General features: G+C 40.5%; 7 protein-coding genes across 16 annotated transcripts; 3 read left to right on the forward strand and 4 right to left on the reverse strand.

The window, feature by feature from the left end:
- Positions 1–7,798: 7,798 nt before the first annotated feature.
- Positions 7,799–20,935, forward strand: LOC102228760 (homeobox protein Mohawk-like). Its single transcript, XM_023335126.1, has 6 exons — positions 7,799–8,099; positions 8,234–8,402; positions 8,492–8,645; positions 8,999–9,337; positions 16,460–16,493; positions 20,256–20,935. The coding sequence occupies exons 1-6, from the start codon at positions 7,918–7,920 to the stop codon at positions 20,578–20,580; spliced, it is 1,203 nt and encodes a 400-aa protein (XP_023190894.1). The 5' UTR covers positions 7,799–7,917; the 3' UTR covers positions 20,581–20,935.
- Positions 20,936–22,048: 1,113 nt separating this feature from the next.
- Positions 22,049–27,763, reverse strand: LOC102227378 (ras-related protein Rab-18). Its single transcript, XM_005813490.3, has 7 exons — positions 27,541–27,763; positions 27,122–27,177; positions 26,946–27,007; positions 26,432–26,504; positions 25,415–25,533; positions 25,091–25,157; positions 22,049–23,204 (listed from the first exon to the last, which is right to left on the reverse strand). Exons 1-7 carry the CDS (start codon positions 27,606–27,608, stop codon positions 23,032–23,034), a joined length of 618 nt encoding a protein of 205 aa, XP_005813547.1. The 5' UTR covers positions 27,609–27,763; the 3' UTR covers positions 22,049–23,031.
- A 3,274-nt stretch (positions 27,764–31,037) lies between these two features.
- On the reverse strand, positions 31,038–41,225 carry LOC102227118 (ATP-dependent zinc metalloprotease YME1L1-like). 2 transcript variants are annotated; one of them, XM_023335989.1, is made up of 18 exons: positions 41,027–41,225; positions 40,572–40,706; positions 39,145–39,331; positions 38,919–39,017; positions 38,559–38,668; positions 37,802–37,952; positions 37,644–37,727; positions 37,251–37,403; positions 36,080–36,232; positions 35,261–35,393; positions 35,060–35,122; positions 34,857–34,969; positions 33,960–34,115; positions 33,219–33,370; positions 32,997–33,123; positions 31,514–31,587; positions 31,350–31,436; positions 31,038–31,260 (listed from the first exon to the last, which is right to left on the reverse strand). In XM_023335989.1, the coding sequence occupies exons 1-18, from the start codon at positions 41,057–41,059 to the stop codon at positions 31,117–31,119; spliced, it is 2,154 nt and encodes a 717-aa protein (XP_023191757.1). In that variant the 5' UTR covers positions 41,060–41,225; the 3' UTR covers positions 31,038–31,116. The 2 variants fall into 2 exon arrangements, with proteins under 2 accessions (XP_023191757.1, XP_014329790.1); XM_014474304.2 differs by having other exon boundaries at positions 37,251–37,424.
- Positions 41,226–42,866: 1,641 nt separating this feature from the next.
- On the reverse strand, positions 42,867–56,514 carry LOC102228494 (acyl-CoA-binding domain-containing protein 5A-like). Of its 3 annotated transcripts, none has more exons than XM_023335110.1 (14): positions 56,285–56,514; positions 54,236–54,375; positions 53,765–53,888; positions 53,086–53,158; positions 52,686–52,833; positions 52,541–52,579; positions 50,970–51,140; positions 50,663–50,878; positions 48,618–48,712; positions 47,176–47,362; positions 46,062–46,246; positions 45,852–45,902; positions 43,639–43,754; positions 42,867–43,541 (listed from the first exon to the last, which is right to left on the reverse strand). In XM_023335110.1, the coding sequence occupies exons 1-14, from the start codon at positions 56,479–56,481 to the stop codon at positions 43,529–43,531; spliced, it is 1,755 nt and encodes a 584-aa protein (XP_023190878.1). In that variant the 5' UTR covers positions 56,482–56,514; the 3' UTR covers positions 42,867–43,528. The 3 variants fall into 3 exon arrangements, with proteins under 3 accessions (XP_023190878.1, XP_005813552.2, XP_023190879.1); XM_005813495.3 differs by lacking the exon at positions 56,285–56,514 and adding an exon at positions 54,628–55,210; XM_023335111.1 differs by lacking the exon at positions 52,541–52,579.
- Positions 55,314–85,186, forward strand: LOC102225665 (abl interactor 1-like). Of its 5 annotated transcripts, none has more exons than XM_023335117.1 (11): positions 55,314–56,243; positions 64,313–64,480; positions 71,457–71,633; positions 73,615–73,629; positions 73,773–73,876; positions 74,550–74,690; positions 76,207–76,311; positions 77,597–77,625; positions 79,134–79,268; positions 81,026–81,211; positions 82,145–85,186. In XM_023335117.1, exons 1-11 carry the CDS (start codon positions 56,127–56,129, stop codon positions 82,318–82,320), a joined length of 1,353 nt encoding a protein of 450 aa, XP_023190885.1. In that variant the 5' UTR covers positions 55,314–56,126; the 3' UTR covers positions 82,321–85,186. The 5 variants fall into 5 exon arrangements, with proteins under 5 accessions (XP_023190885.1, XP_023190882.1, XP_023190884.1 ...); XM_023335112.1 differs by lacking the exon at positions 77,597–77,625 and adding an exon at positions 76,431–76,646 and having other exon boundaries at positions 55,318–56,243; positions 76,207–76,307; positions 79,179–79,268; XM_023335114.1 differs by lacking the exons at positions 77,597–77,625; positions 79,134–79,268 and adding an exon at positions 76,431–76,646 and having other exon boundaries at positions 55,317–56,243; positions 76,207–76,307.
- Positions 85,187–85,843: 657 nt separating this feature from the next.
- Positions 85,844–105,035, reverse strand: LOC102228243 (amyloid beta A4 precursor protein-binding family B member 1-interacting protein-like). 3 transcript variants are annotated; one of them, XR_002752846.1, is made up of 14 exons: positions 104,976–105,035; positions 100,500–100,559; positions 97,999–98,083; positions 96,150–96,355; positions 94,092–94,163; positions 93,853–94,012; positions 93,646–93,767; positions 93,504–93,575; positions 93,261–93,404; positions 88,647–88,757; positions 87,048–87,146; positions 86,880–86,964; positions 86,518–86,698; positions 85,844–86,257 (listed from the first exon to the last, which is right to left on the reverse strand). XR_002752846.1 is itself a non-coding variant. In XM_023334804.1 (13 exons), exons 2-13 carry the CDS (start codon positions 100,557–100,559, stop codon positions 86,247–86,249), a joined length of 1,227 nt encoding a protein of 408 aa, XP_023190572.1. In that variant the 5' UTR covers positions 104,976–105,035; the 3' UTR covers positions 85,844–86,246. The 3 variants fall into 3 exon arrangements, 2 of the variants coding, with proteins under 2 accessions (XP_023190572.1, XP_005813551.1); XM_023334804.1 differs by lacking the exon at positions 86,518–86,698; XM_005813494.2 differs by having other exon boundaries at positions 85,844–86,698.
- Positions 105,036–108,432: 3,397 nt separating this feature from the next.
- Positions 108,433–115,093, forward strand: LOC111608802. Its single transcript, XM_023334932.1, has 6 exons — positions 108,433–109,318; positions 109,990–110,195; positions 111,800–111,970; positions 112,123–112,275; positions 112,920–112,986; positions 113,097–115,093. The coding sequence occupies exons 1-6, from the start codon at positions 108,655–108,657 to the stop codon at positions 114,659–114,661; spliced, it is 2,826 nt and encodes a 941-aa protein (XP_023190700.1). The 5' UTR covers positions 108,433–108,654; the 3' UTR covers positions 114,662–115,093.
- Positions 115,094–142,546: the final 27,453 nt, after the last annotated feature.

Below are 142,546 nucleotides of genomic sequence, written 5' to 3' on the forward strand. Positions count from 1 at the left end.
GAGTGTCGTCCCTTTGCTGCCAAGTTGCAAACATCGGCATGGAATTATTCTGACAGCTGCTGCGCTTCAATTAGCTGTAATGTGCAGCAGTGAAACATTAGTAGCAGCCCGTGAGGCTTTCTGCCAGCTATGCGCTCGCTGTGCGAAACGCACATAAACAGGAAAACAATCATAGTTGAATCATAGGTGTCCACGCTCCTCGAACTTTTTCAGATTTCCTCATGTTTGAGTCGCCTCTCGCCTGCGTTTACAGCTGTGAGCATTTTGGGGGTATTTATCGGCTTTATACATCTAGAAATGGACATTTTTGCGTCTTTGTGAAATATCTCAAGCTTAATGGGAGTAGATTTAACGCCTCTGTGAACAGCGATCGTCATGTTTTATCCAAAAAATAAAAGAGTGGACTTTCAAGGGGCCATTCTAACCCATGAAAAAACTTTTATTTAGTTTTGTGGATTCATAATATGGCAGCAAATCAATGAGTCTTATCTATTGTCCCTTGGCGATACTCATATATAACAACTTCAAATGCATACAAAAGACATACAGTGAAATGATGAAGAAACATAAAATTCATGGTATGAAGTGCATTTGTTATGCGCCACATCATTTTCTGGAATTAAAAAAATGATTAGTCAGTCCCCTGGAGAAGATCTCGAGCACTGGACTCATAACTAAAACCAGCAATTAACAGAGCAGACTCCATTCAACAAGGCTTTTATCCAGACCACTCCGTTCTAGAACTGCCTGGCACAGTCTAGTCCATAAAGAAAGATACAAGTATAAACATGGAATGGTACAGGAAAGAAGTAATGAACACACGTATGTTTAGAAAGCCAAGAAACCAGCTGAAATCTGGCAGCATTTAGAAGTCATTCTTGCTATGTGCCAATTCATATAGGCTGGTTTAATATTAACTCATGTTCAGCAAAAAGGATTTTCATTACCAAATTATCCCACAGATTGTCACAATTGGCAAAAGCAGTGAAAGCTTCTAAAAAAAAAAAGTTTCCTTTGCAAAACTTACTAAGGGCCACGGTTGCGGCCGAATCTTTAAACTACAGAATGTTCCAGCAAGCTGTGCTTGAGCCGTAATCCGAAGTGGGACAGAACATTATTTTACCATAAACCAGCCAAGACCCGGTTATAGAGGAGTCAGAAGAATAATTAAAAGAGTCGAGGAGCCAAGGAGCATTCACAAATATCTTTTGAAAAACCTGGAAAAGTTAGGTAACAGTTTTTCAAATGAAACCAATGAGTAACACATTGAACTGCAACATCCTCTGTGCACAAGACTTCACTGCTGAAGGAAAAGCTGCGCTCTTCGGATGTTAGTGCACACACCGTGTTTGGGAGAAGAATGTCACTGGAAACGTCTCGGTCGCATCAAGCCAAAACGGAAGTTTGCAGGTGGGAACAGAGGTAGCCGTCTTACAGAACAGACCTGAAAACAGGACAAACGGAGAAAAGTCCTGGGGACGTCTTGATCAGAATCTACGGATGAAAGGAGTGTGGGTTTCCAAACGAGATCTTAGTCCCAAACACACAGCCAAGGAGTGTCTGAAATGGTTTCAGAGAAACAAAGCAAAACTGCTAGAATGATTTAAATGTAAAAATCTATGAACTGAAGACTAGAGTGTATATAAGTGATCCCAAGAACCTTCAAGCATTTGAAGACAGTTTGTGTAGAAACACGGATCAAAATCGCAGAAAAGAAATGCAAATGACTAACTTCTCCATAGAGGAGACGACTTGAAGTTGTCATCAAGAAAAAGGGCTTTTCCAAAAAAAAAATGGGTGTATTGCAACTGCATACTGGAGCCATTGTAGGTAGAAGAAAAAAAGGAGGCATACATTTCCACCAAAAAACCACAAAGAAATTTTGAGACGAATCTCAAAATTTACTCCTTTTTTTTATCCTACTTGCAATTGCCCTGATATGCTGTTGTATTTTTTTTTTGTGAATATAGATTACTTGGGTTGCTCCCAACGATGAAATGGTGTGGATTTTATTTAAATAGCCTCAATAAAGATATTTAAACGGAAGACAACGTTGATGTGTACAGTACTTATTTTACCCACTGTAAAAAGCATTGCAGTAAATCGGGGAGAAAAAAAAAGTCAAAAATCTGTTGTGTCAAACTCTTCATTTCCAGTTGGTGTATTCAAGAGTGTGCCACTGAATTATAAGACCTTAGGATATTCTCTTATAACCGAACTCGGCTTTAAACCTCTTCACATCTTTCTATCCACAATTAGACTGAATTATTTCATTTATGGTCATCGGACCACAAATTCACGTCATACTCTTCACATTTGTATTCATAAAAAGGTCTAAAAACAAACATTTTTTTCCCTATTCATGTTATGTGCTACTTAATGCTAGTCTACCAAATGAAAATCTCAATAACATACATTGAAACTTTTTGGTTGTTGTCTTATAAAATTTGGAAAAAAGCTCAAGAGATACTTTTGCGAGGTCTTTGAGTAAACGTCAGTGTTAGGTGTTAAAACTGCTCGAACTCTCCAACTCCAAAGGTTTGAGGGTTTTTTCTCACCATCGTGAGGTACTTAATTATTCTTCCATTCCTCTAAAATTCACGGGAGTTTCACTCTCTTTGTCGGCGCTTCGCTCCATTACGTGTGACAAAGTGTTCATCTGCTTCATGTAGCGGGGAAAGCTGGGAACAAGGGAGCGCAGTGTCATGCCGGGAAACGCCGATGGCTCTCGAGAGACATGACCGTCACAGAGAAATTACGAGCTGCCACAAAAGCTGACTGTGTGGGTCGAGCACTGCCGCTGGGACGAAGAGACCGTTATTTCAGCAACGCCGGAGAAAGAAACCAAAGTGTGCAGACGAGTCGTTTGGGTTCTATACGGCGCAAACGGACAGACTTTCAAGACGGCAGGCAGGCAGGCAGGCAAGCCTTGTGCCAGGCCTGAGGCGCGGCCTGGACCGAAACCGTGGCAGTATAATTTCATCGCCGCGCTGACAATCTGCAGGCACCCTGTGAAACTGTAACAATGCCATTAAAGACACGGGAGCCATCCAACCAAAACCCACCGTTTGATGTGCGCCGCACCTCCCACATCGAAAGAAATGCATGATGTCAGCGGGCCTTGGATCATTTCAGTCCTGATCGTCTGCCTAAAGTGTGCTAAAATAAATACAGTGAATGTTCAACATCATCTTCATCTTACAGAGTCTATGTGTGTCTTAAACAACCAGCATGTGTTTAACTCCTAACTACTAAATTGAGCAGGAACTGTTGTGCTAAGTAATCGGGCTAACCATTATCAGCAACACAAGCTAATGGAAAAGCATTAATACCATAAGGAAAGTAAACATGACAGCTTTTTCCTTCCATACATTTGTGTATATGTGACAGAATTAACATAAGACCAAGTGCTACTGAAATGTTGCAGCAATCAGGGGCGGAGCCAAAAGGTCTGGGGTGTGGGGGGTTGCACTGGCCCCCCTGATATCTAATTGCCCCCCCCCCCCCCCCGATACCCTCCAGCTGATTGACATGTAACAGCACAAGGTCATTCCTATACATTATTTGGAATCATTGTAAGCTAACCTAATATCCAAAGAAGAAAAACAATAATAAACATATGAAAAGAAAATGTATAAAACTTTATATAATTCCATATGATGATATATATATAAATAGATTTATATCAGGCGCGATGCCAGCCTCCATTATACTCGTACTCATAAAAGCAAGCTCTGCTATTTGTTTCTCTTGTTCATATCAGGTGTTGAAGGTAAAAACCCCAATAAGTTATTTACTGAACCTCCAAAAAAAAAAAAATGAAGAAGGGAGAGGGGGGCAACGATGTTCGTAGTTTGGAGCAGAAGTTGCACTAGATTTTTTTCGTTGTCCGTCAAAGAAAAGAAATCATTTCATTTCCATTCTGCAGTCATCAAGCTAAACATTTAGCTTTTTCTCTGTAGTGAGAACGTTTTTGAAATCAGGTAACATTTCACCAAATGAAGTGATCAGAATTTGGCAAGGCTCTGATCGTTACCTGATCCTGCACTCGCTCCCCTCGGGGAGAGAAAAGTCCCACAGAAGCAGATCAGCTGCACTAGCCTCTGGTCCGTTAAAGGGTCCAGATCAGAGGTGACACTCTGACAGATATTGTTCTTATAATGGTCGATAGTGAGCTCCGCGATGTTCTCTGTGCGTAAAGTTGAATCTGTCTGCGCACCAAACTGGGCGTCATCACAGTCTGGATACGAAACCAGCAGACTCTGTGCTTATCCAGACGAGGGTGAGGAGATCTGATGTATTGCTTCAGTTAAGTTTTTACTGGTTTCGTTTTTAGACCACCATTAGCGTAAGCAGAGTAACTATATATTGTATATTTGTCGTTGGTCATCTGATGTGTGACTAGTTGGAGCATAAAGGTGGAGCAATTATTGTCCAGCGCACTGCGCTTGTTTCTGTCTCACGGACGTCTGTTTCTTTCCTTCAACAGCCACCTGCTTCTCCTTTATTTAAACTACAATACAAATATAAATCCACACAACTTGATCACACATTCTCTTTAGGTTTTCCCTGTGTGCTACAAACTCATTGGCTCGGGCATTAGAAGCCCGACCCGGACCAGATTTCGGGCTACAGATCTAAATTCTAGCGAAAATGCATTTTTTTTTAACCATTAATTTGATAAAGTATTGGAAGACTAAGCAATCTTATTGCTCCATTTGTGATTTGTTAAAACAGTCAGAGAAGAAGAGTCAACCTTTTCTAAATACAAGAAATTTGTCTTCAAAAGTTCCTGTGTGAAATATAAGGACCGACTTTTTAAACTGGCATCTCTATCAGCAACCATCTCTACAGTTGAACCTGATCTGATTGTCTTAAAATATATAGTGAAATGTTCACAAAGTAGGTTGAAATATTCAACAAAATGATTCAAAAAGACAGAATATTCAATTTATTCTATACATATATATATACACACATTATATATGTGTATACATACACCTCTCATATATATACTGTATATATATATATTCACACACACACGCCCACACACACACACATTCTCATTTTTGTCACCACCCGCCCCCCTCGAGATAGCCCTTCCCCTCATGCCCCCCAACTTTAAAAGTCTAGCTCCGCCACTGGCAGCAATGAACCAGGAATAGCATTATTACCTAATGTCATTTTAATAACAGACACATAATCATGAGTCAGCAAAAGCCTGTAATACTCACCTATGGACCCCTTGAAGCCGCCGCGTGCAGGATCCCGCCCCCACCTTTTAGTGGAGGGCAAAAAGCCGCTCGCGACCATTGGTTTTAGCTGTTATCAATAAAGGCCCTAAATCTTAAATGTACCCCTGATATATAAGGTCAGGAAAAGGTTTTCAGTAAAGTGAGGGAGAGTGAAGCAGCTCAGTTATGGCTGCTTGTCTTTGGCGACCGTAACAACAATTTCCTCACAAATTGTTGTGAGGAATTTAGTTGTGTTTCGGTTTTCAAGCGCGAAATTCCCGGACATGAACAATAACACGCAGGGGGCTCCATACCTGGTGAAGACCTCATATGCTAGTCAGTGAAGTCTCCGTGTAATATCACAGAAAGCTTCTGACAGCCCGCTTGGAACCGCAGCTATTCGGCAATACGGCAAAAAAAACGCCCATGTTTGACGAACCCTTCGCTTCTCCCCGGCGTGTCCTCGCTACACGTTTGGCCCTTAGGAGGATGAGCCTGGAGTTTGTGAACCTGTAAGGCAAACACCGAACACTGGCCAAATTATCCAAACAAAGCAGAATATTTGTCCTCCTCCTCCTCTTCCTCTCCCTCCCCCCCCCCCCCCCCCCCCCCCCCGGCTGCAGACGGCCGGCGTGTTCCTGCTAGGATCCACAGCGCTGCCGCGGGGCGGCTCGCGGAGGGACGGCGGGTGAAACGGCCTGTAAGGCCCGGCGCTCCTGCAGCCGCCGCCGAGGAATGCGAGCGAGGAATTTACGGCACCTACCGGAGATGCTTCTGCTCCATGTGGTTTTCAGCTCTGAAAGCACTAAAACTCAACCTGCCCATTCACAGTGCTGAGTTATGAACTTGGAAAAGACATTTGTCTTTAAGTGTGTCGAACGAGCTCTGCTTGAATTTCAGCCATAACTCAGAGGAGACCCCACTTAGAAAAATAATTACGGGGCCTCGCAGAAGTATTCACACCCCTTTTGACTTTTTCCCCCTCTCTCCACACATTACAAAGAAAACTACAAAGCTTTTTATTTTATTTTATGTTACAGGTCAAATCTTATTTGGGTATTATTTCAAAGTGGAAAGATTTTAAAGTGTAATGAAAACTACACATGTTTTTAGGTTTTGTTACAGATACAAATCGGTAAAGTTTTTACTTTGATTCTCCTAAATAAAATGTAATGTTACTAGCAGAACAGATATACAGCAAGAGCCACAATTGAGTTGTTTAGATCAGAACAGATGAATGGCCCAGTTAAAGCCTAGCCCTAAATCAAACTGAGTATCTCCTGTAAGACTTTTACATTAGTGCCCAATATACTTGAGCTTGACTTACAAATAGGAACGTGTAGGGCCGGACACAATCAATAACAATATATATAGCAATAGAATCGATAATACATCATTACAGAATATCGAATGTATATAGAATATTCACTGAGCTCCGATCCAGAATTGAACAGCTTTCTGGGGGATGTAGGCAGAGGAAAATTGTAGCTGCTCAACCTCTCACAGCAATCAGCAGCATCAACTAACTCACTCACTCTTTGGTTTCCTAGCAACAACTTGTCGATTAACTTGCGCAGCAGCAGTTTCAGGTTTCCTTGCCTCAGAGCTGCTTAAAAATAATCAACAGCGGCGTGGAGAGACCGCTGGATCAAACTGGAACGCCACCGGTGTGGCAGGATTTAGGACATTTAAAACTAAAGACTAATCGTAATTATTGAAACGCTTATATTGCGATATGTTTTTCCAGCACTAGGAATAGGTTAAAAAAAAACGTTAGTCTCGAAATAAATTTTACAAGAGGCCGCATGTCGTAAACACGATGGGAAATCCATTAAAATGCACGCAATCATTCTACACGTCTGGATGAAGATGTGTCGAAGATGCATTTATTGTGAATTGTTTATGTGTGTATTTGTGATCCTAATTGAATGTATCTACAAACTGAACGCGGTTCCTCTCTGAACAGCTGGTTTTTACTGAAATCCATACCTTAGTCCCCCCCCCCACCCCAGCCCCTCCTGCAGAAAAACAGCGGGATCTCCTGCCTGACATGAGCCGTCGTTTTGTGGTTTTTAGCAACCGTGTTATTACGCTCGTAAATTTCCAGAATCCCCTGATAAAACATGGATTATTATTTGCTGACACCATTCTTAGTGATGCCGCAAGATCCGCAAGAATCGCGCGGCTCATGCCGAAAATATGAGGCCACGCTTAAGCGGCTTCGCGCAGACTGACAGAATCACTTTCTAGTAAATCTAATGACTGGGTTTGCTGATATTCTTTGGAGTGGACTCGTTTTTCACATCCAGAGGTACTTGCTGCAGGACTCTCTCTGCGAGGCAGGACTCTGCAAGGAAAGGCTTGCAGACTGTTGCAGCGAGGCGATTGGCCGGCGTGAGGGCCAATAGTCTGCAGAGCTGAGTGTTATTTGAACTCTCCTCAGACAGAACAGTAAAACCAGACAACATCATCTGACTTTTCTAAAATTATTCCCTGGTAAGGTTCAGTTTTTATTTGCTCCTGAGACTCCAAAAAAAAAAAAAAAAAAAAAAAAAAAGGAGCAGTGGACATAATTTATATATATTTTCCTTGTCTATAAAGAATGAGGATCTACCGTTTGTGGACGTCTTTGGGAGTCTGTTGATGCACCTGTTGACAGAGGACAAACCCTTAGTGTTTAAGAATGGACAAATTTGCAGCGATGAAGACTGATGATGCTCAGTTTTGTTTGGACAACTACAGAAGAGTTGAAGACAGGACCGGGCCGAACTGTGAAGACTCACCTCAGACGAGCTTAACAGACGGACAGAGCCCAGACATGCAGCAGGCCGAGAAAATCTCTGCCATGAAGTACAGAAGATGCAGGTAAGAATCTTTTCTTAAAGAATTTTTTTTTTAATTCTTTAAATTTTGGACTTCAAAAAAACAAAAACGACCTGATTTATGGAAGTTCCAACCTAAAACAAAAAGATATATGGCATGAAGTATTTGTCTTGTAGCTCCCCCAGGTCTCGTCTCGGTGGGGTGAAAGCTCGTCACAAAAGGCAGGTGCTCCAGGACATGGCTCGGCCGCTGAAACATTGGCTGTACAAGCACCGGGACAACCCTTACCCAACAAAAACCGAGAAGGTTCTTCTCGCTCTGGGTTCACACATGACACTAGTGCAGGTGAGACCGTCTCGTCAAAGGACTGCTTTTTTTTTTGTTTTTTTGTTAGGGCTAGTCATACTGATCGATCCAAGTGATGTCTGTGCAAGGTTTCCAACTGGTTTGCAAACGCCCGGCGAAGGCTGAAGAACACGGTGAGGCAGCCAGACCTGAGCTGGGCGCTGAGGATCAAGCTCTACAATAAATACATCCAGGGAAATGCTGAGAGGCTGAGTGTGTGCAGTGACGATACAAACTCGGACGGTGAGGCTTTAAGATTAATGGTTTGACATAAATCAGTCTTTTCGTTTCACTAGTCAAGAGAATTCTAAGAGTTAGGTCTGGACCAGTGGCCCTCAAGGGCCGATGTCCTGCAACTTTTAGATGTCCCTCTTCTTCACCACACCTAGCCTAAGAGGCGTGAGAGAGATTGACTGCATGTTAATGAGGCAGTTTCACTGTTTACTTCAAGTGTGTAGGACAAGGGACACGTCTAGAAGATACAGGACTTCAGCCCTCGAGGAATGCAGTTCAGAAAGTCTAAACCTGCCGCTTTGTCCACTAAATCTCTCTTGTTAGGAAAAATTGCAGTGACGGTTTTGTTTCCTCCTCTCTAGACGAAGAGTGCACCCTACCGACTCCAACGGCCCAATCAAACTTTGGCGGCTCGTCTTACCGCCGAAGCCTGCTTGAGAAACAGGCCAGCGTCCTCGCCGGGACAGACTTCTCCAACGAAGACGACGGCACGTCTCCTCCGTCCAAGTACAAGAGTAGCTTGCTGAACCGCTACCTGAACGACACCCTGCGACACATGATGGCGGCAAAGGCTGACGCCATTGCCTCCGCTCATGGGAAGAGATGCCTTTCCCAATCGTTCAGCTCCAACGAATGCGATCGAGATGTTGTCTCGCCGGATTCTTCCTCCGAAGCAGAGGCCAACTTCATCTACAGCACGGGTGAGAGATTGTTGGCCTGCTAAAAGCTCTCGGCTATTAAGAAACGATTTCTTCCAGGAGACGTGAACTCTGTTGAAGGTTTCAATTTTACCCAGTTGTAACGTAATGCATCAGTTCAACACTGAAACTCACCGGAAATTGTAAACAACCATCCTCCAATGCGAAGAGAGACAAACCAAACGAAGCTAATGGTAATGCTAATTCAATATTTGGAAGTGGGTCCAACACAGACTCGACAGCTTTGTTCACCTCCTCCGCTCCCATTGCTAAAACTACAGACAGACAACGATACTAGAACTTCGCAGAAAAATGTCGTCCTTGTTCACAACCGGTAGAAATTTGACTCTGCTGTAAGCAAGAGTTGAATCGAGTGGAGTAGCGCAGGAAGACAATGGCCAAGCTAGTAAGAGATGGTTGACCTTGTAGGAAGATGTTATATACATCAAGGTTGATGAAGAGAAACAACAGGGGCCCTCCGGCTGAAGAAATAATAAAGACATCTTCCTCGTTAATTAAAGATTAACGATGAATGCAAAGCACACTGGCAGTTTTACTACCCTGTTTCCTCGCAGCTCCATTTTAAAACACCACAGTGTGCAGTAAAATAAGAACACAGCAAACAGAAACCTCCAACTTGGCTCCCGAGGGCGATCTGACATTAATAAATCTCTGGCGTCCGTCTGTAAGTCAGAAGCTCGGCGAGATTCAATCATAAATGCAACGGCGAAACAGAGGGGGGGGGGGAGCTTGACACATGGTTACCTTCTCAGACTTACGGGGAGCACGGCGCACTGGCACGACTCAAAGCCACCCGAAGGAGTCAGCCAAAGCCTCTGCAAAGATCACTAATAAAGACTCACGCAGATGCTGAAATCCTACATTTAAGAATTGGAAGGGGCTCTCGTTGGCTGCCACCGAACACCACAAATATCATTTCCATATACTTAGAATGTGCCATTTGTTCCACTTCGACTTCTAGCCTTGGTGGAAATGTCCAGTCCGGCCTCAAGGACAATTACAGCATGTCTGAGACTTTATTTCTCCCAGGGTGAGAAGTGGAAACATCAGCCTGGGTGTAGAAAGGGAACAGTCTGTCGGCAACAAAAAAAACAAAAAACGCTGAAGACAGACAGATTGTAGAGTAAGTGCTGCAGCAGCCACACAAATGTGAGGCAACACGCTAATATTTACTTGGCTTGTTCTAGCAGTCTGTGAGGATGTAGCTGTGTGCCTTGGCAGTCTGTATCTTCCATGTGTTGCTTTCCTGCTCAAAAGCAGTTTCATTTGCGTCGCATTAGAGGAGTTGTGTGTAGCGTTTCTGTGATCACTTCCACTCTGTAGCACCTCTACATTCGTTTCACTCCAACACTAAGGACGGCGCTGCCTAATTACTCCTGGCAACAAAGAAGTTCCAGCCTCGCAAAGTTACTTAAGGAATGTTTTTTTTTAATAGTTCGAGTAAAACTTGTGTGTGTGAAAAAACACACAAGTAGGACGTAGGTTAGCAATTAAACAGGAGAAAAGTTTAACACCCGAACACAAACCTTCTGCGGTTGCATAGGCTCACGAAACGAGAACGTCACGTTCATTTTAAAGGCTCGTCATGAGCTGAAAGTAAAAAAATGCAGGGGTTTCGTTTATGTTTTTGCTCTGTCAGGAGTTGTGTCCTTCTCTTAGTGGTTTTATCTTCCTGCTATCGGTTAATCAGCGCACCTGTTACTCATCCCGTGATCACTCTGCTAGTTTGCTTGGTTCATTGTCAGCCAGAACCCTGCCAGTATCATTACCGGCATATTGCCCCCTGCTTACCTTTGCTTTTGGGGTGCTGCGTTTTCAGGCGATTTTTGCATTTTCTCGATTCTCTCGGACAACCTCGCAATTTTGCATTGAAGCTACTCTCTCAGACATCTGCTTCTGGAGTCTGTCTGCACTTGGATTCATTTGAGCTGCTCCGTTAGGACAGGAAAATACCTGGAACTCTATAGTTTATTGTAGAGTTCATATATTTATTATATAGATCTCTAAGATCCCCCTAAGAGTTTCAATGGTTCAGTGGTGCATCCAGTACAACAAAATACAATGCAATCAACAATTGAAAATCATCCCACAGACACTTAAATAAGATTATTCATTAAAACTAAGACTGTAAATCATTGATGTCACTTTTAAACTTTGCTTAATCTCTACTGCTTTTTAGAAATGTTTTGAACGGAAAGCTAAGCTGTGATTGTGAGAAATTCATTATAATTAACATTCCAGGAAAGCAGGTCTAATGAGTATAGCTTTACCTTTTCTAGAATTACTTTATAAGTACCTTCTTACAAGCAGAGAGGCCAGGTTTTGGATGAAAAATACGGTAAGGCATACAAATGATGCTAAAGCGTCCATTAAACAAGGCCAGAATGACAACAAAAATGGGGTTTTACAGTTTTCCTTGTCATGGTTTGATTTCAGGAGGTCCTGACAAAAACCATCTCTTGGTGTTTTAAGAAAACTGGGTCTGCAGCCATTAAACTGGCAGAGCTGCCTTTTCAGTTTGTTTTTAAGCCCAAACCGTATCTTAAAACAGTCACAATCTGGCTGCAGTCTTTAGCTAGCTATACTTAGCTGCGAGACTTAGCCTCTGAGATCTACGCTAAGTATTACCGTATTTCGGTGGGGTTTTTTTGCAGTTTGCCCTAAAAAAATTTTTCAAGTTTTCCCCAACATTTGCAGTTAATGTTGGGGAGTCCATCCTGAAGACAAGAAATTAGGGGAAACAATGAAGCTAGCACGCTAGCATCTGTTGTATTGTATTGTGTTTAAAGTCTAATTCCTTCCTATGTTGTCGAACCGTTTGCATTGAATTTAAAACTGGGAAGCATTGTGGCTTAAAAACCATGATAATAGGATTAGTTTTTTTGTCAGCGTAACATATTTAGAATCAGGCCTTGCTTCAGTATTATAGTGGCTGACTATATGCACAAAAAGCAAGGAAATTTGTGTTTGCCTAGTTATTCCTTCGTTTTACAATCCTTCCTCGCAAAAAAATGAAAAAGCATTCGTTTGGAAAATCTTTTTTTAATATCCAGTTAAAATGGTGCTACATATTTGAAAGGAAAATGGATTTGCTGGTTTAACAGCAGAGTTATGCGGGGAACGCGACCTGCCAAATCCACTCCATGAATCCCTCCTTCTCTATTGACTCTGGTTTGGTGTTGGATTTCAGGCTGTTTTGGACTGGAAGATGACTGGAGTTTGAAAAATTACTCGTTTAGCAAACGGAGGCCAGAACAACACAGAGTGTGTATGTGTGTGTGTGTGTGTGTGCAGACCATTATGTCCACCTCCAAATCCTGGAAGTGGCCTCTGATAAACCCCAAATCGGTGGGCGATGACATGTTGGATAGTTTGTTTTCTAAGAGTGGAGATATGGCATTGGTTGCAGTGTCTCATCTCCATATTTGAGCTGAGACGGCCTTCACCGATGACATGCGTTATTTTTTTCCCATTAGGGCGTCGCCGCCTCACACCCTCACAATACCTCCACAAAGAGCTGATTGGCATTGGCAGAGAGGCCTTGGCAAGCCTTTCATGGGTGCTGCCAATACACTCAACTCTGCTTATTAACACACAAATGCATTTTCCTTACAAACGTGGCCCCGCTTAAGGGGGAAATAAACAGGCTCTCCAACAGTATAATATTAATTGCCAAGAAGCTTTGATACATCAAAGAAATAAATTGACCAAAGGCAAATTTCATTGCTCTTTGTGCTAAGCTTAGTTAAACTTGTATAGGAATACTGGAGTCAAAGGAGAGTTTCTTTTAAGCTAAAAAGAACTGGACACTTGAGATATTTATTAGAGATTCAGATACAAGAGACATTATTTCTTCTGCCAGCACAGATAAAATACACCGGATTTTGTCTGGAATATTTTTTATTAACTTAATGAAGAGAATGCTTTGTTCATGTAAATTGTCACTGCGCTTGTGAAGCCGTATGATAAATGATATCCACCCATCCATGGGCTGCTACCGTCCACTAGTAGTCATTAGGCTGAAGGTTGGGTGCACAAGAGATGCTGATAATAATCATTAAAGCAAAAAAATAAAAATTATCATAATTGATTGTTTTCAATTAATGATGTTCGAATTTAATTGTAATAACAAGCTGTTGTAAATTTTGTACATATAACAACATATAAAAGGTGCTTTACATATTTTACAGTTTAGATATCCTTAGAAATCAGACAGTTTTAATAGTAGTCAAACGTCTGTAAATAGCAATGTTTGCCATGATCTTTTTTTATTTTATTTTTTCAAAATGTCAGTTGGCTCCTTCACTCACGCAAAATGCTACGATTCCCTTTGACGCTACTGGCAGAATTTAAACTATTAGCAACATTTAAGCTATTGGTTGGTTACATGCTACCAATAGCATAGCTACATGCTATTGTTGCAATAAATGCTATTGCTACCAATAGCATTTGGTTAGCTTAAATACTACTTGTAGCACTTAAGCTACTAGTGCTAATTTTACTTAATTGCTAAATTAGCTTGTAGCACTTAAGCTACAAGCTAATGTTATCTTAAATGCTAACAAACATTTAAGCTAACAATCATTTATTGGAATGCTATTTCCAACAAATGCTACTTTATTGAAAGTAGCAATAATGTTTTTATCAACTCACTGAAGGGAACGCTTTGTTCATGTAAACTGTGGCCACACTTGTGAGACCATTTCAAGCTACTTGTAGCATTTAAGCTAACATTAGCATTTTAGCTCATTTTTATAAGAAAGCTAAGAATTCCATACTAAATTGAGTATGTCTTTTTTTTAATTTATTTCTGGATTATTTTGTGCTTACCTTCTTGCTAGAATCCCCTAAACACTATTCCGCTCATTAAAGCTGCCCCTCTGGGTCATTATGGCTCCGCTGTGAAGATAAAACGGAGAGTCACGCTGCCAGAGCATGACAATCACCAGCACCGTTAATATGTTTTCAGAGTGCATGGGAGACGCTGCGGCAGCCACTAAACCTGCAGCGAGCCTGAGTTAGGTGATGCCACTGGAGTGTGTCGTACAAGTTGTCAGTCTCAAAGGAGGTAAAAGTATAAGGAATGGTTGACTGGCAATGATTTATGATTTATTATTAAGTACTGTTTACAGTGGACACTAACACCAGCTCAGTTTTACCTGTAGGGATCCCATCAGTGTGGCTGAATTTGTGTTAATTGGAAATATTTCAGGACACGGGCCTTGCTGTGTTTTTTTCACCCCTTTTTTCTCCCTCTGTTTGTCATTGTTTCAAAGTGGGGATTATGTTGCTAAAAAGACGTGTGCTCTGAGTAAAAAAAACAAAAAAACACACTTTGCACTAAAAAAAAAGGAGAATGCAGCTCAGACAAAAAAAACAAACAAAAAAAACTGGTCACATTCAACCGAATGGAGTTTGTCAAGCTTCCTTTTTTATGTTTATTTAACTTGATGACTTAATAAACTTAGTAAATTAACTTTGCATAAACTTAATATGATTACCCGCGAACAATCAACAACATATTTAAGTTGGATCACATTAAAGGTTTATGTAACGGTCTTAGGGAGTCTGAATGTTGTTCTTCTACAACAATCAGAGATTCCTTTAAAGTACATTTTCAGATTCATCAAGCTGATATTTAGTAATTGTTTATTCTATTTTCTCATTGTCTCTGTAGGAATCTATTTTAGTCTATATCTTGATGTACGTTAAGACAGATATGGATAAATATTTTTGGTTCTGTCCCGCTAAGTATCAGAGTGTATCAGAATCTGCCTTACAGAGATTGTTAAAGTAATGTTTATCAGATCGTCCATTTTGTCTGTATTCTGAAAGCCTACTTCTTTATGGCGTACCTCTGGGCTTTGTTTTGAGACCCTTAGTCTTTCTGGTTTCTGTTTCGATTTTTTTATTTATTTATAAAACACAGTCATACATCAGACAGGTACATTTTTTTTATTCTTTATTTGTGTGAGAGTTTATGTATTTAAAAAGCTGCAGCAGGTAAATTGCCGTTTGTGGCCGTGGAAGCGGAACAGGTGCGCACAATGTTTATATTTCAAAGACCAGAAGAAGTTAAACAGATATTTGCTACTTGTGCGCCAGACTGCAGCTTTATGAGCTTTATAACGCTACGATCTATTGCGCTTACATTTTCATATTGATTAAGATGTATACCCCACTGGAAACAAAGCCCTGATTGGATTCATTGCTAACTTATAAAATTAAGTTGTCACTAATTCCCTTTCGCATAATGAAACTCACCAGAGGTAAAAACCAAGTTTTTTCCCCCTGCCAATAAATATAGCAGAGGTACAGAGCTACTTTCTTGGCAGGGGCACTTTATGGCTTAGGAGGGACATGGTGAGGGATGTTCAGTAGCAAAGCAAAAAAGCATAACACACAAAAGTGATTTACTATCAGCAAGAAGTTACTTTTGGCTCAGGTCTGCGGTATGTTTCAGACTGTTAGCGCCGAAAGGCTTAGCTTCAGCATCTAATTTCTTTTTCTATTGGACTCTGAAGAAAAATCGGTTTTGGCCACTATCTATGTGCTCAAACCTAAAATAAGGCTGTAATCCAAAGCAAAGATGGAAAACATATTCTACAAATATCGCGCATGTATGCACAGACCGCAAACAGAAATTGCAGGTTAGAAGCAACGTAACATTGGTTATGGTCTCTCTCTCTCTTCCTCTCTGTCTCTTCTTTTCCTCTCGTCGGCGCTCATAAAAAACGTCTTCGAAGCCCCTTTGGAGAACAACTGATCCTTAGTTATTCAGGAGATACAGCCAAGGCATCCAGCATTGATTTCTGAAATGTTTAGTGCTTGTGCTTGAGCTGAGATAAAGACCTGCAACCCGAGACAATTGACTGAATATTTGAAAGGAGGAATTAAGTTCCAATGTTTGACAAGAGCACGAACACATACCGAAAGGATTTGCACCAAACATTTGAATAATTGCTTGGACACATGCAGAAAAATGAACCAGTTTCACACAAACATGCTTGATTTTACAAGAAGCACACGACAACCTAATAATCTGGTAAGTAGCTTTGTGGTACATTTGCTAAGTTTTCCATGTTTTTATGTTTTTTTTTACAGATACAACTGACGACACTTCAGTTAAAAGTTGCAGGTTAGTACCGTAATTCATATCTCATGACCTTGGCAATGCGGCTTGTACTTTTTCATACTTAAAAAAACAACAACAACAAAAAACTCTGCTTCCAGTGTTGAAGACCTTTCAAAATAAATTCCTCTTTTATTGCAGAAGCATAACCTCACTGTTAATTTTAGCAAAGTTAAACCTTAACCTTGAGTAGGTCGATTGATTCAATGTTAAAGGGACAGCATTATCAAAAATCGACTTCTTTTAACATCATGTTGTAATGTTATTCCCTCATCAAAAACACACCTGAAGTGTTGCCTTTGTTCTTTTATGCATGTTTAAGAAATCCTTTAATCTCCATGGCAACCATTCAGCTGTGCAAAACGTCTGGGTGGACCTAGCCCCGCCTTCGAGGACCAAGCTCCACCTCCGAGCTGAAGTTTCCAAGCTTCCGCCTCACAGAGCAGGCTCCACCCAAAAAACGTTGTTAAAGAGTTAATACAGGAGTGACGCTACGACTTCCTGAAGGCGGAGTTTCAGAAAGACCAGGACTTTTTAAAGAGACAGAGGCCTGGGTGCTGTGGTGGCGCAGGGGCAAAGCACAACCCACGTATTGAGGCCGTACCGGTGGTCGCAGGTTCGACTCCCGGCCTGGCGACATTTGCCGCATGTTTTCCCCGTCTCTCATTACCCTCTTTTCTGTTGAACTACTTTCAAATAAAGGCCACTAGAGCCAACAAAACCTTTTAAAAAAGAGACAGAGCCCCAAATTCAAGGCGTTAAATTATGCAGTCAGGATTGAGCTATAAAATGGTACTATGTGCCTGGAAAATACATAATACTAGTACTCTATAGGGAATAACTGATTTGAGCAGAATCCTTGGAGTCACAGTTATTGACACCTCTGGTGGCAATACTTAAAAAAAAAAAACTTTTGTAAGTGATTTTTGCAAAGTCTCTTCAGATTGTCCAGAGTCCTGTGGGATCTGAGGGACTGAGACAAATATTGTCTTGGAGGAAAGTTGACTTTGTGTTTCCTGTAACATTTCCATATTGTTTTGGCCATTACATGTTTTGGGTAGTTATTCTGAATGAGCCCATGGCGACGGCCCGTTAGAGACTACCAGTCCTGGCATTTGCTTTCAACGTGATAGTATTGTGGACTTCCAGGTTCTCGGTGTATGTGGAGGAGAAAAAGGCCAACAGAATCACATATTTTCCACTCTGCTCAACAGTGGGCATGAAATAATTTCCCCCATGTTTATCCTCTGTTTCACATCAAACCCACATGGAGTTTGTTGCCATTAAGCCCGAGACTTTGTTTTAGCAAAGTCCACATGTCCGTGTTTGTGTTGGAAGGACGTGTTTCCGTTTGACTCAGATTCAGTTCAAACATGCTTTACTTATCGCAAAGGAAATTAGATACTGTCAAAACTCACTATGAGCTGCTGCGGGAAAGACGGATCTCCTGCAGCAGTCAGTTTCGCAACACATCTGAAGATGCCTCTGATTGAAGACTGTTGCACGTTGTCTCACAACTTTCATAAGATGCTCATATTTTATTAATAGTTCGCAGTCAACATCGCATGGATGACACCATCAGTTGTTGGCAAGCACTGCTAATCCAACTGGTTTGCTTTTGTCGCCCCAGTTTAAATCTCTGACTGGCCGTGTGGTTAGAAAGCCGGGCTGTAATAATAATAGTAATGATAATAATAGTGAATATTATTTTTCTCTCTTCTCTTTGGACCCGCTTTTCATCCACGAAGCCTTTTTGTTCCAACTCCTCTGGGATTTTGGTTTTGAAGTTCAGGTTTTATTAGAGCTTTCGAGATGCTAACCAGCTGCTCCTGGATGTAAAAACAATACCGTTTTTTTACCACGGTTACGCATCATAACAAACTGTCCAAAAGTACAAAAAGTGAGAGGAATAATCCCCCGGCTGCACAGCATCCAAAACCAGACAGAATAACTGCCCGAACATGCAACGCCTCAACCGAGAAAATTATGAACTAAAAGTCTACAAAATGCGACTCCACCGTGAGCGGCGCATAGAAAGAGTCTAACGGTTGTTATCGAGACTTGCTATGTCGTCATTTTTTTTCGCTGTAGTTCCGTAGCAGCGGCAGCGGCAGTAGGCTTTGGAAATGTTTTATTACCTCCTTCATCATGTTGCTCACCGCATGTGATGGCAAGATAAATATGGCTCTTCGTTCAATCTAGTGGTCAGTTGGTAAAAAAAAAAAAGAAAGAAAGAACGGGCCTCACATCATATTTATAGTCCATGAGAACGGAAAATTGTGGATTACGGATTACACTACAAAAACATGACATCTCACCGAGTGTTTCTGGTCTAGTTCTGAGTGCAAGTACCTCAGTACACTTTAAATAAAACAAAACCAGCTTACACACGACTTTTCAGCAAGAGATATGATCTTGTTTTTAAGTCAATAAAACCTTAATTTTGACAAAGAAGTACTACTGGCAGATTATTTCACTTATAATATAGATTTTTAAATAGATTTCAAGCTTTTATTATTTGTTTATACAGCTATCAATGGCCTTGACCATCATCATTTATAAGAGTTGCTTAGCCTTGAATGTAATTTTTGCAAAAAAAAAAAAAATATATATATATATTCTATACTTTTGTTGAAACTTTCATTATACTGAGACAGAATCGTATGAGACAGATAATCTGTGAAAAAAATGTAACTCCTCTTCCTGCTCGCAGTGCTAACTAGAAACAGCCAATCAGAGCCAGGGGGCGGGTCTTAGCAGCGTCGATCACCTTTCGTCTGGCGCTGCTCATCGCACTTCCCTCTCCTCCACTTGTTCTCTGCTATGCAAGGATCAGCTTTTCTCCGTCAGCAGATCCCGTCCTGAATGCTAAGGCTAGTTAGCATGGCCATTGATGACGGCAGACAAGGGTTAAGTTGTTTCTCTGCCATTAACGCATTTAGCAGCGCATACACGTGGTTGATTGAGGCTCCGATTGGTTGATTTTGGTTGTTGCGTCTCTTCAGACGGCAAAAGCAGCTCAGAGGGAGGGTGGAGAAGCTAAATCTCTTCACAGATTATCTCTCATATTATACAATCATGACATGGTGATTGATTTAACAAATATATAAAAATATACTTTTTATAAAGGTTACATACTGCACCTTTAAATGTGTGGTGACACTTTTGGCTTTATTTGTGCCTGTTCTGTGTTGCTTTGCTGTGTTTTCTTCTTATTTATTTTCTTGTTGCTATGTTTTTCATGTTCTTTTTGACCCTGTAAAACATTTTTGGTCTCCCATACTGTGGTTGTGTAAAGTGCTATATGAATTATTGACTGATAAAATGTTTTTCTAATGTGATGCCAGTGGAACAGCTTTTTTTTTTGTTTGTTTTATTGTCAACACAGAGGAATACATTTTTGACTTAAATGTTGAAACAAGCTATAATATATTTCTGAAAAGTTCCTTGTAAGTTGGTTTTGTCTTTAAGTGTACTTTAGATATTTGCACTAGAAACTAGACTAAAAAATACTTGGTAAGATTTTGTGTTTTTGCAGTGTAGAAGTTCCTAGAAACACACACGAAATTAAAACAGCAACATTAAAAAAAAGAAGAAAAAAAAAAGCTTTGGCTACAGCTGAATAAAGGTGCTCAGATTAAATATATAATTTTCCTCAATGCTGCTGCAATAAAGTTTTTTTTTTTTTTATGGCGAGTGGCACGAATAAAGTACAACCTCACCTGGCAGCTCTAACTCATCTGGATCTCACTGGCTGTTTGTGCACAGGGGCCAGCCGCGGAGCCGAAACCCACCGAGAAAAGACGGCCAGGGCTGGAGGGAGATCCACGCCGCCGTGGCTCTCACCAGCCTGGCCCAGGGCAAGGCGGCTCAGAGCGCCGGCCCGGCACCCGGCGCCGCCACGGGCCAGAGCCGCGCCGCGGAGCCCTCCTCCGCAGCGAAGGCCAGCCTCACGGGCAGGCTGTGCGTGACGGGAGCCGTGTCGGCCCTGAAGCAGAGCGCGGGGACCGCCCTCACCAGCCGCATCATCCAGAAATCGTCTCATATCTCCGAGGTCCAGACTGTCAAAGCCCCCCTGGCAAACACCGGGTAGGCACTGGATGCCGTGTTCCACTCGCCGCCAGCCAAAGTGCCTCGCAGTGTGCACGGTGTGCAGGCCTGACGTTTTACACCTTTAACACATTTCTAATTATGTTATATACTGTAACATCTAATTAGTACCCCGAAGAGTGAATCCAATTAATGTCTGCTTGCTTTGCTACGCCCTACATGACCTTCGTTTTTCCATAACTTATAAGAACTGTCCAGACACCGGAGAATCCTCCCGTGATGAAGTTGTACAGCAGCCGTTTGAATAAAGCCAATGTGAAAGCGCCTGGCCTGCCTTTTTTTATCCTTCTGCTTTAAATCATCACTTTACAGGGGCTGAGACAACCTAATTATGTTCCACGGAGCTGTACTTAGTGGTAGGTTTCATGTGCTTTATGGTCTTTCATTTTGAAAATGCACCGTGGAAAAAAAAAAAAAGAAAAAAAAAAAGATGGCACACCAAGAGGAGTCCGAACACGAAACACAGAGGTCAGAGAGAATCAACTGGGATAAAAATTGGCAGACACTGGCTGCTGTTGTTCTTCGTTGCTTTCGCCAGTAGTAACATCCGGGCTGTTGATCACGTGACTCGTGTGACACGACAAAAAAAAAAAAAAAGTGTCTTCATTGCAGTTTTGCGAAATTCCTCGCTTGTAATCAGAGTCAGTAAGAGTTGTGACTTCTGTAATGTAGCTATTTCTTACTGAAATCTCCCATTTTATGCTTCCTTTGATATTTTCTCATGTTTTCCTCTTTTATTTCAGTGTTTTAAATATGCAGGACTGTTTAATAGCAACTATATCCAAATTTAATTTCCTTTGACTAAAATTCGGAACTTGCAAAAACCAGATGATTTATGGATGGACTGATAGATTAATGAACGATGGACGGATAGAGTGATGCTCCGAAAGTTGGACTGATTGATTTATGGACGGATCTACGCTTTAAATTCGGATGGACAGAGAAACTGACAGACTGGCACGTTATTGTATTATGGAAAAACTGACAAATAGACGGAAAGATCAATAAACAGATGCATGGTTTAAAGTCTCTCCGTCCAATAATTTTCAGAAAAACTAATGAATGTCTGGATTAATGGATAGATATCACTTCTAGACAGTGGCATAAGGAAAAAAGTCTGGAAATACATTTTTCCAAACTCAGTTTTATCTATTCCCATCCCAACTTGGAAAACACTGCCATACTTTCCCAGGCTGCATTGGAAACATTAAAGCCATGTTACTTTTCCACTGCTGCAAGTATTTCTGAATTATTGTTGTTTTTAGTCATCTATCTTGGATTTTCAACATGTGCTACTTTTGCTCTGCAGACTTTTTTGGGGGGTGGGGGGTTGGGGTGAATTATTATTATTTTTTCCAAGAAATATTTTCATTCTTACATCCAGTCGTCAACAACGTGCTACGCCAGCTATCAAACAGCAAACACACAATTATTGGAGCCGAGAGATCCCATCTTCAGGTTTCCATTTATTTAAGTTCAAAACAAATCAAATGTTACTCGACTGCAGCTCTTAGTGTTAAGGCAGGTCTCAGATCGACGTGTGACAGTACATGACTCAAAAGCACAACCAAGCAACAGCAAAAAAACAAAGAAGATTAAATTCATTTCTTCTCCCAGGGAACAGTAACTAGGAATAATAAAGTATTAATTAAAGCTGGAATGCAAATACATAAAGGAGACGGAGGGAAAGAGTGCTTGTTCTCACTCTATGGTTGACAGATGCTAATTGCAAAGGAAGCACTGCAAAACTAAAACTCACCAGAGGTGGAATTAAGCTGGACAACAGAGGCTGATAATGCTGAGAAAATAGCATTAAAGCAATAAGTGGGAATATTTTGTAGCAAGACGTAACGATGTGGAGACAGGAGTGTAAAGACGGGGGGCAAAAAAAATAAATAAATAAAAAGGCAGTAACTGGGCTAAACTGTTTAATGAATCATTTCAGAGAATTCACAGGGCTGAGGCGTAATAAAGTCGGGAATCTGAAGGGAATCGGACGTAAACTAGGAGATTACTTTTTTTTTTATTGCTTAGGATTAAATATTTAGAATAAAACCTGAAGCGCCACCTAAAATCTGATTATGTTACAGGCACAATGCTGGTAAAGTAATGCCGAACTGAACAACTGTTGCTAATGATGGCGAGCCGCCCCAGACGTGTGCCGCTGCGACGCCCTGGGCACGTCTCGTTTTATTCGAAGACACCATTCCACCGCTGACCGAAAGCCGATTGATGCGCTCGCTAACCAAACATGATAAAGAGTCGAAATAAGTGATGATGTTTGAACAGTAATTGTGCAAAACTGCAAAGTTCGTTCAGATGACGGAGCTCCCAACAATTAACTTCCTTTTCTTCTTCCGCCCCTCGTTAGTTCCGTTTCTCTGGTCCGATGCGTTTCCCCGTCAGGTCGCCGTTTCCGTGGTTTCTGTCGGTTTCAGGGTATGGAGCAGTAGCCGCCACACGCCCGTCCCCCGCCCTGCTCCTGCTGCCCCAGCTGGACCTTCTGACCCTGGTTGTCGCTCTCCCAGAGCCCCGGAGTCTGGAGGATCTTCTCCACTAGCTCCTCGAAGGCACACTGGACGCCATCTTTGGTCTTAGCACTGGCCTCTGAACAAAGACGGGATTAATGTGGTCAGGGAGGTAAAAGTGCTACAGAAGAAACAAAAAGTAACGATGACACAAATGTCACTTCAGGTCTAAAGATTTTGTTTAAAAATCGTAACCCTACTTATTGGTGAGCATTTATTTTAGCGTTTATCGCGATAAATTTCTTGTTGTGACAAGAATCTTGATTTATTGTTGTTTAATGGTGTTAAAAAAAACAAACTGTCCCTTACTATTTTCTCCACTGTTCAATAAGAGTATTCATAAATTTAAAAGCAAATGATTAAATGCAGTTACTGTGTGCAGTTTAGTGACACAAATCACACTTCTCATGTCAGAATGTGACTGGTGTTAAAAGCTTTTCTGCTTCAATTACAGTGAACCCTCGTTTTTCGCGGGGTTTGGGTTCCAAAAAGAACCGTGATAGGCGAAATCCGTGAAGTAGTTACCTTTATTTTTTTTACAATTATTATACAGCATCAAATACTCTACATTGAAACCAAAGAGCAAAGCCTGTTTTCAGGCCTAAGTAATTTGTTTTAACAAATAGAACGCTTTCCTACAAATAATTACAGTAAAATAATCATTTTAGTCATCAATACGAAGTACAGTAGGACAAATTGTGACTCGCGTATTTCACTGTTCCTCTGACTGTGACGCTGCGGCCTGACTCCGCTCTCTAGTGGCTTTTTCTTCTGCAGCCTGCGGTGCAGGTGTGTTTTTTCGAGAGAAGAACATAGTTATCGGTAGCTGTTGTTGTTGCTTTTTTTTCTTCTGGGCAAAAACATTTGCCAAAATTTGCTGCATTACGTATATTTAAATACCGTAACGTTATTGGCACACGGGTAGAGAAGAAGCACGGAGACTGTTTAGCCAATCAGGACGCAGAACACAATGTACTGTGAGAAAAAAAAAAAAACTGCACAAAAAAAATCGGCGAAGCAGCGAGGCCGTGAAAGGTGAACCGCGTTGTAGCGAGTTTTCACTGGACACACCCCGCAATCTTTTGCTGCATCGTCACAAGAAACATGAACACAAACGGCAAAAAGATGGAAATAAACATTTGTTGTTAATCGGCTCAGTTTTGCTTAGCGGACCAATACCGATCTGTAAAAAATTACCAATACCGATGTTGATGCCAATATATTGTGAATCCCTAGTTCATGTCAAATTCTTCACATCAGAACTAAGAAATTGGGATTAGCCAGGAGAAATCGGTTCATTTCTATTTCCATCCAACGACAGGAAGGATTTTTCTTGAATTTGCTCATTTTTTGTGACAGTTCTGTAACTTCAGGACTGTTTTTGGAGGAAACATTGCTCTTATTTTAATATGAAGATTTCATTGTTTAGATATTCCACTTTTCAATTTCTTCTCCTTCTAAAGAAAATCTGGACCAGCCAGTCATAACTCAAAGAAAACTTATAATGTCCAGGAAAACCTTTAAATAGTGCACCTCTAAATTAGGAAATAGTAATTAGAATAAAGAGCAGATTAAATCCATCATATCTTGTAATTTTGCCTTTAAACTTCTTCATTCAGTTTTTCTAAAACAAATTCTAGACAAGCTGATGAAAAGGTGGGAAGCAGGACCAGACGCCGACATGGATTTGGTCACTTAAAGCAGTTCAGTTTTAATAATAACGCCATTTTATTGTTTTTCTCGGTTGTCTGCGCCCCCCGATTTCTTGTCGTGAGCAGAGCACTGTAAAACCAGCCCAGCTAATCTGAGCTGTGTGCATGACTTCCTCTGTGACATTTAATGACAGCTGTAACTTTTAAACACAATTTGAAGAGTTTTATTGGCGCCGGCTGGAACTTTACGGCTTTCTCGCTGTAAACGAACATGACCGACAACATCTGATTCCACACTTAGGCCAGTGCTTACCAATAAAAAGCATCGAGTGTTTCCTGGCAAATTTCAGTCCTTCATTTCTGTCCACTTCACGGTCATCCTGAAACCACATCAGATGCTCAAGAACCATAAAAGAACTACTCCACACCGCACACGCACAGACCAACAGCAGCAGAGCAGCACAAAATGCATAAAACAGATATTTTCACTGCTTTTTCTTTTTTCTTTTCACCAAGGAACAATAATGCAAGTCGTCCTACGTTGAAGAAAACAGTCAAATTCAAACTTAAAATGTCTGGTTTTAGCGTTTGAGTCCGCGACCCGTTGTGCATGCAAGGACTCCAGGAAGTGACTCACCTTATCGATTTTGTTGCCGACCAGCATTTTGACAATGTCGTTGCGTGTCGAGTAGGTTTCCAGCTCGTTCAACCAGTTTTCGAGCTTCGCGAAAGAGTCGCGCCGTGTGACGTCGTATACTGACAGAAAACACGACAACAACGTGATTAGGGAGGCCCGACACGTCAGCATCAACATCGTTGTTGACTGGATTTGAACGGAAGCACAGAAGCGGACCAAGCGGTGTGGTCTTCTTTCACGGAGTCAGAAAGTTTGGGAGGTATCTATAAATGTCTGTAAATATCGGCCCAACTTTTCGCATCGGTGCATCTGCAGCTGTGTTGACATATGTTGGTATAAAAATGCTTGAGCTCTAACTTCGCTAATGCAACTTAAAAACATTTTCTCTGAAGTTTGGGCAATTTTCTTCAGTTTCAGTTTCTGTAAACCAAAAGTATAACTACAGGTTTTCTATGTGTGTGTTTTGTTTTGTTTTTAGCATAAATAAAGTCATCCTGTGAAGGCAAAAGAGGATTGCAATTATGGAACATTAGTGAATATACAGCATCATGAAGACAGAGGAACACAGCACACGGGTCAGGGAGAAAGTTGTGGAGAAGTTTAAAAGGGTTACACTGTAAAATAATGACAATTTTTCCCAAAACTGATTTGGAAAAAAAGATTTTCGTCCAGATTTCTTCCAAGTAAATCTGGAAGGAATGTCTCTTTATTACAAAACCTAAAACTAAATAAAAATGCTTTCTATAGTACATAACTTAAAAAAAGAAATAATTTCCTTGTTCAAAAAATCATGTAATTAGATGCGTTTTATTTAGCTGTACTGGGGGCATAAATGGCTTTTTGGATCGGAAAGGTTCAAGCAGTTTTAAGACTTAACGGAAGGCGGTGTATGTAAAGTTAAAGCAAAATATTATAACCAAAACACGAGGTAAACAAGTGCAGTGGATGAAAAAAAAAAACAAAAAAGAAAGCAGGAAAGTAGGTGGTAGTTTGACTTGAAAGGTATCAGCCGTTTACCGAGTATGACTCCCTGCGCGCCGCGGTAGTAGCTGGGGGTCAGCGTGCGAAACCTCTCCTGTCCAGCCGTGTCCTTAAAAAGAAAACACACCAGACTGTAAAAAGTACATTTTCCACCACTTAGTGCAATGCACTGCTAATCTCAATGATAACGTCCCCATTTACTGCTGGCCAACTCAGAAATGACCCTTTAATAAACTGATCATTGCTTTAATAGTCTTTATAAGTCCACAAAGGGATCCCTTTGTAGTCCTTGGGACATTTTGGCCTGTTGTGGGGAAAAAAAAACAAAACTCAGCAAACATTTCACCTTCTGAATAAGGATTAGTTTCTAAAATTGATTGTTAAAAAGGCGCTTCAATTCTTACTGTGACCTAGGCCACAGAGCTGCAGCTCAGCAGCTGTTGTTCCTCAACAGTATTTACTGCTGAGCAATGTCGCCACCGTGTGGAGAAAACGTTCAACTTCACCATGTTTGTGAACGTGGGCGATGATGGAGGTCATGAAGACTCACCCAAATGGCTAGCTTCGCTTTGTTTCCTTCAATTGCAAGGGTCTTTACTTTGAAGTCCACACCTTAAGAAACACGACAAAACAAACGAGAAACTGGATTTAAGAGAAAGATTGCTCGCATGAAACAGTTTCTGCATTCTACAAAGGCAAATATGAGGGTATTTATGACGGTGGAACCTATTGTGGCTGACTGCTCTGGGTCAAAAGTGTCTTCTGTGAACCTCAGCAGGAGACTGTGAGGGGAGACAAGGACACATTGGAAATGAGCAGGATAACTCATCAAGCTAGCTTTCCGTCAGGAACATAGCAACACAACAACACGTTTCTGGTACCGAATGTGCAGCATCATTCCTTCAGAGCGAAAACAAAACAAAACTTTCACAGCCGCCGTTTATAAAGTTACACGTAACAAAGTCAATAAAGCACTACGTTGTTTTTTTTTTAGCAACTTTCACTTTGTGTTAAACAAGTAGTAAACATAAAAGAATGACGTTAGCACTAAGCAGTAGCTGTCGAGCAGAGAAGAATAAACTTACGTAACGACGAGGATAATGTCAACATCAACAAGAGGCTAGCAGCTGCTAGCATACACAAACCTGGACTTCCCCACTCCGCTTTCTCCAATTATCAGCAGCTTCAGGGTGGTCAGGACGTCCTCGTCCATGTTGCCCAAGTTGGCTATAAGCGGACCTCCAGGTGCGGACGCTTGGAGCGACAAATGTTGAACTTGTTGTTTGCAGCAGCAGCAGCAGCAGGCGGCTTTCGGCTACGATGACAGCTGCCCGCTGCCCGCGCGACTTCCGCCTAATCTGCTGCGGCGCGCGTGACGTCGCCGAAGTTCACGAGGACTCGGCTCTAATACAAAAAAAATAATAATAATTCACTTGTTTAATACCGACAGTCTCCTCCTACCCGCATTGGCAAATGATATTTAAAACGATTTCACTCTTTTGCCGTTTCATGAATCCAATAAATTATTTTTGTTCTATTATAATTAGCTCGCTCAAAATTATTCGGGTTAGGTCAGGGGTCAAAATCAGTCGTGAAAGTCAACAGGCCCAAATGTACGCAGGACAAAAAGTACGGAGTGCCGTTTGTAAAGTTACACGGTCTGAAACTGATAGCAATGAGTAAGTTTATTCTTCTCCGAACTAAATATGGAGCTTGCTAACCAAATGTTAAGTGTGGAGCTACATGTTTTGTTTGTTGACTAGATATTTAGCTTACTAAATAAACATGTAGTTTGCAAATTAAATGTTTATTTTTTAGAACAGTGACATTCATAAATGAATTAATGGGGATCCAAAGTCAAAACCAAGACCAAAATGCTTCCAAAGGCATCTCACGTTTGTGGGCGACACCCTAAACTTTATTGGAAAATAATCTCTGGACTAAATGAGGTAAAAGTGAAACTTTTTGAAATGTATGCATCCAATAAAAAAAAAGGCTTTTCTGAGAAAGACAATCTTGCCAACAGTCAAACATTATGGTGGAATGGTGACGACCAGAGCTGCTTCAGGATCTGAAGCGGCATCTGGACAACTGATGTATGATCAGTACATCTGGACAACTGGTCCAGATTATACTAATTGATGAAACCATCAGCCATCAGTTCACAACCTCAAGTTCAAGTTTCTGAAGCACAACAGAGTCCAACTCTAATCTAATAATCTAATCTAATCTTGATCTAAGTTTGATTAACAGATATGAGCTGTACATTTACTCTCTCCTGTGTTTTAGGTCCCTCCTCTGCTGTTGGTTTCATTGGGTGTTCACTTTTGCATATGTTGGTAATTTTTGTAAAATATTTTCAAATCGATTTATCGTTTAGTCGTCTTATGCCAACTGTGCTGGATGTACTGTTTTGATCATTTTTGTTCTGCTCTTAAAACAGCAAACAAGGATTTTTTCACTGAACAGAAAATATTTGCTGTAGTTTTTTTTTTCTCTCCCCTCCAGGGGGTCTTTTTGTGGGCTCTAGTGTCCCTTACATGAAGGTAGGCTGACAGGAAAGGGGGGAAGATATGCGGCATATATCGTCGGGTCTGGGAATCGAACCCTCGACGGCCGCGTCGAGAACTCAAGGCCTCCAAACGTGGGTCGCGCTTTTCCCCTACGCCACCACGGCACGCCCTGCTATAGTTTACAAGAAGAAATCGGCCACTTTCCTTTTCTTTTTTTTTAAGATTTTATTTGGAGTTTGTTTATTTCTGCTGCACATAATCAGTCTTTATCACACTATGAAATCGATCTACAACGGGGAGCCTTTCAGAGAGTACAGAGCATAAAAGCATTCCTATACATTTATATACAGGTTTCCCACCACCGAGTCATATATACATGCCAAGCAAAGCTGAGAGATCAAGAAACAGAGAACGTGTAAAACTGAAGCCATAGCCAAGAAAATATTGCTAACTCTGTTGATTATGGTATAGATTTAAATAATGGACTGCTCTAAACTTGGCATACGCTCTCAGTTGCCTCAGATATGAACCACAATAAATTAAAAATGTCCAAACATTTCCAGAGTCGCGGATTTTTGCTTCCAGGTTCAGTTTTAGCCAGCCTGGTACATTTCTTCACTGGTGAAAGAGTCGCTTCTCCGTGCTGAAGAAATCTTTGCTTCCAAAGAGAAAAATGAAAGACACGTCTGCAGAAGCAAAGGTGGGCAGGAGATTTGTCCGCAGCGAAGAAGAAGAGAGACGCAAAACGAGCCTTTTTGGTTCGTCTTCGCTTCGCACGTTTGTAATTACAAGCAGACTAGCGTTTCACTCGGAGGCTTTCCAAAAGCCAAACGAAATAAATAAGGATAGTTTTGACTTTGAAATGAGAAAATAAAGTGCACAGACAGTAAATGCACTGAAGTAAAAAAAAAAAAAAAAGGCTCGTTATGCAATCGCCCAAAAGGCCGCCTTTACGATGGAGGAGCAGGAAGGAAGTGTGGATATTTATGACACGCCTCTTCAAACACAAAGATGGAAAACATGGTGGCTAATGTCTTTTTGCGCTATTACCTGATCATTTTTACCGTCTTAGTAAAATCTTGGTGTGGAACACCTCCCTGTGCGTTAAATGAGGCTTCATCCACTTTTAAAGTGGATGAACCTTTAAAAGTTCATCCATACATTCATGAATCATTACAGGTGAGGACAGACGTGGATAAACGATTCAATTGGATTCCTCTTTTATAGTAGCAGCATAATCTCGTGCTGAAAATAACAATAAGAAGAAAATCCTGCCTTCAATTTGAGTTCTATTTATTTTAGCGAGAAAAGGAAAATCCCCCAAACAAAATCACCATCCATCTAAACAGATGACATTTTAAACAAGACAAAGTCTGAATTTTGTAAGAATGGCTCATAATTTCTGGCATTTTTTGTGCTGGTTGGTTTCTACCCTGTTTACGTGACTTGACGTTTATCTAATTTATTATGGAATAATAATAATAATAATAATAATAAAAGCAAATGCGGTTAGGAGACAAGAATTTGCATCCATTTTTAAGAACTCTTTCATCAGCAAAAATGTCACCCTTAAAATAATACAAATAAACATCTAAACAACAGAAACATCAACCGCCTGCCCTTGCTTAAGCAAAAAAAAAGTATATATATATATATATATATATATATATATATATATATATATATATATATATATAGATAAATTTAATAATAATAATAATAATTCATAGGGCTGTAAAAGGCTCCCTGACACTCCAGTATCTAGACAGTCTGTGCCAAGATATCTCTCCAATATGTCATTGATGATTGAGTTCAAATTTAATATTGATTATTTTCCTCCCACAGAATAAATACAAATAAATTAAAGTTGATGTTTTTTCCCCTACAAATTTCAATGTGAGATTATGACCCTGCCATAAAAGATCTATTTATTTAAAGGCGCTCCACACATCAGTACCACGCGGCTCAAAAAGAAAAGAAAAAAAAAAAGATCTGCTGGTATCGGAACGCACGATGACGACGATGATGAGTCTTTGCTTTAAGAATCAACGCGAACTGTTTGGGAGGTTCCACGAAGTCACAAGGATATAAAGTGGAGCACTTTTTTAAAAAGGAGACACTGTGGATGGATGCCTCTGATTTAATTCTCTTTAAAATTGACCCATCCCTCCCGCCCCCGTTCATTCCCCGGCTGTGTTCCTGCTGGTTTTATCTGGTCTCCAGCGTTTTGCCCTCCAGCACCAGCTGAATCTCTTTGGCGTCCAGCGTCTCGTACATGAGCAGAGCGTCGGCCAGGTTCTTGTGCTCCTTGGCGTGAGACTTCAGCAGGGATTTGGCACGCTCATAGGAGTCCTGAAAAAAACAACAAAAACAAAACAGGTGTTGCACAAGGCTAACAGGAGCAGAGAAGGTTCATATGTTTAGATACGATTGAGGTAGACCTTCAGCAGAATCCTGACTTCTTGCTCCACAGCAGCTTGTGTCTCCGGACTTTGGGCTGTCAGGTCGGAGTAGGTCATCACGCCTAACTGAGAGGCGGGGAGCGGAGTCAGGGCGCAAATAAGCACGACGTTTTTCTGCCGCCAGTTGAAAGTTTTCGGCTTACCTTCTCGCACATCCCGTATCTGGTCACCATCATCTTAGCAATCCTGGTAGCGCTATCGAAGTCGTTCGATGCGCCTTAAAAAGGAGAAACGACAACACCTCGTTTACGTCAGTGCCTTTTGAAATATCGCATTAGAAAAGGTAGTTGGAAACTGCAAAGCTCAACATAGCTTCCTCAATTTTGCAAAATCGCCATCTTGAGTTAATGCGCGAAAGGGGAGATGGGAAGACATTTGCCCGATAGGTTCTGATATCAACTAACTTCCCCATCCACTAGTGGCTGTGTGCCTTACCAGAGGCATGGAAGTCCAGCATGGAGGGGAGAACTCTCCATTTCTCTGAGATGTGCACATCATGCTGGTTTGCAACCTCCGCTTCCTGTTTGCTACAGCCATGCGAATCGTCAACATCTGACGAAATTACGCTTTGTGCAGCCTGGTTGACTTGCTCCAAACCAGCAGAAGGAAATGCCTAAGTTTAATCTGTTTTTTTCTTTAAAAAAAATATATATGGGCGTGCCGTGGTGGCGTAGGGGTTAGCGCGACCCGTATTTGGAGGCCTTGAGTCCTCGACTCCCGGACCCGACGATATTTGCCGCATGTCTTCCCCCCTCTCCTTCCCCGTTTCCTGTCAGCCTACTGTCATATAAGAAACACTAGAGCCCACAAAAGACCCCCTGGAGGGGTAAAAAAAAAAAAAAATAAAAATAAATATATATATATATGTGTGTATATATATATATATATATATATATATATATATATATATATATATATATATATATATATATATATATATTCCAACATTTAAAAAATTTACTCAAAATTCCTAAGACAATTAGATGGAAACATAGCTACACTAAACATTAGGGCGATATGGCATAAAAATTAAATCTCTTTAATCAATTTATTCCCCCCCCCCTGCTTTCTTTTCTAAAAAATAAACAACAAATAACAGAAAACATTTTCAAAAAGTGAATTTTAGTTCAATCATTCCTTCTGCGAGTTGGACGGGAGGTTATGAAAATTTTTGTTCAATTATGAAGATGTGATTTTACGAGAATTACGTCTTAAAATTACAAGAAAGTTGCTTTAATGACAAAATAGCTCGGATAATTAATTTTTATTTTTCATGTCGAAGCTCTTGTAACATTACCATTTCATTCTCCTAATATTACGATTGTATTCTTGTATAATTATGACTTTACTCTCCCAATCAACACAGAGAGTCCAAACAAATAGAAACTGTAAAACGCACTAGTCAAACAAGATGGCTGCCCTGGGGGCGCCGACAACATTCTGAAGTATGGAAACAAAAAGAGTTCTGTGATGGAAGAAAAATAATCCAGATTTACCAAAAATTAAATAGTCAAAAAGCCAAAAAATACATTTATTAATTTATAAAATTGGTCTATCGCCCAGTCCTAGTAAACAATGTTCTATACTTCCTTCTCCCAATCACCCATTAAAGGTGCTGTTTCCTACCTGTTGTGATGTTTTCGTGGCCAAAAATAATCTCCTCTGCCACACGGCCGCCCATACTGACGTCCATCTGTGCCAGAAGCTGAGAGCGAGTCTCGCTCCACCTGTCGTTCTCCGGAAGCATGGACACCTGGAGGACAGAGAGGCTCTCAAATGTTTACATCACGCTAAAAAAACCCCCATCGTAGTTCAAAAGGAAAAAACACTAGATCTGGATTCCCCTACGTGTCCCAGACTCGGGCCTCTGGGCATGATGGTGGCCTTGTTAATCGGCATGGCGTCTTTGGTGTAGTACGCTACGATGGCGTGACCAGACTCGTGGTACGCCGTGATGAGCTTGTTCTTCTGGTCTATTTCTGCACTCCTTCTCTCAGGGCCTTGAGGAAAAAAAGGAGGAAGACGAGGACGTTCAGGGTCTCCTCTACACGTAATTGATGGCGGCGCTCTGTCACAGCAAAATAAACACCGCCACACCTTCAGTATTAAGCCTTTTTTTGTTTTTTCACGTTAATACAGACAGACAGATAGATAGATACATGCATGCACACTTATACTAACCACAATCAGACTTTGAAAAGAATTTAAATATCATGGAACGTTAATATTTTTGCCTGTCTGTCTGTGAAGATGGCTACTGTGCGCTCACTCTGAGGAGTGAAGTAAAACTAGACAACAGTCCGAAGTAGAGGGAAAGAAATTCATTATAGTGATTCAAAGAGCCCTGACACACAATACCATCTATAAATTAATAGCACAACAAAAAATGTAATCTTTATGACACTTAAATCCAATTTGCATAATAAATTGGAACACAGTGTAGTTTGGCCTTCATGCCTAAAGTTCCAGGTTTTGAAGGCCATCCTCCCTCCCCCTAAACTCTCCTGGGCAGCCCACCACCACGGTTTAAGAATGTCCTTGAGGAAACTCTGACTACGGTCTGCAACTACGCTGCGCGGTGTTACACACCCATGAGGATTTTGTCTTTAGCGAACTCCAGCTCCTTCATGGTGACCATGTCTTTGCCATCGACTGCTGCCTTCAAGGCGGCCTGGTTCACCAGATTTTCCAGATCGGCGCCAGAGAATCCGACTGTTCCCCGGGCGATAACATTGGCTTCAATGGCTGCGGACAGAACAGAGAACAGGCGTGTAGTCGAGGAATTGCTTGGCTGTAGTAGTAGCAGCTTTGTTTAAATGCTTTATCTTACTGTATCACAAAATACTTGGGTGCACAGAAAGTGGACATAAAATGCTTTACGAAAGTGTTCAGGCCTCCTGAGTGAATATTTTTCAGAAAAGCCTTTTACAATTACACCTCTGAGAGTTTGGGGCATCTTTCCATCGCTTTGCACATCTACAAACGTTAAGTTTTTTCACCGGTTAGACTAGATGAGAACAACTATGAGCGTCAATGTCTGGATTTAAATCCAGACTTTGTGTTGAGCATTCTAAATGATCTAAACTAATCAGTTTTGGCTCTGACTCAATGTTCAGAGTCGCCTTAATTCATCTTCCCATCAGCGCTGACCAGTTTACCTTTTGAATGTTTTATTTAAGCAGCCTTTCTCAATAAGCCTGGGATGCTTTTGTTACCAGGCATTTGAATTAAAATCAGTTCAATAAATGCAGAAAAATTTGAAACAATTCAGAAAAAAGGCTGCATTTATTTTCTTCTTTGATATTTTGCTGGTAGTTTCTGTTTTATTCCCGGCCTCGCTGCCCCTCACGCAGATGTGCCGCACTCTGACCGGACGAGCCCCCGCAGAGAAAACTCCGCCCCCTCATCTCAATGTGAACATGAAATAACAAGAGTGTGAATAATTTGACTCGAATGAAGAAACGCCTACAGACACCAACAGCTCACCTGGATCTACTTTGATCTTCTTCAGGTACCAGTTGAGAATCTCCTTCCGTCCCTTGACGTCTGGTTTGGGTACGGTCACCTGCATGTCGAAACGCCCCGGGCGGATCAGCGCGCTTCGAACACAAACACAAAAACAGAGTAAACGTACAGCTGTGCAGAACCCGAACGGCGGGCACTGCATTACCCAGAGACATAAAACGTACTTATCCAGAGCCTCTGGGAAGTTAGTTGCTCCAATAATGATCACCCCCTCATTAGGTTTAAACCTGTAATAAGAGCTGGTCAGTGTCTCTGGGGTCATTTTCTGATTGGCTTGAACAAATGCTTAGCTTGGAAGACGGGAGATTTTTTAAAATAAAAACGAGCCAAATTAAAAATATGTAGCCGACCGTTTCTGAGATTACCCGTCCATCTCGGCAAGCAGCTGGTTGATGGTCTGTCTGGAGTAAGGGTGCATAGGAGACTCGATCCTTTTCCCTCCCACGCTGTCCAGTTCGTCGATGAAGATCACACACGGAGCGTTAGCTTTAGCCTCTCCTGAGAAAACAGCAGGTGCATCTAAATGAATGCGTGGGGGGAGGGGATACGTTACCCGTTGAAGTAAACAAAGCTCAAAGGATTGACAATCACCGTGGCTGTGATTCATAGAGATATGATGATACAAAACACAACTGCAACGATTTTTCTAAATAAGACTTTTCTGCATAATTTTTAATCTAAAATTTATTTCCTGAAATCCACAAAGGCTAAAGAAAAAAATCGAATGTATACGCGTACACTACTTATAATATGGGGTTAAATATCTTATGGACATTTCATATTTTAATTCAAATTCAAAATTGCTTTATTGAATTTCCTTTTCAAAAATTCAAGCTTCAAAATGTAACTTTTATTTAAAAAAGTTTTTTTTAACACATTTGTTAAAACTGTCACCATGTTGTGACAGTTTAATACAGATAGCCTGTGAAAAGACAGATTTCCTCCACTTCCTCCTTGTGCTGCTATAACCAAAAACAACCAATCAGAGCCGAGGGAGGATCTTAGCACTTTCAATCATCCTAGCGTACGTGCTGGTTAAATGTTCTAATGGTGGAAAAACCATTTAACCGTTTAAATATTCCAGCCTCAAAAGAAAGACGCCCGATACAACTGATATGATATCCATGTCCATGATGGGAGTGAGTAAACTTCTTTAGGCTCCCAAAGAAGGAAAAACTACCCACTGAAAAGGTTCCTGATGCGACTCGCTCCAACGCCAACAAACATTTCGTCAAACTCTGAACCAGAGGCGTAGTAAAACGGCACGTCGGCCTCTCCGGCCACGGCTCGGGCCAGCAGAGTCTTTCCTGTCCCTGGAGGACCAACGAGCAGAACGCCTAAAATAAAAACAGAGACGGAAGAGAAAGTTAAAGTAAAACAAATACAAAAAGATGCCACAACTACACCTGTCACCAATAAATTAAAATGAGCTCCATAGTTTCCATTCTAATGATTAATATTTTTTGAAGGGAAACATTGTTTACAGAGAAATCATAATTTTATTCATAGGTTTGATTGTCTTTTATTTCCATTTCGTTTATCGTTACTGGTTGTTTTGCTTTTTATTGTGGATGTTCAGTTTTGTGAAGAAAACCTCACACTGCGACTTGAAGTTTTCAGAGGGCAAACTTGCGTTATTACGCTACCATCAATATATTAGGGCTGCAACAAATGATTATTTTAGTAATTGATTATTTTGGCTATTAACTGGATAAAAATTGGCAGACTTTACAGATTTTTCACTTAACTACTTAAGTTTGTTTGGGTTTTTTTACACACTATTTGAAATACATTAAAACTTGCAAATAATTCAGTTACTTTTGTGCATCTTTTCTCCCCAACATGCAATAACATATCATGCCTTCAATAAACGTTTAACCAAAAACAAATATATATATATATATATATATATATATATATATATATATATATATATATATATATATATATATATATATATACTGTCTAGTAATCAATTTATTTTTTGAGTTTTTAAATGGATTTAGAATTGTATTTATTTATTTTGCTACAGAATTTGAACCAGCTGAGTTCTGGGTTGAACATATTAAAGAAAGCTTTTCATCAAAACGTTTTTCACCTTACTATTCTTTATGCAGTTTTGGCTACATTTCTGCACTGACTGTGTTGTTCTTTGAGAAAATGATCTGTTTTAGAATCTGTATACTCCCAAAAACAAATATTCAATTACTAAATTGGTTGATGATCATTTCAACAATCGATTAATCGTGATTAATTGTTTCAGCCCTAAAGCATTTCACTTGAAAACGGTCTCAAAACGGCATTATCGTTTATCGCAATAACTGCAGGGACCGTTTTTCACCCATGACTTCTCACCCTTTGGCAGCTTTCCTCCGAGGGCCGTGAACTTCTGCGGGTTCTTCAGGAACTCCACCACCTCCTGCAGCTCGTTTTTGGCTTCCTCGACGCCCTTCACGTGCTCGAACGTCACGTTTTTCATCTGCACCGGGTCCACGGCTGAGTCCAGGCCTGTTGTTGTTCGGAAGCGCACTGTCCAAGTTCAATACAGCACAGGAACGTTATCTAGTCAGAGCAGCGAGCGGCTCAGTGGTGCATGGAGCTGAAGCTGAGCTCCGTGGAAAACGTTTACACCCGATTTAAGCCGATCAAGCAGCTGAAGCCCGGATCGAAAATGTGAAAGTAATTTTGCGCAACTGGGGGAAAGTAAAACAAAAACAGAAAGAGACAAGAGGAGAGGCGGGCGTTTACCAGATATGAACGGAGTCTTGGAGATGCCGTAGAGCCCGACCAGAAGCAGGACCAGCAGGAACAGACGAGTTCTCCTCAGAGAGTCTGAACAGTCACAGCAGAACCATTTTAGTTCTGGTATCAGCTTTTCTCTCGGTTGGATCAGGAGTGCAACCTGCCTTGGGTGCGCTGCGTCAGCGCCTGAGCTTTGAGGAAACCCTCAGCGAAGCCCCTCTTGAACGCCTCCTGCTGTCCATCAGGTATGTTCTTGTTCCTCACCAGACCGTCCAGGCTATCGGCGTCCAGCCCCTTACCGCGCGTCAGGAAACCCTGTAGAGAAATAACCCCCCCAAAAAACACGAGACTGAGTAAAACTAAGAGAATTTTTTGTTTAATTACGAGAAAAGATTCATAATATTAGAAGAAAAAAGGTGCAATTTTACCAGAAGAACATCTTTAAATTTCAGGGAAAATTGTGGTTAAAGCTTGGATAATTACATTTTTATTTTTTTGTGTTGAAATTCTCACAACTACTACCTTTGCAACTAGTACCAATATTACAAATTACTATAATATATTGTAATATTTCAACTTTATTCTCGTATTATTTAGATTTCACTGTCATGACTTCTTTATTGTAGGATAACGACTTATTCTCCGTCTGGTCCTTACATTCCTTTGTAGAGTTGATCTGAATTCAAAGTCCGAATAAATAGAAGCTGGAAAACTTGCTTGTCAAAACAAGTTTCCGCTGAACAATAGATACCCAATAAGAGCATTGGTCAAAAAAAAAAAAAAAAAAGAAATTATCCCAAAAATCGGAACCATTTTGGACAAATTATTTGGAACGTTTTCAAAAACCAAAACTTTGATTCATCGATAAAACTGATTTACAGCCCAGCCCTGCTTGGTGGGCGAGTATCCTTCAGAACCCACCTTGATAAAAGACGGTGCGAAAGTCTCGGAGTCGGCAGGCCGTTCGAAGGCCGACTGCACTCGCCTGGTTTTGGTCCTTAGAGTTTTGAAGCCTCTGCTCTGAAACATGGCTTGAAAAAACCGACACAGTGGTGAACAAACTGGGTGAATTTCTCACCAGATGAAACCAGGTATTCAGCTATTTGTAAAATCAGCTGTGCGTTGAAAAACTAACACTGCACATTACCTCCAACAGACATCGTTGAAACATGTTGGTGACAACATGTGACAACGCAGAACTTTGTAACGAATCCGACTTATTAGTCTCTCAGCGATCACAGTTGACTAAATCGCTCATAAATGCCACTAATCAGCAATTACCTGGCCAGTGTTTCAGCTCTGTGCAGACCGTCTGAAGGGGAGACGGGCGCTTGTTTAAGTAAACAGGAGGCGTCAGGGGCAAGGCGCCCAACGAAAAGCCTGAGCAAAACAGACGACAACAGCTGTCTGTTAATTGTGAGACAAGGAGATGAAAACACCAACAGGCTGCTGAGACAACCGATGAAAAACAAAAATTTTTTTTCTAAATAAAGCAGTTGGTTTTCACCGTGCTTGTTGTGGAAAAAGGAGTGAGAGGAGAGGTGCGAGGTCCTCCATGCCAACTGTCCCCAGGCCGGAGGGGGCGCCTCCTGCAGGCTCAAGCGTGGCAACACCTGGCTCACCAGCTCGTCCAGCTGCTGCTTTCCAAGGTCGGACAAACCGAGCTCCCGGAGGTTCCCGGCGGACAGCGTGTACTAAAAAACACGCGTGCAGGCGACACGGAATTTGTGTTAAGGTTCAAGAACAATTGGTTTCTGTTAAAACAAGGAGTGCAGAGCTCTGTGACGCAATCTGATCTAAAGGAGTAGTCCAAAAAACAAAAAATGAAATCTGAATGTCAGAATGGTTATTAGAGTTTGACAGATTTCTCTTCTCCACCCTGAATATTTCCCCACGTTTAGATTCATTTAACTTAACGGGTTGCAGCTTTTGATTGACAGCAGCACTCTCATACTGTTACTAGAAAAACCCGTCAAAATTTGCAGTCGTTTTATATTTGTGTAGTACATACATGTTAAAACGAGTAAAAGAAGAAACAACACCTTGTACTTGTTTTCTAATCCAAATTAGGTCTTGATGTTAGAAACAGGTTACAAAATTACTGTTATATTTTAGAAAATAAATATCTTTTCGCATCATCAGGCTGTCATGATCATTTTTTCCTGGCGATAAATTGTCCCAAAAGTTATTGCGATAAATGATAATATTGTTGGTTTGAGGCAAGAATGGCTTAAAAATGCAAGTTTGCTCTCTTAAAAATCCATAAACTTTAATTTAATTTAATTTAATGGAAGACGTTTTAAATATCCAACATAAATAAAAAAAAAAAAAAAACAAATACAATGGATACTGAAATCTCTAAATGAAATGCAAGGCTGAAGAGATTTGTCATCCACTATTTGGTAGAAAATTATGCATATACAGTAATCAAATATTATGCAAATGGAAATTATCGAGCTTGTTTGAATTGATCATGCGATGAATTGATTTATTTCTTATTGCAACAGGCTTGGTTATAATTCATTCCATTCGTTTCGTCTCGGCATCTTAGTCACCAACACGTCTGGTGTCGGAATCAAGGGAATTTGATGAGCTGAACACACATTACTGGCACCCAAAGCATGAACGATTATGATTTGAAATGCCTGACCATAAGTTGAATCCAAACAATTCTCTGCAACTGTGAGTAAATAGATTGTGCAACTTTATATATATATATATATACACACAATTCCAGACTTGAGGAGAAAAAAAAAAACAAATCAGGCACATCTCACAAAAAGTTAAATCAAAATCTCCAGCCAGACGATCAGAAACAAATGAAAGCCTAATCTTGAAGCACAGCTTGTTTAATGTGCCTGAATCCAACTTGTGGCTGACGTCAGACGATATTTGAACAATTTAAAGTCGCCCAAGAGTTGTTGCGTTATATACCTCTGTACGGTGCAGATCTGCATCCGGGGCATGCTCCTTTTGCTTTCTCGACGTGCAGGTGGCACTGCTGCTGCTTCCCACTGAGCTCTTCAGGGGGTGAAGGATGTTGATGAGGTGACTGAGAGGTAGAGTCACCTGCGGTGATTCAAACAGCCACGATCAAAACCCAGTTTGTTGTCCCAGAGTTCTGTTAAAAGCTACACCTGAAACACGCGACGTATTCCGCGTATTACTATTACTCTATGCGGTGAAGCAAGGCTGGAATAGTTTAAATGTATGCCAAGGCAGAATAGGAAAACTTATGCACAATTGTTGAGTGTCCTTAAACGTCCACACAAACTAATATGGTTTCATTCGATAAGCAGCAGGGTCTGACCTAGCAGGCAAAGCCCAGCTGGGTAGGTCAGAAACAAAAACAACAATGCTAAAGCTAGCTCGGCCTGCTTGTTTCTTACCTGTGGCTGGACAGACATTGATAAGGAAAACATCCTCCGCTAATATGCGCTGCAGCAGCTCCAGCAGTCTGAGTCACTGTATATCACTGTCCCCGAGAGTTAAAGGCGTCGGTATGTTCCCCTCTGTTTCTCCGCAGCAGGCATAGCAAGTTCAACTGCGAACTTCGGCGGAGCAGCACTGACACCGGTTGGGGTGGGGTGGGGGTGGGGGATAAACCGGATATGACGTCGCCGGTGTTGTGGCAACAACAACAAAAAAGGGGGTCCCTGTCGAAAATTGTTTTGTTTCGATTGGTTCCGTTGGTTAAGAACGTTGAAAATAATGGAGAATCCACTCCAGCACGTTCTGGAAGTGAATTTAAAGTGATGTTTGTTTTAACAGAATAAATTGTTGAGAGTTATAATGGTGACGGAGTAGTTGTGTTATGTTTTTTTTTTTTTTTCTTTCTTGGCCGACGTGTTTTCGTTGTTGAGATATTGCACACTTAGACAATTATTCCCTGTGGTCTTTAATTCTTTGGATGCGATTTTTTTTGTTGTCTTATTTGTTTACTTTCAGACAATTGTTATGATGTGTAATCATGGAAACAAGGTATTGTTTTTAAAACTGGGAAAAGCTAAGTAGGGTTCAAAAAATGTACATAAAACCTGATCTATGACGCCAAAATTCAGAGCAAGTGAAACGGAAACTACAGAAACTACAGAAAATAGAATTGAATATTGATATACTATCAAATAAATATAGGGCCAGTGTCGCCGATACCAATAATAATACTTTTTATTATTCAATTTTAAAATATAAGCAAGCTTCTGACCTTTTCGTGTTTTTGTGGTCTCTCTTTAGAATTATTTTGTTAGGACATAATTTGGAACAAATTTGTCTACAAAATACTTACACACCATACTAACATAATAAACAGAAACAGTAGAAAAACGAAATAAATGTGTTTTCATTTTCCCCCTAAATATAGTGCAACATTTTTTAATAATTTAAGAACAAAATCTTTTGTGAGATAGAGGTGAGAAACTACATTACAAAAATAAAATAAAATTTCAATAAGCAATGTGCTGTTGTTGATGTTATCGACAATATTTTTGGCTCAAACGGCTCACTGCTACAGAGCAGGACCAGAGACCAAAGAAGAGTAAGTTCTACAACAAAATGTAATTTCCTTTCGGGATAAATACAGTACATTTTTTAACTGATTTAGAACTTCACATTTGTTTGTTTTCTTGTGTTTCTTACCTAGCTGGGTTCCACTTAACACCCAGAATATTTCTAACCCAAACAAAAATAGATAATTTAACACAGAGTCCTTATTTTGCCTATTTGGGGCTTAAATTTGATTCCATTTTCTCTCCACATGCACCCCATATATACAACTGGGATGGTTCATAGGCAAAATGAGCTGGCTGTGGCAGTAGCTTCTACAGATTCACTAGCACCAATGCTCAAAAACATGCCAGTATTTTTACTTTTTTTAATTGCAAATATCAGCTGAGGGAATCAATACTTGGTGCATGGAATGTTTTCAACAACCACAGACTAACAAAAACTTTAAATACTGACCTAAAAACAGTCGGTTTTAGTTACAAAATATTTTTTATTTTATCTTTTAAGTTTCATACAGTCACATATTACAACTATTCTTGCTGTAAGATCATCTAAAATGTACATTATCTTAATTTATACTGTAAAAGTGAATAGATGAATGATTAGCTAAGGCTAATATAGATTGTCTGTAGTATACGTTGCAAATGTAAGAGGTATTATGACATAAACAGACACCTGAAACCACATACTGCAACCCCCCCCCCCCCCCCCCCCCCCCCCCCGACACTTGGTCAATACTTCTGTAGCAGTTTCTTTGTTGCTATTATTGTTTTTCATTTTTTAAAAAGCATATATTTTTCTTTTTTTTCCCCCTCACACAAGATTTTTTTTCTAAATTACAAAAACAAAAGCTGACTCAGCAGTCAGCCTTTGACTCAGCTACCTCTCCATGTAGATGGAGGAATAATTATGTATTAGTTCACTGCAGCGACAAACTACATATTAAAATTTCTGCTTGCTACATGAAGTGTATGTCAGACATTAAGAAAAATACTGTCAGCCTATTTAAATGTAAAAAAAAAAATTACACACGTTAAACACTGATTTATAATTTATAAATATATCTTCCCAAGGCATTAAAATTAACTAAATTGCACAAACATGATCCACCAAATAAATAATAATGAGAATCTAGAAAACGCCCAGTACTGGCGAACTATAGTCACTGTATAATCATAAATTATCATTTCATTTCAGTCATTTTATGGCTACAGGCTATAATTAAACCTTCTCACACACCTACCAGGGCTCCTCTTGCTTAGGAGAAACCACCAATTTCCTGCAGCTGTCAGATTTAAGCTTCATAACTCCACATCTGGAACGTTGGCTTAAGTGAAGCCGCAGCAAAACAAAAGTGCATTTTTGGTTCCTGTCGAGTGTCAGAACCCTCACGGTATTTTCCTGCGAACAGAAAAGAGGAGACTCAGTCAAAATAAAACATTAAAAATCTAGTTAGCTTTTTTAAAGATTATTATTATTAGGCATGAATCCTGCTCACCTTCTTTTACGTTGGAAATAAAGTTGGACAAGCCAGTGGGTGAGAAGAGGCCAGAGCGCCGTCAACACCACAGTGAGAGGAGAGAGGCGGAAAGGCCACCAAGATGGCCTCAGGAGCTACAACACACACAGGCAACCGACATAAGCTGAAATGAACAAATGATAATAACATTGTGGCAGCGATTGTAGCACGTTTTGTAACAATATGTGAAATCTGAGAGCAGCTGTTCCTTCTATAGCTGTTCTTGTGGATTACCCTTTTCATGCTGTTTTCCTTATCTGAGAAAATAAACATCTAGAGAAAATGAAAGTCTTTATCTTCGTTTAAAGATGCATCATGCAACTTTTATTTTAAAAACATATGACTTTTTTTTTAACGTATTTGTTAGAATTAATATTCTGCCTTCTCCCAGTGCTCCCAGCACTAACTACATTAAAACACCATTCAGGAGGAGGGTCTTTGCACTGTCAATCACTCTCGTGCTCACCCCCTCCTGCTTGCTCTTTGCTAAGCTACAACTGATTCACCACAACAAAGTCTGCCACTAACGCTAATGCTAGTTAGCATAGCCACCGCCAAACGGTTTTCCTGTAACAGTAAGTTGTTTTTCCACCATTCGCACATTGAGCAGCGTACACGGTACTGATTGACAGCGCTAAGACAATCCTCCTGGCTCTGATTGGCTGTTTTTGACCGACAATAGGAGCGCTGAGAGAAGGCGGAGGAGCTCAGGTTTTTCCACAGATTATCTGTCTCAAACAAAACTGTCATACCATAATGACAGTTTTAATAAGTTTCATAATCTTATTTATAATAAGTTTATAATAAGTTTTAATAATTATGGAAAAAACCTGTTTTGTAAACATGTGGTTTAATGCAAAATGTTACTCACAATTCATTATTCCAAAAATTAACTTTTCTACTGAGGTGATGGGATATTTGTCGGGGGGAAAACATCATTTTTGAGCTCATAAGATGATTACGAGTAAATAAATTCAAGCTTTCTGGGCTTCATACAAAAACCGGTTACCATGGTGCAAATTTATGTGTCTGCTTGAACCTCACCGAAGTAGATAGATGGCAAAATCTTTGGTATTTTTGGTCGTTTTTTTTTTTTTTTTACCCCTCCAGGGGGTCTTTTGTGGGCTCTAGTGTCCCTTATATGATAGTAGGCTGACAGGAAACGGGGAAGACATGGGTCAAATGTCGTCGGGTCCGGGAGTCGAACCCGCGACGGCCGCGTCAAGGATTCAAGGCCTCCAAATATGGGTCGCGCTAACCGCTACGCCACCACGGCACGCCCCTTTTTGGTCTAGTTTTGAGTGCAAATATCTCAGCACACTTTAAATAACACAAAACTAGGCTACAAGTAACTTTTCAGCAAATCTAGAGATTGTTTTAAGTCAATATTTCCTTAATATTGATTTTTTTTAATGTACTAGCTCCACCAGTAGATTATTTCACTCATAGCCGGACATTTTTATTTATGTTTTTCTATGTTCTTTTGCAGGGTAGAACATCTGAATATTTTATTGTTTAAAGGAAGCTGCTTAGTTTAGCTAGGAAGCTAGTATTGTGTAATTACCTGCTTAATCTAAATTTTAAACGATTTGGATGAGGTTTTAACAGATTATCCTCACTGATATGTTCAGTGCCTTTTAAAGGTAGGTCTGATATTCGTGTCTTCATGTCATCACATCACGTAAATCCCACAACCGAATATGTGAATAAGTTTCTCACTGTTACCTAAATGCCTCCTTTATTATGATTGTGCATACTTACAGCTTCAAATGATTTTAAGTCCAGCATATTGTTGCTGGTTTATGGAGTGATTCATAAAATCACTCCATAAATAAGATTCATAAAATCACTCCATGTATATATTTGGGGGAAAAAAAGAAATTCATTCCTATGAGAAAAATAATTGCTACCTAAACCTATTATCTTTTTTGCTTAAAACATCTTTTGGAAAGAAAGAAGCGGTAATTCCTTTTTTTTTTTGCCAAAGTCAATTTTGGCCAAGAAATGACTCGGCGTTGTTTTAGGAAGGTGACGATTAATTTTCTCAGCTCAAAACTAAAGAATCTCATGATAATTTTATGCAGAAAACCCTATAGACATACATATATACTGTATATACCATTGATGTCCACTCTTTGTTACTGTAATAATAAGAGTGAGAACAGTGAGAAGAGAACAGAAATGACGAGAACCTTTCGTGGAACAGGTAAGAAGCCTTCCTCTCTTGGAGACGGAGATCTTGACTAAAAATAAGAAAATAAAGGAAAAATAAGAAAATAAAGGCTTCTTTTAGTATACGCACACCGGTGATGATAAACAAGGTGAGCAAAAATGTGACATAAACAGAACAAGTCCGGATGCCGCTGAAGCAAATAAAGCAGCTGGCGGTTCTGGTTGATCACCTGTGACCTGGTGAGCTCTTCTAGAGCGTGCAGCCTGTGCAGCACGTCGGCCATGTTGTGCTGCAGCCTCCGCAGAGCAGCTGCTATTTGCTCGTTCGTGTTTCCCCTCGTAGCTACGACAGGATGTCTGCAGGCAGCGTCTGCGCTTACACAACGCAGAGGGATGCAGGTGGCTCTCGGCGAACCTGCAACAGAACAAGAGGCATCAAAGAGCAAGAACTTGGGCGTGCCATGGTGGCGTAGTGGTTAGCGCGACCCATATTTGGAGGCCTTGAGTCCTCGATGCGGCCGTCGCGGCCGTCCCTGACCCGACGACATTTGCCACATGTCTTCCCCCCTCTCCTTCCCCATTTCCTGTCAGCCTACTATCATTTAAGGGACACTAGAGCCCACAAAAGACCCCCTGGAGGGGTAAAAAAAAAATAAAAAGAGCAAGAACTTTGTGGGGAAAATCAACATTTTAAAGGGGCGGTATTATTTAAAATTCGACTTTTTTGAGCTGAACATCGTGCTATAATTTTCTTCCCTCATCAAAAACAAACCAGTAGTGTTGCCTTGATTCTTTCATGCATATTTGAGAAATCCCTTAATCTCCCATGGCAACGACTCAGCTGTGCAAAACGTGTGGTTGGACCTAGCCCAGCTTTCAGGGATGAAGCTCCTCCTCCAAGCTGCAGTTTTCAAGCTACAGAGCTTCCGCCTCACAGAGCAGCTATCTCGTGCAACCCCACCACTCGGCTCCTTCAGACTAGCCAGCAGAAATTAGCAAACACCTGGCGGAACTGCTGAGCTCATTATACGAGCTACTTCTCAGTGAGACGCTGGTATAAACGATGTTAAAAGGCTAGTCGTCACACTTCCGCTTTCCGGATGACTTCCTGAAGGCAGAGTCTTAGGAAGAGCAGGAGTTTTTAAAGAGGCCCAAATTTAAGGCATTAAACTACGAAGTCAAATTTCTTTTAAGTAATATTTGATATATGTAGCAATTTTTTTAACAACTGAAGTTAACACAGTTACTTGATTGTGCTATAAAATGGCACTAAACGCCTGGAAAACACATAATACTGCCCCTTTAGTGATGCAGTGTTATCAAGGGAAACTACTGCAGGTTCACCTCGTCCTCGTTTCGACAAGGAGCTGCTGGGCTTTCTTGAAGCTGCTCTTTCTTTCATGTAGAAATCTCCCGCCGGTCCTTCATCTTCCGCATCTTTCAGGGTTGTGCTGCTCTCAAACCAAACGTCGCTCGTCTTCACCGATGTAGCGCCTGACCCGGGGGACCGGCCTTTAGACGGAGGCAGCCGCTGCGCACGCAAACGAGAGTCGGGCACAGCCGAATAGAGTTATACACTATCGATTAAAGACAACCACCTGCACCTGCATCATGAATTGTGCTTTTCTTTGAGGTCCGACTGAAAGATTGCTAGTTTTTTAAAGGAATATAATAAACACGAAATGTGACATAATTTTTTATTTTATTTTAAATGTACAGTAGTAGTTTTGAATCCAATAGAAAATAAAGAGAGACACTGCAAAAACACAAGTATTTCTGGTCTAGTGTCTAGTGCACGTATCTCAGTACACTGGAAATAAGACTAAACTAACTTACATATAACTTCTCAGCAAAATATAGGAGCTTACTTAAGTCAACAATTCCTTAATGTTGATGAAAAAGTATAACTTACACTGGCAGAATATTTCAGTCATAAAGCAACATTTTTCCCATGTTACAAGGGAAATAATCTGGCAGTGGAACTGGAACTTTTTTTAATCAATATTAATGAATGTGATGGAAAAATTACATTAAGGTCACATCTGCTAGTCATGTTATATGAATGATTGTGAACTCTCACCAAAATAACTATTTGGGTTACATGTACAGTAGAAGGTTGGACGTTGTTTTTTACAGCTGCATCAGAACCAGACAGTCTCTCCCTTTGTTGTTAATTCTTTACCCTTGGTATAAAACTCATGTGTTGTCTCTGCCTGACAGAGCTTTTCATCCAGACCTGCTTCATTACTGATTGTCCTACAAGCTCCCTGTATTGTGCACAATATATGAATAAACCTGATTGAGTGATTTCACCTGAACAGTGCTTGGAAATAGTATTTTTTCCACGACAGGAATCATTGACATAAAACAAGTTCTCATATTTTGCCGAAAAGTTACGTGTAAGTTAGTTTTGTCTTATTTTAAGTGTGCTAAGATATTTGCGCTAGAAACTAGACCAAAAATATTTTGTGTTTTTTGCAAATGTATAAGTTAATTCCAGCCTCAAAAAATGTGCCGCAAACCGTTTCAGATAGAAATAACTTTGCAAAGTTATTTCTATCCGATAACTTTACAAAGTGCTGTGATGTACTTGCTGTAGGTTGATGTGTTTATAGGCTGACAATTGTGGGACTCTCTAGCTTTACATTTAAAAATCCAAACTACTGTCTGCCAATCAATCCAATTAGGAGTAAACTTTCCAGTTCAGAGCTGCGTTGTTTGTCTGACTGGTGCATCTCTAGTTCCGACATTTATTTTCATCAGGGAGATGAAGAGACAAGGCAAACCTCCTCCATGGCCAGATGCTCCATTGAGTCACAGAATTCCTCGTTGTCAGAGTCTGTGGGTCGATGGTTCTGCTCAGGATTTGCATCGTGGTCGTCTGAGCGGTCAGAAAACAAAGCATATCAAAAACATAAATGTGTCACCAGAAAAAACAACAACACACCAATCATATCCATCTAATAATTGAATATTTGGTTTGAAAGTCTGATAGTGAAACTGCTTCACTAGCACACAGTTTGCTAATGAGTCAATATTGGAGTGTTGTTTCCATTAAATAAGAAACACAATTTTAAAAAAATCACACGTGAATAAGTTTGTTCACACGACAAGTCATTAGAAATCATTTCACGACACGATTCTCCAACTACTTCCTGCCGACTTCTTCTTCATGGTTTGCACCGGTGGCAACATCCGGTTGTTGATTATGTGACTTGTGTAACGCAAGAAAAGTGTTCCCACTGTTGTGAAATAAACCAATTTCTAAATATTCTGAGTAATTTTCACAAAACTCACTTGATCATAGCGGCAAAATATTTGTATCGAAAATCTATTCTCCCCCCCAAATATCCCATGTTTCCATTAAGCAAATTTATTTTTGAAATGTCAAGTTGCACAACTGGATGGTCAATGGAAAGTCAGCTACTGACCAACTTCAGAACTATGTAGAAAAGATTCGACTGAAAAAATAAAATCAAGTCGAAAAGGAAAAATGTCTCAAGTTCATAGACATGAAGCTCTGATAGAGTGAGGGGGAAAAAAGCTGCGTTTCATTTTTATTGAGTTCCACTTTGTTTTGTTTTCAGTTCAAAAGTTCAGAAAAAAACATTTACCAAGTTCGTGTTAAGAACTACATAGTGATATAGTGTTACTGGAAGTTTTAAATTTTTTTGCTTTTAGTGAAAGAAGATGAAATTTTCACATCTGATTGATTGTTCTTACTGAGACTATTTTGACCCAGTAATAATGTGGGGGATCTGTCACGTTTTGAGGTTAGAGGTGGTGAGGCAGACGCAGAGGACCCAGGTTGTAGAGAATGAATGATGAATTTAATGAATATTTCAGAGATACCACAAGTCCAGGCAGCACAGATGAGCGGAAGACTAATGGCTCAATACTGGTAGCAACTGGTAACTTAATAGACATCTGACAACAGACTAACAAGACAAGACTCCAAGACGACTAGACATGGACCCGACAAAGAACAAGGAACACAGGTGGGTTTAGATACACAGGGGAGACAAGGAAACAAGGAACAGGTGTAACTAATCAAGGGGTAGCCGGGACAACACAGAGACTCTACCAGTGACATGTGGTCAGGGGAGGCAGGTGAGGCTCTGCCTCACCTGTCATCATGCAAAAATAATATATAATTATAAAATAATTTATATTGCCATTTTCACCCTGTGGTTTGTGCTATAAAGTACCTATTTTTCATTTAGCTTAACCAATTCTGATTATTTTTTCTTCAAAATCGCTGAATTTCCGCAATTTCCCATTCAAATGCTCGGAAGCGCAGCTGGTGAGGCAGCAGCGAGCTGAGCCTCACCTGGGATTGATCAATCTCTCACTAACTGTGCCGGCTGCCATTCTATGGGAGCATCCTCCTCCTGTCTGTACGTCGCCAATAAAATAGTAAAAAACATTTAATATATAAACAGATTTTCCATAATTTAGCTTACGTATATAATTCACTGTGTTTTTTGTCACCAACTGTGTGTGTAACAGTTTTTCCTTTTGCTGTGGAGCACAGCACGACATTAATAGTATCTGCATGTCCAAGTTTGATTGAGTTAACGGAATTATTCTACAGCGGCAGCGCGGCTATGATGACATGTTAAAGAATTGTTTTTTTGCCGTCCAACATTGTCCGCATGCGTGGAATTTTGTTATGTAAACAATAACATATAGGGGATCTATGTTTGTAAATATGATTATGATTAAGTCAGTGCCTCACCAAATATGAACCTCACCGTACGTCACTGGACTCTACAGAACACAGAAACCAAAATAAACACACAAAAGCAACTAAATCCGTACAGGATCCTACCGTTAAAGTATCCATTAAAGTGCAGGTATGGGTCATGGAGTCCAGTGGGCTCCATGGAACAGGCCAGCTCCTCCTCCTCCACCTCGCTGTTGAGGGAGCTGTGTGTGCCGTTGGTGAAGGACGACACGCTGGGCTCCAGGCTGCTGTTGGACCCCTTAGTGTCAGACCGCCACCTCCTGTCCTCCACGGTTAAAAAGCGTGGGTCCTGGTCCCAATCTGGGGTCAAAAAAACAACAACAAAAAAAAAGAAGCAGGAACATTTGACAATGTCTCTTTGTGTTTTTGAATTTCTGGTTTTTCGTTGTACCTCTGGTCCCCACGTTGTCGGCGGAGAAGTCGTCATTCCAGTTCTCCCCACTTTCCTCTGTTATCACTTTGCCTCCCTCTGCCTCCTCGCTGCTCGCACTTCGTCTCAGGGCACTGCTGCCTCTGTTGCTCTCCTGGACGTTTTGTATGTCCTCCCACAGATCCCCATAGCCTGAAAAGTGACAAACAGTGCTTCAGGGTCTACAGTGTCTTACCAAACGTTCACACCACTTAAACCTAAAGATAAAAACCTTTTTCAACTGTAGGAATGACTGATGTAGATCACTTCAATTTGAGGTTTTTTCTGATCTAGAAGGTCTAGATCAGAAATATAGTACTATTTCCACATAGTACAAAAATAGTACTATATGGAACTATTTTTTCCACAACTGTGTGGAAAAAAATTAAGGTGTCAAAGTCAAAACCTTTGACACCTAGCTTAGCGCTATCAGTGTAGCATGCTAGCAGCAATTGTTGCTAGGCTTACATTTACTCTTCTTATGACAAAAAGATGATTTCCGTGATAAAATTCTCATTGTATGTCAGTAGCAGACCTCTTAAAGAACATAACTACTATAGTTGTGTTTGTTTATCAAAAGTATTTTACTCAAGTCCTCTTGTACAGGTTTGAGGCAGACATTTACCTCCAGCTGTTCAGGCAGCAAATAAAGAGGTCTGGTCATGTGACCATTCACACTAGCCATATGAAACGGGTATTACCTAAGAGTAGACAACTTATTACTTTACGTTAAAACTTAAATTAGATGACCAGAGCCAAAGCAATACTTTTACAGCTTCCAGAAGTAAAGAAAAGAAATTACGGGTTAATCATATCTTCAAATGTATTGATACTATCATTGAACAAACAGTGGAGTAAAATAGTAAAAATAACAACCCCAACAATACCGATAGTCTCAGGGGTTTTTAAACATCATTGATTGGAATTTATTGTGACAGCGATAAATCAAAATCGTATCATGATAAGAAATTTATTGCGATAATTGAGGAATGATACGATAAACACATACCCATGGGGAGTCAATACTTACGTAAATGTGATTTATTGGTTTTCAATTTTTAACAAAAATTGTAATATATCTGCACAGTTCATTCTGTTTACACTAAATTAATTGTCACATTTACGGTATTGCACGTTTTTATTTTTATACATATTGCAATTTGCACCAATTTAAATTCCCTTTGGGATCAATAAAGAATTTTTGAATTGAGTTAATTGTTTCCAGTTATGTCTATGTCTTATATACTACTGGTAGTTTTGGCAATAAAGTGAAATTGAATTGAATTGAAATTATTGAATTATTGAAGTTATTGATGTGGAAAAGCTCCATAGGGAGTATCAATACTTTTGCAAGACGTAGAACATTATGCACACACACGCACACACACAAGTTTTGACCAATTCTGAATTCTGCATGAACACAGGTCAATTACATACAACATAAACAATGAAAACACACATTTGTTCTAATGGCTTTTCTTTAACTAGACCAGGCTAATGCACAACACAACCTATCTCTACTGAGTCTAAAGCAACTAACGTCAAAGACTTGCCTTCCATTGTTGGCTTCTTAATCGATTTAACCAGCTCCTCTAATGATACGAACACGTGGCAAAGACACAGTACGCTCTTATTACATTTGATGTGCCTTTAGGTCTGAAGCAGCATGAACACTTGGTTGTTACTCGTCTTCTTCACCTGCGTGCTCCGCAAAAGGCCTGGTGAAGGGCCTTCTGACTGCCTCGTTTCCTTCCTCATCTCCCTCTCCGTCCACCTCGGTGTAGAAGTTGCCAAGCCTCTGCACCAGCTCTGTAACTTCCTCTGAGATTGGGATGGTCTCCAAAATCTGACAACGCACAGACAGACACAAACACACACACACACACACACACACACACACACACGCACACACACACACACACACACACACACACACACACACACACACACACACACACCCCGGCGTTCCAGCTGATATGACACTGACTAAGCAGCATAAAGGTCCGACGTCTTTTTTTTTTTTTCTTCTTTTTTCTGGGCACAAAACTCGAACACGTTACTGTAGTCTACGCTTCTGTTTTGTGGGAAAGCAGCTTACCATCTGGATGTGCTCTATGTAATTCTTCATGGCTTCCTCTTTTGTCATGTTTCCCAGAGAACTCCATGCGTCCCTGACAACACAGTCCAAGTTCAACACAGAGGAAAGAGCTGAATGCCAAATAACTTTAGCGAAGCTGTCTCTCTGAAAGTCTTTTCAGAAAGTTTTTTAAACTGTCTCCATGACATGATGGTATGAGACAGATGAGCTGTCAAAAAAAAAAAAAAATCAAGCTGTCCCACCTGATCTCAGTGCTACTATTGCCGTCTGCAAACATGTGCAGGAGCATGATTGGCAGTGCTAAGCACCGCCTCCTGGCTTTGACTGATTGTTTCTGACCGGAACCGGTGCCTCTCCGTTTAGAAGGAGGCCCACATCTTGGTACCAGTTATGCAGAACCAGCTATTTTTGAACAATGGACTGATGTACCACCAAAAACAATTGGTTGCTCTTAATTTGATTTAAGATTATCCTTGAAAATGGGGATGACAACAACATATTAACGCCACAATAATAACATTTTTGACGGTAACAGGTTTTTACAGCCATACTGACAAAAAAACTAACAGTTCCAAGGCAAGGCAAATGATCTCCAAAGCATGGAAGTGGGGTTAAGCTCTAATAAATTCATCTTTGCATAATTCTAAGTTGAATTCAGCTTTAAAAAGTTAAAGTTTACCATTTAGCTTTGCCTCCAGTGTCCCAGAAGCCAGTCGGTCTGGGGATGTGACAGGGCCCCATGGTAGCCTGCCTATAGTAGCTATAAAACCTCAGCATTATGTCATCTGAAGGCTGGAAAGGACCTAAGAAATGAAGAAAAGGTGGATGACATATAAAACCTCATTAAAAACAAACAATATAAAAGAGTCCTTTTAAGAATTGTGCGCTAATCCATGATCTAAGCCTCTAGACCAGACAAACGACGGACTCCTTTAATCACGGCTCTTTATCCTGGTGCAGCAGCTTTATGGGAGCAGGGAGCGGGGGAGTGACAGCTCCGCATGTAGGTCAGTCACCTGGATTGTTTACACTCCACAAGGCGCGCACGTCACATGGACTACTGCGCATGATTAGACAACTCTGGGTTTATTTTATAATTGCCTTTGTTTTTTGTTTTTTTTTTTCAGAACACACCGGGATGATTCATCACCTTCCTCCGGCAAACTCCGGATCACTTTAACCGCAGCGGTAAATTTCGCCTCCAGGCTGTACTCGTCCTTCTCCTCCTCCTCCTTCTCCTGCTGCGCCATGCCGAGTCCACACAGGGATGACATGAAAGGAGCCTGAGATCTTGGACGAGAATAGGGATTAAAAAAAAGAAGAAAAAAAAAATCAAGGTGGATCAGAGAGTGTCCGATGAAGGGTGCAGTCCCCCTGCCGTGCAGCCTATAGACAGATTCGCATGCTCTCAATTCAGTTTTTTATTAGTCTATAAAATCCGCGTAACCCTTACTATCTGTTGCAACCTCTGTGATTTAAAAAAAAATGTTTTTTTAAAGTCATATCCCCCAACCTCCCATCTCGGATTTTGAAGAAACCCACCTTATTACTTCATAAAGCCGGTGTCTGCCTGCAGTATTGAAGCAGAGAGCCAATCTCCTCCCGGGTTAAGGATAAACCCAGCAGTTAACGCTTGAAGCGCTACTCGTTTGTGGGAAATGTAGTTCATAGCAGCGAGAGCCACGCTTGGAAGAGGTTCGCCTCCCACAGCTGAAGGCATTCAAATCCCACAAACCTCATTTACTTGGGGTGGGATTTAACACACAGGGTTGTTATGGGAAATGTAGTCTTAAAACATGTTTCGTCTATGCAGCAAAACGCTGAAACCCAGTTGTTGCTTTAAGATGTCAGACTGCCACATCTTTGGAAATGTATGTCATATAAGCACGTTGGATTTATTTCAAGCGTTATCATAATTATTTATGTAAATTTCGGACAAATGTTTTACTTACAAATGTAGAAAATAAGGATTGCTTCGAATTATATTATATTATATTATATTATATTATATCATATTATATTATATTATATTATATTCGCTGTTGTCTTACAATTTCTCTTAGGTAAAATCCCAAGCGGAATAATAAAGTATCTATCTATCTATCTATCTATCTATCTATCTATCTATCTATTTATCTATCTATCTATCTATCTATCTATCTATCTATCTATCTATCTATCTATCTATCTATCTATCTATCTATCTATCTATCTATCTATCTATCTATCTATCTATCTATCCGTCTGTCTGTCTGTCTGTCTAATGGGCGACGAGGGGGTTTATGGGAAATGTAAGCTTTGCATGCATACTAGATGTTTGTCATACCAATTTTATGTGATTTTACAAGTTTTTAAAAATCTATTTCATTTAAAAGTTTAATTTTTAATAAGGAACATTTTGGATTTCTGAATTTCATAGCATACTCAATATTGTTGACGATTCAGATTTCTGAGTACATTTGTGTTAATGGATGACAAGAGTAAGATATATATTTCTTATTAATTTAGTATTAAATTTGTAAATTCAGTTAAACTTCATTGGATGATATACGTCAGAGAGATTAAATTTACACCTCCATTTGTGATGTATTATTGTAGTTAAAAATGTAATAATTATTACAGGCTTTGTTTTATAATTGATATTTTTCTTACTATGTCAGTTAAATATAAAAAGACAAAAACTGTATAATCTATTTATATTAACATATTAAATATTACTTTTCTATACCAATTATATGAAAACTCTACTAAAATATTACGCGGCCATATAATTACGTGTAAAACCGCCGCAGCGAAATCTGATTGGCTAGCTCATCCACCCGCTCGGCTTCTGAGCCAATGAGTGCTCTCCGTTTGCAACGTAGCTGCGATTAGTCACGCACTGTTGTGAATCCGAGGCCAGCGCGGAGCCACAATGCCAGACGAGGGAGCCCCTTTCTCAGCAACACAGCACAGCATCACAGCCTCGCCTCATTGAAAAAAAAAAAAAAAAAAAAAAAAAAAAAAAAGACGGGCAGGAGAGCAATGCAAAGGGATGTAAGATGGCAGAGCTACAAATGCTATTAGAGGAGGAAATCCCGGCCGGTAAACGAGCGCTGGTGGAGAGCTATCAGAACCTGTCCCGGGTTGCAGAATACTGTGAAAACAATTATGTTCAGGTAAGCAAAGGCCGCCGAACGCGATCATTTCCCCTCCTCACCCCGCTTCTTCGTCGTGCCTGCGGTGTTGTAGCTGAGGAGAGTGAAAACCACAGCGACAGGAAATGCTGGTCGCAATGAAAGCGGTTCTCCAAGCGCTGGCCTCGCCGAGTGGTCTCGGCTCCCGGCGAGCCGCTTCTGCCAGCCGCGGCTCGGTGTGGGCTCGGGCTGGGCTGCACGTCGGCGTTTTCTCCTTCATTTATGAAAGCAAGGGGCTTTGCTGGGCGAGCTAAAAAACTGCTGGGGGGGGGGGGGGGGGGGCTTTCAGAGGGTGTGTCGTTATTAAGGCTATAAGTGGTTTGTCACTTCAGTCTCTTATAGGTACCTGTAACAGACAATGTCGACCCCATTTTTAATTTGGACGTTTTTATCCTTCTCTACACGAATCCCACTGAGTGTGCTGGCAACGTTCAGGCGTCATAACAGCGTTACGAATGCTAATTTTTCAAACGAAACAATATTCTTAAAATATTGATATATATATATATATATAAATATATATATATCATATATATATGTATATATATTTGGTTTACCTAAATGTGACACTTCTGTTAATCTTAGCACTGAATTACAGCACTAATCTTCACCCCTGCGTGCCACAGAGTAAGCCTTTACCTTGCAGATAAAGAAAAAAACTAAACAAACAAACAACCCCCCCCCCCCCACCAAATCAACGCAGAGATGCACCAATCAGTCAGCTAGAGATCGGAATCGGTCAATTTTCCCCTCAATCTTTCCTGATAAGTAATCAGCATATTAGTTTAAATGCAAAAAAAAAGAACACCAAGAATTCCCATTATATTTTATTTATGAACACATAAGCTGCATGAACTTTGATGTGTTTTTTAGTTGAACAAAAAGTTGCTAAATATTATGGACATCAATAAATGGTATCAACATAAAAAAAAACCTTGGCTGTTGCATCTCCACTCGTATTATTACATTACGTCAGGTTTCTTCTAAGGTGTGGTTGTGTGCTTTACACAACTTTTTGTGAGCAATGGTGCACATTGATAAGATGTAATGCTGCATTTAATTTGTTCTCTATCAGAACATGTGCCTCATTTTTTTTTCTGTTTCATATGGTGTAATCATTGGAAATACATCTAAACCATCAAAATCAGAGTAAGCATTTCAAAAAACCAGAAATTAGCAACGACCCGGAATTTCTCTAGTTATTTATGGCTAGCTTGTTGCCAACTTTGGTTGCGTCTTAGCATGGTTAGCCACGCTTCCCTCCCTCTCTTCCTTTTTCCCAGCATGCCATTGTCCACATTTTGCATCTCAGTCACTTAAAGCTCACGAAAGTTTGAACTGAAGAGTCCATCCAACCGGCTAAATGTGGAATTTGAACGTGAAAGCGAATGCACCGTGATACGATGCCAAATGTTGGTGAGACGATGCTCCAGCTGTTGGAGATTGCAGACCTTGATGCTGCGATTTGATTTCATATAGCTGCTCTCCCGCTGAGTGTTTTCAGTAAACGTGCGAGCCGGCATCGCTGGCTGAGTGGTCCGGCATGAACTGCTGTGTTTCTCAGCAGTGAGACCAAGCGCTGTGCTCCACAGTGGTAATTATTTTCACTGTGATGCTGTGAAAGACCATAGCCGCAGTTCAACATAATATCACATCTTTTTTTCAGTTGTTTTTTTTTCTTTTTTTGTTTAACTCCAGTCACCATCGTGACCTTCCTATATAAAACGTAGGGTTGAAAGGATTAATCCAATTTATCTTCATTATTGAAACAATCATCAACTAATTTAGTAATCATTAATTGTTAACTGGAAAAAAGGCCATTGGCTGAAAAAAAAACGAAACATATTGAGAGCGGAAATTAAGCCGAACCTGTACAAAATACAGATTTTGCCTTTAAAACAAAAACACTGTTCTCTGTAAACACGTTTTATCCAAAGCTACTCAAGTGGCTTTTTTTTTTTTTTTTTTAAACATTCAACTGGTTCAAGTTCGGTAAATAAATTCTATATTATTTTGTTCTAGGCATTACATATTTATTTTCTTTTTTTAAAAAAATAGAATTGAACTATTTTTTCCTTTCATTTTTTAATGTTTTAATGATATTGTGTAAAAAAAAAAGACTTAAGTTGTTCAGTAGAAAATCTGCAAAATGTTATTATGTCAGCTTGTTTGTGTTTCCCTTGGACATATTTTGCACAAACAAGCTCTTCAGACAGACCAAGTACCAGTCTGAGACCCACAGATCTGTAATATTCATTTATTAATTCCACTTTTATTTCAATACATAGACAAAATTTTACAATAAACAAGTAATTCGGAAATATTTTTCAAGTGGTCATGACTCTTTTCTTCCTTTTTGTAGAATCGCTGATTTGAATTATTTAACTAATAATGTTTCTGCTAAACAGAAACATGTCACCTACAGCAGGGATGCAGCGTGGCGCCACCATGACTGTCTGTGTTCTTCTAAGCAGCTGATTTTGGGGGAAACGTCAGTAGTATTCTGTCAGCTAAATACTCAGCAGTACATAGAGGACAGCGCCTCCAGTGATCTGTACTTTAAACAGATGGAGAAAGCTCTGGTCACTCCAGCAAATTATCGGTTTACGTCACAAGAAAGTGTAACTTTACCCAAGAAGAGCCAGTTCTCAAACCTATCTAAGGGAGTGGAACTCGCAAGTACTTGCTTAAATGTTTTAAATATATAGAGTATTAATTATCTGTAACTTGCGATATTTATGTAAATATTAAGCAGATGTTAGTATTATAAACTGCATCATGACAAAAATTTCTGTTGTGCATAGACAGCATATAGAGATATTTCAACTTGGTGGGTAAGAAATGCACATTTTCATCAGTTTGTTGTCATAACAACTATATAATCTCGTTAGTACTTTCTTAACCTATTTATCAAAATATGATGACGCAGTTATGTTCATTTTATTTTCTGTGGATCTTGAAAGCTAGGGGTGTATCGATACATGCTCTTCCAGTTCCGATACCGATACCACGGCTTGGAGTATTGGCCGATATCGATATTGACCCGATACAATGTCAGCACGAATTATTATTACTGTTTTTGTAACGTGGAATGTTAGAAAAGGCTTGATCCAGTGATGTCACTCAGGTATGAGGTATGAGAGACACTGACACATTTATTATTATCCAATGGGACAGAAGCGCTGCTGGATTGAAATGCTGGGGCAGAATGCTTCTATCAGAGATTTTATGCAGGCCGTTAAAATCCGATTCACATTTTTTGTTTGATATTGGACCAAGATCCGATATCAATATTGGTTCAAGAAACCCCTATCGAAAATTGTTCACTAGTGCAGTGCTTCTCAGCAGGTGAGCCATGGAATATGAACATGAATCTTTTTTGGTTTCTGTTGAATAATAATCCCTTTAGGGAGATTAGAAACAGTGAGAATCTGTATGCGTCTTAACGCGCTTTAAAAAAAATTATGCTGTGAAGCATGCAAATGGTCAGCCAAAACAGCTTCAGTTAATATTCTCCCCAAAACGACTGGTAATATGTCTGCTGAGCATAATGACTCGAGGCTCCTGTTGTGAGTCAGTGATGTTGAAGCCTAGAGCTGAAATCTGCTCATCTAATTTCAAATAGTTCTTCATCCTCCTGCATATAGGCCATTTAAAAAGCACTCATACTGTCAGATCATCAGCTTAAATAGCAGCGCTGCACAAAAACAAACAGCCACGCTGTGATATGGAGATCATTTGTGTGATCCTGCAGAACTGGGAGTTTTATTCTTAGATCAGATATTTGCAAAAAAAAAAAAAAAGAAATCCATTTTGGAGGAACTGTCAAACTGTCACCCATAAAAACTGGTAAGAATAAAGCAGATTTTAAATTCGTTTGAGTCTTTTTGTTGTTTCTGGGTTACAGATAGGTCAGTGTGGGATAAAGGAAAGAAACACTATTCGTTCCACCATTCCAATTCTACTCTGCATATTGAACTCGTTGTCTCAGTTTGGGACTTTGTTGGACAAATTGTAGTCAGTCACTTCAACTTTAAAGTAGGTTAGAGGAATACATTTCTAGACATGGTCCAGTTATTTGCTTAAAGGTTACGGTCATTTCTAAAGACGATTTTTTCCCCCCCTTTCATTTTGTGTTGATGTCCACAACGTTTGTTGAGGTTGGATTACAGCTGCTTCACTTACCTTGAAAGCCGTATCTTGAAACTACATCACGTCCATATTTACCGTGGTCCAATTGCAATATATAAAAGTGGTTGAATTTTCTTTGGTGTTATGCTCAGAGAAAAAAAAAACAACAGTTCTTTCTATTTGGTTTCTAAACATTAGGCACGCCAACATCCAACGTTTTCCTCATTAATTTGTTTTTAGGAACTATTACTACAAGCATTTGTAATATATCCCTCACCCGGTGTAAGTGAGAAAATATACAAGCTTATACTTCTATTTTAAAGAGGCGAAATCCTTATTTGACTATAAGTTTTATCTTTAGTGTATTAATGATGAGCACCGTGAGAATTAATTACTATAAACAGAAAGAATGTTCATTCTTACTTAAATTTCAGAAATTTGCAAATGGCTGCCAACATTTCCAAGTCCAGCATGCTCTGTGACGGACAACAGTTTGAAGTGAAAAAGACAGAACAGGCCATCTTTGCTTTGATATGTTCAGCTTTCCTGCTAAGTGCGATATTTGTTTGGTAGTTAACTTTAACCCATTCTACGCCTTCCCTGACTTTAATTTTAAACACCTCAGTAATATCAAGAAGAACTAATTGAGGTTTCTTCCCTTATTGACAACTTCTACTCCAAAGAGTGTCATAATTAGGGCAACCGAAATTTTTAAGTCAAAGAAATAGATTTTTGTGTTAGTGAGCCGGTCATTTACCAATTGCACTCACCAAGCGATTGCTCTGTACATCCCAGCCTTTAGGACATCAAGGTTTTCAGTCTACATTCCAGCTCTGTTCTAGCTCTGTACAGTCTGGCTTATTTGCTTCCATCCACTGAATAGAAAAGTGATGCATTTATTTAAAAAAACCCATTTTTTTCTAAACCTTCTTAGTTTCACTTGTGAATTGATCACTGATTACTGGCTATTTTTAGTAAGAAAGCTAAAAGAATTTGCGTCGCAGTTCTCAGCTTTCCTCTGAATCTTTGGTTTTAACAAAATCTTTCTGACCCTTAAGGGATCATTTTGAGTCCCAGTATCCCAGCAGTTTAGTGGCCAGGACAATTTTACCGCATTAAATTGTGTAAAGGTTGCTGTTTAAGTTAATGTTTTGTTAAAATTAAAGGTTTTGTACTCATACTTTGCCTTCCACGCACTTCTTCAGGTGCTGGTGTGAGAGTAATTGTAGTTATGTCTGTTTCCTATGCGCATGCAAGGAAAACGTTTAAATATGGACCTTCCATCCAGTGTTTGTGATAATACCCAACCAACAGGGTGTCTGCTGTGTAGCAGGCTGGTAAGCTGGGACTCTGCAGGTAGCAGCAGAGCCTTTCAACAGATATTAGTGCAGCAGGCGGCCTGTCATAGTGGAGGAAGTGGAACAGGAAAACTGCTTGTGCATCATCTTCAACGTCATTTTCAAACGGCTTTCAGCTTACGGGGGTTCTTGCTTTTCATCTTTTAAAAGAATGTTTCTTCAAAAAATGTTCTTTCTCCCTTCTTAACACGTTGCTATTAAGTCTTTAGGACGCTAATCAGCCTAATTTTTTTTGAAGGGCAAAAAGGGACCAAATTAAATAAATAAATAAACAAACCATTAAGTGGTTAATTAAATGTACCATGAGATAAATAAATGGTTAATTAAATGTTTAATTGATAGACAATTTGTTAAATAAGTCCTCCTGCATTTAGCTCTCCTTTACATGGTTTTCAAAGGATGAAGCTAATAGTTTAGCATTAACCCCGCCGATGACTCCGACCCGCGACTTCAGTGGGCAGATAAATTTACTTCATGGTGACACTGCAGGAGCAGGAGCCGTGAAGTAAATAAATAGTGAATGAATTATCTGCATCTGCTATTATAAGTTTCCATTTTAGCAATTGAATGACAGGTTAAGAATTATAAATGAATTGAATTCCATTAGTAATATAAATATTCAAATATTTATTTATTTAAACACATTTATTGTAACAATTAATTTGTTTATTTAATTTAAGCATTTAAATTATGTATTTAAATAATTTAAACATTTAAATAATTTATTTAAATGTACATTTAAATAAATTATTGTATATATTTACTTAATTTTGTCCCATTTAACCCTCCGTACATTTGGAGAAAAAGATCAGTGCTAGCCCCGCCTGTAGCTCCGCCCCCACAGATAAAATTATCTTATGATCACAGTGCAGGAGCAGGAACCATGAAATAATTAAATAGATATTTACCTAATTATCTGCATCGGCTATTATAAGTTTGCATTTTAATGATTTAATGAATGAGATTTAGCACATTAATTTTTTATTAAATAAATGACACAAGCATGTAATTAAACATTTGTCGGTTACATGATGCAGTTAATTAATGATTTAATTATGTATTTACGTTTAATTTTGTCCCCGTTGACCCTCCATGTATTAGAAGAAACTGAACATGTAATATAATAAGACCATTTACAGCAACGACGGGCTTTGCTGCTGAAATGTGCGTTTTCCAAGTGTTAAGCTAGTTTTTAAATGCGGGTCAGCAGCGAGCTGGATGATAAAGTGTGCTGCTGCAGCGAGATTAGATCCACCTCGTAACGAAAGGAGGAGTCCAAGTCATTGTTCCCGCATTTAAGTCTTTGTTCTGATGAAATAGGCACCAAGAAGCAAGTCATGATCAGCCTTGAAAGCTGTTCATAACACCGCCTGTCGTTCTTTAAGCAAAGATTAGGGATAGCGTGGCATTAAAATCGCTGTTGGGGAATTAGAATTGGGGAATTAGAAAAGCCCTGTGTCATGCGACAGATCTTCAATATTCTTACATAAACCAAACAATAAAATCACATCGCATCAGACTGGGCAATAAACACATCCTTTCTCACATCTAAGTTGACTACTTAAATGTGCTGCTTCAAAGAAGGCCTCCTTATCATCACCCTAATGTATATTTTTCTTCACAGATATAAGTAATTCCAAAAATGTTAATAGTTTTGGAATCAGAAGAGAAATGGTGATAAAACGAAAAGATTGTTTCAAAGCTGAAGTAAGTCCTTTTGGGCTTAGCGGAGTGTGTAGTTCAGACGTTGAAGACTGCATTGATCATATTAACTTTCAGATAATCCTGGAATTCAAAAACACAACTAATGAGTGGGTGGGCTAATTTGCATATTTATGGAATTTTTCTTCCCCTTAGAGTTTTTTTTTTTTTACAAATTTTAATTATTTTTAGGATTTAATAAAGCTACAAATTCCACTGTGACAAACTGCATTTTGATGTGCAAAATTAGATTTTTTTTATTTTTATTTTTTTTCCAATTGAATACATCTGTGGAATAATTGTAGTCCTGCTTCGTAACCGGACTTGGTATTTCCCCTGTTAGAGAGCCTCTCTGTGTGTGGCTGCATTATCCCTGTTTGGTTTCCAAACTGTAAATATGTCCACTTAATCTCAGTGCTATGCAGAGACATCCAGAAACAGATGGTTTGTGCAGCCGGGCAGAAATTTGGGATCCCGTTAAGAATAAAAGTTAAAAAGAAATAGGAATGTCCTGGCATTCCTTCATTCTGGGCTTAATTCCCACCATGCACCTGTTCCCACACAGCCAACCTGGCTTACTCTGGAGTTGTGTGGTGAAATTTCCTGGCTTGGGTTATCTTCCTCTAGAGTCTCGCACACTTGCCCTCGCTTCTCCTCGGAGCTTAAAGGGGGGCTTTGCGGTTTGAGAACAGCCGAGACTGAATGGTCCTGTCAGATACCCGCTCTCCACACTCTCAGCTTAAAAAAAACCTGACAGAGTGAAAATTAGAGTACAGCGTTTCCTCCTACCACACCTCCTTTCACTACTTTTTTTACATTTTTTTTTTTCTAACTTCTGCTTTCTCTTCCTCTCCCTGTCAGGCTCAAGACAAAAAGAAAGCCCTGGAGGAGACCAAAGCCTACACCACGCAGTCTCTGGCCAGCGTTGCCTACCAGATCAATGCCTTAGCTAATAATGTGCTGCAGCTGCTGGACATTCAGGCCTCGCAGCTGCGACGCATGGAGTCCTCCATCAACCACATCTCCCAGGTACAAAGGCCAGATCGACGCTCGGGAGGCTTTAGTTGCGCCTGAGTTGCCTCAGATGATTTCGACACGAACCGTTTCACACGCTGCAGGGTTTCCTCTTCGTGTAGTTCAAAATAAAAGCACAAGTAAAGCATATAACATGCATATATATTTGCACACTTACACTATTGATAATCAGAGTTTGACATGTTGAATTGAAACATCACACAACATTAACATTTTCGCCTGCCTGGATGTGAAGCTGGCTGCTGTGCGCTGCGCCTCTTTCAGGAGGGAAGTAAAACTAGAGACGATAGTCGAAAATAGAGGCAGTGAAAAGATGCAAGGAAAGTATCTAAGCAAGGTTAAGTGGATTACATTTTTAGTTAAACTGTGAAGACAATCCCAACGCCCTCATATGTTGTATTTGAACGACGGTAGTTAAATTATATAGTTTGGCCTTGGTGCCTAATGTTTCAGATACGTTTCTGATTTATTTGATCATCAGTGTCATATTGCACACGCGCACCTTGACAGCCTATCACCAAGGTTTTAAAAATAATCCCAGAGAAAACACTCCACCGTGTACCAAAATTTTGGGTTGGTTGATGTGGCTGAAAAACGTATCATGATATAAGCATTTCAGAACCGCACAGCATTCTGGGAGATTTACCTATTTACTTTCACTCTGTGGTTACCTATGAGGGTGCACCGGTTGCAGTTTTCTGACTGAACGCCGACATTTAAAAAGTCTGATCTGCTGATTCCCATTTTGGCCAATACCATTTTTTTTTTTGTCTGAAATGTCGGTAAATATAGCAAGAAAGTCACAGAGTTGTCAACACTGGGGTGACTGGTGTTCGCTGCAAACGTGTAGATATGACCTGGTGAGCCGGTCTATCAGTGGGAACTCTGTCACGGCAAAGCAGAAGAAGACAGTTGCTGATTTTTAAACATTTTCGAGGTAAATAAGATTGTGTGAAAAGATCGACTTCGTATGTAATTATCGGCCGATCACCGATGTCCCAAAATTAAGTGCCGGTAAATCGGTACACCCCTAGTTACATAGCAACAACTTGCTGAGTAACTTGCATAACAGCGGTTGAAGATTTTGCCCGTCTCAAAACTGCCTAAAAATAAAAAAAAGACGATCTGGAGTGAAAACTGTGGATAGGAGAGGAAAGGCCACGCCATCATTTCATATATTTAAAACAAAAAACTGATCAATAATGATCAATATCGGCTGATATGAAACATTCTACAGCCCCGGTCTTTCACAATATAAACTGTTATTGTTGTGTTATGGTGTTGTATTACGCATGATTTTAATTTAGAAATTCATTCCAGTCAAGTACAAAGACATGCATTCCACTGATGTTCTCCAGTGTGATAACATTAGAGGAAGTAATAAACTCCTGGAGACAGATATGATGGAGGGCATGCCACACCTCCTCTGTCTGCTCTCTGTCAGTCAGTGAACGTCCCGTGCTCTGCCTCCATGCTTCATTAAGCCCGTCAGGAATGAAGAAAACATCCTGACAGCAGCACTCTCTCTCTCTCTGTTTCTGCATTCTCACCTCCCGCGGCCGGATGGAGCGGCGTTAGGTGCGGTCCGACCAAGAACAATGCGCCGCCTTTATCGACCCCTTAAAGAGGCTTAGCGCCCAATCTTATTTCCCACTTGACATCGCTGCTTCACATTTTATAGCCCTCAGTGCTAACCGCAGTGTAACTCTGATCAGCCATCAAGTGCAGAATTCCCTGTCAATACGGTCTGAGGAGTGTAACTTGGACAATTTCACATAATCAGTGTTGTAATAACTCTTAAAAATGTAGCTTTTTTTTTTTACTTCTGCCAATCGACAACATTTTTTTTTTTTATCACAATTAATCACTTTCCTTAATAAGCTTGAAATAAAAATATGCACGCAGTTGGGCTTGCCCAAGAACGGTGTCCTGGGCAAGCTCCTCCTTCTGTGCACACACTCCAACCAATGAAACTGCAAGCAATAATCAGATTATTATTATTATTTTTTTGAAGCAGAAAGTAGGTAATGTAGTCTCCCAGTAGTCATCGGCAATTAATGGAAACTCAGTTCACTACTCATGCATACAAGTTGTAGTAAATTTGTTCAGGGGAAAACCGACAGATAAGATCAATTTTATTTTCTATTCATGGGAGCCTCACTCCTTACTGATGCCGCCCTGGGCTACCGCCCATGAATCCAAGCCCGGAGATTCAAAAACTGCTGCTGGATGCGGACTCAATGGCTTCCTTGAAATAACAGCTAAAAACATATCTTTTTAAATATAGCTTTTGCTTAAATTTGTTTTGTGTATTTGTTGTTTTGTTTGTTGAGGCACTTTGTGATTTCTATCTTTAGAGCGGCTTTACAGATAAAGCTTTACTTACTGACTTTTCAGACGAAAAAAATTGGTAACGGCCAAAATTAGAAACAACTGCAATCGGTTGTTGCAACCCTAACAATTACAGGTCAATTCTTGAAGAAAACTTTGACTGCATGACAGAAGCTAAGTTTCCGTTGACCATAAAATTGTGCAAATTGGAATTATGGGAATACATTTGATGTAAGTAAATAAACCAACTTTGATAAAACCATTTCTGTGCTAGGATGGGGCGATTTTTCAGCCGTATCGAAGAATGGAGACACTTTTTTACACATCACACCAGTTTGTATACAGCAGCATTGTAGGCACTTGTAGTGTTAACAAGCTTGTTAACGTGGGATTTTAATTGTGTTTCTTATTTAATAGAAACACTGAAATTGCAAAATTGAGCTTTTTCAACACTAGTGGAATACCGACAAAGTTTTGCGCACATTTGTACTGGAAGCACAGCTACTGACCCTGATCCAACAAGGACTGCAGTAGTCAAAACATATTTAGGCGTTACAATGTCCCAGTCAAAGTATAGACCTAAATCCAATTGAGAATCTGAGGTGCTCCCAGATTAATGAGCTTGTGGTCATACACCCAAAATGCAGTTAAGTTTCTTTTCATTTGCACAATACATTTTTAAACTACATATTTTCCTTTCACTTTCCAATTATTTACTACATTGTGTTGGTCCATCACATAAATTCCCAATAAACTCCCAACTGAAGATCGCGGTTGTTGCATGAGAAAACTGGAAACGCCCCGATGGGTAGGAATAATTATGAATGTCCCCCCCCCCTCGTTCGCGCATCTAAAATAGGCATTTCTGGCTTTCGTTCAGCGTTCAAGTGTTTTTTGTGTCTAAGGAATTAAGTTTGAACTTCCAGCTTAGTTCAGCTGAAACGGTTGAAATGAGATTAGAGCGAGAAGGAAGCCAAACGTGGCTTGCCAAGTCCAAGCCTCGTTTAAAAAGCTCACAACAGAGGAGGCTGTGACGGATTAACACAAGGAGCGCTTCGACATCAACACGCCATCTAAAGCTGAGATGTGAATCACTGTTTAGGTTGGATATTTGTGGCTAAAAATACCTTCAATGCAGAGGTAGATAAAACACACACACTCTGGCTGTGTAACACTTTCCCGTGCCTGATTTTTTATTTATTTTTCTCCATTTTGTTCCCCAGAAACACTTGGTCAATGTCAGGCGATCCAGTCGACCGTTGGCTGAGAAACCTGGGTCCAAAGTAAACTTGTGTGAAAAGGAGAAGCACCGATCGGATACTAATATCTGTATCGGCATCGATATTTTGAAAAAAAATCAACATTGGGTATCAGTGAAAATGTTCCCGATGCATAAAGGTTGATCTATTCAGTGTAATTCTATTCTATGCTTTGTGCTCTGAGCGATGTCATAATTCATCATTTATTTTACATTATATTTATAATTCCTTATTGCACTTTCGCAACCATTTGAATGAAGGTTTGTTGCACAATATTTTCTTTAACATTTTTGACCAAGGTAATCAACCTTTTGTTTTTGCCAGTTTCAGTTTCTTTATTATTTATTTTACGTCGGCTGTTCTGACCGAACAAATTGAAGTTGTGTTGTTTTAAAACTTTTGACCAAGCTTGTGAAGCTTAGACTTAGACTGACTTTATTGTCATTTTGCATGCACAGGGTGTATACAGAACGAAATTTCGTTGCATACGGCTCAGGACAATGTTTTGAGCTTTCAATTGTGAGGTTACTCCAGAATAAAATAAAATACAGTATAAAAGTCGGTGTCGGTGTAATTAAGTGTGCTGCCCTGGTGCAGAGTTATCAAAAAGATGTCTTAATTCAGTACATTTACGTCTGTGTTCACAAAATAGAAACGTTTTAAATTAATTCAGCATCGTTTTCTGTACCAGATTGGCATCAGCCGATGCTAAAGCCTCAAATATCGGTATCAGGAGTGAAAAAGGCGTATCGTTGCGTCCCTAATGTGAATACTACATTCATGACGTTTGAAATCGTCTATCTTGTCTTGGACTTTATCCTCCCCGGTCCAGCCACAACTCAGCATATTTGGCTACTTTGTGGCAATGTGGAATTGTTTTGCCAAAAAGGAGATTTATTAGGCCGAGGAGGGAGATCATCGCCCCTGAACCATCTGCTCTTTGAAACGCGCAGCCGGGACGTCTCTGAGGGCAAAGATTACAAAAGAAAATGAGATGGAGCGAGTGCAGGAAGGGCAGACTGAGTTGTGCCGTCAGCGATTAGGTAACCAGTTATTACGTCTGAAAGTTTGACACAGATCATCGCGCCTGTTCAGGCCTTCAGCAATGGGCGCTCCGAGGAAATGTTGAAATAGAGATGACGGTGCAGCGTTTCAGGATTACCGTGTTTGTTCACGGCTGTGGTAGTAGAGCAAAAGACGCGCGACGGATGTTTACAGCAGCTGTTGTTGCTGAGAAACGTGTCTGCCCTGTGTGCTGGATTTGTTTTAAACCCTATATGTAAATCTCCTTTACTTTTTTCCCTCTTCTTCATTGTTTTTTTGTTTGTTTTAATCGGAACATAATGTCAGAATCCTCTGTTTGCCTTATCCCTTTCTGTTCTTCTTCTTGGTTTTTCTCACTTTATCTAATCTTCACCTCAGCTCGCCTGTCGCTGGCAGGAAATGGGCGGCTCTTTTCTCTTACTTCCCAGCTGAAGCTGGGTGTGCAACGTTGGTTTCCTCTCCTAAAAAAGGGCTCAGCTGGTTCTCTATATTTAACTCGCATTCAGCCAGTCAGAGACTCCAAGATCAGGCAAAGGCACTTGACAACACCTAGCAAAAACATCCACTCATTCCTACCTACTAGGTAGTACATGGTTATTTCAAAACATTTATTACCTGCTACAATCATAACAACTATCTTTTAATAAAAATATTTATATATCTGTACTCAATAAAGAAGCATTCAGTCCTTACCAGTTGGATAAATGCAACAGTAAATGTCATTATGTGAACAATTGTATGAAAAGCTAAATCCGTCACTTGATTCAGTATTTCAATGGATTAATCACTCTGTGTAATGATTTTGCACATATGCTCAGATTTAGGCCTGCCACAATAACTAATTTTGCTGAATGATAAATTGTCCCGAAAGTTTTTGCGATAAACAATAATTTTGTTTAGAGACAGTTTTTAAGCAGTATAAAGGTAGTGGCATAACAGTGCGAGAACACGTTCTCAAAAATCAGTAAAATTTAAATTCTAACAGATATTTAACACTGAACCGGAAAACACATCAACAACACAACTCAAACAACAAATGAAATTAATTATGAAGTGTCTGTGAACAAAAATTGGATAACCTTTCCATCCAGTTTTAGGTAGAACGAGAGAGAGAGAAAATAGGAGGAATAAAAAGGACCTTTTTATTCCTCCTAGTCTTCTAAAACAGGAAGGATGCTCTTTGTTGTTCCATAACCTGCCTCTACATCTTGACTTAGTCTTATTACAAAAAAGATAGTACGCCATTTATTGTAATTCATCCGAGATATTGATAAAATTTTTAAGATTTCATCAAGGCCAGAGAACGGGGACCTCTTAGTTTTTACCAGCGGTTCGTTCATTAGCCTGCTTCAGCTCCACTCGTTTTTCCTCCTGCTCTCCTTAGCCCCGCCCCTCTGCCTCTGAGCATCACTCATCCGTTCCAGTTTCATCTATCATTCATAGATTGAGGGCCAGTTCATACAGGAGACTGCTGTGAGTGATAATGACTTAAGCCTTAGAGGAGAAGTAGGTCATTGGTATTTTCAATTAGTCCTTGTGTGAAGGGCCAAAGGGGATCTTTGTGAAAATTGCATGGGAAGAACAAAATGAATCTCCAGTTTATTAGTTGGTTGTTTGCTCTTTTAGTTTTTTTATTTTTACTGTGGTTAAAAAAAAGACAAGTTCCGAAGACTTCCTTTGTTTTGTTTTTAACGATCTTGACATGAGGTGTAAAGAGCTGTAATATAATCCCTTAAAATGAAAATGCAATAGCTTTAATGAGTTTTTAGCAATATTATACAGCATTTCTTTATAAAACATCATAAGATGGATAATGGAAAAACAAAAAAGGATTAAAAAAAAATAAAATAAGCACAATGAGGGGGTACAGTGGTGGCACAGGGGTGAAGCGCAACCCACATATGGAGGCCTTAGTCCTGGACGCGGCTGTCGCAGATTCGATTCCCGACCTGGAAATTGTTTCTCAAACATGTAGAAATTAGTGGGTTTTGCAAAACTGCAACGGAGACACCTTTTTTGCATCACACGAGTCACGTGATATTACTACTGGCGAAAATGACAAAGAAGACGACAGGAAGTAGAAGGAGAATGGTGTGGCTTTTTTTTTTTTTACTTATGTAAACAAACGTACAAACGTGTTCACATGTGATTTTAGTTGCATTTCTTATTTAACACAAACGCAGCAATTGCTAAATTGTGTTTTTTCAACATTAGCAGAATATCAACTAACTTTTGTGCACATCTGCAAAGGAAAGAGTGTTAAAGTTTAATATGTCAGATGGCTAAATGTGCTGCGTCCCATCACGGGGGCTTCATCCTCCGTCTCTCTTTTTCAGACGGTGGACATCCACAAGGAGAAGGTGGCGCGTCGAGAAATCGGCATCTTGACCACAAACAAGAACACCTCTCGCACCCACAAGATCATCGCCCCGGCGAACATGGAGCGGCCCGTGCGATACATCCGGAAACCCATCGACTACACGCTGCTGGACGACGTGGGACACGGCGTCAAAGTAAGAGAAGACGTTAAACAGTTAAACTTCAGACGAAGGCAGACAGAACCAGAGGTTCACTGAGGTGATAAATCAGTGAAGGTACTCCAGATTGGTTGCCACGGGAGATTAAAAGATTTTTTTTCAAAGATACATGAAAGAATCAAAGCAACACTCTGAATATGTTTCCGATGAGAGAATAACATTATAACAAGATATAAAGCTGGAAAAGAGTGGATTTTACATAATACCGCTCCTTTAAAAATGTCTAATCAATATCAGAGAAACCCAGAAATGTGATTCTGGAAGAGTCTGGAGTTCTGACATTAAAATGTGTGGGAACTCTGCGTGTCGCCCTTTACCAGTCGATGCTGAGCAGGTTGCTGACTGTGGCTGAAAACAGATTCACTAACCAAACCTCTTTTTTTGGGGGGGGTCCGGTACTGTCTGAAGCTGAACGTTGTTTGGTGTGGGTGGGTGTATGTGTGTGAGGAAGGACGGAGACATCTTTGCCAAGTGTTATTCACACATCCACATCCACTGTTGAATCGTAGAAAAAAAGAAATCTCTCAGCCTTCTTCCGTTTCATTTTGGGAGTTTTTTTTATATTTCTCCCCATGATCCATCCTCTCCTCTCCCCACTCTCTCCCGTGCGTTTTGTGCGTGCTCGTGTGTGTGTGTGTGTGTGTGTGTGTAACCGGTCATGTGCGTAATGTGTGATTCGGCCTGTGCGTCGTTTTTTCTTCCCCTCCTCCCCTCCCTCTTGGGTCTGTCTCTGTTGAGATAGCGGCTGTCTGCCGATTTTCAAACATCCGCTGATTCAAATTCAAAAGCCACTGTCTCCTCCTGTGAGAGCTGGCTCACACTGAGGCAGATCTGGCATGGCTGGCTATGCAAATCAGGCATCATTCATGGACACAAGAGATGATGGATCTCTGTAGAAATCAGTGCAGATCAGCAGAGCCGGAGGTTGTTGGAGCTCAAAAAAAAAAAAAAAAAAAGAAATCAAAGATTTAAAGCATTTAATTCAACTACGTTTGGAATTTATTAGGATTTATTTCTTGGTTTTAGCTTCCTATTTGTCTTCTTCTTCTTTTAAAACTCTCTCTGTCTCTCTCCTCCTTCCAGCTATGTGTGTGTGTGGATATGCATTTAAATAGATCCATGTGGACAGAAATACAAATTGCATTCCAGGCCCTACCAAGCCCTTTCTTCCATACACATCTGCAAATAGTTCAGAAGCAATGAAACTCGTCGCTGCCACACAGAAATCTACTGTGCAGCTTATTAGCGCTCCATCCCTTCGACATGTTTTGTTTAAGCTGTGGCGGATTCACTCGAGCTCCTGAGGCATTATCGTCGTCCTTCTACCTCTTCTTTAATTTCCCCTTCATCAGCCAAAAAAGAGAGCTGGGTATTCAGAGACATTCACACGTAGCGTGTTGACTGAGCTCTTCTCTTCTTCGCCACAATAACCTTAGTGGACATTTCTGAGAGTTACCACAGCGACAGATTTTCTAACAGGTTACAGCCTTCCCATAACCCGGACTGTCTGCTGTTATTTATGACCTCACAGTCTCTCATGGATCTTGTTCAATAGCAACGCTCGAGACATCAGCAGGCCACGTCAGTCAAACAGTATGTAGAGAACAAATGGGCTACGAAATTAACATATGCCAATTTTTTAAGAGTAAAAAAACAGGCTGTGTTTTCCCAGAGTATTATAAGCCTGGCAGGACACCGGGCTTTACTTGTGCTAAGCTTCATTTGTTTATCTGCTACAAGTTTTTTTTATATACACCAGTAATAGTGATAGGAAAGACAAGTTAAAGAGTAAAACGGTTGGAAACGCAACATAGTCTGGTTAGTATGTGAACACATAGGGAGACTGAGAATGGATGTTTTTCATTTCCGTTCTTTTTCCTTTCACTCCTTTCTAAGAAACAGTGTTGTTAACCAAGCTTAATAATAACTTGTTTGTCTCCTCTCTGCCTGCACTCAGTGGCTTAAAGCCAAGGTAAGAGTTGACTTGGTCTCTTTCTTCTCCTCTGTGTTGAATAGAATAGAAATTAGAGTTTTCATGACAACTAATTTTCAACCCTATTTAAATCAGTAGAGCTATGAATGAGCTCTAGACTTAACTCCTCTTTGCTTCTCTAGCAACACGGGAACAATGCAGCAGGACGAGGAGGAACCCTGTCCAGGACCAACCCGCCTTCACAGAAACCCCCGAGTCCCCCTATGGCTGGCCGGGGAACGCTCGGGTAGGAAGCTACAGCATAATGCTAAATACAACAAAGTGTCTGCAGGTTTCACCAACTCAGACTTACTTTTCCAGAGGACCAAAACTGAAATATTTGGGGTCTCTTTGTGGCTGTTGACAGTGGCTCTCTTAACCCCTTAGTGCAAACCTTTTTCCCGCACAGATTGCGTGGAGCATCGTGTGGGTTGGTGAAGATGAACATAGTCAATTTACTGCAATAAATTTACGCTTACGTAAAAAGTGCTAGCCAGCTAGCTAGCAAGCATTAAAAGCTGGTAGCTGGCAGCTTCTACCGCCTTGAGACAGTGCAGTGAGTGATAATGTCTGCGTCTGGACTCAGACGTTAGCCTGAAAGAAAAGTCCCATTAGTGCAAGACCTGTGATTAATGTATCTTAGGCAAACTTATGTTTTCTTTCATGAATTTAAGCCATTTTAAGGCCTTAATTTTAGAAACGTTAATTTAAGAATTTTTAAGATTTTTAAGGATGCACAGACACCCTGTAGAAATATTATTTTCCAATAACTCTTCTAATAGTAAATCTGATTACTCTTTGAGCTTTTTATGAAGGTTTTAACCCCTTTTTTGTTTCGATTGTGAACATTTTTCTTTCTCTACATACTGAGGTTGAAATCTGCTCTCTCTCTCTCTTTCGCCTTGCTGGTCTGAATCCAGGCGTAACACCCCCTACAAAACCCTGGAGCCCGTGAAGCCTCCGGTGGTGCCTAACGACTACATGACGAGCCCGGCCCGACTGGGGAACCAGCACAGCCCCGCACGCACGGCCTCGCTCAACCAGAGACCCAGGACACACAGGTAGCAAACATGAGACCCTCTGTCTAAATCAGGGGTCTGCAACATGCAACTCTGGAGACTTAAACATAAATATATTAAGACATTCAGGTTTTTACTAGTTTTTTTCCCTGCAATGTTAGTATTAAATTCTTACAGAGAATGACACTGAGGACTCATTCACACCATACCAGTCCTCTTTAATCGAACGCCAGTTCGTTTGCCTAGAAAGTCTGGATCATTTGTTGAGGTGTGAAGGCGCAATCAAACTCTGATGCAAATCAAAAAAAGCGAACTCTAGCCTGCCTGAAAACGTCTGTCTGGGTGTGGTTGAAGTGAACTCTGGTGCAGTTCGAATGCATATGTGAATCCCAAGCTGACCAGAGACCGCTCCAAAAGCAGGAGGCAAACCGTAGCACAGGGCATCTTGGGTAAATACAACCAAAACAAACGTGTGAGCCTAGCATTAGCGGGAAAAATGGCTTGTGGTTTTTCACCCAAAAAAAAAAAAAAAAAAATCCCACAACCACTAAAGTTAAACACCACTCCATTTGTTTACATTTTATGAAGAAGGAAGGCTGCACAATGGCGCAGTTGGTAGCACTGTTGTCTTGCAGCAAGAAGGTCCTGGGTTCGATTCCCAGCCGGGGTCTTTCTGCATGGAGTTTGCATGTCTCCCTTTGCATGCGTGGGTTCTCTCCGGGTACTCCTGCTTCCTCCCACAGTCCAAAAACATGACTGTCAGATTAATTGGTCTCTCTAAATTCTCCCTAGGTGTGAGTGTGAGTGTGTGTGCGTGGTTGTTGGTCCTGTCTGTCTCTGTGTTGTGACAGACTGGCGACCTGTCCAGGGTGACCCCGCCTCTCGCCCGTAAAGTTAGCTGGAGATAGACACGAGCACAAGGGTGGATGGATGGATGGATGGATGGATGGATGGATGGATGGAAGTTGCACTTATGTCTTCTTCTGGGGTTTTTATGTCATTTCCTTCAGTAGTTCTTGATGCAGCACCATCACAGGCGAGGAGGTGGACTGGTTTTTCAAAAGGTTTGATGCCAGTTATATGTATTTACATCTGTTTTTGAAATATATATGTGTAATTTACATCATTTTCCATCCCACAGAAAGAAAAAAGATTCTCTTTTTGCTAAATGTCATGTTTTTCTCACTTTTAAAGAAGAAAAAGGGGGGATAAAATGTTGGTTATTAAAAGACAAACTAAATTATAAGTTGTCCTTTTTCACAATGTCTTGTGACATTTGCGGTTCTGAAAACATTTTAAATGGCCGGTCTGAGAGCGGTAAAGGTGTGTGGGCTAAACGAACACACACCCAGATGCAACGGCAGACTGTTGTTGGTCCACTGTCGAGCTGCAAAACGCAACTGTGAAACACTTTTTGCATACCGCATGTGAACCTGCTACTATGGCGATGGAATGAATAAGTGTTGCGACAGAATGACACACGCCGGAGTAATGACGGCCTGCCAGACCCGGTTGTGTAATTAGGGCCTTCCTGAAGCTTCTTCTGCTGTGTCTGCAGCGGCAGCAGCGGGGGCAGCGGCGGCCGGGAGAACAGCGGCGGCAGCGGGGTCGGGGTCCCCCTTGCCGTTCCCACTCCGTCCCCTCCCAGCATGGGGCAAGGTGGGTGCCGGCAGCTGCAGCTCACTTCGTTTGTCCTCCATCAAATGGAGAATTCACATGGAATACAGCAGCCGATCGTTTCACCGTTTTAATCCTGGTTACCGCCCTTTTCCCGTCCCGCAGTGGCGACCTCCGCAGCGTCGGTGCCGCAGGGCCCCGGCTTGGGTCCCATCCCCATGTCCCAGTTCGGCACTATCTCTCGCCAGATCTCCCGTCACAACTCTTCCACCACTTCCTCGGCCTCCATGGTGTCAGCCACAGGGACCTACCGCCGCGCGCCCTCCGTCTCCTCCCAGCAGCCTCACGTCAACGGGGGCCCGGCGTTCCAACAGAACGCAGGTAGGTCAGGACTTTAGGAGGGAAACACTTTGGTATTCTTTCTTGCATTTCAACTGTAAAATCAGAGATTTTTTTACGTTGTTGTTGACTGGGATGAAAATGGTTGAGGAGATTTAGTTTGTCACATCACAGCCACATTTTTGTCTGGGATTTTATGTCATTGAATTGGAATAAATGCAAAAATAATAATTAGGGCCCGGACTTTAAGTAACTCCAATGAATTAATAACCGATTTTAATGTGTTAAATACTTTAACGCAAATAATCTTTTTTTCTTTTCTTTTTGTTTTTAACATACAAAAGTCTCAAGGCTTTGCTTTCATTTTTTCTTTTTTCTTCAAAAACAATCTAATGGGACGGTGGAAAAGACTATTGTTATGTTGAAGTTGTGCTTAGCAAAGTTGGCTTATTAGCAAAGCTAATAAAGCCTATAATAGCACCTGAATGCTAAACATGCTAAACATGTAGCAGAACGTTGTAGCACAAGGTCCTCATTTCTAAAGGAGTTCTATAAATTACCAGGGGTTCCTGGGTAGAATAACACCTTGGACCAATCTGACAGTTGAATAACAGATTAAAAACAATAAATATCTGTTGTTACCCTTATACTTTTACAAGTGCAAAATTAGCAGAGAGATATCTCAAAAAACTATCTGACTTTTTTCCAAAATGTTCTTTATGTCTGTAGCTGTTTTCCCCCCCTAAACTTAAGAAAAAACCTTCTGACTGTATCTCTAGCTGAGGCTTGGTCTCTTAAGTATTGTTCCAGACCGACTGAATTAAAGACAGTGCAATTTTTTTTATTTAAAATGTTTTTTAAGCAGTGTATCATTTTCCTTCCATCTCATAAATATGTGCTACTCTGTGTCAACCTAATACAAAAATACAAAGCTCTCTAGGCTTTATAATACTTATGCAAGACGCTGCAGATGATGAGTCGTGCTAACTCAGGCCTAGGATGCCGAAACCATCCGGTTTCCGTTCTGATTCGTTTCATCATTGCTTCTTACCACTTTACGTGACAAACCTTTAAACCAGCTGGAGGAAACTTACTACTCTTTAGACAAAGTGGGTCTGAAACACAAATGGCCGCCAGACAACGGGGGAAACCCATTCCTTCTTATCCAGGGAGTTGGATTTATTCTCCCCATTCTCCTCTAATGGCTCCTGCCTCCGAGGACGACCATCTTTCTTGGCAGAAAACGCAGAAGGACGAGGCAGCCTCTGTGCCGGTGTAGCGTAACCGGACTCAAAGTGACTCCTGGATCTGCGGCGGTCGGTGGCGATTACAGGAAGCAGCTGACACGTTTGAGCCGCAGACGGACAGCAATAAGGCTTTGGAGCGCAGCGAGACTGCAGACGCCCTTCCATTACATGTGATTTATGAGTCAGAGCTGGCATGTGTCTGCGTGTGACATCATCTTTGAGTGGGGACGGCTGTTTGCCTGTCTGCTTATCTCTTTCTCTCTTTTTTATTTTTATTTTTTGAGACGGTGGGGGTTAAACTGCTTTCTTATACAGGCATGATACGATATATATTCTTTAAATGACCTGGATTACTTATAAATGCTGTGGCTTTCTGAATGCTTTTCAGTAGGGCTGAAGCGATTAATCGGATTGACCACAATGAATATTTTATTGAAATGATCGTCAATTAATTGATTAATCGTTAACTGCAGAATGCAGACTCAACGAGAGCAATAATTCAACCAGACCTATGCAACAATATCTACATTTTGCACTTAAAATATATATATATGTATATATATATAAACTTTCTAACTATGTTCAGGTGCCCCAGTTTTACTTTCACCTCATTCAAATTCTGCACAAAAATATCTTATCTTAAATATCTTTTTGCTCTCCAATTATTAATCTGTTAATCCCAAAATAATCAACAGCTCAGCTGTATTCTGGATTGATTTTTCACATGTTGATGTTAGTAGTAGTTTTTTTAGATGCCGATGCATTCTTTGAAACAAAATGATCAATATGTTGTTGCATTTAGGCAATAACATGTTTGTTTGCTATTTAAAGAAGAAATTCAATTATCTGTTTATTTGCAATGAAAAATCTGCAGGAGGTGGAAAATTGTTTTATTTTATCCGATTAATCGTCAGAATATTTGACTCTGACGATTAATCAGCTGGTGAGCTCGCGCCGCTGCCATGTGTTTGGGTCTCCGCAGCTCTTTGCTTTCTTTTTACTGTGTCTGAAGCTTTCTGCAGTGTACAGTTTATTTTTTAATAAAAAAAACAGATGCTGATGAGGCATGTCCTCAAACTGAGATTAGAAGAAATTCCACTCTAGACCGGAAAACCGAAATGCATTTCGTCCTGTGCATTTTTGCCATCTCTGGCTATTTTATTTATTTATTTATTTTTTTGGTAGTCTTTCTTACCACGCTGACTTTCATGCTCTTGTCATGTCCTGTTTCACGTCTCCATCACTCTCCCTGTCCACCTCCATTCCCTGTCTCTCTCCGTGTCTCTGTCGCTTCCTCTGCTTTCTCGCCTGGGCGTCGCTGCTTCAGTGTCTGTGAATCCTCCGCCTCCTCCCCCCATGGTCCAGCTGACCCCGCAGATCCCCCTGACCGGCTTCGTGGCCAGAATGCAGGAGAGCAGTAAGTACAGCATCACACCCAGCTGCTTGTGAGGACACACACGCTTACACACATCCGGCTTCAGAAGGGCTAGCTTTTACTCGCGCGGCCTAGCAAGGTTGCTGGCGGAGGACCCTCTCTGATGTCTGGGGGGTTGCCATGGTGATGAATCAGCCCGGATCCTCGAATGTCTGTCCACCAAAAGGTGGAAAATGTGACGTGATGGCTTGTCCTGAGTTCTCCACCTGTCTGTGTCTGCCTGCTTAGAGTGCAGGAAACATCTGCAGACATTTAATCTGGAAATTTGGAAAAGCCTTACAGGGGCGGTAGCCCAGGGCACCAGCTTTTAGGGGTGGCCCCAAAGATTTTTTAAATTAAATTAAATCTTTATTTTTATCAAGTAAAATGTCAGAGGAAAATTAAATACTGAAGAAGAAAACAAAATATATATTACAATAACAATCAAACATAAGACAATAAAATTTCCACACCCAGTTTGACAAAGGAGAGGAAAGAAGACGAAGCTTATGAAATCCTACCCCGAACTGTCTCATCCAAATATGTCCCACATCACACATATTTACACGTCTATGAATGTGTGAATGTGTGTTTTGAAAATATTGTATAAAACTTCATTTAAAACTTCTAGGCCAAAATTATGTGAGTTGTAAGATTTTAGGAATTATTTTTTTAAATAAGAAACAAATCCTAGAATTATTAGAAGATTATGAGGTTACAGTCGATTACTTTGACAGCAACAAGGACTGATTGGCTGGATGACATATTAAACCTACTTGGGTTCATACCTGCAGATGCATAGAGGGATTATTTGTTTGTAAATACGCAACTTGACTGCAGATACTGCATGGGTTGCCATGGCTACCTGCATTTACCTTGCTGTTTTAACATTATCCAGCATGTTGTTGGCATAATACAACTGTTTATCACAGCGAGATAAAATAAGTCATGCCACCAAATTGACATCAGTGGAGGAGAAACGTCTTAAAGAGCCAAACGTATCATTGCATGTAGGTGAGTGGATAAATGACAAGAAAAAATGGCCGTCATATTTCGCTCACTTGGAACATTAAAGCAGTTTTGTTCACGGTAAGGTCACCAGCGCTCAATGGGATGAAAGTGTACATGGTTTCTAAACACATTGCAATTAGATGCGATTTTTTGTTGCTCTGTGCCTAAAGCTCACAATACATTAAATAAAATAAGCTTACCGTATTTGCAAGAATAGATAATAGCAGGCCGTAAGTTAGAATCACGTATTTTAACAAGGGAGCTTCCCCGGAGAGGGATCTTCAAAGGGTGGGACATTTCAAACAGGCACTACTATCGCTCCGCGTATCATCCTTAAAACTGTTTTATTACAGAAACCTTTGCCAGAAATATACTTAAAGTCTGACTAAATCCGGAGTTTTTACTGCAGGTAACAAAACTGCTGTCCGGGGTCGTTTAATTGTGAACTTAAAACATCGCTGGAGTCAATTGGTCGACCAATGAGAAAAGGGAGGTTGGAACCAAAGAGTTGCTTTAGTACATGAGCAAGACATTGTTTATAAAAACGCATCATGTGAAAACAGATGTGATGCCAGACAAACATATTTTTAGTCAGGATCCTTCACTGCCCTCTACTGGTCAGAGTATTTCAACATTTCTTTGCTGCGTTCTTAAATTAAAAAGAAAGGTTTGTGACGACTTTTACTCAGCATATTTAGATCAAATTGGACCAAAAAACTAATTGTTTTCTACATTTTCTTGTGTTCCAGTAACAGACAGTCCAGCTCCGCCTCCTCCACCTCCCCCAGAGGACATAGGTGTGTTTGAGGAGCCTGCTCCCCCTCCACCTCCTCCGCCTGTGGACTACGAGGAAGAGGAAGCTGCCGTCGTTCACTACAGCGATCCCTACGCTGATGGAGACCCCCACTGGGCCCCCAAGGCATTCTTAGAGAAAGGTCAGTGCCAGTGGGGAAGGTAATATTATTCAGAGTCCCTACACAGACTGGAAAGGATAGAGTGTCATTTATGTACATACAGAGCTCAGTTCAGTTTGGTTTACGTCAACTGTGTCAAGATGCAAAAAGGACTAAGCAAATTTCTTTTTTCTATTGCATAATTAATTTCACTTTACATAACTCCCGCTTTAGGAGCCGTAGTTTGTGAAATACTTTACGAATTAATTCATCCTATATGAAGACTGTTATGAATATCTTGACAATCAACAAACGAACGAGGCAATTAGTCTAGTTTTTGTCTTTTATTGAACTTTCAGAAATTACAGCTAAGTGAAAGAAATGCTGAAAAATTGTTGAGAAACAATTCAAAACCACTACATTTTTTTCTTCTGCTCTGAATCAGCTTTACTCCACATGCATACCAGTTGTCCTGGCAACCGACTGACAACACCTCCACTAGCCTAAATGTGCCTAAATCTTCTACACCAATAAACACGCAAATATTTCCCCCACAAAAAAAAGCAACAACAAAAAACAAAGCATTCTGTCCGCTACAGTTTTATGGTTTCAGGCCTTGTGCTTATTTTGCAATTATTAATATAACACTAGCTCTGGCTAACTAGCTAATTTAAATGCCTGTTCTGCTGATGATCTGTCAGAGAATAAGCATGTGGGTCAACTTCTTTTTGTTAACTGAATTCTGCAGTACATCTACATGGTAAGGTTGTCAAAGTCAAGCTAGCATAATGAATGATCTAGTTAGCATAATGAATTATCTGCTATATAAGTGCATAGTAAACATTTGTAATTCTTGTTAAAAAGTGGGCTGATGTTGAACATGGAAAGGTCTTGAATTTTGACATGGAAAATTTGTACTCACCCAGTCCTTTATATTCACTAAACAGACAGCATCTTATGTTTCTTCTGACCCAGTTGTGGCCATTTACGACTACACGAAGGACAAGGAGGACGAGCTGTCTTTCATGGAAGGCGCCATCATCTACATAATCAAAAAGAATGACGACGGATGGTTCGAAGGCGTCTGCAACGGCGTCACCGGACTCTTCCCAGGAAATTACGTCGAATCAATCATGCATTACGCTGACTAAAGAAAATAACCCAAAAAGCGAAGAAAAACCTCCACGAATGATGGAGCTCAGTTTTTTCTAAATATAGATCTACATATGTACAGCCATGTGACGAGAAACGAAACTCCCATTTTGAGTAAAGTGCCATGGTGACTCTTTTTCTTTTAAAGGATTTTATTTAGATCCGCGCGAGTTGTGCTTGCATTTATTTAGTCTACTAAAATACGAATGTTGCACAAAAACGGGGAAGGAGTTTAATATTTGACAGGCTGCGGTCTGCTAATTTACACTGGAAATACAAAAAGGGAGCCTCACTAGAATTTACCCGTAACCATACGTTTGTCATTTCAAACTACTGTGAAATATACAGTAGATTCAGTCTGAAAACTGAGACGAGGCTCCTTTAGCTTCAAACTGCTACCTGATTATTTGCACTGCGGACCACCAGAGCGACTCTTCCCTCCGCTTCAAACGGACAACTACAACGCCAACAAGTGCGTTTAGTTAGGACACGACTGAATGTTCCACCCTGTCGAAATCACGAAAACGTTTACGAGCGGGAGTGTGAAGGTGTGTGTATTTACAACGCTCTGTGTCGAATTACAAAGGAAGGTTGTACAGAATGCATCAATAGGCGAAAACAAAAAAAGAGACAATTTCCTTCTTCAGTCTGGTGGAGTTTCTTTCTGTACTCTAACGTGTATATAACGTGTAACGCGACCAACTGCCAGTTCAGTACATTTTGTCGGTGTGCTTCGTCAGTGGAGGTGAGCGGTGCCAAGGTTGGGTTTCTTTTTCAGTTTAGCTCATTTTTACTTGAATGTTCCATTTTTTGTCCTCAACAGCCACGGCGCCATTTCCGTTTTGGCGGAGGGATTGTGTCTCTTCCGTTCTGATTCGGTCGTCGCCGCTGCATTCGGCTTCAGGACTCACTGTTGCGTCTGTTCATGTTGTTTTCCTTTGTGTCGTAGCTGCACTGATAGTTATCAACGACTGTAGCGACTTTGATTTTCCGTCTCGCGTTTGATTGCGGCGCGCCAGTCGCTGTCAAGAAGGGAGCGACGAAGGACGCCTCGGGAGAACTCGTTTATTCTGCGAACATTTGCTGGTGCGGCGCTTTCCAGTTGGTGCTCACCGACCCGAACAACCTCAAGTACGACACTGCTTAACGGAGAATTGTAACGAAGGACGCAGAGGCGTGTCTCTTATTTTCCAACGTCGCTCGCTTTTTGATTGTAAATTCCTTCAATCATATCTGTAATGTGAATGTAGGCAAACCAGCAGTAGCGCGCTGTTAGTCACTCCTGATCTTTGGTCCAAGATTATGTGCTAAACATCTCTAGCTACTGCTGAGAAAATATGTTTAAAGGGATATGTTAGCTTTGCTAAGCTAACATTCTATTAAAATTTTGAGTAGTAGTTCCCTTACCTGCGGTAGAGACAGGAAATATTCCAGTGAGTTTGCGGAAAAGTTAAGACCTCAGCTAGTCAGTCATTGTTTCAGCTAATCTTCTGCTGCTGTCTCCCAGCCAATTAAAATGCTTGAAATGATCAGAAAACCTGGGGTGTGATGGATGCAGCGCAGTCCCATAGAAAACAAATGTTGTAGGCTCCTTATTTTTGTTGCTTCCTATTCAACAGAAGCGGGCGCTAACTACCCATTGACTGCACTTGCGTGAAAGTAACAGAAAGTGCTTAAATGACCGACATGTTTGGTCTTTTCATCTGATACTTCAGTGCCTCCCTTTTCTAATGTCGCCCTGTGCAAGTGCCCAGATCAAGAGCCACCCACTGCCCTTCAAATACAATGCTACAGTAGAGGATATGACATAGGGTTAGGGTTCACATGTAAATAACCATAACTCAGTCAGCAGAGTTTAATGTAGTAAAACAGATACTGTATGCCTGAGAAAATAGCAGCAGGAAATGGTATCCTGTGAAATGTTGACAATAAATATCCACTTATGTAGCCGTGTACACCACAGATATAAACATTTTTCAGTTTCCGTTGTTTTAAATGGACGAAATACGATAAAACGGAGGAGAGGTGGTGTAACTGACTAGCTGTTAGCTTCCTACCACTCTCACTCTTCTACAAACTCTCTCTACACTCTGACATCTCTCTGCTGCAGGTAAAGGAACCGCACTTCCAACAATATGTGAACTACACCTTTACGGTCTAAAGAATGAGGGCTGTTGGTAGTTTCCTCTCTAAAAAGAAAACCCTGCTCCTACAAAATGATTGTTGGTGGAAGTAAAACTCCTACATATCTCAGAAGCCTATTGATCACACACTCGTTTGTACTTTGAAGTGATGGCTTTTTATCATTTTTACTTTAACAGAGAATGTCCTGATGTGAGCAGTATTCGTTCAGCCTCTCTGCATGATCGTGTGTCATTTATAGACTATGATTCTCCAGTGCGTCTCTGTCTGGATTGTATTTGACATCATGAGGCCGTTTGTGGGTTTTTTTTTTAATTGAGAAGACAACTTTTTTCTACATGATGCATTTTTAACTTTGCATTTGACTTGTTTTTTTCTTTTTTTGTACGTGAGAAACAGCAGAGAAGCGTTTGTTCGCAGTTTGTATGTGAAGGTTTTATTTATACCCTTTTTGTTATTTGGAAATCATGAACTGGCCACTGGCGGGAAGAAAATGTTTACTCGCCCCCTAATGCCAGCGCACAACGAGACATGGACACCGTTTCTCCAACGTGTTTTCATATGCTCAAACGTGGAATCAAGAATAAGAAGAAGGAAAAAAAACGTGTAACTTAAATGTTCATGGGAATAGAATCTGTTTGTCCTCCTCTCAGTTTGTACATAGAATGTGCTCATTGAAATTTATGTACAGTCTTTTTGTAATAAACAACTCATTGAAACAAATTTTAAAGTAGTTTTTTTTTTCCCCCAAAATGAAATGGAAGTAAAATTCCAGATTTTTCAAAATCGGTCATATTTTCCTTGGCGTCATATGGATGTTTATTGTGACGTGTATTGACACTCTGGGGTCAGAAAAAGACAGAAAAGTATAAATTTGCACTTTTTTTCTGTGGTTGGTTGAAGGTAGCATTAAGTTCGGTTCTTTTTACCTGAAAATAATAACAATAAAAAAAAAACTTACTTTTTTGTATTACGTTGTAGCAAAGTACATTTCTTCTGATATGAATAACTTGCTGCTGATTACGCTTCACATAAACGTGTTTGTAGTTTCAGCAAAGGCAGCGGAGGAAGTGAACGGAGCTGTTCGATCTCTCGGCTCACTTCTGGCAGTGAAGGATTGCTGTAGCAAGGACAATTTCCAGCAGGCTTCATAAGCTCCTGATGTGTTAATCAAATTTTGCCTGAATTCACACCACATGGTTTATATCCCTATGTCATAAACGGCGTTTACCCTTATACAGGAGCAACATTAAATATGTACAAAAGACGAGATACTAACCAGTTTTTTCCATAGGCTAAATAATGCAATCGTGAGCCACATCTTGCTCTTGTTGCTCAAAATACACGCACAAAAGAAATCTGGACAAACAGTATCTTTAATCAGCTTTAATAAAAACAATACCCTAACAATAAAAACTTTATGGCCCATGAAATACTTTCAGCTTTACATTTTTGGCCACCTTGGCAAAACGTTTGTACACCACACAGTTTGTACAGAGTCAAAGATCCCTGTCTCTTTGTGGTCCAACCTCAGAGACGATGTATAATGTCTTGTTGGAAAGGGGGAGTAGGACAAATGTCCACAGCAGGACTCCCAATGATTGCACTTATTATACTTGTTTTCGTAAACAATAGTTTCCTAACCCCTTACTGCCTGAATTTTACATTTTTATTTTAAGAAAATCATAAATTGTATTAACAAGTATATGTCATTCACACTGTGATCACTGGACGATGATGGTGCCAAAGTGCCTCCAAACGGATCCTTTGTGTTAAATGAGCATCAACAGGAAACTGGAAGCAAATCGAGAAGATTTCTCAAGAACAATAGTCTAAATGGGATTAACACAGAATTCCTCTCTCTGACTTTGGACAACCATGACCTATAGTACAAGGTCATGCATATACTATGTGGTACAGGCATGACCTCGCACCTTACAGTACAAGGTCATGCCAGTGCAAATAAAAATGGGTTTATTTGAAGTCAGGGATGTCCAAAGTGTGGCCCCAGGGACAATTTGCGGCCCACTAAGTGATTTTGGACATCCTCCTACCACAAATATGCAAACTCCAGGCAAGATGCTGTGCTGAAGGAAGTTCTTGTTTGTTTCAAAGACATTCTTGTCCAGAAGGAGGATTGAAGATGTCAGGTGTCAGGTGATGATTTAGCTTCAGTGAATTTGGCTTATGAACTTGGGTATGGGCTTTCCAGGGAGGTAGCACTGTTAGATTTCTCTGCAGAGAAATATAAAGAAGTTCCAATTTTTGAATTGAAATGTTTAGTCAACAAGTTGTTCCTGCCTGATTGTTGTAGCACTACATTTGCGATATCTGAAGAGATTTGGAGGCTTTAGCTTGGACAGAGCTGCTTCAGACAAACCATTCGTTTGTTTCTTCTGCATTTCTGGGTTCTCACCTTTGTTTGCTGCTGAGCAGGGAATCTGCAGAGCGGATGCTCTGGTCACCGCAGCCTGATAGTTCTTGTATAACGCAGCACCGTACTGAAACGCACACACACAGAGGACACACATCTGTGAACACGCAACACAATGCGTGCATCACAGCGAGCGGCGATGAACCTGACCTTTGCTATTCTGATGGAGTTGACCCAAAGCAGAAGTGCGTGTTTGTCTTCACAGCACAGGATCTTGATGTAGGGAGACTCCTTCTGGATGCAGGGATGCTAAGACGTAGAAAAACTTCTGAGTGTATTTGTATTTTATTGCAGAAGGATAGCCTCACATTGGAGCATTTGAAAACCACAACCTTAAATTTCAGTTCACTTTAACAGGTTAGGTTTGCCGTGAAATAAGAAAGGAATGTGTGGAAAAGCACCTCATGTCTATACTGTGTATGTACAGTGGAGGATCTGTAATGCTGTGGGCCTGATTTTCTTCCAAGGATCCCTTGCTGGAGTGCATGGCTTCATGAATACTTTGAAACAAAAAAAAAATCCGGTGAACTAAAAAAAGTGTCATCAGTGAGTCTTTCAGTGGGACAATGTTGCAAAACGTGGCCAAATCAGCACAGAAATGGTTTATCAAGAAAATCTGCACGGTGAGCTGAAGAGGAGTTTGTACAAGCGATGACTGATTCTGGGTGATTTAGATAAATAAATTATTAAAAATAAAAAAAATAACTATGGCAAAAAATTGCTTACTTATCAGATATTTTTCGATGGGATTTTTGTTCCCTCACTGAATAAATGTTTTCTGGCTTTGCATCAATTTGTCATCGTGAGATTATGCCACTATAAAAGCTGGATTTATTTTAAGACTTTTGACACGTCTAGGTGCCAACAAATGTGCCTTTGTTTGATTAAACCACCGGCCTCGGTTGTTGTGCTACAACCCCTCATTTTCCAAACTGGGTCAAGCTGAGATGAGCATGCTGACATTGTTGACATTTTTCATTTAGAGCTACACAGACAATGAATGTGTTTTATTATGCCTTGTTTAAGGCGCTGAAGGAAATGATTTCATTATTTTCTTTAACGAGTAGTACAAAAAAAGAGCCAGCAGAGGGCAGTGTGGGCGCGCTAAAACTGAAAAAAGAAGGGACTGCATTTGATATTAAATAGTTTGGGTTTTTTTTACCCATATTTAGAGAGTTTAAGCTGTGCTGTTTTTGTTGTTGTGTAAAGCCAAAAAGTATGCCTGCATGACCTCTTAAACCTGCAGCCTGATATTTGACTCCACATATTGTTACCAGCCCTCTTGCTGCTCTCGGATCTTTTCAGCTGAAACTATGAAAACACCTCAGCTCACTCCGGTGTAGAGCACCACCTCACCGCCCTCTGTTCCTTATTTTGAGCGCCGTCTTCCTCTTTCACTTTGGCTGTTTTCATATGTGCACCTTCATAAAGTCTGAGGGCAGCTAAAAATACACCCATCTGTGAACTCTGAATGCAAGACATCTGTTAAGCTGCAATAGCCCCAAGTGGGAACTGATTGGTACAAAGCTGATCATGAACCTGCATTTATTATACTTAACAGCAACTGTTGTCATCAGAAGTCCTCCTAATGCCAGTCACTACAATCAGCTGCTGTCGCCTCAAGACCAGTTTGAACATTAGGACGAAAAATGTAGTTTACAAGTTTACAGTGCGCGATCAAAGTATTTTTCATAGAGAAAAAACACCTGAAGAGTAAAGGAGCTCTTTAAATCTTGAACAGCACCTCACCTTTAACAGGAAACAGAAGTCTGTGGGCGCTCGGTATTTCTGTTTGTAGCTGCTGGCGGTGTAGACGTTGACTTTTTCGAAGCGAACAAAACAGGCGAGATCAGTGGAAGACTTTGGAGAGAGACAGAAATGTTTAGGATGTGCGTTGCTGAAAACTTTGGAAGATGCACAAATGATGTCACAACTCCTTCAAGACAAGTATCCACAGCACCTCTTTGCGGTCATGAGCTATGGCAAATGTGACTTGTGGTCTGGCACTACATGCTGGTAGCGTTCTGATGAATCTTACCTTTCTCCTCATGTGAAAAGGCCTTTGGACATTGGTTCCCAGCCCCTGTCCTCAGGTGTTCCTCTTCTCCATGTTTTAGATGTGTCTTTATTGCAGCACACCTGATTCAAATCATTGCATGACCTCTTCTGTTATGCCTATTGTAATCACTCAGTTGTTTAAGTCAGGTGTGTGGCAGCAAGAAAACACCTAAAACATGCACTGTGACTAATGGCACTTGAGGGTCGGGGTTATGAACCACTGTTGTAGGAAGTCTTCTGTAACCAATTAGTAGCGTACAACTAATATGACATTTTCTGCCTGGATTTGAAATCCTGAGATTAAATCTAGCAGTTTTTCACTACCGGACGAAGCACAGCAGCCCGGTACATCACATCACCATGCTTCACTGTAGACATGCTAGACATGCTAATTCACAGACCTGAAAAGTTTCAGTTTTAATTCAGAATCCCCAAACCTGTTTGACTCATTTATGGAGCTGTGAGGAAACTGGAACTGTTTTTTTTGTTGTTGTTGTTGTGGTTTTATTAGGCCTGCGGTAGAGTGTGTCTTGGAGTTCAATGAAGAAGCATTTCAACGTTTAGTTTTTACCACTTGCTTTCTCATGGCCCTTGGCAGTCGGTGATTGCTTCCTGTTTTTACCCCAACTATGTGGTGCAGCCACTGCTCCTTCAACTTTAACTCTAAAAACTTTCAGCGGTATCTCTAGGAACATTCACAACCTCTGTTTTGTTTTGGTAATCCTTTCCTTTTTTCTTGTTTGTACAAGGTAAGAATCTTCTCTGAAGATATTAGACAATTATATTGATGGAGTATTCATTGACAGTAGGATAAATCTAGACAAAATATTGGAAATGTTACTTTTATTTAACAGTTCCTGTATTTTGTTTCTTGGAAGCACCTACACAATTTTGAATTCGGCAAATAAAATCTATTTGTAACAGGGATTGAATAGTTTTAGCTACAACTGAACTTGATGTTTATCAATACATTCTAAAGAATTATATTTAAAAAAATCAAATCTTAAAGCAAGTTAACATACACAGTTCAAAGGACATTGTCTAAAACCTTACAACTTTTCTTCCTATTTTCTTTCTCAGCAGATGAGAATAATGTTGACATGTTTACCCTCACCGACAAACACGGGGTTGTTGGTGACAAGTTGAAGCCTAGTGACTTCCTGAAAGTGAAGCATTTTGACTGGCTGCTATTTATCTCTCTCTATGCAATGAGTTTCAGTCATCTTTCCACAACTTGTGTAATTTTCTGCAATATCTTTTAAATAGAGTCTCGTATCAGCTCATAAGAAAGACTGCCTGATCATGTGGGGATACGGCAAATGGTGTATGGCTTGTGCTTGTATGGCGCTTAATCGAGTTCAGAGGACTCCGAAGCTCTTTACTGTACATTCAGTCATTCACACGCTGATGGTGGCGAGCTACTACACCGTAGCCACAGCTGCCGTTGGCGAAACGTAAGGCAAATGAAGTGTCTTGCCCAAGGACACAACGGCTGGAACAAATGGAGCCGGTTTCCGAAATGGCCACCCACCAGTTACAGGAGAAACTCCAACCACCATTGCCTCAATATAAAATGTGACGTACAATGAAACACCCAGATGCACATTAAAAACTGCTGGGTGTAAATCAACTCAAAATAGGCTTCTTTTTTTTTCCTGCAAATCAAGTCTAATCAAGGTTTCAGTTTTGATCAATCCAAGTCTTGGTTTATTAACACTGTAGAGTTGAGTCAACAAAATTCATATTCAGCATTTAGTTATTACCATTCTGTACAGATTCTGTGAACAGATCTTTGGTCAAAGTGTTAATGTTAATCATGGCTAGCACTGGCCGTTGCTAGCTACTTAGCAGTTAATGTTATTTTAAGTTAGACTCTATATGATCTAGAGTATATGTATAACAAATATGCTAACTGTTTGACTAGCAGTAATGATTTCCGATCCATTTTGGGATTCCTCGTGGATATGCATTGGGTCCATTGCTCACTTTGTACAATTTGTCTTCCGTATCTGTTTTGGGAAGCGCTTTTCATTCTTTGCTGATGACATTCATGTTTATATGTCAGCTACATTAAACAGCAGTGCATTCAAATCACTAATGAACTGTCTAAATCTACATTTAGAAGAGGTTGAAAGTGACTGATGCCAAACTCCTGCTTGCAGGAAGATGGGACAGATCGTCATTTCAGGTTCAGATGAAGTTCCATCCTGTTAACTTCAATAGAAACAAAGGTTGTTTGTTTGCAAAATCTAAACAAACTAATATACAATTTTGAGATCCAGGTGGTTCACATTGAAAGCACCTGGCAATTGTGATGTGCAATTGTGATTTGCGCATCACAATTGCTCAGTTGTTTGCAATCTGAATGTCCAACTAAACAGACAGGCTGGATAAAGGCTACAACTTTTTCACAGCAAGAGTCTCTGCTAAAACGAAGCCTTAATCTGCTCGTCAACGATCTCGAAGAAGATTTTCGGACGTGGGGGTTGAGTGTTTGCACTTGTTTCCTGCAAACACCCAGTTCTAAATAAAATTATTTTCAAACTCGACACAGTCGCGGCATAAAAATGTCGCGCTGTATCGGTTCTACAGTTTTACGCATCAGCATAAACTGATGTCAAAAATGATCTGCTCTTTACCAGGTTCTAAAATAAACCCAAAGAGCAAAAAAAAACAGTAAACATGTGTGTTAAAAATAAACCCAGAGAGCAGAAAAACAGTCAGCAGTTTCCAGGTTGTAATTATTCACATTAGAAAAGTTAAACTATAGTGGAAAGACTATAGAGCAGTGGCTTATACCAACAGGAGCAAAAACTACTGGTAGCTGTTAGTCTTTCATATTGTTGTGAAGTAAATTGCTGCTGACTCTTCTTTACAACAGCAATTCATGTAGTTTTTAGGGTATTTGCTTCTCTGCACTCGATGTTCTAATAAGATCCACTACAGCATGTCAGTCAGGTTGAGATCGGGGCTTTTACTGGCTCGCTGCATCACGCCGAGTCATCATCTCCAGTCATTCTGTTGTAGATTTGCTGCCATGTTTGGGGACATTTCATTGTAGCCCGACTCAGTTTTTGCTCAACATCGTGACTCGGAGTTCGGGCAAGTCAGTAGGCAACCAAAACAAGCCCAGATCATCAACTCTCCCCTCTGTGTTTAACAGGTTCTGCAAGATGTTTTTCACAAGCTATGTTTAGGTTTCAGCAAACAGGGGGCTGTGCATTATAGTCAAGTATCTCTCTACTTCCTCAACCACCCCCAATTTGTCGAAAGAACCTTCTTCAACAATTTGTTATAATAGTCAGATGCAATCCAGCCAGAGTAAATAATACTTCTTCATTCTGTTTGGAGGGAGTGATATTTCTAAGCAGCTTGAGATGTTGAGAAGGTTTTTAGCTGTCATAAATGTTTTCCTGTTGTTCATAATCTTATTGTAGAATAATGGACTTCAGACAGCTCTCCAAGGTCAATGCCGATGTCTTCCCTTCTTAGTGTTGTGTTAACACACATCTGCGTGCGCCGACCCATCTGCGAATGATTAGATAGTTCACTGCTTTCAATCTAAACCACCTGGATCTCACTTTACTTCTTAAATAGCGTAGAAGCAATGCAGTAGTATAATTAAAGCACTTTTTCACTAGTGCTATAAATAATGATGTGTTTTTACACTCTTGAGGTTAGATTTAAAGGAGCAGTAACATGTGTTTTCCAGGCATAGGCTTGTGTTATGTGTTTTTTTTTATTATAATTAAGTAACTATGTTACCTTCAGTTGTTATAAAAATGCTATATATTCCAGATATGACTTAAAAGGACTTTTAATTCTGGATTTAGTCTTGAAATTGGGCAACAGAGGCCGTCTTGCTCTTTCTGAAACTCCTCCTTCAGGAAGTCGTCACAACATGGCTCCTCTATTAACCCTTTAGCAACATTTTTACCAATGTTTCACTGAGAAGTAGCTCATGTGATGAACTCAGCAGATACTCATTCCACCAGGTGTTTGCTAATTGCTCCTGGCTAGTCTGAAGGAGCTGAGTGAGGGAGGGCTGTTCCGTGAGGCAGAAGCTCTGAAGCTTGGAAACTGCAGCTCTGAAGGCGGGGCTAGGTCCAATCGGGTGTTTTGGCCAGCTGAATGGTTGCCATGGGAGATTAAACGATTTCTCAAACATGCGTGAAAGAATCAAAGCAACACTCCAGGTATGTTTTTGGTGAGCGAATAACATTAGAACATGATATAAAGCTTAGTTAAAAAAGGTTAGTTTTTTATGACACTACCCCTTTAGCTTCTTTCCTTTATGTGTCATACCTTCGTTTTTCCTTTGGGGACATAATAGATCCCAGAGGCCCTAAGCATGAAGTAGCGAGGTTTCCAAACCTTCTTCCCATCTTCTTTTAGGTATAACACGCCCTCGAGATTAGGGACAATAGTAGTAGAACCTCCGAAATGCTCCTATTGTAAGAAAAGAAAAACAACACAAAGGTAATTCTCGGCTAACCGAGTTAAAATGTGTGATGGAGAGAAGACCGATTTGGTTTTACCGTAACCAACCTTGATAAGAAGCTCTTTGGCCTGGCTATTCATATCGCTGCTAGATTTCTTCTTCTTCCACATGTAAAAAATCTGCAAATTGGATTAGGGTTAGGGTCAGGGCAGGTAAAGCGCTCAGGCATTTCTCAAGACCGGAGCTTACCTGAGGCTCTGTGAACATCATGTACTTCTGAGGCGTTGACAAGAAGTAGAGTTTGTTTTCGCTGTGCCGACTCCAAGCAGACAGCGGTTCCACCAGACACTCGTGATCCTCAAAGGCCCTTTCTGAGACAATTTGAGGAAAACGCTGCCTGAATGAGTGCCTACATGGCTTCCGGCTCGAATGTTCAGTGTGTGCTGGTTGTCTCACCAGTCTGCAGATCTGGATTGGTCTCATACAGGCTCCATTCAATGCTGCTCTCACAGTGTGTCTTCTCAAACAGAGTGTCCAAAACGTCCCTGACTGTCTGCCTCTCGTCCACCATCAGGGTCTTAGAGCTGTTGTCACTCATCAGGACCTTTATAATCAACTACAAGGGGCGGAGTGCTTTGTTTAACTGAGCCTGTGCTACTGCAGGGTGGAAGTGAGACACTGAGCGCTGAGTTTACCTTCTTCACTTTGGCTTCTTTCAGTTTATCCAGAGCCACTTTAATTTTATCCGCCTTCGTTTGGGGTTCGTTCTGGAAAGCATGAAGTGCAACGTCAGAACAACAGTGGGAAAGCTACGATCCACATGATGATGCCTTGGCCTCTGTCTCTTTAAGAAGTTTCTGCTCTTTCTGACACTTCGCCGTCAGCATGTCAACATGTCAACATGACGTTTCTCCATCATGCTATTTACAACTGTTCTTAGGAGTGAGAAGTAGTTTGGAGGAGGAGTTCAGCAGATTCACAGATCTATCAGGTGTTTGCTAATATCTCCAGCAGTATGACGTTAAATCAATTTGTTTAACGCCATATCATGTTATGTTATTTCCTCATCAAAAACACACCTGGAGTGTTGCTTCGATTCATGCATACACATGTTTGAGAAATCCTTGAATCTCCTGTGGCAACCATTCAGCTGTGCAAAACACCTGGTTGGGCCTAGCCCCGCCTTCGAGCCCCAAAGGTGCCCCACTCAGCTCCTTCAGACTAGACAGCAGCAATTAGCAAACACCTGGTGAAGCTGTACATCTACTGGGTTCATTATTCGAGCTACGTCTCAGTGAAATGCTGGTAAAAATGTTGTTAAAGGAGTAAGTAAAGGAGTAAGGAGGAGGAGCTATGTTGTGATGACTTCCTGAAGGCGGAGTTTCAGGAATAGCAAGAGCTTCTTAAAGAGACAGAGGCCCAATTTCAAGGCGTTAAATTAGGAAGTCGAAATTCCTTCAAGTTATATTTGATATATGTAGCATTTTTTAAAATAACAACAGAAGGTAAAACAGTTACTTGATAACATGGCAATATGCAGCTGGAAAATACATAGTACTGCCCCTTTAAGAGGCAGGATAGACTTTGTAGAGGAAGCTGGGCCATAGCAGTTCATTTTAACTCGCAGTGTTTTATTGTAAACAGTCCCTTAAGGCGACATGTGTTACACTGTATAAAAAAACTGTCTTGAATTGATTACAAAACTGAAACTATACAATAGTTTCATTTGGTTTAATATTCTAAACTAATTTGAGCTTTTTTTGTTGTTGCGATGTGGCGCCAGTCCTATCAGTGTCTGGAAAATATTCTGTATTATTTGTGTGTGAAAAATTGGGAGAAACAGGTAAACAGTGGTTGACTTGTATATTATTTGTGAAGTACATACTATGGTGAAGATAACCTTATAAATAGTAAATCACTTCCTTAGTAATTGACAGATTCTGTCATGATGTGTGTAGGAGTGGACCGAATCGCAGCAGGCAGTAGACGTAGTTTATGTGGATACATATTTTTAAATGAAGAAAATTAACTAACAAAACTACAAACTAGAAGATCTAAACAAAGAAATAACCTAACTAGAATCGCTAAAGAAGGATGGACATAGATTCAGACAAAAGACTGACTAAACCTAAAGTGACAAAATAAGAAAACTAGAAACACGGGTGATGAAAAATAACTGTGAAATAAACATTACTAGAAACACTACAGGGAAGCTGAAATAAGGAATAACTAGAAGGATTAAATAAAAATAAACTATAATCACTAAAGAAAGCTCGACATAGACTCAGACATACAAGAATAACAGAACCTAAAGTAACTAAAGAATAACCCTAAGTAGAAACACTATGAAGGATTGAAAATAAGGAAAACAACAAGGCAATTCTAATCACACTGAATAACCTCAAATAAAACTGAAAGGACCATGACGGGCTGACCTAAAGTGAACTAAAACATAATGCTAAGTAAAATGAAAGGCAAAACCAAAACCAAAAACTCAGTCCTGACAGATTCCAAGTTCAAGGCTTCATGTCCATAGTGGCTAAAACACATCTACATTTAAACTTCTAGCATCTAAAATCAATTCCAGACATTAAAAAAAAAAGAAAAAAAAGAACTAAACCACATGTCTGTGTACGTTTGCCCAGACGTCTACAGAGCATTTCTATGTTGAGCTATTTTGAACTAAAAATGAAATTTTTTAAGACTTAAATAATTTCACGTGTGCAGTGCCCTGTGAAACTTTTGAGTCCTACCATTTTCACAGCTCTCGATGACTGAGTGGTGACCACAGGAAAGGTCACCACAGGCTCGGACTCTTGATAAACGGCAGGTGGTGCGGTTTCATTTCCTGTTGGGTTGCTGTTGCCATTGTGTGTGGGAGATTGTTGATCAGTGGACTTTGACTCCAGATCGGCCACCAGAGCATCCAGATCATGGTCCTCCAGCTCATTCAGAGACTCTGCAGATGGATGCAGTTGTTAAAGGAAAGCTTTGCTTAGACCAGGGGTGGACAATCCTGGTCCTCGAGGGCCGGTGTCCTGCAACTCTTAGATGTCTCCCTGGTCCAACACACTTGAATCCAACAGCTGAATCTCCTCCCAAGTGCAGTCAAGTTCTCCAGAGTCCTGCTAATGACCTCATTATTTGACTCAGGTGTGTTGAAGTAGAGACACATCTAAAAGTTGCAGGAGACCGGCAACTCTCTAAGCCTTGAGTTGCCCACCCCTGGCTTAGACAGTACTTTAGCTTTACACGTTCTGTCACCACAGTAAGATTACTGTACGCTTTGTGCTACCAGCGAATGCTAGCAGCCTGCATCGCTAAGCCTAGCCTACTGGTGTCTTTATCATTATTACCTTTAACTTCCAAACAGCATATTAAAATATATTTTTTGTTATTTCTAACCTACAAACTTCTGTAAAGTATGAGGGACTTCGACTGGGATGCCGCGCACCCAGAGAAAACCACATCTGCTACAAGTTAGCTTAGCAGTTAGCTTTTGGCGCCAGGGTGGGCAAAATTTTGCTTCCAGAGAGCCATATTGGTTTAGTTAAAGGAAGAAGAAGACCAAACATTTGTTTTGAAACATTAGTCTTCCAAGCAGCTACGTTGGAAAACACTTTCATGCTTTATTTTCTGACGATGACAAGTTTGTAGCGTAGTTAGCGTGTCGGCTCTGAGGTTTCTCCTTGAACACAGTGACACAGTCTTCTGGCGCGTTGTCTGTGAGATGACATCTGTGATGATACGTGGAGTTTGTGGTTAAATGTTGGAACACTTAGAGGGTTCGGTATTTTTTTCTATTTTCTTATGTTTTTAATAATCTGACTCTGCCAAACATGTCTGCCAAAAAAACATGAGATGTTTTGTAAAAAATACTTCATATTTCCAGATGTTTTTAGCTTAATAGAAGTTTTTTTTTAAAGAAGAAAAAAAAAGAGACTCTGGTAGTTTTGTTTAAACTAATTTTAGATTGGTAAAGAGATTTACTTCTGACCTGCTCTGCCAATAAAATTTTTCACCACGTCGTCCATGTGCATTATTTTTAGCATCAGGCTCTGGCATGAGAGTTCATTTGGATGCAAAGCGATAAGGGCTGCATGGTTTTCCCTGGAGATAATCGTTGCTAACGCAGGAGGAAATGAATACAACATTATCTGACCCTCGTGCGTATGCTTATGATAAGACCTGGCTGAAATTGTGCAAGCTCAAAAATAAGAGTGAAAAAGACTTCTTCCTTCACGTATTAATACATTTCTTTAAAAAACAAATTATGCATTGAATCTTGAATCAGTCTTTCTGTTGTGAATTTTCACAACAAAAACTACATTTGGCTAAAATTACATAAAGTATCAGCTTTTCCCCCCCCATTAGAAATAAACAGCAAATTTATAATCACAGTTTTAATCTTCACAAAAATATGAATCTTGCATGCTGAACGATGAATACATTTTATATTGGAGTATAGCTCGCTCAAAAGCCCGCTAAGCTTCAGCTAATACCGGGTTAAACTGTAAATTGTTACATTTTAAATTGAACAAAACTCTGTTTTGCCATCGTCGCCGGCTCAGATGAAACAGCCGAGAATGATGGAGAACTTGCCGTTCAGGTTGTTGAAGCCGATGGAGAAGGAGCTCTCTTGCGGAGTCGCATCCATTTCTGATGAAACTGTGGCTTCTGCTAGACTCTGCAGAGATGTGCAGGGACCGGAGGTCAGGGTTCAAATTAAATAGTGAGCAAACTAGAAGACTAACAGAATAAAGAAGGTGTAGTTAGTTACGTTTGAACTCACTTGTAACATGGGATATATGTCTATATATAAGTGAAAAAATCTGCCAGTGGAATTAGTGCTTTTTCATCAATGTTAAGGTATTATTGACTGAAAAACAAGCTCCTATTTCTTGCTGAAAAGTTACTTGTAAGTTAGTTTTGTCTTATTTCAAACATGCTAAGATATTTGCACGAGAAACTAGAAGAAAAATATTTGGTGTGATTTTGTGTTTCTGCAGTGGGTGAAAGCCTTAGAGTAATCCGATAACCATTAGCTGATTTTGTGAAAAAGTGGGCCGGGCTGCTGTCAGTTGGAGCCCCTTAAAGCATTCAGCACGCTGAGGTGAGTAAATCTTCATCAGTGAAGATGGAGCGCTTGCATAGAGCAACACGAGATTAATTAATGCACCTGTCTGGTCCTTCGTTTTTGAAAGCTTTGAGCATGTATTTATGCATTTTGCAGCAGTAGTGCGTTTGAGAATACCTTTGGCGTCTCAGAGTTTTGAAGCTCAGGCTTGGCTGTCGATGTTGTTCGTAATTTTACAGTTTTGGAAGTGACAGGCAAAGGCAAGGCTGGAGTTTAAATTATTTAATGCTCTGTTTCCTCAAACTCAATTGAAGCAGATAATTAATATAATGAAAGGGATGTTTGTGCTTTAATTTATATCCTTTTCATTCACATTCTCTTGTTTGAAATTGCTTTTGCAGTTATGGTTTTGCAAAGAAAGCGCCCCAAACTATCAGTGTGAGTCAATCTGATATGAACTATAGACTGATCCTATTCTCTGCGTTGCTCTCTTTTCCTGCTTCTATGCAGGCATCGGGGAAGGACAATGGTAAAATATGCCTCAGACTGAGTCTCCATGAGACATCAGTATGCTCTTGGCGGAAGCTGCAGTTTTTTATGATGAGCAGCTTACGTCGTCTCTGCGGCCTGATGTCCGACCCACATGCAGATGCTTCGGTTTTCATTCTGTTTATGATCTGCAGAGTCCAAACACAAAAGCGCCCGGTGTAATCTGATATCATCCGGACAAACGCGGCGAACGTCGCACGATTAACTGATTCCCCAAACTCGGATTTGAGCAGAGAAAGGAACAGTCTTCTGACCGTTCCGGTGACACTTAAAGTAGAGCGTCTGCAGAAGAAACAGCTGCAAGGCCTTTAAAACTTGAAGCACAGTTTTATTAAGACACAAAGTCATTTATCAGTGGTATCTGGTTCTGTGGGATTGCTCCTTTAACTGAGCCGACCCATAAACATGGGAGGCTGCAGCTCATTTTACGAGAGGCAAAACCATCAGGAGCAGCAAATCAGTCAGAAACAAATGGACCTGCTGATGCCCAGGAGCCTGAAACATACCAACACAAACCAGTTAGGAAGGTCAAGAGATCCTGAAGAAAGGATGAAGTCATCAGGATCAGACTGTTAGGTAAAGGGAGTTATCTGTAAACAGCTGTTTAGAGAAGAGTATGTGAATCGAAAAATGAAGAGGAGTCGTTTGGCCATTCGTTTACAATTAATATTTTGAGCCGCACAAGAACGTTGGTGAATTTAAACCAACCAAAAACATCAGGGAGACATCGTCTCGCCAAATCATTCGTATCCATGAATTGTCACAATCACAAACCTTCTTGCGTTGGATTATTATTTTTTGTTTGTTTCTTTTGCTAATAAAAATCCGAAAAGTGCGGTGGGCATCTCCACCAAGTCAACACTTCGAATAAGCACCTCTTAATGCAGACGGACCATGAAGCATTGTACTGCCTGCATGTGTAGTGCTAGCTAAACCTTACCTACAGTTAAAACCAGAAGTTTGCATACATATAAAAAAAGACACAAACACTTTTTTTTCTCCATGTCTCCAAGCCCAAAGCATAACTGATCCCTCTCCATGCTTACAAGATGTTTTTTTTTTTTTTTTTTTTATGAAAGCTGCTTTCACTTTCTCAAAATACTGTTTCAACAGCATTATGTAGAAAAAAGTCTTTGTTGCATATTGGGACTTTAATGCTGCTGTCAATCTATCAGAAAGCCTTTTTTTCTCACGCATTGATGTATTTTCAGATTTTCTTCATTGATTCAACGATTCAAATAAATGAACATAATGCGATGTACGGTGAAAAAAATGATAAAAGAAATCAAATAATTGGGTTGTAACTGTTGTTTTTCCAAATGTCAGCATATTCTGTCACAGGCAGGTTTTCCATTTCTTTCCATTGACACCAACATGCTGACTGACTTGCATCAAACTGATGCTAGCTTGTTTGTACGTTAGCATTCAGACAAACAAGATTGGTACTTTCTACCTCGAAAAAGAAAAAGAAACTTACCTGAGAGAGATGATCCATCTCTCCCAGCAGGTCACTGAACATAGCATCGATCTCGTCCATCTGCCAAAAGTAGCAAAATTATTATTATTATTACATACTGTACATCTCCTTGCAAAAGTATTCTTATCAACTGAACCTTTTTTTTTTTTGTCATTACAACCCAAAACCTACTTTTGTTTTGTTGGGATTTTATACGGCGGACCAACAGAACGGAGAGGGCATAACCATCAAAATCTAAAAAAGTGTGATGTGTGTTTGTAACACACCCCCTTTGCTCTGATTTTCATAAATGTAATTGAGTGCAACAAATTGGCCTCAGAAGTCAACTTATTTGTAGATAGAGTCCACGTGCTTTCAGAGCATGTAGATGGGAATGTGGAACCAAAAGAGTCCTAGCTTGTAGCTAAGCAGTGTGAAGGTGTGTAAAGCATTTCCCCCTTTGTTTGCCTGAATCCCTGCGCAAGCAGCCCAAATGTTTTCAGTAAATCTAATACAAGAGAAGGTGCCTGTACTATTTCAATATGATTTTAAAGAGTTTGTAAAGTAAATTCAACTCTGCTTTGGTCTTTCTTTTTTTTTTTTTGCCCTGGTCTCAGCCTTCCTCCGCGTCTTGGTCTCGGTGTGCTGTGGTCTCGATTCCAACACAAGTCAGACCGCAAACTTGAGTCTAATTGAGACTCTGAGGCAATACTTGACAACTGATGATTGTTGACGCCGCCACTCCAATCAAAAAGGCAGGAATGCCAGTTTCCAGGTATGCATAGGTGATAAGAGACCAAAAGACATGAGACAAAAGACAAATGCTCACTTGACGAGGTTTTAGTTGTAAAAATAAGAATACCATGTGTCATTTATTGTCCTTTTCTCAAATATACGCTACTTTGTGTTGGTCTGTTATGCACAAAATAAACTAATGTTTTTTGTCTGCAAATTTCAAAAAAAGTACAAATGGAAGGGATATGTACACTTTTTTGCAAAAGTTGAGAGAGAATATGTACTAGATTACAAAGCAAAGCATGTCAGGAACTGAAAACGTACCGACACTTTCAGTTCAGTTTAAAATCAGTTTCAGGCAAGAAGCACCGAAAATCGAAACGGTTTGAGCTTAATCACTCTCTTCACACACACACAAAAAAAAGAACGTTGGGCATCTTGAGCGACGCTCTGCATCTCCAGAGCGGATGATGCAGAGCTGTAAAGGAGCGGAGCAGAAATGGTTTCCATGCTCCTCTGGCTGTAAGCAAACACAAAGTGCCTTTAATCACAGCCCAGTGTGCTTCACCCCCAATAAACTCAGAATCAAAGAGGTGGGATTTCAATCTAGACAGTGTGTCCCACGTCGATTTCTATCCTCACATCTCGTCCAAAAGCATTCACTTAAACTTCTACTTAAAGGGCATGAAATACTTTGCATTTATTATTCCTGCTATAAGGTTTTTTTTGAAGCGGACAACGCTTCACAAAACTCAGCGTCTGGGTGTTTCCATATGGAGGCGTCGTCTTGCCAGCTCCCAGGATCAAAAATATACCTTCCATGTGGACTGTCTTTAAAAAGCAAACTGAGGAATGAGCTTTCTGTGGTTGCCAACTTGGTGAAAGTGTTGCAGAGAGGGGCTCAGACCCACCAAGATTTAGGGAAACGGCGAAGAAGGACAGTCATGGTCCACCCGCGTTTTGATTTTACAAATTGGTTTCGTATGTGACTGAAGAAGTTCAATGCACACAATCATAAAACTCTCAACTAACTTTTATTTTACTTTATTTATTTTTTCATGACATATTATTTCTCAGCCAGTTCTTGTTGGATTCACTGGTACGTTTTGGGTCGCTGTCACGCTGCTGGTCCCAATTTGTTTCAGTTTTAGTTTTTATTTTTCCAGATGCGCTCACATTGTCCACAAGGAACCTGGATTTTAAGGCAGATTCCATGACAATGAGCTGGACACATCCTGCAGCCACAAAGCATCCCCCAAACGTTCGTGTTAGAGTACGTTCACACCAGCCCTGTTTATTCAAACTCTACTCGGAGGCTCCCGAACCTGCTGTCGGCGATCTCCTACTTTCTCACTTCCACAAAATCTGGCCCATAATGGACCCTTCGACAATATAACTGTGACGTTAAAATGAGATCCGGGTCAGTGCCGATCTTTGTTGACTCATTGTGAAATATGTTTTCAGTTACAGACTTCTTCTTTCCTCACTGAGATCAAAAATGACCTTTGTCATTTCAATACTTTCGGTTAAGGCTAAACAATGGGGAACTACAGCGTGGCAGGACAAATCTGTTTCTTGTGCATATCAATCTTTTTCTAAAGAGCTCTTCAGGGTGTTTGATCCCACAGTCCCTGACTGGGAGGCATCTAGGGGTTAGCCATCCCTTAAGCAAGGCAGTAAAAGCATCATAGTTCATAATTGACCTCCATTTGCTCGCTGCAAACACTTCCTGGAATCAAGATGCATTAATGGATGTGTTCATGCAATGACTTAATGATGACATCAAAGATGATCGGGCCACCCAGAACTACCCAAACTCACGCAACGATTTGGACTCGGATGGGTTCAGACTTGCAGTACAAAGGATAGAGAAGAAACACTCAGAGGTTTCTTTTGTTTTCCCCAGACTTCCAAGACCAGTCCAAGAACCTAGAGATTGTTCTCCTCCTTTCTGTGGGGGAAACAGTTTCACAGGAGGAGACTTGACCTTTATTGTTACTGTGGAGCCAAGGGCCATATGGTCTCTGTCTGTTAAAAGAGCAGGTTCAGTTGACAGGAGGAGAGCTCTACGCCGTGGCAAGGTTTCTAGCTAATCTTCTACCTCTTTCCCAGCTAACATGTTGATCTCTCCTTCAGCCCATCATGTCTCAGTTTTCATTGATTCCACAGCAGATACAGAATAAATGGGTGAATCTTTAGCCGAGAGTCTCAGGATTAAGCTTAAGAACTGTAAGTCGGCACTTCACTTCACCGGCCCATTTCTCGTTTCCAACACTGTGAAACCGGTGGCTGTCCTTGAGGATTCACCCCACGTTGCATGTCTTCCAAGTCAAACCCAATGTCATGTCTACGCCGCCACCAGTTCATCGCTCCACTGCTGAGGAGCTGAATTTCAGATTCTCGTGGATTCTGAGAAGGTTAGTGGCTTTAATTTTTGGTTTCTTTGAAACTTATCTCACATCTGCCACTAACTTATCTCTTCTCCCCCCCCAGCGGCTCCTGAATCTGCAGTTGGCGGTTTCCTGCTTTTCCACTTTCGGAAATCTTTTAACGATCACTGATTGCATCTGGCTGGAATTTTGGGTCCTCGGTGCTTTTCATTACAATTTTACACCATTTCAGACAATGTCTTCACGATGACTTACTAACAAATATTTGTATTCTCTAAACTTTACACAATGCTAATAAATGAAACCATCTCTTAGTGTTTGCGGTACATAAATCCAGGATTTTTCTCCGCAGAAACAGCTCATCATTTCTAAACAAAAGGCAAATAATCCACTGCAGACATACAGACAAACTGAAATTGTCCTTCTTATGTGTAAGCTCGGCTAAATAGACAACCCATTTGCTTTAACAGAGTGAAGGGGAACAGGTACACATCCTTGGATGCCAAGTCTTGTTTTCGCATGAAAGTGAAAAACTCTGTCCAAACCTGCGCCTACTCCAGATGTGGAAATTAAGATTTGATTTCTGTCTTCTACTGCTTTTCAGCCGAAGAACCGAATTCGGGAACAAATACATAAATAAATGGAGTTTTTGAGCATGATTCATGACAAACCCACAGGCCTTTTATGATGCCCCCGTCTCATGGGGCCTGTCAGAGTTGTCGCTCGGTGGGAGGCATCGACCTCGCGCGTCAACAAAACGAGAAACGGCTGCGAAACCGCCAGGCACGTAAGCAATCGACTTCAACCCAAACTCTGGGTAAGAAAACGATTCATCAAGACTGTGCGCTCGGAAGGAACACGACGACAGCAAACTGCTGACAGGCCACTGTCATGTCTGATCCCTTTTTTGTGGCTGAGAGCTTCTTGGTGTTTCCTAATTAGTTGCACGTCCCATGTGTTTGGCTCCTGTGAGCAAACATGTGCTTGACTTAATCGAGGCTGACGTGGATATTCTGGTATTTAACTCTTAGGAGGTCCGATGGACCTAAAAGAGTTTTGCTTCGCAGAAAAGGCCTGACGAGTTCTAAAGTCGTGTCCGCTGCGTGATTTCACTCAGACCCACTGAAGCACATTCGTTCACGGAAGAAATTTCAATTTTTCTTTGTCATGCAAACAGGTAAAAGGTGTTGTTGTTTCAAAGACGGCTCTCACACTACGCATCTTTGCTTTGCATCTGCGTAAACTAAACTTACAGAAAACAAATACTACTTTATAAATGCAACATACAGTTAAAAATCAACTGAAAAGACACACACACACACACACACGTGCGCATGCACATCTCTGCGAACTATAGTTGTAACCTTCTTACCTCTTCTGCCTTTCACACATGCGATCACCACCAAGTGAGTGTGACTGATGAGCAGCCCACAGGTCACTTTTATAATCTAACCACATGTCCACATGACTCATAGCAGGCATTCACTGAACTTCCTGAGAAATCAGGAAGTAGATCAAACTTCTCTAGTAAAAACCCTGTGAGGTTTAGTTTTTGTTTTTTTTCTAAACATATTGCTTACATGTGCTTCTGCACCACAGATAGACTCGGGCATTTCTTCACGCCTGTGTGACGCCACCACTGCAGAGAAGTCTCATTTGAATACAGCTTTCTCTGTGTGTGCATAAATAGCCTTTGTGGCTTGTTTGTCCAAGTTGCAGCTATTTGCATCTTCTAAATACTCACCTGGCATCAGATGAAGACAAGCTCAAGTTATTTTGCGACTTTCGATCAACCAATGGAGCTTATTTGTACAGCACATTTCAGCAATGAGGCAATTCAAAGCGCTCTGCTTCATGAAAACATAAAAAACATCAGACACATCGTGCAGTTAATAACTGCTCGATGTGTGCCATGATAAATCATCAATACATATCAAATATATTGGTCAATGCGTCAGTAACGGCGGCTCAAAGGTCGGTTTTTAGTCTAGATTTAAAGGAACTCAGGGTTTCAGCACTCTTGCAGTTTTCTTGAAGCTTGTTCCAGATTTGCGGTGCATAGAAGCTGAATGCTGCTTCTGCACGTTTGGTTCTGGTTCCGGGGTTGCAGAGCAGAACCACAACCAGAAGACCTGAGAGATCTGGAAGGTTCAAAGAACACAAATCTGTCTGGGTTGAATGGTTTGTTTTCTTGTTTTTCCCCATTTTTGAGAGCGGCTAAACAGGGGTCTCAAACTCCAGGCCTCAAGGGCTGCAGTCCTGAAGTTTTTAGATGTGCCACAGGTACAAAACACTGGAATGAAATGACTTAATTTCCTCCTCCTTGTGTAGATCAGTTTTCCAGAGCCTTAATGACCGAATTATTCTGTTCAGGTGTGGTGCAGCAGAGGCACATCTAAAAGTTGCAGGACTGCGGCCCTCGAGGACTGGAGTTTGGGACCCCTGGGCTAAGAGGAATGGCTTCCCTCTCATGTGAGAGGATAAATGTAATCAAGGGATGCACCAAAAAAAAAAAAAAAACACCAAATCTTACAGAGTATTTTGGTCTAGTTTCTACTGCAAATACCTTAGTAAACTTGAAATAAGATAAAACTAACTTACAATAATATCTCAACAGGATATAGAAGCTTGTTTTAAGTCAATAATTCCTTAAAATGAAAGAGAACTAGTTCCAATAGCTGATAATTTCACTAATAGACATTTTTCCTATATTAAGTGAAATTATCTGCCAGTGGAACTAATACTTATTTTTAATCAATATTGAGGAATTATGGATTTAAAACAACCTATATCGTATAGAAAAGTTGCTTATAAGTTAGTTTTGTCTTATTTCAAATGTACTAAGTATTTGCACTATAAATTATACCAAAAAAAACTTGGTAGTATTTGGTGTTTTTGCAGTGTGGCAGTGAGGTACACTGCAAAAACATTTGTAATGTCAAGTGTAATGCTGTACACTTGACATTACATAATGAAGTTTCAAAATGTTTCAAATACGCAATACTTCCTGGTTACTTTATATCCACCTATATATAAAACTTAAAAACATAATTTTGAGCTGTTAAGGGAAATGATGCAAGAAAATATATTAAAAAGGAAGTTAAAGAATAAAATATGTAAGAACTATTTTTAAAAACTACACATGTTTACTGTTTCTCTGAGGGTTTGGGGTTTTCGATAGGATCAAGCTGTTTGCCTGTCACTACAGTTTGAACATCCGGATTCCTTTCTCACTCGGCGCAGTGTGTTTGGATCTCTCCTCGGAAGGCAACACAATAAGAACAACTACGAAAGAAAATATGGCGAGCAGAATCCTTGGACGACACATTCCTTTGACAAAACTGTCCAACCAGGGCCGCCGCATGCTGGTTCTGGACACAACCATCCACGAATCCATCGGATCCGATCCCGACCCGAGGACCCGTCGGTCAACGAAGCTTCGCTTGGCCGTGATAACGTATTAATGTGCTCTTCAAATAATTCAAAAATAAATCCGTGGAGAAGGGGAGCTTTTCAAACCTAACACTGCATCCTGGGTGAACGAAGGAGCGTTAGGTCAGACCCTTCCTCTTTGTAACCATCACAACACCCAACAGACTCAATAAATCTTTATAAATCTTTATATTTGCAGTTTTTCTCATTTCAAATAACATTCCTGCACATTCCTGTTGTCAATAGGCTGTTGTTGTTTTTTACGCACTTATGTGTGCACAACTTGTGCTTTTTTCCCCCTTTAAATTACCTTCCATGCTGCACCTTCCTTCAAATATGAATATGCCATTTTTAATAACTGTACATTATTACTTTATGTTGTAAACTTACCCTTATTACTGATGGCCACATTGCACTTTTTTTTTTTTTTACTACCTACAGTATGTATGTTTATTTATTTATTTATGAGCATGTGTGAATTTATTTTCTGGCTGGGCTCAATAAGGTATTTTTGAATTTGAACTGAATTTTATGAATTTGGTCGTGTCATTTATCACTTGAGTCTATTTGTACTACTCATGTACCGTGACGTTGTCCATCAGGGACGAATAAAATTGAATGGAAATGAGCTGAAGGAACGTGGTGCCTGTATTTGAACCAGTTTTAGAGAAAATCTGCAGGAAATTTTAAAAACTGTCATTTTGACACCAACTTTTTGTTTTGTGTATATATAGGCCTATGCCTCATATTAAAAAAGTTAACAGTTCAAAGGAATTCTAAAAATATATTTGAATCGCTTGACCACTATGAGTATACTGCGGTATCAGTCTTACGTCAGCAAGTAGTGTGCATTTACTATTAGGAACTGATTATAGTAATGATGTTCGAAGAATGACGACTTGTGTGAAGGCTTATGAGAAGTAATAAAGCATTTTCAAGCAATTTTTAATCTTAAGTGAAGGGAAATGAGAGTGGTAATGAACTGTCATAAAAATGACTTAACAGTTTTGGCTCTAATTTTAAGAAGACAGTGTTCCAAAAGTCCCACCGCAGCCTTTTGAATTCAAGCTAGATGAAAGTTTGAATGGCCTTGCGAGTTTATAATCCCTAGAGCACGTCGGCCTGTTAACCCCCCCACAAAATAGACTCCTTTCATCAAAATGAAAAGCGTGAAGAGAGAAGGTAAATGTTTTCCTGAAAAGTCCCTCTTTCCTTTTGAAGTTGTAAATGTGGACACGATGGGTACAAATGTTAACCATGTCAACCAAATGGGATATTTGGGGGACGGGGTGACTCGGTAGAGAGGTACGTCCGGGAAAGCTACGGGTTAATTTAAGACTAGGAGCAAAGCCTGGTGCCAATTAGGAGCAGTGAGCGCCACATGTGGGCCAGAGGCAGATAGAAGCCAGAAGCCGTGCGCGATGGAGGCAAACTGAACCAGTGCAGTAAAGTTGAGTTATGTAGATATTTGCGCAGAAAGATTTTCTTTTTTTTCTTCCCCCTCCTCGCCGTGATGATCAAACGGGGCCCATAAATCTGAGAAGTTGGACGCGTGAAAACTTTGGCCACCGTCCCCACGGGGCCCCCTTGCACATTTTCTCCCGTGGAACAACTGCAACATGAAGACTGCCTGTGCGACTTTTGTGCTCCTTTCCATTTCTGCCCTCTGCTCGGGGAGCGGACCCGAGGGGTGCCGGGGGACGCGCTGCTTCCCAGGCCAGGAGTGGAGCAGCAGACCGTGCGTCGGAGCGCACTGCCAGGGGCACACGGAGGCATCCGCTCCCAGAAGGCAACCACACCACGCTGCGCAGTCTAGGACAGGGCAGGTTTATCCCAGCTACCAGCAAGACGGTCAGTTCCGCCATCGCCACCAAGCTCAAAGCCCCCCGATATCCTTCTATAGCGGTGTCCAGAGTCAACACGGAGGCTTTGGAACCGATGGCACCAGGAGGACGAACCCCAGGACTATCACGGCGGAGGTGTTTCATCCCGGCTGCTCCGGCGGGTCTTGTCCGACCACCGTTTCTCATCGTGGGACCGATGATGACAAGGGAGAGTGCAAAGGGATTGGGTGCAGATCGCCCCACAGGGCGAGCCAGAAGCAGCAGCAGCAGCAGCAGCAGTGCGTCGGGAGCGGCTGCAGGACGCATGCTGGAGACGACGGGAGGCGAGACTCTTCTCCCGTTCAAGCGACGGACAGGGCTGCACAGTTCCTCGGCGAGCTCCCGGACTTTGGCTTGGATCGTGGAGCTTGGATACAGCTGGCATGTGACATGATGCCAGGTGAGTGTTAGAGGAGACTTCCACTAGGACTTTTTTTAAAAAAAACTTTGTGATGGAAGGCTGTCTGGAGTTGGGAGAAAGGGTTAATAATATTTAAATATTACACGTCATAGTAACAGATAACTATCATTTCTATCTTGAGGGAACTAGAGCACAGTAAATTACTTTGAGCATCCCCATCTAAGTTTAATGTCTTCCTCTTCTGAAAATATTTTAACACACTCTTTTGAAAATGCAATTGCCATTGCATTAATCTATGTCTTGCTGTTCGTAGAAATGCAACATATAGTAATGGGCTTGCACTAAAAATGCATTTAACTTAACCTTCCTTAGGTACTTCAGACTATCATCTCTGGCTTTCCTTCAGTCCTTAGAGCAGCGCACAGTAGCCAACTTCGCAGTCAGATAGGCTGCAGCCGGCGGGGTTGGTTTATCAAAATCAAGGAAGTTTTCACGTTTCATGATATTTAAATTCAATTCAAACTCTGATTGTGGTTAGCATAAGTGTGCAAATATAGACTTTATATCCTCACCTTCCTAAAACTATGGCCTAATCACATGTGAGAGGAAGCCCTGAACTTTGTCCGATTTATGTTACGTCATTAAAATGCCTCTTAATCCGGGAGGTGGGGGGAATACAGTCGCATAAAAAGTTTCTTTCTTCCCCACAGGGTCCAACGAGGTTCCATCAGAGGACGCTCTTGTCCTGCAGCTGCAGCTATCCAAGGGCCAGGAGAGATTCGTCGAGGCCCTCAGGGGCCAACAGAGCGAGGTCAAGGAACTGCAGAGACTCCTCAGTGAACAGCAGGGGGCGCTCGTTAACCAGCAGAGGGAAATACTGGAGCAACAGAGGAGGATGTTCGATCAGATGGAGCAAGTATGTCTGCAGCGATCGATGAGGAATGATTAATGTTTGGTTACTGGCGATTAGAAGAGCAGATCTAAAAAAAAAAAAAAAATCTAAAAAAGAACGATTGATTTTAGGAGTGAATCTGTGCCAAGTATCAATCTTGCAAAAAATATTCACGCCCCCCGCTGAACTTTTCACATTTTGACACAAACTGGAATGTACTTTATTGGCTTTTCATGTGAAACAAAAAAAAAAACAAAAACAAAAAAACAAATTCATGAAAAGTACTAAGTTCATTTGCATTCAGCTCACCGGGATCAATTCTGCGTAGCACCAGCGCTCAATGCAATTGTACATGCTGATCCTTTGGAGTTTGTCTCAAGCAAACATTCTTCTTTACAAATTAGCTCAGGCTCAGAGAGGCTGGATAGAAGACATCTGTAAACATTCATCCCAAGCCTCTTTTCAAACCCATAACATCTAATTTTGAAACCCTAATCCTCAGTTTCCTGCAACTTTCAGGTTTCCACTCTTCAGTACTCCTAAATCTAAAAAGAAGGTCATTAGCAGAACCCAGTATAAGTTGATCCTAAGCTGATGATATAATTCAACAACTTGGTTCTGGTGCGCTGGATCTGGGCTGTATCTAAAAGTTGAGTTCTAAGAGTTCTTCCAGCATTACTTTCACTGTACAGACATGGTGTGGAAAGTTTTACACATTGGGTAAAATTTTCAAGACCTTATTTATTGTCATTTTGATGATTATGGCTTAGAGATAACAAAGACCCAAAATTCAGTGTCTCACAAATTCAGGATAATCTATAAGGTCAATGAAAAAAAAGAAGCATATTTTAAACAGAAATGTGAGGTTTCTGAGAAGTTTGTTCACCTAGAACTTGGTTGGGGCTCCTTTTGCATGAATCAATCAAAGCAATGTGGGATGGAAGTGACTGGTCTGTGGTTCTGCTGGGTTGTACTGAAAGGCCAGGTTGCTTTGACAGCAAACTCCAGGTCATCTGCACTGTTGGGTCTGGAGTTCCTCGTCTTCCTCTTGACAGTACGCCGTTGCTTCTCTTTAGGTTTCAGGATAGGCCAGTACCAAATGTTGGTACATTTAGCAGAGTGGGCAGGTGATAAATCCTGCTGGAAAATTAAATCAGCATCTCCACAAAACGTGTCAGCAGAGAGAAGCATTAAGTGTGCTAAACTTTCCGGGTAGACAGCTGCATCGCAGAGGACTTCAGTGGACTAACACCAGCAGATGGCATGGCAAACCCTAAATCATCTCTGACTGTGGAAACTTCACACTCAACTTCGAGCAACGTGGATTCCGTGTCTCTCCACTCTGCCTCCAGACTCTGGGACCTCGACTTGACGTAATAAAACACAAACTTTGTTTTCGTCAGAAGAAGGCAACAGTCCAGATCTGGTTTATGAGAGGCCTGACACGAGAAATGTAACATTTGCAGCCCATGTGTAGGATTTGTTTGTCTCTTGATGCACTGAGTCCAGCCCCAGTCTTTCTGAAGTCTCTCTAAATCCTTGAATGGATGTGTTGTTTTGCATCTTTGTGTTCAAAGTGTGACGTCTGTCGAATGATCACACCGAACTGAAGAGATTTATGTGTGCAGGTAAAAGCCCAGTACGGCGTTTTGATGGACACCGTCAAGCAGACGTCCTTCCAGAACCTTCAGGAGGAGCTGGACAGTCACATGGAAACCCTGAGTGGGCATGTCAGACCCCATCGAACACAACAAGCTATGTCATTGCATAAAATGGACATGGAGGCCAGTGTGATGGAGGTGAGCTCATGTTATTCTAGACATTGAGGTATCTAGATTTGCCTCAAATTTTTTAAAAAAAAGGGAAGATTCCTGAACCATCACACCAGATTAACTCTTCGGTCCTGCTACTGGTTCAGGGATTCTCACTTTACTGCATTTAATGTGGTCAGGTGAGACAACCCCAGCTGGCCTGTGGGAGCTGCGGTCCGGAGGAGTACTGCAGCTACAGCAGCAGACATCCTGGCTGTGAAAAGTGCACGGTTTGCCCTCCTGGCTTCTTCCTGGTCGCCCAGTGTTCTGTCCATGCTGACAGGATCTGCCAGGTTTGCAACTTTACGCTTTCGACGAATGGCTTTCTTAACTCAACTGAGTCATGCCAGTTTGGACTTTAAAAATATATATATATATATTGAACATTAAACTTTGCCAATACTCTGCTAATGTCGAAAAAACTAAATTTAGGAATTGCAGTGTTTCCATTCAATAAGATGCAAAATTAAAATCACACGTGAATAAGCTTGTTCATGTGATAAGTTGTTAAAAAAACAACATGTCCCACCGTCATCCTCCTACCGCTTTTTTCTTCTTTGTTTTTTCCACCGGTAGTAACGTCACACAGGTCACATGACTCGTGAGATGCAAAAAAGTGTTTATATTGGAGATTTGTGAAATACACACCCATTTCAATTCTGCTGAAAAGCCACCTCATCCGTAAAAACCTTCTCTCGAAAAATGTGAGTTTTTTTCAAAGTTAACATGTCTCCATTTAGCAAATTTCTTTTCCAGTTCCAATTCCCATAATTGCACTGCCAATGGAAACACAGCTATTGTCGGCTATTATGTGCTAATGAAACATAAAATAATGGTTGAACTGTATTTCTCCAGTAAAGGGAACAAGCAGGCAGAGTCTTGATTCATCATCTGCTCACTGCAACCAGTGGCTCCAACTAGTTTGTTGTTATTACAGGACCGAGATGAATGTCTTGAAATATCAGACTTGTGCAGAGATAAACAGAAGTGCATTAACACTCCAGGTACGATGAATCATGCTTTTATTTATCGACATTGCAATATTTTCTCTCCTTTTTCCGATTCACGGATTTTTATTCCTACTTGTCCAATTTGCTTCCTGTCGTATCACCAGGCGGATTCAAGTGTCAGGGCATGACGGTACGTGACGCCAACTCTGGAATGTGTGGCCATGGCTACTTCTACAACTCTGAGATGGATGAATGTCAGGCCTGCAGCGAGTGCGATGGGGAACCGGTTGTTTCCCCTTGCACCTTAGTCACAGACGCTGTCTGCTCCGGCTCCGTTAACGATGTTCCCGCTTTGTCGCTCTCCTGGTCTGGAGACATAAGTTTGAAGGGTCCAAAAAGCCAGATCCTGGGTCAGGCCTTCCCCAGCGCGCAGCTTCACATACAGGGAAGAGACGACATGGGTCTGGTTTCAGCTGAGGATGGGCAGCTGGTCCTAAAGCAGCACGGTTTGGTCTGGCTCGACGGAGTTCTGTCGCTTGGTCACGGCTGCCGTAGCTTCATCCAGGTCTGCCTACGTGTAAACCACACAGACGGGTCCGACGGCCGTGACCTGAGCGGCATACGGGTGGAGCACCAGGAACGAAGGTCTCTTCAAGGCGTCAGCATCAGTGGGGTCGCGGAAGTCGCCCCGGGTCACCTTATGTCCCTGTTTCTTCGGAGCGCCAGCCATCACTGCAACCAAAGCAGCGAAGGTCTGCAGCTTTACGACACCTCTGCAGCCATGCTCTCCCTCCTCTGGCTCTCTCACGACACCGGGGCTGTTGCCATGACAGCACAGGCCGTGGTTTCTGCACATTACCACACAAATTACCGCCCGGCCTTCCGCATCTCCTCCACCTCTGACCCCTACGTAGTGGGGCTGAGTCACGACAGTCGAGGGATCCGTTTCGCAGAGAACGGATCTGTGCGTTTTGTGTTCCAGCAAGCATTGTACTCTATGGGCCAAGCTTGTGTGAGTGACGGCTTTCAGCTGGTGGCATATCTCAACAAAAATGGAACCTCCACTGAGATGTTTCGGGTCTTCAAACCAGGGGTTCACTACCGAGACACATCTATATCTCTGTCTGGAGCCGCCACAGTCAGTCCCGGGGATGCCATTGGCTTTGAGATCCTCTCTCCAGCTCAGTGCAATGTACGCTTCTTTGGCGATGAGTCTGGCATCAGTCTTCTCAGTCTATTTTGGGTCCCTGCTGCCATCTCATCCTCTATGACTGCTTCTGTGGCCAACACTGGCCTTCCATCTGGAGCAGTACGGAACAAGCCTCTGTTCTTCCACCAGACCAGTCCCCAGGTGCCGCAAATGGGGCTGTTGGGGAAAGGATCTCCGAATCAGAAAAAGGACTTTGTCTTCGGGGAGAGTGGCACAGTCAGTGTGGCGTTGGACCTCAAACTCATTCACTCCTGCAACTTGGTCAAGGTGACTCTGCTGAGGCGGAGTGACTCTGAAGGGGGCCGTGAAGCAGAGGGTCTGCGGCCTGTACCCATAGCCCAGCAGGTGGCGGGTCAGATGCTTGAGGGGTGCCAGTGGGCCAGCTTGAGTCTACGAGCATCCTTTCAGGTTTATAATGGCACCGCTGTCTTCTTCATCCTAGACTGTGTACGTGGACGAGTCAATCAAATCAGTCACCAGGCAGGAAGTGGGGTGTCAGCGGTTTGGGTGGCAGCATGATAACAAACAGCCAGAAAGGGCAAAACCTTCCCATATTGATTCTTCCTATTTGAGTTTAATAATAAGGCCACAGACATTCATAATGTTACTCAGACGTATTGTCATTTAAGGTAATAAATGCTAACCCGAAAGTTTCACTTAACATTTGCATCAATACCTCTAAGTTAAATGACAAAGTTGCTGCACCACAAAAACAGAAAATATTATCAAGTATTTTATGTCTCTCATCCAAATATATTAGTAAATTTGGAATAAGACATAACCAACTTACAAGTAACTTTTCAGCAAGATCCAGGAACTTGTTTCATGTCTGTCGTTTCTTAATATTGACTTTAATAAATACTGGCAGATTACTTCGCATAAGACATTTTCCCCATGTTATATGTGAGATAATCTACCTTTTCATTAATATTAAAGAATTATTGACTCCTATAGCTCCTATATCTTGCTAAAAAGTTACTTTTAAATTAGTTTTTGTCTTGTTTCAAATGTACTAAGATATTTGCACTAGAAACTAGACAAACGAAACGTGGCAAAAATGTTGTGTTTTTGCAGTGTACTCATTTGGCTCTTGAAATATTAGATGTTTCATTTGCCACTTTTCTGGTGTGAAGCCCCTCTTTTACTCTGGGAGGTTTTGTACTGGCAATGCCTCAATCCACATCCAATGGGGATGTTTCATTATTTTCCTATATTGTAATCATAATCTAGTACTCTAAGAACAAAAAATTATATGACTCAAATAAATACATCTGTTAGCAGGAGGTGAATCTAGTGGAATTGGCTTCATTTTTAACTCCTATCATGGCTATTTATTGCATAAAGCTTCCAGCCATCCATTCATCAATTAGCTATTACCAAGCAGAACCTGGAGCGAATCTAAGGATGCAAAGGGAGAACAGGTAAGCTTCATAGAACGAGACTCCAAGCTAGAATTCAAACCCAGGATGTCGCTGTCGATCACAAGCATGATTGACAGCACTAAGATGCTCCTCCTGGCTCTGATTGGTTGTTTTTGACCGGAGCGGTGCGTTTCTTCAGACGGCAATAGCAGCACCGGCATGAGATGGAGGAACGTGAGCTTTTCACAGCTCATCTGTCTAAGTCGCATCAAAATGATCATTTTAACAAATATGTGTAAAAACCCCCCAAATATTTTCACCTTCCTAATGGACAGAGTCTTTTTTTTTTTTTTTTTTTTTTGCCAAAACTGATTTTTTTTTTTTTTCTTTTTTTGCTTAAATCACTTATTGGCAAAAAATGACTTTGGCTATTATTTTAGGAAGGTGAAAATACTTTTATGAGTTACATAAACCAGCTTCAAAGTAAACTTCCTACCACTCCAACTATTCATATTCATTTAATTTTACATGCAGTTTTAAAGCTGGTTGATCAGCTATAAAACTGAGTGGCCTACAGTCTCACAATTATTAATCCAACAACGTCAAGGCCTTTAAACTGGACGGTGGAACATAAATCATTGAAACTAGAGCGTCTGCACTTCGTCAGCAGTAAGCACCATACTGTGCACCCCCCCCCCCCCCCCCCCCCCCCAAGACAAGGTCAGAGTTCATCGCCCCGCTGAAGTTCAAAAGACACAGCAAAAGCCCGCTGTTTCCTCCGTACCGTTTCACTCTGCCGTTGTGTAGCAGACGCTCCCAGAGTTTTTGTCACCTGGAAAATATCTTGTAAATATCGCCTACTGATGGCAAAACAAAGAAATTACATTTCTCTTAATTTTTTTTTCTTCCATAAGCTGCTTGATGATGTAGTCAGCTACAATTTACTTTTTTAAATCTGTTTAGATGAACTACAGGATATTTAATGAAACAGAACTGATCTTTTATATAATGGAAAACCAGTGGTTTATTTGTACATAGTTATTGTTCACTTATTCCCATAAGACAGTCTTTCAAGCTTCAGCTTTCTGTTCTAAATTGTCTTCAGCTTGCATGTTTTTAGTTGTTGTTGTTTCTTTTTGTATATTTAAGTAATTCAGACAGCCTACTCTTGTTATGCCAAAGGGCCTCCAGATAACTCCAGTTGTTTAACACTGGTTTCTATTCATTTTAAGGGCATGTGTTTTACATTAGATGCCAGTCTTGTTGCTGTGAGTGTACTGTACCAAGCATGCAGTTTGGCTTAAATATGAAGAGAAAGAAAGACTGAGGCCATGTAAAAACAAACAGCCTATTTAAAACGGACAGTGACCTGTATATTTGATGTTTTGCTGTTAACGCAATAAAAATATTTGTCATCAGATCGGCTGTCAAGTCTAATTATGGAGCTGCATGATTTATAAGGCAGGGTGTAAATGGAAGGCGGACGACATTTCAGAGACGAAGGTGTTAGTTTGTGCAACTTTTATGTTTGTGCAACTTTCCTATTACTGAAGAACTTTGAGCTACTTTACCATGAGCTGTGCTATAAAATCGCAGATGTTGCAAACGCAGTGCTTTGTAGCTTGGCCACTTCAATTGACATTCCCTCACAGGTTTCCATGACGCAGATTTTGAATGACGGACTTTATCAGGTGGAAAAGGATTTCAAAACAAACCAAATCCCAATATAGAATTGAATTTAAATCCCCTTTGTTAAATCAAAAACTTTATTTTTTATTACTAATTACAGCCAGACCTTTAGATTTAAGAAATAACATAAAGTAGGCTAAAACATCTTAAAAAGTAACGCATCACGCCCCGGATCTAAACGAACTGATGTGTATCTGCTTGAAAATGCTTCCAAAGCCTTTGCTAGGGATTTAGGACTCTGGTGAACCACAGTGAGAGTCATTATCTACATTATCTACAGATGGAGAAAACGTGGAACAGCAGGGAACCTTCGTATTAGAGCTAACAAAATTTTTAATACTGCATCCGAGCCTCATCCATTAGGTCAACCAACTAGCAGTCTACTACGAGCCATCTTCCCTGGGTTGAGTTCAGTTCTTACGACTCAACAATAAGGAGACACTGGCAAAAATTGGAACTCCGCAATAGAGTTTTTGTGGGGAAACTACTGCTGGCCAAAAAGGACGCAAAGACCCAACGCATATTTGCTCCTAAAAATAACAATAGAATAAAACAAAAAGATGTTGATGATGTTGACGCCAGTGATGCTGCGGTGAAATACAGCGATGCTGCATTTCAGTGTTCAGCGAACTCGAGACAGAACTCTCAGTTTTTCGCTCACCGCTCACAGTCAGAGCTTCTGATGTGCCCGTTGACATGCAACTTGAAATCATTGATTTTCAGAGTGATGTGGAATTGAAGGACAAATTTGCATCAGTTGGCTTGGACACATTTTACAAGTGTCTCCTACCAGGCTGTCCTAAATTGACAGCACTGGCTGCAAATATGTCCATGTTTGGGACTACCTGCCTTTGTGAGCAAATTGTCTCACTAATAAATATAAATAAAACAAAGCTGCGCTCAAAGCTCACATATAAGCACTTTAATGAGACTCTGAAACTGGCTGCTGCTCAGGACATGATGCCTGATGTTGATGTTCTTGTCCAGGATAAAAGATGCCAAATTTCAGGGGCAAAAACTGAGTAAAACCAAATCCTATGGAATGTTACTGACAACGTTGCACTATTAAAGAAATATAGCTTTGAATATTTGCTGAATTCATTCTGTTAAAGTTAGTGCTAGTCAGCAACAGATTTACAACAAAGAGTTTTGTTGAGTAAAATATACATGTTATGTATGTAAGTTTTTCTATATGTATACATTTTATGCATCAACAAGAAAGGTGAGGAATCTACTTAATCAAACGTCTGTTTGAAACAGCTGCCACTAAAGACTTCAAATGTGTGAAGTCACATAATTTGTTCAAATTGCTTCCCAGATGTGGAAAATTGATTTTAAATCATTTCTTAATTTGTATCTGTTTAATGTATTCTGTCATGCAGGACAATGTTTTAAGTTAATAATGAATAAATGTTTTTGCAACATTGTGCGATCACTGTGATCAGTTCTTATGCATAATGCACTTAAATAAATGTTTAACTGAGTAAAAGTATTGTCGAAATTGCCCATATCTTTCTTAAAAACTCTGAGGTTATTCACAATATATTTGGTAAAAGTGAAATTCGTTTAATATAAAAATCAACAAGTCCACTTTTATTTTAGTTCTTTTTAATCTTGCAATGAGTTTACTAGTGTGGCCCCCTTGAGTTCAGACTAAGCTGTATGTGGCCCCTAAAAAAAGTGAGTTTGACACCCCTGACTTAAAGCATGAGAAAACAGAGGTCCTTTATGTAGGACATTTGATATCACCCTTAACTGTCCAGTCTATTAATATAGGAGAAGATTCATTTTAATGTCTGAGTCTGTCAATATCTGCATCTCCTGTCTGTTGTCCTATTGATATGAAACTTATACCAGTAGTTTAGAGAACAAGTGTGATTATGTAGAAAAGGTGAAATCCCACTTAACTCCTTATTTCTTCAAGTTTGGAGGGGGATGCATTTTCTGGCAAAGCAAATTATTTGCCTGCCAACATCTGCTTGCCCTATATATTTTCCCCAAATATTGTCCTATTGATATGAAACTCATACCAGCAGCTCATAGAACAAGTGTGATTATGCAGAAAAGGTTATTTCAATCTTAACGCTTGATTTCTTCAAGATAAGAGGGGGATGCATTTTTTGGCAAAGCTAATTATTAGCTTGCCGATATATACATGGCCTGTCTACTTCCCACAAATATAATCTTATTTATATAAAACTCATACCAGTAGTTTGTATAATAGGTGTGATTATGCAGAAAGCCTTACTATGTGTCTGAGTTAGCAGGGATGCTTATTTTGGTACAGCAAATTATTAGCCTGCCGATATTTGCAAGCCCTGTTTTTCAGCTCAAAATGTGTCAATACAGATATGAAAATCATACCAGTGACTTAGTGGGAACAGGACTGTAATCTTGTATATTTAAAGTGGTTCATTGCCTCGTGGTAAACGCACCATAATGGTTCGTTCACACCAAACACGTTACTTGCATCAAAAACGCCTCCGATGCTTCAAGGTCGACGACTGTGCACTTTGAATGCAGACGCTTGATGCCAAATGCTTGACAACTAGCATTTGGTGCGTCTGGTGTACATTAAAAGACTGTGGAGGCGAGTCGAGGGCACGTCAGCTCTAGCCGTTGTTTTCCGTTGGACGCTCTTGACGCCTCAAACGATTCAAAACGCACAACGGCCTTCGTCGAGCCTCCACATAGACTTTGACTGTAAACCAGATGCGCCTGACGCTCAAAAGGAGTTTGGTGTGAACGCAGCAAAGTGGACACGCGTTGAACTTGAAGCTTTGGGCACGTTTTTGACGTAACGCGTTTGGTGTGAACGCACCATTAGACAACCCCAAACCTTGACGTTACCAGAACACAAAACTACTCCTAACCTCAGTCTAAACTTAATCTACACCTTAACCCTGATACTAAATATAATGCTTCACAGCATTAGGATCAGGCTTCAACAACATATATAAGTGAACAATAGAGACTATAGAGTCACCCTTATGTCAAAATTTAATCAATGGAGTGATTTATGACCTTAATAATTAATTGCCTTTAATTTCCAGTGATAGAAGATGTAACTAAGTCTCAGCGAGAAAGGGTATTTAAGAAATAAACACAGATTCACTGATTGAATTTGTGTTTGAAATGCAGCATATATTTGAATTGCATATCAAATATATGATATGTAATTTATATGTATGTAAGAGTTTAGTTCTTACAGATTTAGTTTTTTGAATGGATGAAGGAAATCACAAACTCGTAGTCAGCACTGACTAGTCATGCTACCAGTTAAACTGTAGGGGTTTTTTTTTTTAGATGTTTGTGATTTAGAGGTACTGTATGTTTCACTCTTACGGAAGGACAAGGGCTTTTTTCCTCTCACAATTGGCCCCCCCACCCCCCCACACAGACACACAGATGGTGTGCTGAGCAGGGCAGGGGTCACCCCTCTCCCCTTCACACTGTGTATCAGGAAGACAATCTGTTTAAAACTAGAGGTATTACAACACTCCAAATCTATTTACATTTCTCTAGGTATAATATATACTATATATTATTACTGATTAAGTGTAACACTTATTGTTTTTCATACTTAATTGTATTCTTTTTAAAAAATCATAGAGGTGAGAAGGAGTTTATGAAAACAAAGTGTCACAAAGATGGGATTAACAGATGTAAAAAAAATGATTATTTTTTAAGGAGGGGGAGAGAGAGAGGCATTCAGTCACCAGAAATTAAAAGCAATTAATTATTAAGGTCATAAATCACTCTATCGATTAAATTTTGACATATTGTGCTGTGGTAGCTGAAGGAGGAACAGCTTATCCTGCTCTCTCTCGTCTTTACTGATAACTTTGCCTGTGAGTTACATTTTAAAGTGACAGTTTTTATAGTTATATTTACATTATCGACATGATAACTGGATTACTTCAAACCTAAGGACTGGGGGATTTTCTTACTTTTACCTTTATTTTTTTACCTTACTTTTCTTCATCTCCAAGTTGAACCAGGGCAAAATGCCTCCAGCTAACCCCAAGGGACATTAGCAGTAAAATACAACGACTTCAGTCTATAGAAATGAAAATCAAACTGCTGGAAGTGAACTTTGAGATCAACGCTACCTGTGGAAATCAGACAACTCCTCAAATCAACGGAGAGGCCGTACGCCTCGCATCAAGCAGCTCACCCTGGAACGCTCTGGGTGCCAAGCCTAAGCAAAAGTCTCACACTGCAGATCCGTGGAGACAACTAACAGGGAGAAATCCCTCACCTGGACGAATCAGCGTGGCCGGCTCTGAGCCGAAACCCACCTTCAACCTCAACACCTGCTAAACCAAAAGAAAACAAACAAGCAGCTGCAACCAAATCGGTTCTACCGACCCCGCTCCCAAGGACAGAGCGACCAGCCCGGGCCTCAAAACATTCTGACTCTGTGGGAATCCCACTGAAAAACAGATTTTCTGCACTCCAGCCTGAGCCTCTGAGTGAAACCTCGCCTTCAAACATCAACAATGAGGCAAGACCAACACATCCACCCCCCAAACCCCAAAGGACAAAACAGGTAAACCACCAGCTAAACGAAAGGTATCCCAAAAGTGCTTATTGTTGGAGATGAGGCAGTAAATGGAATCAGTCACGTTTGCAATCCCAAGAAAATGAGAGTGATTTCTTCTCCTGGTGACACTGTATCTGATTTAACTCGTAAAGTTCTCTCTCTAACCGCTGATCGGCCAAATATTTATGTTACTTTAGTTGTGCATGTTGGAGCCAACAATCTGGCAAAGCAGAAACTTCTGAAAAAGGACTTTAATATTCTTCTGAACACTATGGGAAAGTTAAAAATGAAGTTATTTCTCAGTGGTCCAATTCCATCAAACAAAAAACACTCCAGGCTGGGCATGATAAACAAATGGCTGATTAAAACCTGCTCTGCCAGCTCAGTGACCTTCATCAATAACCTCTAGATCTATTGGCAGCGCTTTCACCTTTTTTGGAAGAGGCGAACGCAATCTTAATAAACATGGGACAAAGCTACTCACTGCAAATCCATCCATCCATCTTCTTCTGCTTATCCGGGATCGGGTCGCGGGGGTAGCAGCTTCAGAAGGGAGGCCCAGACTTCCCTCTCCCCAGCCACTTGTTCCAGCTCCTCCGGGGGAATCCCGAGGCGTTCCCAGGCCATAGTCATTGTTTATAGCCCCTCATATAGACATAGTCCCTCCAGCGTGTCCTGGGTCTTCCCCGGGGTCTCCTCCCGGTGGGACATGAACACCTCACCAGGGAGGCGTCCAGGAGGCATCCTGACCAGATGCCCCTCAACTGGCTCCTCTCGACGTGAAGCAGCAGCGGCTCTACTCTGAGTCCCTCCCGGATGACTGAGCTTCTCACCCTATCTCTAAGGGAGAGCCCAGCCACCCTACGGAGAAAACCCATTTCGGCCGCTTGTATCCACGATCTCGTTCTTTCGGTCATGACCCAAAGCTCATGACCATAGATGAGGGTGGGAACGTAGATCAACCGGTAAATCGAGAGCTTCGCTTTTTGGCTCAGCTCTCTCTTCACCACGACGGACCGGTACAGCACCCGCTTAATGGCAGACGCTGCGCCAATCCGCCTGTCGATCTCCCGCTCGCTTCTTCCCCCATTCGTGAACAAGATCCCGAGATACTTGAACTCCTCCTCTTGGGGCAGGACACCCTTCCCCCCCTGACCCGGAGAAGGGACTCTACCCTTTTCCGGGGTAGAATCAGGCCATGGTGAGAACCAATGTGCTCCTGGAACGGACACAGAAGACTTTAAAAATTAAAAGAACCATGATGACAACCAATTTCCTATCGTTCCCGACTCGTACATGTCCAGAAAAGTGTGCCCAATTCTGTGAAATATAGTGGTCTTTGGCGTTTCTTCCAGCACCAAGATCTCATCCTCTGATTTTTTTTCCATCCTGGATTTGACTCTGTCCAGCTTCATTTTCAAATCAACAATCTCTTTCTTTAGTTGGTCATTTTCCGCTTCCAGTAATTCAGTCTTTTCTGTCATCTTCCTCAGAGAATCCCGTGCGTTTTCTTTTATAGTTTTGTTTGTCCGTTCCTGGAGCACATTGGTTCTCGCCATGGAGTCATAGTCAGATTGTAATCGCTGTGTCGTTTTCCTGGCTTCGTCCAAATCTGAATTGAGTCGTCTGATTTTTTGCTCATAATGTTCATTGCGACTTCGTAGCATCTCGTTCACTGTTTGACAGTTTCTAACGTCGCTCTTGCTCTGGCTACGATGGAGACACCCGATTTTTTTACTCAACATTGCCACCATTTCTTTGAGCTCCTTGTTTTCGCGCTCGTATTTCTCGCAGCTCCTCTCCAAAATGTTTGTTCTTTCCACCAGGAAAACGTTTCCTCCCAGTGAAGTAGTTTTTACTTTTGCCAAAAAATAATCCTTCTCTGCCATGATACTTGTCTCGTCGTGTCGAACCTAAAACCGCAAATGAATTTTTCTGTGGAATCTGGGAATACAGAGACAGTGACCAGTGATGTCACAGACAGGATGAGTGACATCACTGCTTCACATCAAAGCCACAAGAAGTCTGTTGCGTGGGCGGGGGGAGAGGGGGGGGAGGGGGGATGTTTTTTTTAAACTTTATTCTCAGATACACTGTATAACGACAGAGTGAAACATTTGTTATGCCTCAAGAAAAACAAATACAGATAAACATATTCAAGAAAAAGCGAAGGGGCTTCGGTTCCCAACATAAAGCAGTACAGATTTAAATTGTTTTAATAGCTATTTTTTGTCAGAGTCTTTCATAGTCGGGATATAAAACTTAACTTCATTGTAAAATGCAGCAAGGCATGGCTTTCTCTACCTGGAACAATGAATATGATATTTAGCTAGTGGCAATAAAGGATTTATGAGAAACTCAGAATTGTTAAGCATGATTTTAGTGAGGCCAAGTAAGAAATCTTCCCATAACAGAATAAATTGTGCTTCTATGTTGTTGTGGATAAAGTCACACAGATTCTGCCAAAAAGCATCAACAAAGTTACAGCGCCAAAACAAGTGGACAGCAGTTTAAGGATATGAATCACAAAATGTACAATTTACATCAAATTCTTTCTTGAATATTTAATTCTCATAAAAGGATTAGTGCAAACATCTGCGATAGCTTTTCATTTTAAACGGGTAGGATATTCTGATGAAGTGATATTTTTGTGTTTTTGTCGTGTAAATTGTTCCAATGCTATGCTAAGCACAACTTCTAAGCTTCCACTTCAGTCTCGTCACATAAAGAAATGAGTGATCAGAAATGATCATATTTAACATTAACACAGCCTGCTATAGTTTTCGTTTTGTAAACATCTTACACCGACTGAGCTATTTATCCCTGCTGCGGTAGGAAACGACGAGGCAGCACAGGTGGTCAGAACCACGGCTCATGTTAGATCCTTTTACCTGGATACGGTGTGATTGATGATAAATTCTTGTTGAACTTCTGTCTTTTTTTTCTGTTTTGTTCTTTTTTTTTCCTCTCAAAATAGCCGAGGATTCTTCTGCAAGGCTGCTGGACGATTTGTTTGGCAACACTAAAACTGTTCCCTGCATTTACTGGCTGCCCCTCACAGAGGAGCAGCTGAGAGACGCCACAGCTTTTACACTGATTTTAAATGTTTTTTTTTTTACTTTTTGTTGCCTTATAAACACAAACTTCAGCGTATTTTGTTTGAATTTTAATTAATATATTTGCAAAGTTTAAGCAGAAAGAATTTTTTGAACAGTTTTTCATTATAATTGTTTGAAAAGTGTGGCATTCTGATATTCCAAAATAAAACTCAGCCAATTGCTTTTTTTTTTTTTTTCTTGATCTGTTAACATGTAATAAATGCACTGCGAAAACACAAACTCTGACCAAGTAGTTTTGGTCTAGTTTTTTAGTACATGAAGTAAGACAAAACTAACTTACAAGTAACTTTTCAGCAAGATAGGAGCTTTTTAAAGTAAATAATTCCTTAATATTAATTTTAAAAAAAGTACTACTTCCACTGACAGATTATACTTTTAACAAGATATTTTCCCCATAAGTGAAATAATCTGCCAGTTGAACTAATACTTATTTAAAATCAATGCTAAGGAATTATTAACTTAAAACAATCTCCTCTGTTGTGTGTAAAAGTTACTTGTAACAGACAGAATACACATAAAAAGTAAAAGCAAAGTGCAGTACTAACTGGTGCATCAAACCAGAAGGATATCATAATTACCGGCAAAATAAAACACATTCAGATTTGTTCTATATAAAAAAAAAGTTATTCAGAACTTGATTTAAATAACTGTAAATGTCCACATCTCGAATGAGTAAATCAAAAAGCTAATTTATTTCAATAATATTAAAAGTTGGCCTCCATATGGATTCCTTGCACACAATGTTATACATCTACAGCATTTATTTCTAATTATTTCACACCTGCCCCGCATGCCCCGATGAAGGAGGATTTGGTAACGTAATTAGATTAGATGTGTTGCCACCCCCTCGCCACTAGAGGCAGTAGCGGGCCCGAAAAGATGCGACTAAGGAGCAGATTTAAAAGTACACCGAAAGCTACACAATTTGTTAAAAACTGTGAGCTGCGCAGAAGTAAATAAAAGAGAGAAGTTCAAATACATTCTGAGAGTGAAAATCCTTCGTAAAGGTGAAAATATATCGCAGATTTAAAAAGAAAATAAAAACGGGAGGCTGCAGATTATATAGGAAATAGCGCCTCCTTCACTTCCGGTGTGCAATGGTCCCGTTTCCATATAAGGTATGAGTCTGACAGTGGTCCGTCCCCGCCCCTTTCTGTTTGTTGCAGCGAGGTGTACTTGACGCTATTTGTTTTTAAAAAAAACATTATTATTATTATTATTATTATGAGCAAATATCATAAATTAATGTCCTTTCTTTCTGACCTTTGCCAAAAATGACTATGTGTCTGAAATGATATAAATTGAATCATTAGTGTAACAGTAATCCCTTATTGTAAATACGGAACAAACAAAGAACATTAAAATGATAGCTAGTAGTTAAACATAGTCATTATTTAACAAAATATTTCAAATAATGACATTAACAAAACATCAACATTCAATATTTGAACCTTACTCTGTTTATTTTTCTCTCCCAAAAATCTGTATCCCTGCATAGGTTTTTATCAGTTTTTGATTTTATATCAGCCCTTTATCAAATTCCAGACATTGACATTTCTAGCTGAAAATGTATACATTTTATGCATCAACAAGAAAGGTGAGGAATCTACTTAATCAAACATGTGTTTGAAAAAGCTGCCATTAAAGACTTCAAATGTGTGAAGTCACATAATTTGTTCAAATTGCTTCCCAGATGTGGAAAATTGATTTTAAATCATTTCTTAATTTGTATCTGTATTCTGTCATGCAGGACAATGTTTTAAGTTAATAATGAATAAATGTTTTTGCAACATTGTGCGATCACTGTGATCAGTTCTTATGCATAATGCACTTAAATAAATGTTTAACTGAGTAAAAGTATTGTCGAAATTGCCCATATCTTTCTTAAAAACTCTGAGGTTATTCACAATATATTTGGTAAAAGTGAAATTCGTTTAATATAAAAATCAACAAGTCCACTTTTATTTTAGTTCTATTTAATCTTGCAATGAGTTTACTAGTGTGGCCCCCTTGAGTTCAGACTAAGCTGTATGTGGCCCCTAAAAAAAGTGAGTTTGACACCCCTGGCTTAAAGCATGAGAAAACAGAGGTCCTTTATGTAGGACATTTGATATCACCCTTAACTGTCCAGTCTATTAATATAGGAGAAGATTCATTTTAATGTCTGAGTCTGACAATATTTGCATCTCCTGTCTGTTGTCCTATTGATATGAAACTTATACCAGTAGTTTAGAGAACAAGTGTGATTATGTAGAAAAGGTGAAATCCCACTTAACTCCTTATTTCTTCAAGTTTGGAGGGGGATGCATTTTCTGGCAAAGCAAATTATTTGCCTGCCAACATCTGCTTGCCCTATATATTTTCCCCAAATATTGTCCTATTGATATGAAACTCATACCAGCAGCTCATAGAACAAGTGTGATTATGCAGAAAAGGTTATTTCAATCTTAACTCTTTATTTCTTCAAGATAAGAGGGGGATGCATTTTTTGGCAAAGCTAATTATTAGCTTGCCGATATATACATGGCCTGTCTACTTCCCACAAATATAATCTTATTGATATGAAACTCATACCAGTAGTTTGTATAATAGGTGTGATTATGCAGAAAGCCTTACTATGTGTCTGAGTTAGCAGGGATGCTTATTTTGGTACAGCAAATTATTAGCCTGCCGATATTTGCAAGCCCTGTTTTTCAGCTCAAAATGTGTCAATACAGATATGAAAATCATACCAGTAACTTAGTGGGAACAGGACTGTAATCTTGTATATTTAAAGTGGTTCATTGCCTCGTGGTAAACGCACCATAATGGGTCGTTCACACCAAACACGTTACTTGCATCAAAAACGCCTCCGATGCTTCAAGGTCGACGCCTGTGCACTTTGAATGCAGACGCTTGATGCCAAATGCTTGACAACTAGCATTTGGTGCGTCTGGTGTACATTAAAAGACTGTGGAGGCGCGTCGAGGGCACGTCAGCTCTAGCCGTTGTTTTCCGTTGGACGCTCTTGACGCCTCAAACGCTCCAAACGATTTAAAACGCACAACGGCCTTCGTCGAGCCTCCACATAGACTTTGACTGTAAACCAGACGCGCCTGACGCTCAAAAGGAGTTTGGTGTGAACGCAGCAAAGTGGACACTCGTTGAACTTGAAGCTTTGGGCACGTTTTTGACGTAACGCGTTTGTGTGAACGCACCATTAGACAACCCCAAACCTTGACGTTACCAGAACACAAAACTACTCCTAACCTCAGTCTAAACTTAATCTACACCTTAACCCAGATACTAAATATAATGCTTCACAGCTTTAGGATCAGGCTTCAACAACATATATAAGTGAACAATAGAGACTATAGAGTCACCCTTATGTCAAAATTTAATCATTGGAGTGATTTATGACCTAAATAATTAATTGCCTTTAATTTCCAGTGATAGAAGATGTAACTAAGTCTCAGCGAGAAAGGGTATTTAAGAAATAAACACAGATTCACTGATTGAATTTGTGTTTGAAATGCAGCATATATTTGAATTGCATATCAAATATATGATATGCAATTTATATGTATGTAAGAGTTTAGTTCTTACAGATTTAGTTTTTTGAATGGATGAAGGAAATCACAAACTCGTAGTCAGCACTGACTAGTCATGCTACCAGTTAAACTGTAGGGTTTTTTTTTTTTAGATGTTTGTGATTTAGAGGTACTGTATGTTTCACTCTTACGGAAGGACAAGGGCTTTTTTCCTCTCACAATTGGCCCCCCCACCCCCCCACACAGACACACAGATGGTGTGCTGAGCAGGGCAGGGGTCACCCCTCTCCCCTTCACGCTGTGTATCAGGAAGACAATCTGTTTAAAACTAGAGGTATTACAACACTCCAAATCTATTTACATTTCTCTAGGTATAATATATACTATATATTATTACTGATTAAGTGTAACACTTATTGTTTTTCATACTTAATTGTATTCTTTTTAAAAAATCATAGAGGTGAGAAGGAGTTTATGAAAACAAAGTGTCACAAAGATGGGATTAACAGATGTAAAAAAAATGATTATTTTTTAAGGAGGGGGAGAGAGGGAGGCATTCAGTCACCAGAAATTAAAAGCAATTAATTATTAAGGTCATAAATCACTCTATCGATTAAATTTTGACATATTGTGCTGTGGTAGCTGAAGGAGGAACAGCTTATCCTGCTCTCTCTCGTCTTTACTGATAACTTTGCCTGTGAGTTACATTTTAAAGTGACAGTTTTTATAGTTATATTTACATTATCGACATGATAACTGGATTACTTCAAACCTAAGGACTGGGGGATTTTCTTACTTTTACCTTTATTTTTTTACCTTACTTTTCTTCATCTCCAAGTTGAACCAGGGCAAAATGCCTCCAGCTAACCCCAAGGGACATTAGCAGTATTATACAACGACTTCAGTCTATAGAAATGAAAATCAAACTGCTGGAAGTGAACTTTGAGATCAACGCTACCTGTGGAAATCAGACAACTCCTCAAATCAACGGAGAGGCCGTACGCCTCGCATCAAGCAGCTCACCCTGGAACGCTCTGGGTGCCAAGCCTAAGCAAAAGTCTCACACTGCAGATCCGTGGAGACAACTAACAGGGAGAAATCCCTCACCTGGACGAATCAGCGTGGCCGGCTCTGAGCCGAAACCCACCTTCAACCTCAACACCTGCTAAACCAAAAGAAAACAAACAAGCAGCTGCAACCAAAACGGTTCTACCGACCCCGCTCCCAAGGACAGAGCGACCAGCCCGGGCCTCAAAACATTCTGACTCTGTGGGAATCCCACTGAAAAACAGATTTTCTGCACTCCAGCCTGAGCCTCTGAGTGAAACCTCGCCTTCAAACATCAACAATGAGGCAAGACCAACACATCCACCCCCCAAACCCCAAAGGACAAAGCAGGTAAACCACCAGCTAAACAAAAGGTATCCCAAAAGTGCTTATTGTTGGAGATGAGGCAGTAAATGGAATCAGTCACGTTTGCAATCACAAGAAAATGAGAGTGATTTCTTCTCCTGGTGACACTGTATCTGATTTAACTCGTAAAGTTCTCTCTCTAACCGCTGATCAGCCAAATATTTATGTTACTTTAGTTGTGCATGTTGGAGCCAACAATCTGGCAAGGCAGAAACTTCTGAAAAAGGACTTTAATATTCTTCTGAACACTATGGGAAAGTTAAAAATGAAGTTATTTCTCAGTGGTCCAATTCCATCAAACAAAAAACACTCCAGGCCGGGCATGATAAACAAATGGCTGATTAAAACCTGCTCTGCCAGCTCAGTGACCTTCATCAATAACCTCTAGATCTATTGGCAGCGCTTTCACCTTTTTTGGAAGAGGCGGACGCAATCTTAATAAACATGGGACAAAGCTACTCACTGCAAATCCATCCATCCATCTTCTTCTGCTTATCCGGGATCGGGTCGCGGGGGTAGCAGCTTCAGAAGGGAGGCCCAGACTTTCCTCTCCCCAGCCACTTGTTCCAGCTCTCCCGGGGGAATCCCGAGGCGTTCCCAGGCCATAGTCATTGTTTATAGCCCCTCATATAGACATAGTCCCTCCAGAGTGTCCTGGGTCTTCCCCGGGGTCTCCTCCGGGTGGGACATGAACACCTCACCAGGGAGGCGTCCAGGAGGCATCCTGACCAGATGCCCCTCAACTGGCTCCTCTCGACGTGAAGCAGCAGCGGCTCTACTCTGAGTCCCTCCCGGATGACTGAGCTTCTCACCCTATCTCTAAGGGAGAGCCCAGCCACCCTATAGAGAAAACCCATTTCGGCCGCTTGTATCCACGATCTCGTTCTTTCGGTCATGACCCAAAGCTCATGACCATAGATGAGGGTGGGAACGTAGATCAACCGGTAAATCGAGAGCTTCGCTTTTTGGCTCAGCTCTCTCTTCACCACGACGGACTGGTACGGCACCCGCTTAACGGCAGACGCTGCGCCAATCCGCCTGTCGATCTCCCGCTCGCTTCTTCCCCCATTCGTGAACAAGATCCCGAGATACTTGAACTCCTCCTCTTGGGGCAGGACACCCTTCCCCCCCTGACCCGGAGAAGGGACTCTACCCTTTTCCGGGGTAGAATCAGGCCATGGTGAGAACCAATGTGCTCCTGGAACGGACACAGAAGACTTTAGAAATTAAAAGAACCATGATGACAACCAGTTCCCTATCGTTCCCGACTCATACATGTCCAGAAAAGTGTGCCCGATTCTCTGAAATATTGTGGCCTTTGGAATTTCTTCCAGCAACAAGATCTCATCCTCTGATTTTTTTGCTGTCTTGAATTTGGCTCTGTCCAGCTTCATTTTCAAAACAATAACCTCTTTGTTAAGTTGATCATTTTCCCTTTCCAGCCATTCAATCCTTTCTCTCATCTTCCTCAGAGAATCCCGTGCGTTTTCTTTAATAGTTCTGTTTGTCCGTTCCAGGAGCACATTGATTCTTGCCATGGAGTCGTAGTCAGATTGTAATCGCTGTGTCGTATTCCTGGCTTCGTCCAAATCTGAATTGAGTCCTCTGATTTTTTGCTCATAATGTTCATTGCGACTTCGTAGCATCTCGTTCACTCTTTGACAATTTCTAACGTCGCTCTTGCTCTGGCTACGTTGGAGACGCTCGATTGTTTTCCTCAACATTGCCACCATTTCTTTGAGCTCCTTGTTTTCGCGCTCGTATTTCATGCAGCTCCTCTCAAAATTGTTTGTTCTTTCCACCAGGAAAACGTTTCCTCCCAGTGAAGTAGTTTTTATTTCTGCCGAAAAAAAATCTTTCTCTGCCATGATACTTGTCTCGTCGTGTCGAACCTAAAACCGCAAATGAATTTTTCTGTGGAATCTGGGAATACAGAGACAGTGACCAGTGATGTCACAGACAGGATGAGTGACATCACTGCTTCACATCAAAGCCACAAGAAGTCTGTTGCGTGGGCGGGGGGAGAGGGGGGGAGGGGGGATGTTTCTTTTTAAACTTTATTCTCAGATACACTGTAAAACAACAGAGTGAAACATTTGTTATGCCTCAAGAAAAACAAATACAGATAAACATATTCAAGAAAAAGCTAAGGGGCTTCGGTTCCCAACTCAAAGCAGTACAGATTTAAATTGTTTTAATAGCTATTTTTTGTCAGAGTCTTTCATAGTCAGGATATAAAACTTAACTTCATTGTAAAATGCAGCAAGGCATGGCTTTCTCTACCTGGAACAATGAATATGATATTTAGCTGGTGGCAATAAAGGATTTATGAGAAACTCAGAATTGTTAAGCATGATTTTAGTGAGGCCAAGTAAGAAATCTTCCCATAACAGAATAAATTGTGCTTCTATGTTGTTGTGGATAAAGTCACACAGATTCTGCCAAAAAGCATCAACAAAGTTACAGCGCCAAAACAAGTGGACAACAGTTTAAGGATATGAATCACAGAACGTACAATTTACATCAAATTCTTTCTTGAATATTTAATTCTCATAAAAGGATTAGTGCAAACATCTGCGATAGCTTTTCATTTTAAACGGGTAGGATATTCTGATGAAGTGATATTTTTGTGTTTTTGTCGTGTAAATTGTTCCAATGCTATGCTAAGCATAACTTCTAAGCTTCCACTTCAGTCTCGTCACATAAAGAAATGAGTGATCAGAAATGATCATATTTAACATTAACACAGCCTGCTATAGTTTTCGGTCTGTAAACATCTTACACCGACTGAGCTATTTATCCCTGCTGCGGTAGGAAACGACGAGGCAGCACAGGTGGTCAGAACCACGGCTCATGTTAGATCCTTTTTTCTGGATACGGTGTGATTGATGATAAATTCTTGTTGAACTTCTGTCTTTTTTTTCTGCTTTGTTTTTTTTTTCCTCTTAAAATAGCCGAGGATTCTTCTGCAAGGCTGCTGGACGATTTGTTTGGCAACACTAAAACTGTTCCCTGCATTTACTGGCTGCCCCTCACAGAGGAGCAGCTGAGAGACGCCACAGCTGTTACACTGATTTAAAAATTTTTTTTCCCTTTTTGTTGCCTTATAAACACAACCTTCAGCTTATTTTGTTTGAATTTTAAGTAACATAATTGCAAAGTTTAAGCAGAAAGAATTTTTTGAAGTTTTTCATTATAATTGTTTGAAAAGTGTGGCATTCTGATATTCCAAAATAAAACTCAGCCAATTGCTTTTTTTTTCTTTTCTTGATCTGTTAACATGTAATAAATGCACTGCGAAAACACAAACTCTGACCAAGTAGTTTTGGTCTAGTTTTTTAGTACATGAAGTAAGACAAAACTAACTTCATGTAGTTAGTTTCGTCTTACTAACTACAAGTTAGTAAGACATTTTCATTTAAAAATGAATTTAAATTCATTTTTATATTTTTAATTTAAAAATTATTTACTTTTCAAAGTAAATAATTCCTTAATATTAATTTTTAAAAAGTACTAGTTCCACTGACGGATCAAACTTTTAACAAGATATTTTTCCCATAAGTGAAATAATCTGCCAGTCGAACTAATACTTATTTAAAATCAATGCTAAGGAATTATTAACTTAAAACAATCTCCTCTGTTGTGTGTAAAAGTTACTTGTAACAGACAGAATACACATGTAACCCATGTTAATTTAACAAATATGAATTATAGCCTGTAGTACACTACATTGTCGATAGGTGGCAGCAAATGGTTTCAAGTAGTCTAAAACTACATTGATATGCCGCAGACATCTAGAATATGGACTAGAATAACCAGAAGAAGAAACTGGAAGAAACGTTTTGTGGTCATTTTATTGACAAAACTCTGTGTTATTTTCAATATTTTTCAAGAGCTAGCTTTCATCTATGGTTGATTTTTCGATTCTTGTGTAACCGGACCCGGGAGAACTTTGTTTTTGATATTACATTTATGTGTTTTTTGATGCGAATCTCCGGTGAGTTCTGTGCTATAATTTTCTTCGTTAGCTATCGATTAGCCACAAGCTAATATTTTGCTGTTATGTATTAAAAGTTATATTGTGATTTCATTTTACAGTTCAATGTTGAAAGGAAAAAAAACAACCGGAGATACTTGTTTATGATTAAGAATGTATGTTTTGTATGAAAATTAGCAATGCTTACGGCTAACTCTGAAAGGCTATTCCGCTAATATTGCGCCTTTTTTTTTCTTCTTGGAATACTGATACTGATGAGGTATCTAGTGACAGTGAGTTATTTATTCCACTGTACGGAATTGAAGAATGCTAGAAAAAGATATGTCAATTCAGTGAATATTATGTTGTGATGTTTTGTTGAGCTAAAAGACAAAATTGGTTATCGCAGCTGTAAATTATTTTATTTACATGGAGTGAAAGATAAACTTTCACTGAAATGACTTAGAATGGTGTATCACAAAATAGTAAAATACATTTCTGCTATATGCAGGTTGTTTTTTTTTTGTGTTGAGAGACATCGTGTGAAGAACGGCGAGCCAGGATCCAAAAGAGCAGATTGAGATTGTGTCCACTACGACGTCAAAGAAGAACCTTCTTCTGTTCCACTTGATCGGTGGGATTGCACATATTAACACTACTCGGGTAGCTACCATATAACATTCAGATCTGAAAACTGAATTGAACTGAAAAAAAAAAGAAAGGAAAAACTTTTGAACTCGACTGACTTGACTTAGGACTACCAAAAGGAAACATTGACTATTTTGTTCTGTTTCATTATTGTCAAATTGTGTAATAAATGTGTTTTGTTCAACACATTGTTTCCCTCGCTCCTCCTGAGTTGAACCTAGTTCTGATGCACTATTTAATTGTAAAGATTCATAGTCACCGATTCCTTTGTTACAGGTGCCTTACCAGATAAGTACAAAGTGTTACACACATAACAAGTAAAAGCAAAGTGCAGTACTAACTGGTGCATCAAACCAGAAGGACATCATAATTACCGGCAAAATAAAACACATTCAGATTTGTTCTATATAAAAAAAAAGTTATTCAGAACTTGATTTAAATAACTGTAAATGTCCACATCTCGAATGAGTAAATCAAAAAGCTAATTTATTTCAATAATATTAAAAGTTGGCCTCCATATGGATTCCTTGCACACAATGTTATACATCTACAGCATTTATTTCTAATTATTTCACATCTGCCCCGCATGCCCCGATGAAGGAGGATTTGGTAACGTAATTAGATTAGATGTGTTGCCACCCCCTCGCCACTAGAGGCAGTAGAGGCCCGAAAAGATGCGACTAAGGAGCAGATTTAGAAATACACCGAAAGCTACACAATTTGTTAAAAACTGTGAGCTGCGCTGAAGTAAATAAAAGAGAGAAGTTCAAATACATGCTGAGAGTGAAAATCCTTCCTAAAGGTGAAAATATATCGCAGATTTAAAAAGAAAATAAAAACGGGAGGCTGCAGATCATATAGGAAATAGCGCCCCCTTCACTTCCAGTGTGCAATGGTCCCGTTTCCATATAAGGTATGAGTCTGACAGTGGTCCGTCCCCGCCCCTTTCTGTTTGCTGCAGCGAGGTGTACTTGAGCAGCAAACAGAATGGGGCGGGGACGGACAACTGTCCGTCTCATACCTTATATGGAAATGGTGGGGACGGACCACTGTCAGTCTCATACCTTATATGGAAATGGGACTATTTCATTCCGGAAATGAAGGGGGCGCTAGTGACACTATTTCCTGTACCGATCGTGTTATAATAATTATACTAATAATAACGTATTTTATTTGACAACGCCTTTTAAAACACCCAAGAACACTTTCAACATTAAAAATACAAATTAAATAGTAAAGAAATGGCTACAAAACGTCATATGTCACGTGGTATGTCTGTCACGTGGTAAGTCACTTTTTATTTCCAAATCATTATTTAAAATTATATTAGTAACAAACGATCTAGAATAAGCAACAATAAGGAAACATTATGGAGATGTATTTATCTGTCCTTACACCCAATCTATCTCAAACAAAAGTAATAAAACATGAATCAAATCAATATTTTGGAGACAAATGTACATTACATTAAGAGCACATTTATCCATCCATTAATTATCATAAATTATCCCTATAGTTGGTCATGAGGGCTGCTGACCCTGGACAGATCGCCATTCCGTCACAGATTAAGAAAACAGATATAAACAAAAGAGTTTCAAATAATATATTTTGATGTTGTGAATGGTACTCTTAAAATAAATAAGTTACAATCTAAAATATAATAGCCTCTGGCTTATTAAATAAGAACTAGATGAAAAAGAGGTTTGGTCGGTAAAACATTTAGTCAACAATTTTGGCCAACTTAGTACGTCCATTCACAGAGCACTTTTGTTGTTTATTTGCCAAATATTTTTCTTATTATTCACATTGTGAATATAATTTACAAACAAACCAAAGGACGTCTGAACTTCTAACAAGTGCCATTCAGAAAACTAGAATATTTTTGGTTGCAGGTGACCTGGCTCAGCTATTATCATTGTTTACCATAATGTCTCATTGGAAACTTTTGCTATAAGGACTCCAGTTCAACCAGTAAACTGATTGGTGTCCCACTATTCCATTTAGAAATTCCATATCAATTCTACCAATTGCAATCGATTCATAAAATAAAAACATTAAATATCCAATTGTTGCAAAACCCAAAGAGATTAATTAAAACTTTAAATGTAGCTTCAACCTGGAAAGACTCACACAGAGAGAAAGTAGGTTTTAGAAAGTTTATTTGACAAGAAATTATCTTTGGGGCTCGGACCCCGGCAGTAGACACTGCACTGGTAACTGCCAGAGAGAATGATCTTTTTTATATAAAACCTTTTTGAATAAAGTCACTGGTTACATAAATTAAACCAGTGTGTAAATTCTAACTATAACTGTCTTCATCTCACCTGCTCAGCCAATCACCTGATCATGTGTCTCCATCCCAGCCTAACGGCGCCGGGCTCATCTCCTCCACCCTTCATAAAGTCCGGCTTGATGTGTGCAACTGCTCCTCATCTGAGCTTCCATCACCTCCACCCCGACTACACCTTCGCTCTGCTCGTTTAATCTTGTTTGTATCTGAACAATATGTTTCTGTAATGTGCTTGCTTTATTACAAAAAAACCCCAAGTTGATTCTGACTGTTAAAACATAAACTTGGCTGTATGTCAGGTTTGTAAAGAAAGTTTTATTGATTTCAGTCATTGTTCAAAAAGTATAGGAAACATTGTATTTACACATATAAAATATTGCAAGTTATTAGCTTTGCTTGCATTTAAAATTTTTAAAACAAGGTTATCCAATTGTAAAACAACGCTGTTACAATATATTTACAACTACGTTATTGCTTCTACTCTCTCCAACAAATTACAGCTACAATGTAACTTTGTGTGGAAACGGCACCATTTCTATGAAAACTAAATAAAGTAAATCAACTGAGCTACAACAAAAGGAACATTCAAAAATGTAAATAATATTGAAAGAACACATTATTAAAAAGGATGACTGCACAAGTCAAAAGGCAAATATTCTTTAGCAGAAATTATTTAAAATGGCATGTCACAAAAAAAATAAACTAACAATGTGTGATAACTGAAATGTGTGAAAGACTGTGGAAAGCAACTAATATTCTCCTTGCATTCAGTATTGACAGTCAGTGCAGTGTCCAGGTCGGCCATCACAGCAGTAACCAGGGTACTCTCCTCGTCTTCCATTGCCGGTGAAGCCCACAGTCTTTATATTACCGGTTGCAGGAAAAACACGTTACAACCGCAAAAGTAATCCGGTTTTCTGCCTTGAATGTTTTTGAAAATTTGCCCCAGTTGATCTCACCTGTTAATGAAAAATCGATTTCATGTAGTTGAAATCTAATTTCACATGTTTTAGGTGAAAAAAGTCAAAGTGAGTCTTCTTCCTGAAAACTGGCTCAGACACAACGGCTTCAAAGCACTTGCAGGTCAATGCCAAGGTGAGGTAAGCTGAGTCTCCCTGTGCTGGTATCACCTCCTGGAGAACAGCTTCAAGAACATTCAGAGGCATCTGAAAATAACAAAAAAAAAAACAAAATAAAAAATCACATTGCACATTATGATCAGTAAAACAGTAGTTAATAATAGCCATTTCACCAGATACTTTGTTACTCTTACTTGTGTAGTTTATTGCAGTTACTTACTAAAACTATATTGAAGTTGTGCTACTCGTCATTAGAGTATCACATCTGGGTTCTACACCCACCTATAATGGCAGCTGTTAGTTTATAAAATATATTAGACTTTCCAGAAATTTAACATTGGTGTACAAAACATATTTAAAAAAGATTAACCTTTAAAAATAAAAGAGAAACACTAGAAAACTGGTAAGTATGTAAAAAATGTTTTATATTTTTCAAGTGTAGTTATACATACCGTTATGTTGAACCATAGCAGTTTGTGCTAAATGGTTCTGTAGCTTGTATGAGCAAAGGGAACAGAAATATTTATGTTCATGTTGCAAATAGATATGTGGATCTGTATAATGAAAATAAAAAACAGTTTGAGCATAAAATACATTTCTCAATTATACATGTTATCTACTTTTCTATTTTTATCTAATGGCATGCTTAATTAATAGCATGCTCTGTTCACGTGCACACTTAAGAGTTATACACGGTGGATTTTTTTTTGTGTCGTGTATTTATGTAGAAATGTGCAGTTATTCAGTATGTGTGATGCTACTTCAGTCAGTTTATTCGGACACTGACGCTGTATTGTTGTTTAATTTCAGGAACCACACACAATTACCTAAATAAACCGCAAGTACGAGTTGAATCACCTGGAGTACGACTCTGCGTTCTTTGGAGTTCTGACCGACTCACCACAGTGTTCTGCATAGTCACACCAGCAAAAGCAACCTCTAATTTTCAATGGTCCTTCGAGCCGGAGAGCAGACTACTGTTTAAAAGATGCAGAATTCAGAGTCAAAGGCATTGGACACTCGACCCAAACGACGAATGTCAGTTCCTTCCTACCTGTCAGATTATGACCTAAGTGGACCTGGAGCTCAGAGTAGATCCCGGACAGCAGCTGCAGGGGAACCATCAGATGAGCAAAGCGGACTAGAGCGTCCAACTGCCAGATCTCCATCACCACCCATTAGCCAGAGCTTCGACATGATGGATTTGAGGGATGATATGGAGCAAGAACGAGAGCTTTGTCAATCTATAGAGCAAGTCACCGGGGAGCAGCAGACCAGCCAAGTTCCAGAGTTTAGTGCTGCTCTCGAAGAGATGCGCCAAGAAAACGCTGAGCTTCGTAAACAGTTTCAGAGCCTGATGGTTGCTTTACAGTCCCAGCCAGCCGCCCATCAGCCTCTGTTCCCACCTCCTCCACCTCAAAGTGTATACAGCCGTGGTTATGGACCTTACCAACCCCCTACCAATTCTCCAGCATACCAGCAGCTACAATATCCAACATTCAGCTCCCGAAGAAACCTGCCATTAGATTTCACTAATCCTAGAGTTTCCCAAACATCTGGTGGTCTGCCTCATAGCCTATATTACGCAGACACACCACAGCAGAGCGCACATTCCTATTCACATAGAGATTCTTCATTTGTCCAAGTTCCCAGCTTTAATGAGCCACAGAGAGAGACCACATACAGGGGGCCGAAGCCCACTATCCCCAGATTTACATCACCAGATCCCAGAGAGTTTGCACGCATGAAGATTGCCTTAGAGAATCTATTACCAGGCGATGCTACTGAAAGATACAAATACCAGATCCTCACTGATCATCTCCAGTGTGAAGAAGCTTCACTTGTAGCAGACTCCTACTGCAACTCAAGGCAACCTTACACTGATACAATGTTGGCTCTCACGAAGATGTATGGACAGCCCCACAAGCTTGCAGTGCAACGGATTGCAGAGTTAATGGATGGTCCAAATATACGCTGTGGTGATGTGAAGAGCTTTCGTCTGTTTGCCCTCAACATGCGGTCACTAGTAGGCATGTTGGAACAACTGGGGCAGAGAGGTCAAATCGAGTTAGTCTGTGGCTCTCATGTTTCAAGACTCTTAAGTAAACTTCCCTATGACCTCAATGCCAGCTTTAAGAGATTTATCCATCCCCTGAGAGTAGCCATTCCTACCCTCATTGACTTTGCTGATTGGCTAGAATATGAGCTGGAAGTTCAGGAAGACAGCATGAAGCCCCCGAGGAGAGAGGAGTCGTTTAACAAGAAGCCTGATACCAAGCACACTTCCAAACTCTCAAGAAAGACTGCTACTATCCTCCTGGGTACTGAGAAGGTATCTGGATCAAATAGTGTAGCAGCACCACCTACACCTGGATATGTTGTCAACAAGTCAAAGGGAATAGAGAAGGTTACGGCCTACTGTCCCTATTGTGACAACGACAAGCACTTCCTGAACAACTGTTCTAACTTTAAGACCTTGAGCAAAGAACAGAAGGCGACATAGATTAAAACGAATAATAAGTGTTGGCGTTGTGGACGTAATCACCAAGCGGCAAAGTGTACACTTAAAGCTCCCTGCAAAACCTGTGGTAGGAGACATCTGCTAGTGCTGCATGAGGTGAATGAGAGAGCAGAGGAGGAACCAACATCAGTTTCACCTTCAGCAGAAAGTTGCCTTGTTAACACTGCCAATAAAGTCATGTATATTGACCGACCAGTTTACAACTGCAAGGTGCTACTGAAGATCAGTAAGGTAGTCCTGAGAAATGGTGACAAGTCCCTTGAGACGTATGCCGTCTTAGACGATGGCTCTGAGCGGACAATCCTGCTTCAGCCTGCTGCCAAACAGTTGGGCCTTAAAGGAAGCAAAGAGGTGTTAGCTCTTCGTACAGTCAGACAAGAAGTGGAGAAGCTCCACGGGGCGGCTGTGTCTTTCACAATTTCCCCAGCAGCCAACCCTGACAAAGTGTACAGCATCCAGAATGCCTTTACAGCCGAGCAACTGAGTTTAGCAGAGCATTCCCATCCAGTTGTCTCACTCCAGGAGAAGTACAAACATTTGTCAGGTTTGCCTCTTCCTCCTTTAAACAGAGTCCGCCCCATGTTGCTGATTGGCGCCGATTACACACACCTCATAACACCTGTGGAGCCAGTCAGACTGGGATCACCTGGTGGGCCAGCAGCAGTGAAGACTCTCCTCGGTTGGACACTACAGGGACCAGCACAAGCCATGGAATCCATCACGAATGTGAGTCACTGTCTCTTCACGTCTACATCATCACCCACAGAGCTGTTCTCCTGTGTAGAGAAGTTATGGCAGATGGATGTGCTCCCTTACCGCAGTGAGAAGTTAGCAGTTAGGTCACGACAAGATCACGAAGCAGTCGGGCTCCTGCAAAAACAGACGGTGAGAGTCAATGTCAGTGGTGTTGAGCGTTATGCCACACCCCTTCTTCGAATCAAGAACATGCCTCTACTGAACTCCACACCAGAAGCAGTGTTGCCTCTCCTGAGAAGCACAGAGAAGCGCCTAGTCAAGTCGCCAGAACAAGCTGCTGCTTATCAGATGGAGATTGAGAAGCTTGTAGAATCTGGACATGTAGTGAAGTTGGTGGACCATCAGTCTGACACCATTGGTGAAGCTTGGTATATACCCCATCACATGGTTCAACATAATGGGAAGAACCGGGTGGTGTACAACTGTTCATTCCAACACCAAGGTTACAACCTAAATCAACTCCTCTTACCAGGTCTCACTCTCGGCCCTGCCTTGCTAGCGGTGCTCCTACGTTTCAGGGAACATGCTGTGGCCTTCAGCAGCGATATTCGTGGCATGTTCCACCAAGTGAGGCTCCTACCGGCAGATCGACCCCTGCTTCGGTTTCTGTGGCGGGACATGAACCGAGACAAGCCCCCTGATGTATACGAGTGGCAAGTACTTCCATTTGGAACTACTTGCAGCCCTTGTTGCGCAACGTTCGCGTTGCAGAAACACGTCATAGACCACAGCCAACCAGTAGAAGATGTTTACATTTGGAACCAAACTAAAATATTGAAATTGAACCAATCAAATATATATACATTGCACCAAACTAATATTCAGGCATTAACACCAGTTAATTCATTGGCACCATGAAAGTCTTTTTTTTATATTTCATAAACTTGGTTTCAAAAACAATTTGCATCACTCACATCACACTTAACACACTCCAGCAACAGTTTTTTTTCAGTCATTTATTCCTCTCAAGTAAAAAAGGACAAAAAAAAGTTGCATGTTCAGACAAACAAATATAAACATGTCATTGTTGCTCTATATCAGAGCAATGAAATAAAGACAATATGGCTTACCAAGCTAAATTAAATGGACGGAAAGCATCCACTGTTGTTGTACTGTTCAAACACATCTGAACTTGAAGGAATGTTGCATCTCTAAACATCATCAAAGAACTAAAATTCCAACAAAAGCACTCCATGAAAGTGACCCCGTGAGCCTGTATAACAAAGTGCTGCTGAGGTGGTCTGCCTCTTAAATAGAAGCCAGTGGCAACTACATGCACACATTAAGCACACACAAATATACACTACTGTGCAGTTTTGAGTTCACCACTGAGTTTGCGAATCTTGGAAGTCATCTTGTTGGAACCAAGCTCCATCAGGATCTTCTGAAGGGCCTCAAAGGTGAACCTGAAACCCTGTGGATACTCCATGTTAAGAGCATAGCAAAGTCCAAAGAGCATTGCCACTCCGGCTGCAA

Source organism: Xiphophorus maculatus, chromosome 6 (assembly GCF_002775205.1).
Source record: "Xiphophorus maculatus strain JP 163 A chromosome 6, X_maculatus-5.0-male, whole genome shotgun sequence".
In the NCBI taxonomy this organism is placed as follows: Eukaryota; Metazoa; Chordata; class Actinopteri; order Cyprinodontiformes; family Poeciliidae; genus Xiphophorus; species Xiphophorus maculatus.

What these genes read in the sequence shown, in the direction of transcription:
- LOC102228760 (XM_023335126.1), top strand. Translation starts at nt 7,918, where the DNA reads ATGGACAAATTTGCAGCGATGAAGACTGATGATGCTCAGTTTTGTTTG. An exon ending in CAACTTCATCTACAGCACGG is followed by an intron (nt 9,338 to 16,459) that starts GTGAGAGATTGT and finishes TTTTTTTTACAG; the next exon opens with ATACAACTGACGACACTTCA. An exon ending in ACTTCAGTTAAAAGTTGCAG is followed by an intron (nt 16,494 to 20,255) that starts GTTAGTACCGTA and finishes GTTTGTGCACAG; the next exon opens with GGGCCAGCCGCGGAGCCGAA.
- LOC102227378 (XM_005813490.3), bottom strand. Translation starts at nt 27,608, where the DNA reads ATGGACGAGGACGTCCTGACCACCCTGAAGCTGCTGATAATTGGAGAA. An exon ending in AGAGCAGTCAGCCACAATAG is followed by an intron (nt 27,008 to 27,121) that starts GTTCCACCGTCA and finishes GTGTTTCTTAAG; the next exon opens with GTGTGGACTTCAAAGTAAAG. An exon ending in AAGCGAAGCTAGCCATTTGG is followed by an intron (nt 26,505 to 26,945) that starts GTGAGTCTTCAT and finishes TTTCTTTTTAAG; the next exon opens with GACACGGCTGGACAGGAGAG.
- LOC102227118 (XM_014474304.2), bottom strand. Translation starts at nt 41,059, where the DNA reads ATGTTTTCCTTATCAATGTCTGTCCAGCCACAG. An exon ending in TCGCACCGTCTTTTATCAAG is followed by an intron (nt 37,953 to 38,558) that starts GTGGGTTCTGAA and finishes ATTTCTCTACAG; the next exon opens with GGTTTCCTGACGCGCGGTAA. An exon ending in TTCCCAGAGGCTCTGGATAA is followed by an intron (nt 34,970 to 35,059) that starts GTACGTTTTATG and finishes TTGTGTTCGAAG; the next exon opens with CGCGCTGATCCGCCCGGGGC.
- LOC102225665 (XM_023335112.1), top strand. Translation starts at nt 56,127, where the DNA reads ATGGCAGAGCTACAAATGCTATTAGAGGAGGAAATCCCGGCCGGTAAA. An exon ending in CCATCAACCACATCTCCCAG is followed by an intron (nt 64,481 to 71,456) that starts GTACAAAGGCCA and finishes TCTCTTTTTCAG; the next exon opens with ACGGTGGACATCCACAAGGA. An exon ending in GGCGTTCCAACAGAACGCAG is followed by an intron (nt 76,647 to 79,178) that starts GTAGGTCAGGAC and finishes TCGCTGCTTCAG; the next exon opens with TGTCTGTGAATCCTCCGCCT.
- LOC102228494 (XM_023335110.1), bottom strand. Translation starts at nt 56,481, where the DNA reads ATGAAGGAGAAAACGCCGACGTGCAGCCCAGCCCGAGCCCACACCGAG. An exon ending in AGCATCTGGCCATGGAGGAG is followed by an intron (nt 47,363 to 48,617) that starts GTTTGCCTTGTC and finishes TTGCGTGCGCAG; the next exon opens with CGGCTGCCTCCGTCTAAAGG. An exon ending in CTTGTCGAAACGAGGACGAG is followed by an intron (nt 46,247 to 47,175) that starts GTGAACCTGCAG and finishes GTTCTGTTGCAG; the next exon opens with GTTCGCCGAGAGCCACCTGC.
- LOC102228243 (XM_005813494.2), bottom strand. Translation starts at nt 100,559, where the DNA reads ATGGACGAGATCGATGCTATGTTCAGTGACCTGCTGGGAGAGATGGAT. An exon ending in CGGCTTCAACAACCTGAACG is followed by an intron (nt 96,356 to 97,998) that starts GCAAGTTCTCCA and finishes ATCCATCTGCAG; the next exon opens with AGTCTCTGAATGAGCTGGAG. An exon ending in CATCGAGAGCTGTGAAAATG is followed by an intron (nt 94,164 to 96,149) that starts GTAGGACTCAAA and finishes CATGCTTTCCAG; the next exon opens with AACGAACCCCAAACGAAGGC.
- LOC111608802 (XM_023334932.1), top strand. Translation starts at nt 108,655, where the DNA reads ATGAAGACTGCCTGTGCGACTTTTGTGCTCCTTTCCATTTCTGCCCTC. An exon ending in TGTTCGATCAGATGGAGCAA is followed by an intron (nt 110,196 to 111,799) that starts GTATGTCTGCAG and finishes TTATGTGTGCAG; the next exon opens with GTAAAAGCCCAGTACGGCGT. An exon ending in TGGAGGCCAGTGTGATGGAG is followed by an intron (nt 111,971 to 112,122) that starts GTGAGCTCATGT and finishes TAATGTGGTCAG; the next exon opens with GTGAGACAACCCCAGCTGGC.